The 144,179-nt window shown below is 27.6% G+C and overlaps 2 protein-coding genes across 4 annotated transcripts; one reads left to right on the top strand and one right to left on the bottom strand.

The window, feature by feature from the left end:
- The first annotated feature begins 8,860 nt into the window (after positions 1-8,860).
- LOC142325393 (uncharacterized) lies at positions 8,861-22,648 on the top strand. Of its 2 annotated transcripts, none has more exons than XM_075367115.1 (6): positions 8,861-9,131; positions 13,668-13,814; positions 16,170-16,295; positions 17,545-17,688; positions 20,579-20,713; positions 22,509-22,648. In XM_075367115.1, exons 1-6 carry the CDS (start codon positions 9,047-9,049, stop codon positions 22,577-22,579), a joined length of 708 nt encoding a protein of 235 aa, XP_075223230.1. In that variant the 5' UTR covers positions 8,861-9,046; the 3' UTR covers positions 22,580-22,648. The 2 variants fall into 2 exon arrangements, with proteins under 2 accessions (XP_075223230.1, XP_075223229.1); XM_075367114.1 differs by having other exon boundaries at positions 17,542-17,688.
- Positions 22,649-35,334: 12,686 nt separating this feature from the next.
- Positions 35,335-132,056, bottom strand: cpo (RNA-binding protein). 2 transcript variants are annotated; one of them, XR_012756315.1, is made up of 8 exons: positions 131,983-132,056; positions 110,652-110,705; positions 102,796-102,858; positions 94,513-94,654; positions 85,366-85,493; positions 76,718-76,935; positions 64,481-64,623; positions 35,335-35,666 (listed from the first exon to the last, which is right to left on the bottom strand). XR_012756315.1 is itself a non-coding variant. In XM_075365380.1 (7 exons), exons 1-7 carry the CDS (start codon positions 132,028-132,030, stop codon positions 35,585-35,587), a joined length of 735 nt encoding a protein of 244 aa, XP_075221495.1. In that variant the 5' UTR covers positions 132,031-132,056; the 3' UTR covers positions 35,335-35,584. The 2 variants fall into 2 exon arrangements, 1 of the variants encoding a protein (XP_075221495.1); XM_075365380.1 differs by lacking the exon at positions 64,481-64,623.
- Positions 132,057-144,179: the final 12,123 nt, after the last annotated feature.

Genomic DNA, 144,179 nt, shown 5'->3' with positions numbered 1-144,179 from the left:
ACTATTTTTATATCACCGGCATATATTACATTCTCAATGAATTAGAAAATGGTGTTGTAGAGGAAGAAGAGGAAGTTGAGGAGGATGAAATGGGAGAAACAACACTGAGATCTGAATTTAAGAGAGCATTAAAAGATTTAAATGGCAGAAAGGCTCCTGGAATAGACAGAATACCTATAGAATTACTGCGCAGTGCAGGTGAGGAAGCGATTGATAGATTATACAAACTGGTGTGTAATATTAATGAAAAAGGGGAAAGTCTGTCTGACTTCAAAAAGAGTAATATAGTCATGATACCAAAGAAAGCAGGAGCAGATAAATGTGAAGAATACAGTTAGGTTAACTAACCATGCATCAAACATCTTAACTAGAATTCTGTACAAAAGAAATGAGAGGAGAGTGGAATAAGGGTTAGGAGAAGACCAATTTGGTTTCAGGAAAAGTATAGGGACAAGGGAAGCAATTTTAGGCCTCAGATTAATAGTAGAAGGAAGATTAAAGAAAAAAAAACAAACATACTTGGCATTTATAGACCTAGAAAAGGCATTCGATATCGTAGACTGGAATAAAATGTTCAGCATTTTAAAAAAATTACGGTTCAAATACAGAGATAGAACAATTGATAATATTTACAGGAATCAAACAGCAACAGTAATGATTGAAGAACATAAGAAAGAAGCCGTAATAAGAAAGGGAGTCGACAAGGATGTTCCCTATCCCCGTTACTTTTTAATTTTTACATAGAACTAGCAGTTAATGATGTTAAACAACAGTTTAGATCTGGAGTAACACTGCAAGGTGAAAAGATAAAGATGCTACGATTTGCTGATGATATAGTAATTCCTGCTGAGAGTAAAAAGGATTTAGAAGAAACAATGAACGGCATGGATGAAGTCCTATGCAAGTACTACCGCATGAAAATAAACAAATACAAAACAAAAGTAATGAAATGTAGTAAAAATAATGAAGATGAATTACTGAATGCAATAATAGGAAGAGAAAATATTATGGAGGTAGAAGAATTTTGTTATTTGGGAAGTAGAATTACTAAAGATGGATGAAGCAGGAGCGATATAAAATACCGAATAGCACAGGCGAAACGAGCCTTCAGTTAGAAATATAATTTGTTTACATCAAAAATTAATTTAAATGTCAGGAAAAGATTTTTCAAAGCATATATTTGGAGTCTAGCTTTATATTGAAGTGGAACTTGGACGATTGGAGTACCTGAGAAGAAAGAAGCTTTTTAAACGTGGTGCTATAGGAGAATGTTAAAAATTCAGATGTGTGTGGATAAAGTGACAAATGAAGAGGTGTTGCGGCAAATTGATGAAGAAAGATGCATTTGGAAAAATTTAGTTATAAGAAGAGACAGATTTATAAGCCACATATCAAGACATCCTGGAATAGTCGCTTTAATCATTATTTATAGAGAATGGTATATACAGGTAATTTTATTAAGCATGGTCCATTGTTATAAGTACATAATTATAGTTAATTTACAAAAGCCAACTGCTGGTAAGCAGTCTTTTGTATATTAACTATAATTATGTACACAGGTATTTAATGACAACATAAAAATTGATAAAGTTTTGTTTTGTATAGGTACAACCTTACTGTACCACATAATGATAGCAGTCCATCCCTGAATTTGGTTTAAATTTATTTACATTAAATTAGGATTTCACACATTATTATTTTAAGGATGTGGTGGTGCAATGGATGCACACTTATTTGGTTTAATGGGTTTTATAACATTTTTATTTATTACTAACTTAGTTTTATTTTATAATAATTACTAGTTCATAACCAGTTTTAAATTATTTATAAATTCTTTGTTTGTGTTTGCATGTTTTATTAGTGCTTGTCATTTTTTACATTACAGAAAAAAAACTTTTTTAATTAAATTAAATCTCTCATATTATGTGGATATACATGTTTTAATTACATAAAACAATCAATATTGTAAATTAAAAAAAAAAAATATTTATGACATGAGAAAACAAACAAAAAGTGTCACAACATAAATACTTCTCATTATGAAAGATTAATTTGTTATCACCATATAAAAAATTACGTTTTACTGAGACTACATTTAATCAGTTTTTGCAAAGATATATTCTTTTGTAAGATAAGATTTTACATGTTGATACAACAAAAAAATAATAGATATGTGGCAAAAACAAAGTTGTTTCTTAGTTGTTTTTAGAAATAATTTATTTAGGTGATAATTATTTTTATCAATTAAGGTATTCTTTGTTTAAAAAAAAAGTTTTTTAATCTGTAGTCCAAAATATTTTCCTAGTTACTGTGCTCATCATTCCAGTTAAGCGTATTACATATTTTATATTATATATTTGGAATCGTGTATATAATATATATATATATATATATATATATACACTAGTACACAGCTAAAATATCCAATAAGAATTGAAAAGAAAGTTTTCTTGGCTAATTTTTGTTTTATAATCCAGTAACTTCATGAAGTCAATGACTGTTGACTTTGATAAAGTCATCTGCTCTAAAGGTAACTCTCCTCAGATGAGTCATGCAAGCACAAGATTTCTACTATCTATATAATTAGCTACAGTTTATTTATATAGTCAGTTATTTTAGTTAGAATTAATTTATTTGAAAAAGAAAATGGTAATGCTGACTAATTAGCTGCAGTAGAATATATAACAAAAAAAATTGTATTATTTTTCAATCAAAAACATTATTTCTTTGACTTAAAAGTCAGGAAAAGTCACTAAACTTTAATAAACCATAAAAAATACATATTTATATGAAAAATGATGACTTTATTACTACAATAATTTAAGTAAAGTTAATTTCAGAATGTGCAGACATGGAAAAGACTGAATCTAAAGTAGCAACTTTAACACACATGAGAGCAGGGCATTGTGGGATCAGTTTCTTCAAGTATCTTGCACTTACAGTACACTTTGATGGAGATCCTCACAACTCAGGAGAATTTGTGTATAATATTTACAAACAATAAATATATTTCACATGCTTGAGATCATTTTAATGAAATAATCTACAGACTGCAATCCCATGTACAAGCCTTCAGACTTTTAGAGTAGATTATCAAACAAATAGAAAATTAGAAGGCAATAGCACATTAGAATACTTGATGATTTTCCAGTAAACGTCTTTAAATGATTAATTTATATAAAAAATGTTTAATATAACATGATTAAGGTTAAAGTATATTAGGTACTGTACACATAATGGTTATAAATGTTCTGACTCAAAACAGTTACTTCCAAATGATACTGGTATTCCAAGCTATTTCAAAAAAAATGGATCATAAGCATTATTCCTATAAGGAGTAATCATACCCCCCAGACTACTGCATTGAAGGGTTACAGAATCTCTCACATCAGCTAATAAGAGAAACAGATTGGGTGTGTTCAGATATTCATACTGCACCAGCACATATATATTAAACTGCGTAAAACACTCCAAAGAATCTGAAAGTGCCTTAGTATTAGGAAACCATGATTTTAGTAAATTTTACAACCCACTAAATCAAAATAATAAAATCTTATTATTCCCTAGGAACAACTTACTAAACAATAATGTTTTCATAACTTTTTATTACATTGGTTGAATAGACAATGTAATTTTAATTTATGAGATAGATTTGTAACAGATCAAGATGTATGTTTTCTGTTGTGGTTTGTGATTTGTTTATTTGATGTAGTTACAAAGTATGATTATAAACAAACATATATATTACCAATTTTGTAACATTATAATTACCAATTTTGATAAATGAATTACCAATATGCTTTATTAAAACACATGCTGCAAAAACCTAAGTAGACAAGAAAACAAAATTAAAATGGGTGATGTGCTTTAGTGAATTTTACATTTAGTGTTTTATAGCGTATTTTGTTAGTGAAATTATAGACTGGGATATAAGAAAAGTCTTTTAAAATATAATAAAAGTAGATCCAGTTGTAAGTTGGTGAACTGATCAGCAGACGTAAATTTGTAATGTTAATGTTACCTGGTAAAGTAAATACAAAATATTATGATGCTCATAGGCTTATAAATGGTGTAGTGAATTTTATTTCTTTTTTTTTAAATATAAAGTGTGTTATGTCAACTCCACAGCTGGAAAGGCCTGTTGACCCCTCATATGTTTTTAGTTATTACTGTTCAGTTACGTAAAATTCTGTATTTCTGGATGCTTTCCCATAAAGTAAAATAATATACTTAATAACAGCAAAAAAAAAAAAATGCTTGCAAAATTGGCCTTCCAGCCGACATTTCTCTCAGCAATTTAAGATAATGAGGTGACAGGTTCAGTAACCCCTCATGATGGTTAACCTGTTAAAATGACATGGCCCATACACAACTTGTATTTTGAAAATTTAAAAAAATACTTTTATTAAATTAGATTTTAATAATAAAATTTTATAGAAAAATAAATTTTTGTGATACATATTTATTTAAATGATTGTATAAAATTAAGTTCATTCAGTATACATTTTAATACAACTATTTTGGCTTGTTTGGTAAATCAAAATCAACTGAAACGCTATGTATCAATCCGAATTTATTTTTCAGCAATCATTTGTACATCACATTTTCTGGACCTCTGTTCCACAAATCCAAACGATTTTAGATTCTTTCTTAAGTCCCAAATGTCTTGGTTTGGACCCAGTCACTATAGAGTAATAAAAAGGTCTGTTAATATATAGTAAAAAAACTACTGATCTTTAGTATCTCCACAGTATTCAATATAAATATGCTTCTAATCAGAAATGTCAGTACACCATTAAACATATTTCCTGTTTTTTGAGCTTGTTAAAAGATGGTACTAACAAAAACCATGAAGTTTTAGTAAACATAAATAACTCTGTGCAGAATTGAACTCAAGATTCATAAAACTGGATTTCACTGCTAGATATGTGTGAAATAATATAATTAATCTTCTTGCTGTTGTGTGCAGTAAACAGATAGTTGAGAGCAGCTGTACGTACATGCCTAATATTAATTTGATTTTTCTTTCAAAAATTGATCCTTACGAAGTTCTAGAGTGTAAAAGATATCCTGTAGACTTACCAACATACAATCAGGCAGCTGTCCAGTGAATGACAAAGAATACTATCCAGTTTATAACAGCCCAGAGCTGGACAGGTGGAATAGCCAAGAGCTTGGCAGTTCAAACATTCAAGTTGATGACTAGGAATACTACGCAGAGTACTGGCAACACAGGAAAGCATATAAGAGGCTGTACAACCCAGACCAGGATATTTGGGACAGCCAAGAGTATAGTAGGCCAAACCCACCAATGAATGGCCTGAAATTTATCCAGTGTTCAGCAAGCCATATACCCAAGAATACAATGGGCAGTTCTACCCAGACAGCTGAGCACACAATGAGCCAATCAAACCAGTTAGCCAAGCATACAGTAGACCATTCAACCAAATAAGCCCAATACACAGTGGGCCAATCTATCCAGATAGACAAACATGCAGTCGGTGGCCACTCAGCCGAGTTAGCACGTACAGGCAGTAATACGTTTTTCCCATATAGGCTAACAGCCAATAATTCAATGGGTCATATAAACAAAAGTACAGAAGGCCAAACAAGCTTGAGCACATCACTCACTACATACAGTCAAGTTTGCACTGGGACGTACAACCAAGACTCTTTCGGCCCTACTACCAGGCATACAACCCATTATAGAGTTCTTTATTTCTTTTTTCCTGTTTAGCCTCCGGTAACTACCGTTTAGATAATTCTTCAGAGGATGAATGAGGATGATATGTATGCGTGTAAATGAAGTGTAGTCTTGTGTTTAGTGGTTATGAGTTTTGACTACGAAAATAATTTAATGCTGCCTAAGGTAGCTGATCAAGTATCTCGCTACATGATGTAATTATACAACGCCATGGATTGTAAGGGTTCAAATGGACCATGGTAAAATAAAGAAAACAGCTTCTTTTATTTTTGGACTGAAAATGAATATTGTAAATGCTTGAATCAAATAGCCTCTGCTATCAGTGATAGATTAAATAACTTGGGTCTCAAGGAAAAAACAAAAGTAGCCCTCTACACTGATGGTTGTGGGAACATAAAAAATAAAAGTATGTTGGTTATTTTGTCCAAATGGCTTTTATCTTCTATACCACCAAACATGAAAATATCATTATAACATTTCTAGTCATGATAGGGAACATTCCTATATTCACTCTGACCAAGTTTTTGGTCGTTTGTTACTGGCAGTCTGGAAGAAAAGTAAAATAGAAAATCCTGAAACACATTTTACAATATTCAAGGATTTTGTTACACTTCAGCATTTGAAAAATATTGGCATGAGAGACTAGAAGAAATATGCTGATATTCTTTTGAAAGCAACTGTTTCCAGGTGCTTCCCATTTCAAAAAAAAAAAATAAAAACCATCACAAAAACAATAGCAGAAAAATCTGTGAAAATTCTTGGTGAACCTTTCTGTAGAAGCAGATCTAAAACACAGCAAGATACTGTACCTTTCGGCAACAAAGTGAAGCCAGCAATACTTCATGATATCAACTGCTTGCTTGTTTACAAAAGATTGTTAGATGAACAATTATTAATTGTGCCAGAGGTCATGGAGAATGAGATAAACAAGGCTGTAGATGATGAATTTGAAGTTAATTTATTGGAAGATAAGGAGTACACACATTTGGAGCCACTGATGTAAAAAGTATAATAATTCTAATTTGTTACTTTTTAATAATAAATTATAATATTTAAAGTGGTTTTTATTTTTAAATCTGTTTTTAAAATGATTTGTGGTTAAATACAATATTAATGGCCAAACCATATCGTTCATATTGCATCATGCAGGTAAATAAATTGCCTGCATGCTGAAATTTTAACTTTTTTATTTTGAGATTAAACTACTTCACAGCAGACTGAAAGATAATTAAAGTTTAACTATCAGTCTTAACCAATCTCTGGCTGATTGCTCTGAAGCCATTAATTGAACACCAATAATTAATGTACACTAATAATATCAGTAAGAAAATCCAATTAATTAGTAACAATATCATTAAATTTAGTTAGAAGTAAGGATTCTTCAGCTTCATAGAACAATTTTCATAGTAGCTTATGGTTATGATATTAACAATTTACCTTTCAAGCCATGCAATTAAATGTGTTTTAAGCCATGTAAAATGTGTTTTTGTTATGTATAATGTATTTTCATATTTAAAATAGAGAATGTCAACTTTTCCTTTTTTTTTAATTATGTAATCGAATAATTATATTTACAGGTAAGGTAAAAATAACAAAACTTTAACTGTTAACTAATTTATTGCACTTTTAAATTCTGTACAAGACATTTTTCACTAATATTTTAACTGTGATATTGGCTAGTATGACATGGATAAACGTTTAGCTCATTTAATTGGCCATAAGACCAATTAAACAAACTACCGCCATAAATAAGTGTACTATATATATATTTATATACACGAGGCGCTACCCAAAAGTTCGGGGAATTTTACCATAAATATAAAATAGCTTACCATAACTTATAATTTCCACTGTCTCCTTCAAAGTAATCCCCTTGGGCATTGATACAGTGATACCAGCATTTCTCGCATGATTCCATGCATCCCTGAAAGTCGGCAGGTGTAAGTGTTCGAAGCAAGTTCTGCGTTTCTTCCTGAATCTCCTCAATTGTGTTAAAACGACGGCCTTTCAATTGAAATTTTATTTTTGGAAAGAAAAAAAAGTCGCACGGGGCAAGGTCAGGTGAATAGATGGGTGGGGAATCACTACCGTCTTTTTGGAAGCCAAGAAATTCCGAACGGCTAGCGATGTGTGCGCGGGCGCGTTGTCATGGTGCAGAACCCAGCTGTTGTTACCGATCTGAACGTTTGCGCCTAATGCTTTCACGTAACCGCTTCAAAACTTCACAATAGAACATCCCATTGACAGTTTGACCAAGAGGAGCAAATTCCTTATGGATAATGCCTTTGATGTCAAAAAAAACAGTCATCATCTACTTCACGTTGCTGCGAACTTGGCGTGCTTATTTGGCCGCGGTGAACTTGGCGACTTTCACTGCGACGACTGCTGCTTAGTTTCAGGGTCATACCTGTATACCCATGTCTCATGACCGGTAATGATGTTGGAAATGAAGTTAGGGTCATCTCTTGTTGAATTTTTCAATTCACTACAGACAGACAGTTTTTTTTTCAAATATGTGATGCTGAAATACTAGATAACCATAAAAACATCAACTTTTAAAATTAGGACACATAATTTTAAAACATTATGTACTAAATGGCTGGTTAGTGTACTCATTTCATTATAACTGTCAAAATTACTATAATCTCAACAATACTACAATAAGCCATCAACAGATGAATGATAGAACTAATTAATTCAGATTCATTCCTGGTTTGGCTGTAGAAAGAAATACTTCAATCTCAACAGAATAAAACCAGTTGTCATAGGATGTTAGTAATATCAGAAGAATGATGTAAATTAGCTTAAGATAATTTTGGACCAAAGATTTCCACAGGCAATGAAATCACTCTCCTCAAATTACACAGCAGCACATCAGATAAGATAAAATATATTTAACATGTACAATAATAACAAAAAATTACGTAACAAAAAACAAATAATTGATAATAATTAAATAAACAAATAATTTATAATTATTAAAGTAAATAAAAACAACATAATATTAAAAATTACAACAGGTAATAAAATATTTAGTATTATAAAAAATAACATGATTTTTTTTAAGTTCACTGTGCAGTTATCTGTTATCTATTTAGTACATTAATATAAAAGCTTATGAGTTTTATCTTATCAACACAAAATATTTTACAAATATGAAAGAAGGAGTAAGGCAGGTGTTAAGTAAACAACTCTACACGTTAACTTATTTTTAATGTTTTAATGTGTTAATATTTTAATATAAAAATTGGCAAAATATTTCAGGTTAAAAGAGTTACGCAAAATATAAATAATAATATTAATGATGTGAAAAATATTTTTATTAGAATATATAACTACATCATGGAGTATAACTTGTGTTGGTTTATTTTAATCATTTTTAATTCAGTGTTTTCAACTAGTTTTGTACAAGGAAGAAATGAATTTGGTAATATAATTATATTATACTGTTAATATACTGTTAATTTGAAAAATAAATTTATTTTTTAATATATCAGTGTATGAATGGTAATAATTAAGCTAGAAATTTTATTAAGCTTATTTTTATTTTGAAATTAAAATAAATTTCACAACAGTAGCTCCACCCTCACAACAGGCTATAAGCCTAAATATATATCTGGGAAAGTGCTGTTAATCAAATTTCAAATATCAGGAATAAAATAGTTTAATAAGCAAACAGATACTTATCTTTTAATGAATTTGAAACAGTTGAACAATATTATAGCTTTAAAAATTGGTAATCAAAAACTATCTGTAACAAAGCTATTAATAATATCTTTACTGATGGCCAACAATACTAATATATTTCACCAAACAAATGATATAAAAAATATGACCATGAAAATGATTATATAATAAAAATAAAAAAACAAAACCAAAGTTTTATGTTGTTTGTGTGTATAAATAGGTTGCAGAAAGAAAAGTTATTAATTTGAAAATGGGTAGTTCATATTTTTTTATAATTTTATGAAAAATTTTATAAATATCTACATGTATATACAAATTTCAGTTGCTATCCAGGTAAGGACAATTGGTGCCAAGAATAGACCTCTATTTTATCATCTCCTAAAGGTTTAGTTTTCTAAAATAATAATTTTAAAATTATAATTTAAAAAATCCTACTGTAATTTAAGATAATATGATACTCACTGATCCATTGGAAATGTAAATTTATAAAATTGTTTACACTATAAACTTTATGATAGTCTCCACCTCCTGATAACACAGCCACTAACAAACTTCAATAATAACCCCTATAATCCTCACAGTCAGTCGCATGACTGACATATAAAAGAAGCTGTTAATAGTTTTTTATAAAAAATCTGGCTTCAAATAAGTACAATTCATATAGAACTTGATCCTACTTGCAAAACAAAGGTATTATTGCGATATATATTTTTTTCTAGAAGCAGTCCCTTTGGTGTTTCTTCTAGATTCATCTTTCTTTATTTTATCTCTCTTTCTTCTGTCTGGAAGCTTCTCTACCCGTTACACTATATACATAAATATACATTGTATTATAAATACATATATGAATAATTTAAAAAATAAATACACCACACTTAACCAAAACTAAAACACAAAATGTAGTGATAGTGAATTTAATCAGGGATTTAATGTACAAGACACAGCTGATTGAAAAATGTCATGTGGTATTTCTGCCTCGCCTAGTATTTTTCTGACCTAATATTTTTATAATAAGAAAGTGTATTATTGTTATATTAAAAAAGTGTATAAAAATGTCCCAGTAGTGTTTCACTTTAAATCTTATTATCTTACTAATTTATTTTTATTGAAAAATAAATTATTGTTATATAGGTATGTATATTTATCTAAAAGATAAATATACATACCTAAGATATCATATGACATATTAAACTATACTAAAAATCATGATATTTTAAATACCATATCTTCAAATATAGTTTTAAATTAAAAAATGGATTTGTTATCTAATACTATTTTGTTTCTTGTTAGAACCCATAATAAACTGTCTAAATTTGTAATGTTGATCCAGAGACAGATTTATTTTTTTACCTCATATTTGTTTCCGACATGATAATTTGTATTTCCACAAATAAAAAAACAACAGAAATCAAAAATCAAAAATAAAAATAACATTCAAATGATGGTCTGCCTCATTTAGTGATACATAACCTGCAATACACAACAATCACATGATGAAAATGAAAAGTTTATATCTAGGCTGAGGTATTTTAAACTTACACACCACCAATAAAATATCAATTACAAAAAAAAACTTTAATTTTCTTGTAACTGTTAAATTATTCACTTACCAGTTATCAATTCTTGAATAGAAATTTTGGTCTTTTTGATGAAGTATAATAAAATAGCTTCGTTTAGTTACTTGTCAGAAAGTACATCTATTTATTAGATTTCCTTCAGGGCAATAAGATGTCCTTTATAGGTTAGAAACCCTACTTTTACTCAATGTAACAACAGCAGTGTATTTGTTACATTGAGGTGTGCTATCAAATAGAAATTCAATTGATTAGGTGGTTGTTCATTTCTACAAGCAGTATTGAGATATTGCTGATTTCCACTCCTGGCGGATTGGTAGGGTCTCAGTCTTTCATCCAGGGGTCACAGGTTCAAATCTCAGTCAGACATGGTATTTTTCATGTGCTACAAAATTCCACTACCATATTCCCTCATAACAAGCTTCAAACTGTCTGTGGTAAATTAATGAATTAATTCATCACGCAAAAGAAAATGTATATATTTTATAGTCTGCTCCACTGCAGAGCACCATAACCAAACAGTGACATGAGTTCTGCAGTCAACCTGTTAATAGGATTTACATTTGGAAAACATTTAAAATTAAATTTTTGCACTGAGTATATAGTGTCAGTAAAGTGAGTATAGTGTCTGAGTATGTAGTATGAGTAGTTATAATGTCATTAAATTGTTGTGAGCAGTTTATCACAGATTGATCATCTCTTGCATTAAAAAAAAAGGAAAAACACTATTTTGAAGATCTGCATCAAATTTACAAAGAAATTTTCAAAAGAAAACAATTAGATATTTATTTGCTAAGAGTAAGAAAATATTAAATTTACAGCCAATCTTTAAAGACCTACAATTAATATACGTAACTTAACTACTAATAAAACACTAAAAAAGATTTTAATTGAAAAATATTTTTACTCTTCAAAGTAATTCCCCTCCCTCAATCATAAATAAATAAATTAGTTGAAGGATTAGGATTAGAAATGTTCATTTCTTAACTCACTCTATATTCACAACCGTCTAGTTTCTTTATTTGCCTGAGACATCTGACATAAAAATAATTTTCAATCTGCCTACGAAAACATGTTTGATAGCCTACACTAGTATTAATCTACTAATTTAGAATAATTAGACACAATATATAACTACGTAAGTACAATACATTAACTTGCTTATTTAACTATATCACTTCAAATTTTTCATTTGTTACACTTTTTGTGTAAATGAGAGATTTCCATACTTATACCTCATTTATATTATGTTAACCCATTCCAAAATTTGGAGTTATAAATTAAGTGTAATAAGGAAGTAATGATTTTTATCACATTTTTATTTATTAGGTAGATTTCATAAGAAAACTACCTATTTTAATGGGTACCATGATTTGACTTCTGAAAAATTTCAACATATCTTTGCATTTTACATCCCCCAGACCCCAAAACCATCATCAGCTCAAAAGTTTATACATACGTTTATATATTTATCTATATACAAATATATTTCACTTTCTTGTGGACACAATAACTGCCGTAATTTTGCGCCAATCACTTTTAAATTGTTCCCTAAAAGTAACTCAACCCAAAATCTCGGTCGAGTTCATTAACGGTCAAAATTGGACCATGTGGGTGGAAATGGGGTGGCTTTTTTAAAAAAACAAAATATCGCTATAACTTTCTTATCAAGTAAAATATTGAATTCATTTAAAGTTCCTACTATTCTTTAGATAAGGGCCTAAAACTTATCTAAGCAAAGTTTTTTGATATCACCAACCATTAGCCCAGGAGTTGGAAAAAATGGGGTTTCGAAGACAAAAAACCATACCTACCTTAATAGTCACAGTATCAAATCGGTTTAAAGTAGTCGTTAGTCCTCTAAACATTACCTAAAACTTTTTGTTTGAAACAATTTTTGATATGACCAACCCATACAGCAAGGGATGACCAAAATATTGCTGAAATTGTATGATGGGGCTTGTCATATGCTAAACATGTGAAACTTTTTTCAAATGCAACCATTGTCGTATTGAGTAAATTTGAAGTTTTTCTTAATTTTAAGGTGGAAATTTTTTTTATACCCTACTTAGCACCAGTGAAATCTACCTCCGCCTTCCGGCATGCCAAAAAGGATTTTTTTATTATTACAGCGTGGTATGATGAGAAAGGGATTGAATATTGCTAGATTCCTTTCAGGTAAAAAGCAAAAGATTTCATTCAAGTTGATTTTATTTATTTTTTTCATTTTTACAAATCAAATTCTTGTGATATATTTATAGAAATAGTGAAAAGTATTAATTGAGTAAGAGATGATTTTTCAATTTTTCATAAACTTCTTGGTATATCAAATAACAAACACTTTTCTTAGTATCTAAATTTGTAGACACATTTCTAGTTCATGAAGTGACAGATTTAATGCATCTATTACAAACTATATTTGCCCCAGTAGTATAAGTTGTTAATTTCAACATAACATCAAATAGTATCAGAAGGCAGAACTAATAAATAAACATGACTAAAATTTGTTCTGTCAATCTCTATAAGAAAAAGCGAGTATTGGACTTTTAAGTGGCAAAACAGTGATAGTCTAAAAATTAATTGTAAAATAACTTCAAGTTTTAGGTATAACTTTTAAAATGGCCAATATTAAAGCAATAGTTTATTTTTGGACTGAACGCAATGACAGAATGTTTTTTTTTAAAATGCTATTCACTTTGCAGGTTACATGGGTAGAGGTTTTGGAATAGGTTCAGCCTGTGAATATGATGATGACTGTGTACCAGCTCATTCATACTGCCACCAGCAACAGATATGTGAATGCAGGAGAGGATACATGCAATCACAGGATGGATCTGAATGTCTCACAAGTAAGTTTAAAATAAGTGAAAAAAATATTCTTGTGTTCACAAATATTGAGAGACTAACGAACTAAAAATTTCTTATAGATAAAATTTATCTTTCTAAAGACATAAAGAATAAAAATAATAATTACAATAATAATAATAAATAGTAATAATAATGATAATTCATATATATATATATAAAATGTACAAAATATATATAAACCGTAGCAGTGGTTTTGGTAAACCATTATTAAAGTTTACAATAGAACTATCCTTACAGTTATGAATGAGTAGAATACTGTCACTTTCACCACTATTTACCAGTAACTCACCAAACAACTTCCTACATTCACCCACTGTCCACACTGGAATACTCATGATGTACTTTTCACTCATTGTTATCATACGCTTACTGATATTGCTGTCACCATAACCATGTTGAACTCATGCTTGCTAAACTAGTCTGTTATCATGACTATGCCAAACACAGCCTCACAGAACTACTCACTGTCTCCGCTGGTCCCAGGCAGTATTTATATCTCCTGGTCTGCAGAACCAGTACACATACATCATCCCTTTAATTGTTGAAGTAAGATTTCATCATCTGTGCCATTACGTTTTACTATATATTCTTATTACAATCCGATAAACCCTTCTAATTGAACAACAGCTTTTGGAGAAGCCACTGACTGTATTTCAAAGAACAAATTGTTAAACAGATCTATTAATCTGAGAAAAGAATCCCTTTTAGTTCCTTCTAATTCTTATTTTCATTATCATTTTCTGTTTCTTTCTTCTTAATTGGAAGAAATCTGTTACCTTGGTCTGTCATACTGGGCCTGTTACAATATAGTCATATTTAATTAATATTTAAATTTAAAAAATTTGTTTTAAATAAATTTATTCTTTTAATAAATTTTATTTGAAATTGTTTTTACTTTTGTTTTAAATTTATTTAAAAATTCTATATTTATATTTAAAGGTAAAGGAAATACATATTAAATGAAGATAGGAAAAGCAGTTACTACATGAAAATAAATTTTTAGAACATACAAATAGATTTTTTGTGGCAAAAATTCTCAGGATATCTTTCCATTCTAAAATAACAAGCTTCCATTTTTTGTTCAAACAAAATTTACATAAAATCAGACAATAAAACTATTTTGTTGCCATTTTTAAAAAAATATTAACTTATTTAGAATTTATCCACCAATTTATTTAAAATTTAAAAGATTTTTTTACAAAATCAATATAACTACTCTATTGATGAGTTTTTAAATTCCAATTAAATAAACCTAAACTTTCTCCATCTTTAGAAGGTGTTGATTGAAATTATGCATATAAATAATATGCACTTGCATAACTTCAGTTAACACCTTCCAACATTATGAAATATACATCGTACACAAAAAAAAAACACACACAATATATTTAATGAACAGATGCAACTTTAATTCAACAACAATTTTGGATTACATTCTAAATTTATGTCTGCAATACTCAAAAAAATTATTAGTAATATTAGCTGTTGCCAGAGTGAGAACAGCAACATCAATTAAAATGGCTACAAAATCAATCTGAGATCAATAATAAAGAGGGTATTATCTTGTTCTTTGTTCTAGATTATGCTAAGCTAATTTAATTTTAAAAAAAAGATTGAATAAATAAAAATTTACTCAAATTGTAGTAATTTTTAACTATACTCCCTATATGTTACTTGCATATTAAAAACAGGATTTGTTTGTCAAAATTAAAGGCAACATACAAATTGACACATCTTAGTTACAAAACTGCACGCCTTTTTATATTTAGGTTCATCATTCTCAGAAAATTATTCTAGGAGTTTCATAAAAAATTATCTTTTTATGAAAAATTTGTTTCTAAATCAATTTTTTACAGACAAATTAGCTTTAAATGAATCTTACTGAGGTAAGTTGTCTGAATTACAGTATATTTGTAAGCTTTTTCTCAGCTATCTGTTAAAACTTTAGTAAACTTATGTATTATAGAATTATATTATATGATGACATGTCATTAAACTTCAAAAAAAAATTAAATTCAAAACTTTCCAAATTCAGAAAGTATAACGACATATTTTGCTCCTAAAACGCTGCTCTTAAAAACTCTATTTTCATTAAATTAAAAAAAATGCTTTCTTTTTCAGTTTTATTTTTATTCCAAATCCATATGAAATATCTTGCATTCCACCTGAAAATAACAGACTTAATTTGTCTGTTGCTCCCACTAGTGTTATGTTCATTACAGTTTGGGAATAACTTTAATGAACAAGTAAGACTCAATATGTTTGATACAATTTTTTAAAATAACAATAACAATAATAATTAATCTTTTACTTAATTTAATTGTTTATTTATTTAGCTGTTGGAGCTTCCTGTGACACACAATACGATTGTACTTCTTTACTACATTCTGAATGTAGAAAAGAAAGTTGTCAGTGTGAACAACGATATATACCAAATCAAGGAGGTACTGAATGCTTACCAAGTAAGTACAGTCTAAATATCTATTTCAAAAAATATATTACATAATTTGAAACTAATCAAAGAAATAGTATTAATAATAATCAAACTAATTAGCAATATGGTTAATAGTAAATTAATTAATTGCATAAATGAAGTACCATATAGACATCGGTCAACAATATTAATTCGACCAGCGTTGGTACTTTACGATCTTTTACAATTTTTCGGTGTAGTACCGATTACTGCCCACCATAAAGCACAGCATTTCATTATTTTTCCTAAAATGTCGTATTTCACAGCAGTATCAGTTTTTTCGTTGCAATTTATCACCCACCATAATTGGGTAGATTTCGTTCTTTTAGTTTTATTGCGGTGACGTCACATGACCCTGAAAAGTATTTTTATTGCAATTTACTATCCACCATAAAGCGGGTCGTTTCGTTCTTTTGCTTCAAGGTCAGTGCAACTGCCAAAACGCATTTTAGTCGGGGTCAAAGATCAAGGTTGCAGAAGAACATAGATACGCACACTACTGGTAATATTATTGAATTAGTTTTTAAATATCTAAACATGATAATATTGTAGTATATAATGTTGCACTGTACTATACCATAAACATTTATAACTTGTTCCTGTAATTATTTACTCAGGAAGAAATTAGAAAAATGTTGTAAATTATATGAGTATAGATTTGAATAAACAATCTTTATATTTATTTTAGCCAAGATGATATAATCCCATTGCACTATAAGAAAATTGTAATAAAAATATATCCCTAAGAAGATGGTAGTAGCTTTTCACTGATTTCAGCTGCCCAATATACTAAATTAAAGAAATATAAGGAATAAGTTTTTCACCAAAATTAACAACTTAATGCCATATTATCAAGTGTTAATTACATAGTGTTTTCAGAAAATACTAAAAATTCTGTTGTTTTTTTTCCCTAGGAATCATTCCTAATTGTAGGATCTCCACAGGCATTTTATCATAGAAGTATTACAACTTGTTAACAACTCCTTGATTAATTGTAATACTTTAATCAATTGTACTAATTCTTAATCATTTGTAGTTTTTCTCAAAAACTTCTGTAGTTATGTTTTTTTGTAAATACTAACAACCAATGTGTTGAAGTAACAAATTTTTAAAATTTATTAAACTTAAACTACTAGTTAATCATTTTAAATTATTTGTTTTTAATTAAGCTAGATATGATATTAATTTGTAATATTAATAAATTAAAAACTATTTATTTTCTGATGTTTTAAAAGAAGTTGCTTCATATCGTGGAGACTGCAAATTGGATTCACAATGTAAATCAATGATGGGTGATGGAAGTTATTGCAATCAAGGAAGATGTGAATGTCTTCCTAGACATCATTTCTCTAACATAGAATCACGGTGTTTCTACAGCAAACGTAATGTATAATTTAGTATTTAATTTTTATTATTAATGGTAACAGCTTTAAATTAGAATATACATTTATAAATGCATAAAATTATTTAAATACAAAGGTAAAAAATTATGATTAAAAATAAAACACATGAAACAAAGTATGTAGAAGGAAACGTTTTTTAAATAAATATTGTAGATAATTTAAAAATAATTATTATGTAGCACTTACTTTTTGATTGTTTTTTTTTTTACTTTTTGAATGTATACCGGGTGATATTTAAGAATAGAAACAGCTTTTTACTGCATATCTGAAAGGTATTTGGAGGCAGAAAAAATGGGGTTTTACATAGTTAAAAAAAATCTGCATTATGGTGGGTTTTTAATTTTTGTCCGCCATATTAAATCGCTAATTTAAAAAAAAAATGAAAGTGGATATATAACACATGATTTCAATTTAAAATTTTACAAGAAAAACAATGGTGATACCCATTTTTCTGTTAATGCCTTTGTTATTGAGTTATAAGCATTGAAAGTTGCATTGACGGAAAAGTCGTGTTAACAATAAAACTAGGAAAACGCGTTGCATGAACAATTTTATTGCATTTTACATTGAGAATGCATACAATAACGAAACAACAATCCTTTTTTCCTCCATCTGAGATTATTATTGCTCCAATATCGACAGTTTTGCTTATTCACATGGCCATCACTTCCTTACCTTGCTGAAACCATACATTATTATTTTATTCTTGTCTAACATAAATAATTATTAATAAAACATATATAATCATTAATTATTGCATGTAATTAACAAAACAACAAATTAAACGGCTATATTAACTGATATTATTTACTTTAAACATTATAATATTTATTTTCAAATTTTGATAAAATGACTAATGAAATAAATTTTTAAAGGATACCATTCTACAATAAACGTTCAAAATACTTTCCCCTCTACAGCTTGGCAGTTGCTGACCTCAAGTAATCCGTTTATAACTTGTGTCATGTCTGGTGATACACGAGCACATTCGTCAATTATTCTTTTTTTTTCAATTCGTCAATGTCTACTGGTTTTGTTTTGTAAACATTATGTTTCAGCTACCCCCAAAAAAGTAATCCAGAGGAGACTGGCCTGGGGACCTGGCAGGCTATGGCTATGGCTCTATGGCTCCTGTACGACCTATGAAGCGTTTTGTTAACTGTCCATTTAAAATTTGCTGTACCCTTAAATAATGAGGTGGTGTCCCATCTTGCAGAAACCATACGTTATTATTTAATTCTTGTCCAGCATTTTCCCGGATATTTGGTAAAATCCTATAGGCCAATCGACAGTAAGGATCTCCTGTAAGATTGTCATCTAAAATAGAAGGATTTAGAATACAATGACCAATGATTCCCGCCCAAACGTTCACTTTCTGAGGGTGCTGTTTATGGCTTCCAACATCCATCTGGGATTATTATCGCTCCAATATCGACAGTTTTGCTTATTCACATGGCCATTTAAGATAAAAGTCGCTTCATCAGTAAATATTATTGAATTAGAAAAATTTGCGTCTATGTCTAATTTTTGCATTATAACATCACAACCCTCAACTCAGAGGTCAAAATCAACTTTCGAAAGGTCTTCCATCAGGTGTAGCATATAAGGGTAAAATTTATTTGTTTTAAGAAATTTTTGAACTGAGAAATAACTGTTGTCGTGTTGATCAACAACTTTCCGAATCGATGAATGAGGGTCTTCAACAAAGTTCTGCAATATATCAGTTGTGACAGTTCTTGGTTTACCGGTGCGAGGACAATTCTCTACAGTAGCAGTTGCTTCAAACCGCTGAACTGTCTTGATCACAATTGATTTTCTTACTGAATAGATTTTTTTCTTATGATTTAATAGATATTTCTGTTTGGAAATCTGTTTTTTTAAATAAATCACATACCTCTTGTAAAAGACAAACTAACTATCTCGTCATACTTGTATATCATCAACAGAGTTGTTATTATTTCGGTTTTACTTAAAAAGGTATTGTTATTTGAAGATTTAATATTTAGTAAAACTAAATAAATGAACATGGAAACTAATAATAAAATTCACAAAAAAATTTGAACTACTAGGCCTGCAACTTAATTTTTTCTAGCATTATCAAATTTTACCATTACAAGTATGAAATGAGGAAGTAACAGAAGATAGTATATTAAATATTTTTATCTACTTTACAAATTTTTATTCTTTCATTTATTATATTAGTGAATCCAGTTGGTTAAGTTTCTCTTTATTTACATTTTGCTTTTTTTTTTAACATTTAAGCAATAACTGTTCTGTTTATTTTCTTTTTTGTGTATTCTTTTTCAGATTTTTCTGGAAATTTATATGTTTTTCATTTTTTACATGCAATACAGCACTTTGTTGCTGTTTTTCTTATAACTGATTACTTCCCCAAAACAATTAAAATCGCATTGTTTCTTAAAGAACTTTTACTCTTTCATAACTACAGTTCTATTCTGTTTTTAAAATTCTTATATAAAAAAACAAATCCATTCTTTGACTAACATTAACTAAGATAAATGATGCTACACAATTACATCAGAACCACACAAGTAGCTGAAACTACTAAGTTAGTTCCAATCTGTCATTACAAAACTTTAATATATTACCAACAAAAAAAAATTACTTTACTACAGGTAAATTGGTTGGTAAATGGTACAGGTAAATTGGCTACAGGTAATAGATATATATTTTTTTATTAATTAGATTCAACTATTGTAAACTGATCCAGAGGTAGAATTAGTAATTAAAGAAAATATCACAAACCTTCAGGCATACATCTATATGATGAAACAGTATAAATTGATAAAAATAATTTATATATATTTAGATTATATGTGTCAAAAAGTGTAATGTTTTTGTATTTTAGGGATGTTTGAAACGTGCAGAAATAGTAGCGAATGTTACGTAGGGGAAAGTTGGTCCTCAAATGTTGCATGTATAGGAGGACAATGTAATTGCCGTAGTGGTTATTATTTCACAGAAGATGGAAGGTGTGAAAGAAGTATGTATAAATTTGAAAATAAAAATCTCTTTTTTTATATTTAAATATGCGTAAATAAGTATTTTGATCTAATTACCTTTGATTCTCACCTAATTGTTAATTTTACATAGATTGATTCACCATTATCTATCTATACATAAAAACTACATATATATCTAATAACTTGAAGCTATAAGGTTGATCTGAAGCTCACTAATACTACAAGTTATATTAACAGCCCAGATTTAGCGATGTATTTGATGGCAAATTACTATGAAAATGTTCATTTCTCTTTACATAACTAGATAATGATTAATTTGTAGACTGATTTGAAGTAAATTTAAGTACAGGATTAAAAAAAGACTATGTCATAATGTTAAATCTAACACTCAGAAAAATGAGAGTTTCTAATTTGAAAAATGGTGGGTGGTTTTTTCAATACATTCTTCTTCGAGAATTATTAATCCTGTTAACTTGAAGGTCTTTGTACATATAGTATGAGGAAGTATTCAACTCCTCTTATAAATTATTGTTAGTAGAAATAAAATTGTATAAAAACTGCTTTAATATGCTGTTTTATATAGATAAGGAAATATCTAATAGTGAAAATAAAAACGTTATTTACCATACTTAGTTTTGTTTTGCAGCTAAATATATTTGTAGGAGTTTTATATAAGACACAAATAATTTTAAACAATCATTCTTCCTCAACTATTAGGCTTTATTTTAGTAGTATAATACTACTAAAATCATTTTTGTGTTGAAAAATATGTCCAGTAATTCAGTGAAAGTCTTTTTTATAATAGCCCAACAAAATATTATTTTAAATAGATTAGACTAGTTTAAGTATTATTTTTCAGATAAAAAACTGAGTAGTGCTAAAATAAAAAATAAAGAGGAGCATAAAAAATCTGTAGACGAATCAGATATGGTGCTAAAAGTAAATGGTACTGGCATCAAACCTCATAAAAATATCAAGTCAACACAAGCCTTATTTGTGCTTTGTGGAACTATGCAAGTGCAGTAGAGCAAAGATACTTTTTACTGTTCATTGCAATTAATCTTTTTAAAATCATTATTATTTTTCTGTTCAGCTAAATTATATTTCTAATAAATAAACCACTTAGTACAAAATATTGAGATAAGACATATCTTACCTAATTTTTCATTAAAATATTTTTGCGGATTCCGCATCCTCAGTCATGATTGAAATAATTTCATTACAGCATAATAAGAATTTAAAAATAAAAATAATGAGAAATACATAATTATTTAAATGAGTGCTGCTATCTGTTGCAGTTTTTATAAGACTGTCTCCTTCAAACACTGTCTGACTGTTTATCAAGCAAAATTTTATTTATATTTATATAATATGTAATAGTTTTTTAATATATTTAATTTTGTATAATTAATTTCTAATGTTAACACAAATTTATAAATATTAAAAAATAATAAAGATGACATAAAATTATTAATGAGAAAAATATTACATATAGAAATACAAACCAAATTTCAATTTGATAAATAAAAAGCAATTATAAATAAATAAGCAATTCTCTTTATTTTAGTATTTTTTTATTTTTTTCTAATTTTTATTATGCAATAATGGAATTATTTCAATCATGACTGAGGATCCCGTGAAAGTATTTCATGAAAAATTAAGGTAAGATATGTCTTATCTCAATATTCTATACTAGGTGGTTTATTTAACAGATATATATATATATATATATATATATATATATATATATGTAAACCATCTGTTGCATTCATTTTATAGACATATAATCTTGTGTTTTTAATCTTTTTCTTTCAGATTCTTCATTAGCTGTTCGACACTCATTAACAATTTTACTACTAACAGTGTTACTTAATTTCTTAAACTAACAGTGTTACTTAAAGTCTTACATATTTATGTAAGACCTTCATATTAAACCTATTTAAATTAATATTTTATTTTACAGTTTTTGTTTTCTTTTTTTAATTCTGTAAAGTGCTTCTAATAATTAAGGTTTTATAATATTAAGTAATTTTTAAAATATTAATATATATATAAATTATGTATATAATACATCTACTAGATAAGTTTTCAGTGTGAAGGCTAGTTTTGTATCTAAAAAGCCTAAGCAGTGTTGGTAATATGTTGTAACTAATTTAAGTTTTATAATATAACAAAGCATTTCTTTACTTCTCAGAAACTTAGTGTCAGATAATAATTCAACAATCAGTTAGCTGAACGGAACAAATTTCGAAAAACTTTCAGTCTATGCTAGAAAGTGTTTTTCATTTTGGGGTCTCCCATACTCAAAGGGGAAATATTTGGATAAAATTAATTTTTAAAAAATAATCCCTAAATAGTGATAATAGCTTGTTAAATTGTTGTAAGAGCATTTTAAGATACTTAAAAACTACAAAGATACAGCCTAACTCTAAATATAAAGTTGTAAATTTCTAGAAAGGAGCTGAAAATTTTTGGCTAATTTTTTTTCAAGAATTGTTAAACAGTTAAGGCTATTAAAAGATTAAAATTTGCAAGATGGATTTAAATTTAAAATAAATTTAAAAAACTGAAAAACATTTTTTGTTACTACAAACTATTGGAGAGGGCTGGGCAAACAAATTTTATAGCTGTTTGAAGGCTTATTGATTTAGAATATACACATGCAAAAATCTTCCATTAACGTCTTTTTTGAAGTAAGATATATAGCTAAAAAAAGAAAAATATATACAGTTCATTTTTTGGGGGAAGGGGTAAATATTAATACATTTTTGGTAATTTGTGATCTTGAATAAAAAATTTTAACTTTTGTAAGAAAGTTTTTTTTTTAACTGCTCCAGTAAAGATTTGAAATCTTATTTCGGCCAAAACACTATCCCTTTTTCCAATTTATCTTTAATAGATTCTTTCTCCGCTAAAGGTAGTACCTTTAAGTTGATCAAAATCGGTCAACAGGGTCCAGAATTACAAGACCAAATAAAGGCCAACACACATACATACGCATAAACAACCACCTGAAAAAATCTACTTTTTGGACTTCGAAGCAATGGAATAGAATTTTTTTTCAGGATCATTAACAATCTATTTTTTTTTTGGTCAATATTTTCATATGTCTCCTTAAGGCACAATTCTTAAAACACCACCTGAAAAAATCTACTTTTTGGACTTCGAAGCAATGGAATAGAATTTTTTTTCAGGATCATTAACAATCTATTTTTTTTTTGGTCAATATTTTCATGTCTCCTTAAGGTACAATTCTTAAAAAGACAAATTTTTTGGATTTTTTCTTTTATTGATCTATATACTTTCCCGTTATAAGTATAACTGCTATAGCAGCCAATATCAGTACAGCCAGTAAAGTAAAAAAAAGTTTTAATTTGTAAGATTAGAATAATAAAATGTAAAACAATTTAGAGAACACCTGCTTTTAAGGATGAAAACATGTTCCCCACTAATGTGATGAGGGTCCAGAAATATTTCTACCCTAATAGTTAAACTTTAAGAGAACTGAATAAACATTTGAAGTTAAAATAATTAAAGTGAGAAGGATTAAATAAAATTCAAATATTTAGGAACAGAAAAGTTTCATTGATAAATGAAAATAAAATAATTATTTTCATAGCTATGGTGACTTATTTTTATAAACTATAAAAATATGTATGATTTCATAAGTAAATGGAAAAATAAATAACCCCTTCAAGACACCTCACTCCTCTGCCAATATCATTACACCTCTTCATCTGAATTTTTTGTGAGAATGGCATACATGCTAACTATCAGAACCTTCTCATGCAAAAGGTTGATATAGTAGACTAGCTGAACAAGTTATATTTAACATTAGTGGCTTCTTAATATATTCTCCTATTATTGAGATGACAGCAATTAATAATACAATCTGCCCTAGAGATATATGTAAGCAAACAATGCATACATGTTTATGTGCGCCAAATCAAGAAAGCTATACAAGATGATATATGGAGACTTCCAAAATGGCATATGAATCAAATCAAATGAATCTGAATTTAAAAAAAAAATAAATGAAATGAATTTTCCTAATCCCACAAGTTCCCACAACAAATATCATGATTGTAGGTTAAATAATTCCTGAAAAGTAAAATAAAAATATTGATACCAACAAATAAATAAATACATTTATTATATGAAATCTAAACCACCAAAACATAGTACCTAGATAAGTTAAATTTGCCTTATTTATTAATAAAGTATTAATTAATATTAATTTAATTTAAGGTATGAATTAATAGCTTATTATAAGGTAAGTTTAACTTTAACTAATTACTGTGTTTTGGTGATTTATATTTCAAATAATATTAAATTTTATTAGAAAAGTGGTCAAAATATAGCTGAATTATATATACACAGAGTGAATCTGATCATCCTACACAGCTCAGTATGCAGGAAAACTGTTTTTTGTATAATATATAAACAAAATTATGTATTAAAAGAATTATTTATGATATAGGTTGAAGCCTAAAACATATTATTATTACTAGATAAATATTAAACCATTAGATCTATGATTAGTCTTTTAATAAGTTCTGTTAATCTATTATATGCTTTTAAGGCTTCGGGTTTTCGGCTCACACATACAATATGAAATGATAAAAATTTATATACATCCAATATTTTTCAACAAAAATATTTGTAATTTTTGTTCTGAAGAATCCTCATAACATCACGAAAAACAAAAATATGATATATATATATATGTAATTATTACATCTGTTATATATTTTTTGTTCGTAATATGCATCATGCACACACACAAACAACCAAAGCCGAGATAACACTGCCAGAACTAATTACCAGATTAACGCATAATTCTGAATTGATAAAGGCAACAATAAAATTATTACGCCTTCCTCATATACTAACAATTTAATAGCTAATAATTATCTGGGAGCATGAACTTATTCTTCTTTCACTAATTTTAGAGTGAATGAAATGTTAGGTAAAACTTAAAAAAAGAGATATTACTTTTTTAAATTGTTTATTGAAACACATGTACAAGTTAAATTTCATACAGTATGAATATTTGACTCGAGTATTGCAAGATGTTACACCATCTAATAGAGTTCATAACTGCAGATCCAGAAGGCTGTTTAATCATTATTTATGTCACTTATTTTAGAGTAGCAAAGCAAACACAATATCTGTTGAAGATGAAATAAGTTTCCTACTGCAGCAATTACAGCCATACCTTTAAAACTTATCTAGGGTCCTCAAAAAACTACTTTCTTATATATTGTTTTTATATCAAATGCTTTCTTATAGATATAATAATTATATTAATAATAATAATAATATAATAATAAAATTATTTTCATAATACAATGAATTATAATATATATTTTTTATTACATAACTTGCTAATAATTAATTATTTATTTAAGAATGTTACACTTGTTATGGGGGCACAGATCATGATATGTTTCGATAATGGTGTTTTTAATAGTCTATGACCGTCACAGTTAAAGACTTATGTAGTATAGGAAGAAGGCTAGAGTGGCTTTATGTAGTCCATTCAACATCACATATGGTACCTGCAGCTCTGACGAAGCCATAGACACCTTCCTTGGTCACCTAACAAGGAATTAAGGGCTCAAACCATATTAATATTTTATTTTAACAATAATTCATGAATTTTCAGAAAATAACTAAAAAATAATATAATAATCATTCAGTAAATTTACTGAATTATATTTTTATAATACACAGCTTATAATTATATTTTATATATATATATATATATATATCATTTTAATTGTATGTACAACATTATGATAGAATAATTATATTACAATGTACACATTTTATGTATTTTTACTTTGAAATAATAAATATATTATTTTACAAATTCTTTGTTTAATGATTATTTCTTATAATTATAATTGTTTCAGTAATATGGATTAACACTTTTAAAATACATCTTTTATTTCCATAATTGACTACCAATATACACTAATTAACTTAACTCTATATCAGTCAGAATAGCTTTATATGTTTACATAATTTTATATCTTTAATCAAATTGTAGTGAAATTAAATAAGTTATACATTTTAATTATCTTCTCACATAGTATTTATACATATTGTTTGTAATATTTTACACAATAATTCACCGAAGCAAATTTTCATTAAAAAATTTACTTTGGAAATTTGAATAACAGGCGATTAACTTTTTTACTATTAAAAATGCAAAATCACAACTACATGTTGTTAAAATCTTACTACATAAATTAAATATTTCTTTTGTAAATTTAGTTTTTCATGATATATATAATCTAGCTGGTAGAATTAAATTCCAACACATTAAATCATAATAGAGTTTAATAAAAATATATAATGTGTATTATAGTTATTTGCATTTATCAACGTTCTATTCTCATGTTTAGAATTTTGCTATTTTATAAAAACCTCAGATATTTATTAAGAAAAAAAAAGTAATAAAATGGATTTTTGAATATTACCGCAATCACTGTAGTAGTGTCTCATCATGACACTTTTTTTTACTTAATGATTCTCAATAAATAATTATATATAACAACTTATACAGGAAAAACACACTTGTTATCAATCACATATTTTTATACACTGAATTAACACTTGTAACTATAATGGCAAATCATGATATCCACGTCAGTAGTGTCTTTATGAAAATACTAATTAATTAATATAAAGTGAATTAATTTTTTTGTAACACTTTATTAAATTGAATACTTGTATATTGGACTTTTGTATTTGTTTTGGTGAAAGATTATAGGTCTGAAAATAAGGCAATCAGCAAAATAATACCAAAAATAATAATACAGTAAATACTAATAAATACTTTTAAATTTGAGGAAACTTAGTAATTATTTTTTTAAATTACTGAAAGAAATTATCAAAAATACCACAATTTTCTTGTCACAACCAACGCCTTTATCTCTTAAAATAATGTGATATTAAAAATCATATAAAATTAAACTATTTAGATAAAGATAACAGAGCAAGGTGATCTCTTACAGAAATAAAGCAATTCTTAAAAAATAAATTACAGTTGTCATCATGAAACAAACATTCAAGAAAAAAAAAATGGTTTTGCCAAACTATCTGTTAAAAGTATCTCTATTTTGTTTGTAGTTAAAAAATATTTCCAGTTTACAATGAAAAATAATCCACTATTATGAAAATGTTGAAGTTTTCTGGTTATTTAAATTCCTGTGTCTCAAATTAGAAGTAGATACATTTTTTAATTACTAAACAAAAATGGATTGAAGTACATAAAATAAAACTAAATTTCATTATAATCAATATGAATAGACTTGGAGGGCTGTCTCTTGCATTTCCAAAACACAATTAGATAAAGATTTTTTTAATATTTGGTTATTAAAGGTAGGTTAAAAAATATTAAAAACAATAATTCATTAATAAGCTAACCCCATATATTAATATGAAACCATATCTGATATCTAAAATGTAAATGTAATAATGTAATATATGAACCATGATCTTGTTCCGCTGGAATTAGTTCATTACATATTGTATGTTGTAAATGGCATATATGTAGTACCAATATAGAAACAAAAGCCATCAGAATATCACAACTATTAGGGTTCAGGTTAGCTTAGTCGTGGACTATTTTTAATACTGGGTTGCTGGTTTGAATCCAGTTTAGACTGCTTGAAACTGCTGTAATTAAGTGGATAACTCTCCTGCTGATCTATTTATAATGTTTAGCTAATTTTCATTGGTAGAGTTAAGGTAAAGGCTGTTTAATATGGTGCTAGCATAACCCTCACAACCCTTGTGTGTCGTTGGCTTTTACCAGTTTCATTCCTGCATCCTATTCTTGTCATAGTATTTTTGGTTCAGTCAAACCAGAACTACAACAATATAATTATTTTCAACAATGTAAATTACAAATCTATACATCTACTACTTATTTGTTTACTGTATATAACATGACAAAAGTAATGTGGACATTTATGAAAAATATTATAAAACAAAACAACAAACATATGAAAACAACTTACTCTTAAATTTCAATACGTGTGATTGAGATTGAAGTAAATAGAGTTAAATATCACGTATAATTATTTCTTGGATAACAGATTGTAGTAATATTATACATTTAGTCCACTGACGGACATAACAAAATGTAAAAACATTCAAATTTAAAAAAAAAATTATACACAACTTTCAAATTAATGTACATTAATCTTCCTTAGGCCGCTCAGAGCTAATTATTAATACCTTTCTGACAGTATTTCACTAAGATAGAATCTAACAATTGGCCCTGAAAAGCTTTTTAAAAAACAAGCTATTAATCTGGAAGCAAATAATTTATAATTTTCAATCATTTTAAATGATTAAATAATATTTATATTATTAAAAAAAATAATCAATTTTAAGTGATACATTATTTAAATATAGTTTTATTACAACTCTGCTTAATTATATTCTATGAATAAAGAATAATATATAATAGACATTTTAATTTTTGATTAAAACTTCAGATGTTGTATTGATCATGCTACAAATGAGATTTTATACATATTATGTATAAAATCAGAAAAAAGCAAATATATTTTTTTCTCTCTTTTCAAATACTGCAAAAAAAAAATCAAATAAAAATTTGGACAATTTTCTGAAGTAATTTTCTAATTAATTACCATCATTATTAAATCTTTCATCATTTATTTAAAAAAAAATTCCACTTATATTAAAACAATAATTTTACTAATATTTTCTTTTCTCAATTAAGTAATACAAATCACTTTATTTTTTACTCTGCATTAATATTTAATCTATTTATACACATTACTTATGAACATACTGTACTTTAAAAAATATTTTCATGTAATAAATTTTTATAAACCACAAAGATAAAATCTGAAAAGACAAGAAATTTACAGTTGAAGTTCTTTCATGAGTTCACATCTTCAGTACAAATAAATTATTAAAATAAAATACACTAAACATGTATTAACTGTATATGACAATGTCTTTTGTCTATCACGGTAAGTTAATAATTTATGTATGGTAAAAATAAATTATGTAAATAATCCGTATTAGATAGTAGTGTAGTACATTTAATATCATTTATTTTATAAAATTAACTTTATAAAAAATCAATTGGTTTGAGCCCCTCTATAACAATTATGTTTTTTTTTTACACAAATAGACACATCAACCCATAATAAAAATAATATTATTATTATATATAATTATATACGTTAGATATACAATAAAATACATAATATATATTATATAATTTTTATGAAGGCCCTCACACAATTTTAAGACCCATATATTTTTTTTACTGGGTTTTAAAGACACTGAATATTGCTACAACATTTTATCAAAATCGTAAAGATAATATAAATTTAATTGATACGAAATACTTATTACTATAATAAATAATAATATATTTAGTAGAAAAAGAGAATGTACAGTTTTGAGGTAGAATTAGAGAGACATATAGAAATTCAGAAGGATTAAATGAATATATTTTTTTTAAAATAGCAAAAATTAGACAAAGAAAATTTAAAGAAACAAAAGAACTATTAATAATTACACAGATAAAAGATATTATGTAAGGACCTTCAAACATTAACATACTACAAAAAACCCATTCCCTAAATTTTGACAACGGTAAATTAATTATACATTGATAAATTGCATATATATATTTATATATTAATAATTTATTAATTTAAAGAACATCAAATTTTCTTAATCTAAGCTGATATGTATGTTTGATGAAGTGCAACACCTCTTAAATTAAAGAGGTGGCCCCCTGTAGCTGTTTGAGCTGATTTCATAACCCTTTTAAAGTTGCATACAATTTACGAAATGTTTATCTACTTCATAATGTACTTTTCTTCTTCTTCTTCTTCTTCTTCTTCATAATGGACGGATAATTTCCACAGAGGATCTGATACTGTGTTGGTAATAATAATAATAGTTGTACACTTATTTAATAATGCACTTAGAAATTGTAAAAAAAATAATTAAAATAATCATAATACATTAAGAAAAACAAAAATAAATTAAATTTATATTTATTCAAGATTCATAAAATAAAAAAATGATTGTCTATATTAAATGCTTTTTAATAAGTTAATATTCTATTTGCATACTGTATAAATATTATTAAAAAAGCTATAATAATAATTATAATTAAGGGAACTTATCAAATAATATATATATATATATATATATAAAAGAAATACGTTACGCATAGACATTATTAATATAATGATATAAACATTAATTGTGCTTCTTTTAATTAAAAATTAATAATGTAATTGGAAAAATTTAATTTGTTAATTTTGTACATTAGTATATATCTAAATAATACATAATGTACATTAACATTTTTTTCCAGTGCAATATTTTACTAAAAATAAAATCCAATCCACAGTAATCAGATCAAAAGAACTCTGTGTACGAGATACAGGAAAGTCATTGATTTGGTGAAGTTAAAAAGAGTCATAATTTATTCCAGTAATTAAAATAATAAATTAATATTAAATAGCATCTAAATAAATAAATAAATACTTTGTATTAATTTCAATAAAAATTATTACACTATTATACACCACAAATTTAAAACTTCATTATTAAATTTACACTGTACTACAATTATTATTACATAAAAAATAAAACACAACAATATTAATAACTTCACCAGCCTTTGACGATTTCCTGATAAAACACTTATTATTTAAAATATATATTTTAAAATAAACTAATTTAATAGTTTACAACACATCAACCTGACATACACACACACACAAAGCAGTAATTTTTTTTTATTTCACTACATATTCTAAACTATTTAATAATATAATATTAATAATTATAATTATGTATAATATATATATATTTTTTGGTTAACATTATAACCTTACATTTAAATGTCACAACAACATATAACTAAGGCTTAGGAAGGTGTATTACAGATTATAGCTGGATAAATTCAACAGCAAACTATACCAGGTCTTTTATTTAAGATAATCAGAATAATAATTATTAATTAATTACATAAGAATCTTTGGTATATAATTTACGAAAAATACAAATAATGGAATGGATAAGAATGCAAAAATAATTATGATATAAAAAACAAATTTCAATAATATATTGTTTTTTAATTAAATAAGTATGCCACAATGTAATTTTAGAAATAATGAATTTGATGAGTATGAAATTTGTATAACTTCTACATAATAAAAAGCAATTAATAATCATGAGCATAAAAAATTTTACCCATAATTTTATCATAAAATAAAACCCTAAAAAAATATAACATGTTTACAGAAAGCTCTTGTTATTTAAGATGAATACAAATTTTGTTTACAATCTAAAACGCAATATAAGGATAGTGTTCTATCAGACATAATTTAAAATTAACATCTAATTTCAGGGAGCAAAATTAAATACTCCTCAAATGGCAAAGATAAAACATAACAGATATTTTAAGAAAGTATTATAATAATATGTTAAGTTCAATCAACATATATGCGTAACAATTCATTTTTAAATGAAATATAAGATATATTGACTAAAATGAATTAAAAAACCAATAATTTTTACTAAACTTTGACAACAACATTTAAGTTAAAAATTGTTCTGTTTTTCATTGATTATTCTGATCTACAGAATATTAGCAATGTTCTGTAGAACATTGCAAGAGATTAAAGGAAATCTAAAAAAAAGGTTTGTTAAGTCTATAATTAGGGGGGAAAAATAGAAATCAATAATGATTTAAAAGCAAAGAGATTATTACTGAAATAAGTTTGAGCAGGGTACACACAGGAAATTATAAGGATAATTATGATCATCCTGAAATGGTAACAAAGAGAAAAATGAGGAATTGGCTAAAATAGATATATAAATGAAATTAGAAAGATTCTATCAAATTTGACTGAAAATATGGTGAAATCATAAAAAAAAAAAAAAAAAAAAAAAAAAAACTAGAATTAATGCCTTAAAATATCTGATGTTAAGACTTGAGGCTACATCTACCTTTTTTTATATACATTGAATAAATTAACAAATTTTCATTTTTTTCAAATATTGAATTTTATATATTTTCAGCTAAAAGTTTGGAAAGGACTTGAAACATTCATCTATAACTTTCACTATATTTAAGTGTCCCTTTGACAGTAATTGATGATATATAGGTTTCTAAGGTATAGTATTTATCAAAGAAGTTAAGTTGATTTGAATTAATTTTAGAATAATGCACTATGCATGGAGAACTCATGTTCATCCATCGAAGACAAAGAGCTGTTAACGAACAAGATTTTAATCATAATATTTTATACAAAGTGGCATACATGTATGTATATATATATATATATATTCCATTAAAAAGTGATAAAAATAAAAATAAACTTTTGTTAATAAAACAATTTATACTGAAATAATAAAGCATATTTAACAACAGATACTAAATGTTAAAAGACAAGTATAGTTTATATTAATCAATTATAATAATATTAATAATGATTAAAATAATAATGGATAACGAATTCAGTTAATAATAATAATAGTAACTAGACATATATACATATTATTTTTTTAACACTAGAAAACTGTAATAATTAATAATAGAACTAACTACTTTTAAAACTTTGGTCTTAATCACGACAAGAGGCAAGGATTGTCCATTCTCACCACATAGCTAAACAATTTTCAAACCCCAAATTCCTATTGAAAACTAGTATAGAAATTAAAATTTAAAAAAGCTACAGAAAACACAAAAACTGAAAATTAACAATAGTAACAAAAATAATAATTAAGGAGGGAGAAAAAGGGAATAATGCATTTAGTACAGAAAGAACAGATCTATTTCAGTTTACATTGTCTAAATATAATATACTAAAATTACCATCCTAATATAGTTTTTCTTTTGTAAAACTACAATAGGATATTAATAACAATCATAATATAGTTGAACTCTGTTCCACTAAATAATTAAGATTAATTAATTAATTATCTAAAACCAACAAATAACAGTTATTTAAAAGCCTCCACAGATAGTAATTTGTTAAAATGAAAGAATACGTAGTAGATCTTTAATTGTTAAATCAATAACAGTTATTTTTTTTTTTTAATATTTAAGTACATAAAACACTTTTTGAGACAAACCTACTGTTTTATATACAGTTTTAAATCATTGGTTGGAAGAGAAGGTATGATTATGGAATAAATAAATAAATATATTACCATTAATATTTATTTTTAATACATAATGATATGTTTTCTTTGTGAAATAATTTGAAATCGATACACTTCTCTTCCACATGTACATAATATATTTTATATATATATATATTATTAAACACTTTATATTACCATGTAAAAGCAAGTAGTATTCTTTATATTTATTGCTATATTTATATATATATATATATATATATATATAAAATATGACAAGAAAAACTAATGTCAAATACACTCAAGGAGTTTATCTTAACATCTCTACAAATTCACAATTATTATACTAATAATTAATAAATAATAATAATATTGAAAAAAAAAAATACTTAACTATTAAAAAAAAAACAAATTAATATTAATAAATTACATTTTTCTAAGGTTAATATTATTAATTAACCTTATGTATAATAATAGATATACTTTCAGATCTAAATGTATAATTTACAAAATAATTATTCTTTTCAATTTTTTTAAATATTTTTCTTTATTTTTACAATTCTTCTATTACTTTTAAAAATTATATATATATTTCATTTTACTTTTTCTTATCGTTACAATATTATCATAAAATTAAAAATGTCTTCATCAATTTAAAACGATAAAATTTGTTTCAATGCAAAAATATATAATGCTGTAATAAGGAAAGTTAATCGTAATGAGGTTTCTATGTTTATTTTTATTTTTTAAATTACTATTAATTTGTTACATGATTAACGATTACTTATTAAAAAATAAATAACTTATCAAGCATATATTTAGAAAAAATATATATAATATAAATATCTGTAATTTTATGTATTAAATTATGTATAGTCATTATTTGATTTATTAATAAATTAAAAAATTACAGTAGTTCAATATAGCAAAAAAATGCAAGCATGATCAAAGAATAGTATCATTTTAATTACTTAAAAAAAGTTCAATCCTTAAAAAAAGTATTATTTAGTAACAGATAGATGACTTCATAAATAATATAATAATGATTAAGAATATACTAAGAATGAAATAAAAACAATAAAAAAATAATAGATTATAAAAATAAAGAAAAGAAAATTATGGTTGTCTTTCAAAATTCCATAACTACTATTTTCAAAATAATTAAAACCATTCATCCTTTTTATTTGCCAAAAGTGTGGCCTCGCCATTAAGAATTGCTTACAACACAGCCCCTAACTATCAGCTGTATTAGTTATGAAATATTATCAAATTGGACTTAATTACAATAAACTATTATAATAATATATTATATATATATATATATATATATAATTTTTTTATAATAAATTCTACTAGATTAATAATAAGATAATAATAAATGTCTTTCTTAAAAGAAAAGCCATTTTATTATATTTTATCGAAAAAAAAGTCTCATAACACAACGTTTTTATTAAACATGTGTATAGTACATAACAAAACTATAATGATATAATAATAAATAGTACAGGCCTCTGAATAGTATTAAATAAAAGTTAATAATTATAAAGTAATAATAATGATAATAATAATTTATAGCTCATGCTGTACCATATTTATAATAAAATCTATGCAGCATTAGGGCACCTTTGGTTTGTCATGCATATATCACCAGCCACCACTAAAGAAGCAGCATGGTGAATGCATCAGGCAGTTGCTATGCCTGCAACTAGGGGTGCCCAGTGTCAGGTGCTGTTTAGGGGCGCCCCAGGACCTCCTCCGTAGTTCAAATTAAGATTGTCCATTTTCTTCCCCCCTGTAGGATCCCTGTTAAAAACAAAAATGATTGATAAAAATAGTTCTTAAAAAAATATATATTATCTTACAATTAAAAAACTATTTTAGTGCAATTAAATTAACTATCAAAATCTGAAATCGATTAAAATAACTTTCTACTAATGAAAACTAGTAATTATTTTAATGATAATTGCATTTTATCAATATTTAAATTACTAGTAACAAACACTAACATTATTACTTGATAATAAGATAAGTTATCTAACAATTATTTAATCATTATTTTATGAAAAATGTTTTACCTAATCCCATAATGTATAATATAAAAATTATCTGATGTAATAACTGAAAGGAATATTATTTTATCCTTCAACCATCTTCAATCTTGATTTTTAATTATTATTATTATTAATGTATAACAATAATAATTACAAATTAAGGTATATAGATAGTCTAAAAACCAAAAATAAAATGTTTCCTTCAGTTAGCCTCAGTCAAAAACATCTACATTATATGATTCATTTATTACATGCTTTTATACAAGACCTATTCATAAAGTACGAGCCGTTGGCTTATATTAAAATATCAGCGGGTCTGGACACAATTTCAAACATGGAGGGTCATCTATCAGCTATTTACAAAGCCACTGCAATTGTTTTGATTTCGTAATCGTTTGACTGCTGGTGAATACAATTCACCATTGCAATTCATCACTGCGATTTTCGCAATGTCCACTACAATCATTTCTCCCACCAGTTGTGAAGTGCGCACTGTGATTTGATTTTGGTGTGCAAAAGGATCTTCAGCTGCTGAAATTCATCAGTAGTTGTGTCTAGTGTCTGGGGACATACAGTATTGAGTGAAAGAAAGGTTAGACAATGGTGTCGAGATTTTAAAAATGGCCACACAAATATGCATGACGAAGAGCGTAGTGGCAGGCCCAGTATTCAGATCGACGAAATCATTGAACAAATGACCAAAAACTGCAATGTGTTTGGCAATTGATTAGTGCTCTGGCTGATGAAAATTTCCACATGTTAACGCACCTCTATCTACACGATTGTCATAGAAAAGCTCGGATATCACAAATTATGTGCAAGGTGGGTACTGAAAAAACTCACCGACCAACACAAAGAGGAAAGAATGTGCAGTGGACGAGCGTTTTGGACCGCTATCGACAAGATGGAGATTATATATTTTCCCACATTGTTACTGTCAATGCAGGGTGCCATTAAAGTTCCCCAAAACGGAAAAAGTTTAAGCAATCTCCATACTCGAGTCAAAAAATGTTGGCTACCATTTTTTGAAACGAAAAGGGCGTCATTTTGGTTATTTCATAGAACATGGATCAACAATTAGAGCTGACGTGTACTGCGAAATGCTCACCAAACTGAGACGTGCGATCCAAAATTTACGATGCGGGAAATTGTCATCTGGCATAATTCTCCTTCACAACACCCGTCCTCACACCACTGCCTTAACCAAGAAGATTCAAGATTTTCGTTAGGAACTTATTGAACACCTACAACTACTACTTCCTCTTCTTGCATTTGAAAAAGTGGCTTGGTAGACAATAATTTTAAAACGACGAGGAACTCAAGACTGCCATTGTCAACTGGTTTAATTCCCAGATGGCGAACGTCTATGCAGTAGGGTTAAAGAAACTGATGCAGCGTTACGAAAAATGCTTAGAACTGAATGGCGATTATGTGGAAAAGTGAAGTAGATACGTAGTAAACTAAAACTGTTAAGTAAAATCCTTTTACCATGAGTTAATTTTTTTTAATGACCAAACGGCCCTTACTTTATGAATATGCCTTGTACACAGCCCATCTATTCAAATAGTCTGCTCTGCCATCAAGGCCTACTTCAATGACTCCTTGACTTGATTACTATTTCTTTTTTTTTTTATAAATATTACTACATACATGCAAAAGAGTTATTATTTGTCTTCTTTCACATATATATATATATATATATATATATATGTGTGTGTGTGAAAGAAGATGCATACATATATGTTGCAATGATGGATTCACAAGTAGCAAATAAAAATAATATATTTGACCAAAGTTAAGGGGTAGTTTAGATTAACTATATTCTAAATACTGTATCAATAAACCAACAGATTCACAGGAGCGTAATGTGTAGTTGTTATTTTAAACAGATAGTAGAATTTAGTAATGAAAAAAAACAAAATTTACTGAACAAGAAAAAAATTCTATTTGTTTGCAAGTAATAAGTAGGCTACATATTACAAAACGATTTGAGGAACTGAAGTTGGAGGTACTTCAAAAATGTGTTATTTCATTTTTACAAAGAAGCTGGGAATAAAGTTACTTTTGTGATAAAATTGGTATATCTTTATATAATGTATATGTATTTTTTTAACACACCTGAAGTCCCAATACAGAATGTTGGTTTCTGTAATATAGTGTACGTCATTATTTATTGTCAATAGTCAAAAAAGTAGTTGTGTTGATGTCATGAGCATGCTATGTAAACAAGCAGCAACGCTCATGAAAAATTTTAATTTTATGAAAATGTACACCTATCAAATTGATGGAGTTTATAAAAATATATATAGAGCTTTATAAAGATACACATACTGTCATAACCTTAGTAAATTTAAACTTCAAAATATAATTTTAACATTTAAAATATGAACAAATATTTATTAATAAATTTAGGTGGCAATAAAAACAATTATGATCATCAACCGAGAACTGTTACAGCATGCAATTATCTACCTAAAGGTAAAGTGTAAAGAGTGCTGCTTAAATTCAATGATATACAGGAATATGTAAAGAATGTCATCAGCAATTGAAATTTTAATTACAGTCGTTTTTTTTAGATATTTAACCTAGAACCATGTTATAGGACCATCACATTGTACATATTTCAGTTTATTCGTACCATGATCCAGGTTGTAATGGAAATTACAATTAAAATTCCTCAGAAAATACGGTACCAAAAGGTTTACAATGAACGACATGGTTTATATATGTCACATGAGCTCGACCCATGTGAAAGGTTTCTCTCAAATGGGACATAGCCCATCTATTCAAATAGTCTGCTCTGCCATCAAGCTCTACCTCAATGAGGCTTGGTTCAATGAAGTAAAGTGAAAGATAGTGAAAGGAATGTTCCTGCAACCTTAAAATGAGGGCAGTTCACAATGTATGGTGTCCTGAGCTTCTGATCATCAAGGTTAGGGTTTGTTCAATGAGTTAATAGCTCACACTGAAGCAGAGCAATTGTTATGGAATCTATAATTGAGCCTTGAAAGGACCTGGAAAATTGTTAAAGAAGCCAAGACCACCAATGGTTGTACTATAGCAGAAAAAACAATATTAACAGGAGATCAGATTAAAAACTTAAAATACAATTAACTTATCCAGTCAATTATCCTACTCTTTCTACTCTATTTACTTGGTTTTTTCATATAACTGAATACATGAATATAAAACAGTTTTATTACTGTAAATTATATTAGTTGAACAAAGTACAGAAAAGAAAAATGTTCACAATAAAGTTACATATTCAAAAAGTAGAGAATTCCCTAATTCAAACTGCAAAGACACTTTATGGACATGCAAAGAAAAAGATAATTCTTCTTTTTTCAAAATAATTAAATTATTTTGGATAACTATCATTTTAAAGTGAAAGGAAATGTTATTACAATGTATGCTATGAAGGATACAGAAGTAATAGAACAGTAAAGAAATTGTTCGCTCAGATGCTTGAATACAGAAGAGTGAAAGAATTCTGAAGAAATAGCAACAAAGGGAATATTTACTAAAGATGTATTGGAAAAAAAGAAACTGCTATTAGTGAAAAAATAGAACTAAATTATAAAAAAATTTGTATGTAGTCTAGTATAGTTTCATGAATACAAAAACATGAGGTACATGTAGAGAAAACAAAAAAAAATTGATATGGAATAACTACAGAAAATTATTTATAGTTATGTTTTATGTATAATAATTATGTAAAATTATGTTTTTTTGACTAAAGTAAGAATAAAACAGTGATGAAAAATTATTAGAAACACTCCACGATTACTAGACATAATTCAATGGAGAAAAGTAATTATACTCTCATCATTTGTTTAAAATAGATAATCTACAGAAAGTTAAATATCTACGTCTGTAATTACTGTAAATATTGCAATAATCATGTGCAAGCAACGTATGATAACCATAAAAAAAGAAGCACAGCAATGCAAAAGAAGAATTCCAACTGGAGTATACAGAGGAAAAGTGATAATTTGATACTATCTTCACTAGGTTGAATATGTATATCAACATGCCGTGACAATAAAACACAATCGGCATGTTTTGTTATAAAAAAATAACTATTTAATATATTTTTTTTAAAGAAATTAATGAACAATTAAAAAAATTCAGAAATCTTGGAAATGAATTAGCTTGAATAATCTTACGTGGCTTGTACCTTTAATTAACAAAATTTGGACAGATTGGTTGGTTGATTGTGTTTAAATACTGTACATTTATTTTTTCTTTATATATTATTATTGTTTAACTTTTTTGTTTTAAATATATTTCTGAATTGACATGTCTCTAGGTACATGATTTGTTTTTTGTATTTATAAATCAATCTACTAATGCACTATAATGAAAAGAACTTAATTTCTTGATTTTTTCATAAAGTGAAAAAATATTTGAACCCACTGCAGAGATATAAATTCATATTATATGATACCACAGATATATGGACTGATTTAGTGTTTTTAAAGAGTTTTTCAATTTCTGCTTCCAAACTGGAGAACTTTGTAAAAAATTAATTTAGCTTAAAATAACAAATAAAACATAAATTAATAACATTAAAATCATTACTTAATTAAAGCACATTGAGTGATATAATAATAATTAGAACGTTATAATACTATTAAGTGTTTGTTGCTGATGCATAGAGATGCATTTATAAGGAGTGAGACTATTCTAGTATATGTGTGATACAAGATTCTTAGCTCTAAAGTATAGATAAGCACAAGGTAAACCAAATGCGATTACATAACAGGAAATACTGCAGAATGAGTAATGGATTGATGAGATATGATCTGTACATAGAGAATTGAATGGTTGTATCCCCTTTTAATCATGTAATATTGTCTTGTATATGTCTTTGTTCATATACATTGTCTTTTGTTGATATATATATATATATATATATCCTGTACAATATAGTAAAGCAATGCAAGTCACAACACAACAATAAGATCAATGTAGAAATTTCTACATACATACTTATATTATAGATTGATTTTAATAAAAACCTTACATCCTCCATTAGTATGTTACTTTCAAAATAATTATGTAACTTTTAAACAAAATTGGAAAGCTTTATTTGAACAAAAATTAAATTATTATCTAGAATGTAGAAATATTAACCATATTAACAATTAAAATTTTTGAAAAAAGTGCCAATTTAGTACATAAGTTACAAAGATTGCAATAATAAACATAGATGAAATGATTTAGGGCTATAGATAACCAAAGTTGTTTTAACTGGTATGATTTCTTTTAACAGAGAAATCCTATTCAGATATGATGAAAAAATAAATAATTAACTTTATAGCATTTTTTGTTTTTTTTGCTAGTGATAATGTTTTTGATGTTTGGGCAGCCTTTATCAATGAATTATCAAAATTTCAGAATGTTGTAATGCACAGTTTTTGGTAATAGAATACAAATTTAAAATTTGAACTTTCTGGGTTTTTTATAATAATATTATATATTTTAATACTTCACATATCTGTAAAATAATCCTCTGTTACATATACAATAAAAAAAATTTGAAGTTAATTTTATAGCATTTTGACTAATTGATTCACATGACATTTCTGAAAACTACAGATATTTAATATTGCTTTCCTGCTTTAAATAACTGCACCCCTTTGTTAAATGAGTCCATCTGTAGCTCATTAAATTCATGAATTGTTAATTAGAACCCAATACCGCACTTTGGCTTGTAACAGTATAAAACAATCAATAGAATTAAAATACAACTGATTTGGCTTAATGTCTACCTCCTTACAGGAAAACTAATCCTAACCAAGCAGGTTGGCTGAGAGAGGACAGTCATCTGATTTTTGGCACAAAATTGACAAATTGACAAAGCTGAGTGTGCAGGCACATTGTCATGGTGAAGGAACCATGTGTTGTCTTGCCATAACTCGGTCTCTTTTTAAGGAATTTTTCATGTAACCATTGTAAAACACCTTGATAGTATGCACAGTTCACTGTTTCACCTTGGGGCAGGAATTAAAAATGCACAATTCCTGCACAATTCATCAGTCTATTGTGATGATTAAATGTTTGTTCTATGTTGTAGCTGTAAACCCAGCTTCATCTCCCATTACGATACTTTGCATGAATGTTTCTTTGCCAATGGCTTGTTTAAGAAGTTACCGACAAACATCCACCCAAAGTTCTTTTTTCTGTTCAGTAATCAAACGAGGAACAAACTTTGCTGCAATTCAAAATGCATGTTCGATTTTTCAATCAAAATGTAGTGACATTATTCAATCAAGATGCTAACCTCTTCTGCAAGTTCTCTGACAGTCAATCAGTGATTTTCACGCACCAGATCATTGATTTTCTGAACGTGGGTGTTGTCAGTTGAAGTCAAAAGCCTGGTCAAAGGTATCTTCAGTTGACTAACGACCACTTTTAAATCGTGAAAACCATTCGTAACATTGCATACAACTAAGAACATCATCTCAGTAAGCTTATTTCAAAAGTTGAAACATATCTATGAAAAGTTTTCCATAATTTCATAAAAAAAATTTTATGTTGTATCATTGTTCCTGAAAGTCGCACATACAAAAATCACTACTAACACTTTACACTCAAATAGCAATCACATGAAAACTAAACAAGATATTAATAATCCAAGAACATCTGGTTACGAGGAGGTTATGCAGAACACAATGCTGCTAAACACATGTCACTAAATATCTCTGTTGGCGTGTAATTAAAAATAATTGGTTATTTTTTAATAGACCTTGTATTTACTTCATAACGCTAAGCAAAAAATTTTCTGAAAGACTAGTTGCAACACAAAGTTCTAGTTTCATGAATAATAGCTGTCAAAAGTTTTTTCTATTGTCACACAACTAGTTTAATGAAGTTTTAAACAGTACATACATTCTAGAACTATATCAATGATATTAATATTATTACTGTTACCAATTGGTATCTTTATTAGTCATTAATATAACTTCACTATTAATGACCATAACCTTTTCTTCATTGCAAAGTCGTAAAATGTAATTTTTTTAACTTACTCTGTTCCTCACTTTCTTCCATCAAACCAACATGGTTTTTTCTTCACATAATGTAACTTAGAAACATTTGTTATATAATTAAAGGTTAGAAAATTACAATGTTTTCCATACAGAATCAATTAGTAACTGATGAAATACTGACAATCTTTACATATTAGCTTAGTAATGTGATCTACAATCTAGTAAGCCAAAAAATTACTTTTTTCAATTTAATTTTGTTTACTTTTCCTTTCTATGTATTAATATAAAGAAAAGGAAATGCATTTTATAAATTTTCTCTTTAATTGCTGGACTTACAATGATGTCTTTCTTTTTTCTGTTTCGTTTTCGGAACCACCGTAAAGTATTACTTCAGAGAATGATTGAGTACAATATGTATGAATTTAAATGAAGTATAGTCTTGTAGACTCAGGTCGACCATTCCTGAGATGTGTGGTTAATTGAAACACAATCACCATAGAACACCAGAATCCACAATCTAGTATTCAAACCTATGTAAAAGTAACTGCCATTACTACGATTTGAACATTAGAACTCTCAACTTTGAAATCAGCTGATTTGTGATGACAAGTTCATCACTAGATCAACCTGGTAGGTTGACTTACAATCTACTAACCACTGAAATTATTACCAGAATTATTTTACAGAAATTGGAGGTTAATTTGCTATTTATAAACATATAGTTCATAATTATTTAACTATGTAACTATTGTATGTGCATTTGCAACTATTGGATGCAAAACCTTTCAGTTGTTAATGGATACTTTACTTAGATTTTATTATATATATATATAATATATTTTATTTATATAATATATATATATATAATAAAATGATAACATGATAAATAATAACATGCTAATAACATATAATAAAATCTGTTTGTAATTTTATATATATAAAATAAATTCTGTTTTTAAAATAAAAATGTTTAATAAACATTGATGAATTAATTCATCAGCCAGATTTTTTATCTGATGAATTAATTCACACAGAAGCTTACAAAGAAGCTTGAACATGGTAATATGGAAATGGAAATCTGTACTGTATGAAAAAATCCATGCCTGACTGGGATTCAAATCCAGGACTTCCGGATAAAAAGCTGAATCTACCACTCTGCCACAGAGACCGCCATAATGATTTAATTTTTATATTATAATATTTATAATATAATATTACATTTTGAATATTATATTTTTATATTACAAAATATTTTACTTTATAATATATCTATATTACAAAGTAAAATAATTATTGGAAATTATTAAAATATTAACAAAATGAACGTGAAAAACTGTGTGTTTGCTGATTTATATTGTATTCTTAGCGAATCATTCCTGCAAAATGTTCTAAGACTATGTTCTAATCTTATCCATCCCACTTTGAAGGGTTAATAAATGAATAAAATATGTTTTCCCAGAATTATGCCCATTTAAAGAAAGAACAGATATACTTTAGGAACTAAACTACAATTTCAATTAATGTAATCTAACAAATTTTCTTAAACTTTTACATAAAATCATAATTATTTAAATCAATGAATTAGTAAAATACAAGGAAAATAACCTTATTTATTTATTTACTCTTTATTTTTCAATGATTACACAGTTTTAGAGGTACTTCTATCATTATCTCTTTGATAAATATCAACAAATATTTTTTTAAATTATCTAGGTGGCATAAAAAAAAAAAATAATTTTGAATATAAAACCCAATATTACCTTCCAGAATTCTTCTACGTAATTGAATCATATTATCAGTATTTGTTTTGAATAGTGTATTGAATACGATAAACTCTATTATCCCTTTTCTACTAATTTAAACAGAATATCTACTGCATAGTCTGTCTGTCTTGACTTCACTATATTTATTTTAAAAACACTTTTCCAATTATTCTCTATTGAAATTATTATTATTGTATTTACTTCCAAAATTTCTGTATTTTGTTTTATGTAGTGTTAATTTCTTAAAATGTGAATAAACTACAAGTTTTTATATATAATCGTATTTCCAAACATGCTCAGAATTAAAAAAAAAGAAGATATATTGGTTTTCCTGTATAAATATATTCACACTGGTCACATTTTATTTTATTAGTATTAATATGAAATCATTTGTATTATTTGATATGTTATGATATTCCGTAAGTATACAGGTAATGCAGCTTTCATGACTAGGACCTGTAGGAATCTACATCACTTGTTTGTGTAATGAGTATACATGTACATGTTGGATTCATAAATCACCAATCTATTACGTATTATTAAAGGCTGAATATTTTATATGGTTGTTAGGTATAAATGATATACAACGTATGTTCAAAAAGTAACGAGAATTTAAAAATTTCACAGGTTGTCAAAAAGTATCTATACATTATTAGCCATATTGTACGTTTAGACTGTTATCATCTGTCAAAAGGATAACATATGTTTTGGTACGATCAGCAATTTTTTATCTGTATAAATAATGGATCAGAGAATTTGTATTAAATTTTGCTATAAGAATGGAATAAAGTGTAGCAATGTTTTAAAAATGTTAAATATTGCTTTTGGTAAGTCTGCTATGAGAAAAGCAAGGGTTTACAAGTGGTATAAGCGTTTCCAAGAAGGTCGTGAAGACGCTGAAGATGACAAGCACCCTGGACGCCCCAACACATCAATAACCAATGAAAACATTGAAAAAGTGAAAGAAATGATTATGAATGATCGCTGAATCACAATCAGAGAAGTCGCTGATGATGTTGGGATATCAACTGGCTCATGCCATTAAATTTTTTCAGATGTTTTGGGTATGAAACACATTACAACAAAATTATTTCCAAAATTGTTAAATTTCAAACAAAAAAGTGGCAAATGGAAGTTGCTCAGGAGTCACTAAATGAAGTCTACAACGATGCAGACCTATTGAAATGAGTGATAACAGGTGATGAAACATGGGTTTACGAATATGATGTCAAAACTATGGCTCAATAGTCCCAATGGAGACATTCTTGATAAGCAAGACCGAAAAAATCTTGACAAGTACAGCCAAATGCTCATGTTTTCTTCAATTTTAACAGCATAGTGCATCATGAGTTCTTGCCACAAGGTCAAACAATCAATAAGGAGTATTACCTACAAGTTCAACACTTTTTGTGTGAAACGATTAAAAAAAACCGCCCAGATTTATGGCAAAACAATTCATGAGTTTTACACAACAATAATGTGCCTACTCACATTTCATTGCTTGTTCATCAATTTTTAGCCAAAAACAACACTGTAATAAAAACAACACCCCAGCTACCATACTCGCCAGACATGGCCCCATGTTACTTTTTTCTATTCCCAAAAGTAAAGAGAACCTTAAAGGGCCATCATTTTACAAGCATAGATGAGATTAAAAGCAAATAACTGAAAAAGCTAAACACTATTCCAAAGATCGAGTTCCAGAAGTGTTTCGGGGATTGGAAAAAGTACTGGCATAAGTGTATAAAATCTAATGGGGACTATTTTGAAGTGGATAACGTTAATGTAGATGAAATAATAAAATTCTTTCCAAAAAACAAAAATTCTCATTACTTTTTGAATACACCTTGTACTTTAAACTTCTATACTGTGTATTCTTCTTACTACATTTTGAGTTGCTCTATTAAGTATTTAAAAATACTTTTAATATTTTAAATATCTTATTTTTCCATTCACTTGCGGTGTTTACCAACTGCTTTCATTAATTTTGTTAATATATATATATATATGCATTGCATAGTGAAAAAATTCAGAGATTTCAGCATCATAAATAGAAGAAATATTGGAAATACCTTTGAACCCCCTTTAAGAACGTATTACTCATAAGCAAATAAAGAATAACTCATTAAAGTAGGTAAATATTTCTTCAACTTTACAGATTCTACAGTTTCATATGAATTATATTATTAAATTATAAACAATGGAATTTATAACAAAATGTTTAACAAAATTGTACAATAGTTATAATACCACCTTTAAAGTATTAATAATCACTGCAAATAGTACATTTCAGGAGCAATACATAAATCATAGACCAGGTTTGGTAATATATTGTTCATATAAATTGTCAATAAAAGAATGCAGTTTAAAATAAAAGATATTCTACTTTATGAGTTTGCAAATCCCCCCTCCACACATGCACACACAATTCCAATTATAAAAATATTAATTCTCTTGAACCATTTTATTTTATTAATAGTTAACATATGATTATAATAAAATATAAAAATAAATAATACTCAATTTTCTAGTTTGTTTTCATATCAATCAAATACATTTTTACATAACATATGAAAATATGTCATGAAGGATTGTCATTTATCATTTTTTTATTGGAAAATGTCATTTATCTTTTTATTTTATTTCAATCAAAACAGCACTTTATATTAAAATGTTAAAACTTATAATTTTATTTTCTAAGTTACGTAAAATGGTTCAAAGTGTATATATCAAGCTAGTGGGATCACTCAGATTTTGTAAAGTAAGATGCAAAATTAACTGTTTATTAATTAACAACACATTAAAATATTGTGCTCGTTAATTAAACACAAAATTAAAAATTTTACTCTAGATCAATTTTTAAAATAAATTCAGGGTCCTCAAAATTGGTGTCAAGTTTGAAAACTGTATTCATTTATCTAATTGCAATACAGTTATCAAAATCTGACTTATATAAAGAATCTGCCATTTTTGAACCAAAGTGAACAAGTACTTTAATTTATCATTAGCACCTAATATTTGTAATGAACAGATGAATTGCAAACATAAAATCAAAGTAATGGAACTGCTTAAGGTGGTTTTTACCTGTTTAGCTTGATTTCACGATAGTGGTATTCTTTACAGTAATTTGAGTAAGAATGTAACTTAAATTACATTCTTCAGTAACTGAAGAATGTAACTGAGATATAACTTGTACAAGAATTTGCTATTTTTTAAAGTTGTGTTAGCAGTATGTTCCAATTGTTAAAAAAAACTTTTCTTTTTTAATATTAATTTCATTTATGCTTAAAAAGCAGTAAATTTCTGATAAAGTTAGATCTTGATACTTGCATTCTAACTCATGTTTTTCAGTGCCACTATCTACTTTATGATACAGACATTAAATTTATTTAAAAAATTTATACTATAGTAAATATTTTTTACTTCATGTTTAATTAACAAATTTTCAAAGTGGTCTACCAACTTAAACTAAGCATATTTAAAAAAAAAGTTAATTAAAAACTAGTTATTCTTATTAAAGGATAGCCTTTCTAAAAGGAAAAAAATCTTCTATTTAATCCTCTAATTAAATAATATTTTCCCACTCGTGATAAAACAAATATAACAAAAAACTTATTAAAGTTGAAATCTAATATTAATAAATTAAATAAAATATAATAATTATTTTGATAATTTTAAATGAAAACTGTTCTGAAATGAAAAACTGATATATAATAATGTATATATCATAAAACAAAATATTAGTAAATTATTTACATATTTAGAATACAAAAATAAAGACAACTTATAATATAATTTTGTTAATAATATACCAATAAAGCAATAAACAGAATAGAAAGGTCCGTTAAATCTTGGGAAGAGAAATGGTTTAGAAATGAGATTATATTTTTTTTAATCTACTTACAGTGATTCATAAATAAAGTACAGAAATAAATAGTGGTTAAGTGTTAATAATAATTATCATGCATTATGTAAACACTTTTCTATATAATATTTAAATATGAAATATCAGTGCGAAAGTGCACTTGTTAACCAATACGACATGCTGTGATTTAATATAAGTGAGTGCTTGTGCTAAAGTGTAAATAACATCAAAGTATTTGATACACAATAGTTTTTATAATAAAGTTAATAATCGTTATTATTATTATTATCATCATCATTATATTCTTTTAGTTAATTCGTTAAAGGTAATGAAATTGTTAATATCAAACAAACTGAAAAAATAATGAAATTTTTACTTATTTTAAAACTTTTTTATACCACAACATAGGAAATAAAGTTCATAATTTTAATGTTCATCAATATGGCAAGAAAGGGAATACTACAGATTTAACTAATAAAATCTTTGATATTATTTTTGAGTTGCCTCTCATTATTTTATAATCAATCGACAAAATTATCAATGTAAACTGCTTTCACTGAATGAATAAATACAATTTATTGTATATTATTATTATTGTATATATTATAACTGGCCAAGTACAAATTGTACTTGGCCAGAAAAATATTTTAATTATAGATGAAAATAAATGAACATTACAATACCAATGCCAGTTAATTTTTATAAACTGATTCTTCAATAAAAGCATAATCAACTAGATTAAAGAAAATTAATCAATAATTAAAACATATGAGGTAATTAAATTTTAAAATTATATGACTTCATTTCTATCACCAAGGTAATTAACCAAGTTACTATTTCCTAAATAAATGCTCTATTTAAGCAGAATCAAAAGGAATTAAGGAATGAATGTAAACATTTATTTGGATCATATGTGCAAGCAAGACTCCTCTAGAAGAAGGTGATATCAAGGAGGATATCCAGTTTAAATTTTTGGATGGAGATTGATTATCTTATTGGTGTGATAAAAGGATGAAGAATTGAAAAAGGTAAAATGAATTCATCTCACTCCTTACTCTCCCTATTAAGCTGGTACAGGATGGCTGTTATTGAAAATAGCTATTTTCAGGAGGGACAGATATCTCAAGCCAGTTTACCTACAATCGCACAATTCTAACATACATATGCATAAGATAGTTTCAATTTCATTATAGGCTTAATGTAATGCAGCAATTCAGATTAGATGCTTTTCCTCACAATTTTTTTTACTCTCATATAAATATTTCTATTTCAACAATACTTATAATGACCACTATTGATCAGTACTTGCCTTCAAGGTAGTTTAAAACAGGTTTTTTTAAAAATTAAAACAACATTTTAGTAATTTCAGAGTAGAATATCCAAATTCAGAAATAACACATCATATTTCAGAGAATGTTAAAACATGAATAATTTGTTTTTTTAATGCAAAGAATTTTTTCAATATCATTCAGTTTCAAAACTGAATAACTTGTGAATTAATTCCTCTCAGTTATAATCCTGGAAAGTAGGAGCACAATGACGAAAACAAGAAAAAATTGATTCTGAAAAAAGTGTAATTACTGCGCTTTGATGATCCACTACTAGTAGAAAAATATGTAAGGTCATCTAAGATCAGGCTCAACAAAGGGAAAATAGGCTTGACAAAGGGGAAGTATATTGTTTTCAGTTTTTAAAAATAATATTTTGCATTTCTGGATCTGCTTTTCTGTATGTACATTTGTGTCCAATACGTTATTCATATTATTATTTGTATCCATGATTTTTCCTATCATCTGACTGAGGAAACAGAATGAATCCAAACTTTTTCTGAGAAAAAATTATATGAAATGGTCTTAAAATATCAATTAAAATGGCAAAACAAACAGCCAAGAGGTACAAATTTTGTAATATACGTAGGTTATATCATGTCAGTTTCATAAAAACTTCTATCATAAAAATTTCAAATTTCAGAATAAAGACAAAATTAAATGTTTCAGGAATTAAAATTTTAAACTGAAATAAATATTTTCTTAAAGAAAAGATACTTTTATAGATGAAGTAAGATTCTATTTCAAAGGAACTTTGAAAATGATGGAAAATTAAAATAATTAACCATACTGTTTATACTGAATTCCCTAGGAAATAGATTATCAAGTAAGTATCAGCCAATCATGTACAGCGAATCATGTCATGGTATCAGTAATCATGTCCAATAAAAAAATTAATTAAACAACTGATTTCAATAATGTTATGGTGGATGGTCTGGAGTTAATTTAATGAACTGTAATTGGTACTGTAATTGTATAATGGTTGTAAACAAGAAATATCTAAATAACTATTTTTATTTAATTAAAAGAAAGGCAACACAATAATGTATTAGTAATTTTGTTGCATCTGTTATAAATATTTAAATGAAAATTCTTCATTAACATTATTACATGGGCTCTATTTTATTAAATTATTTGAAATACAGGCTTCCTGTCATACTATTCTGGAGTATTATTAACATTTGATAAGGAAGTATTTTTAAATAAAATTCAATAAATTAAAACACTTTTTATTTAAGAAGAATTTTACTTCTATTTCAGTATTTGTCATCTTACCTTTACTTTTAATTATCAGACATCATTAGTAAATCTTCACGAATGGGAATAATAAAAAGAGAATGGGTTTATTTATTAATTAAAACGAACCTCAGACATTTTGCTTTTGGCGTACTCAATACGAATCGGTCCGCGGTCTGAGGACAGCAGAAGTGAGCCATGGAGTGCGGCCTTGGCGGCAGCTGCGTAGCGGACCTCACGGAATTCCACAAAGCTGACTGGGGAGCCACCCTTGGTGTGCATGCGAAGACGACAGAACCCAGGGAAACTGTCCACACAGAGTGCAGAGCACACAGCCAGTGCATTTTAATGCTCACCTCCAATAACCATAATATTTATTCCCTAATCCCTTAAATTTTAATCTATTTAATATAAATTTGGCATAATAACAGAGAAAGTCATAAGAATGAAAGGATTCAAGAAGACTTTTATTAGAGCATTATTTTTGATTCAAAAGAGATTTCAGTAATTTGATTTTCAAGATACTTTTTAACATAAAAACGCAATAAATCTGTGTTAAGCTGTGTTCTATTAAAAAATTTGAACTAGATAGTTAAATTGGCTTGTTAACTAAAATTAATTTAATTTGACATTATGTATATAAATCTGTCACAGGAGATAAAATGTATTTAAAAATATTTTGAATGACTATTAAATCTGGGATACCTATACAATATTATTATAGAAATAGCTATAAAAAATAAAACATAGATATAGTGAGTAAAAAGGATAGGAATTAGAAAATTGAATAAAATCAAAACTGAAAAAGACTGTCTTAAATTTTCTGTTTTTCAATAAAATTTTTGAAATGCAGACAGTAGTTTATCAGTTCTGAGGAATTCAGAATTCCTGATGAGTAGACAGAATATAACAAGATGAATTAGTTGAAGGAAAACCTACTAAATACTACAGCAGACCCCCAATTTATAACAACTCGCTATAATCTCCTAATTTACTAGAAATAAGTAAATGATGGTTGCAAAAAGAAAAGGAATATTTTTTGATGTCTAATTTCATACCTTGCAACATTAATATATATTGTTTTTATTATGTTCCTTGAACCAAAACTTGTCCCTTCCTTTTGAAGAAGACTCTCTTGCTTTCCAATGTTATTTTTACCATTTCACTCTCACTGTATTTTATAACAATACAGTATTGTGCAACATGAACATAGTTTTAGAGGGGAGTGAAGCTTTTTAAAAATTTTGTTTCTAATGTCAAGTAACCTTTTTAACATCTGTCTACTGTATTAATTATTTTCTTTACTTTATAAACTAGATAGTATAATCTTTTATCAAATAAATTACTAATATAATTAGGATAATTAATGTAACATAGGTGCATACATTTTTAATAATATTAAGAGATAAAAAAAAGAAGAAATCAACAATCCTTCAGAAAATCCAACAAAGATGATTGATAATTTTAGAGAAAAACAGAAATTTTTTAAACTAAGAATTTCAAGTATTAAACTAAATGAAGCAGCCTATACAATTGTACCTTCACCTATAGTAAAACACACAAACAAGTATCTGAAAGAAGTACTACTATAGTATCACCAACAAAAAAAATTACTCAAGTCTCTAATGTAAGTAGAAACAAATTTTAATGGAGTGGATTAACTACCAAACGCAATTGAGTTTTTATGTCTCTTAAATAGGTAATTATTTCTACAAAAACACTGTAAACACTTCAGATAACTGTGATATGGAACTGAGAAGTGTTCTGTGACAGCAAGGAATAGTTTGATAAGTTGAGAAGTCAGATTATACTATGTTAAAAATGCTACATGAAATTACACATGCAGATGCTTCAGATGTAGAAGGCTATCCAACACATTAACTAAAGTAACTGAGAAAGTTAAATGCTTGGCTCATTTTACATTCAATATTAATAAAACAGGTCTCTACTGGAAATGCTTGCCATATAACTGATACAGAAAAATACGAATATATGCCTGATTTTAAGGCTTCAATAGATGCAATACAGAATCAGACTGTTCAGTTAAAATAATTTAATTCAATTTTACCTTAAGTATACACTGAATTAAGAACTTCCTACATTTTTTACTTACAGAAACAAAGTAAGATGAAGGGAATCTAATGTACGATATTTTCATAAATAATGAAATAATATTCTGATCATGCCAAAAAAAAAATCATCACTCTTTAAGGTTAGGACTCTTTAAGGTTGGAATTGTACTGCAATTTCCAATATTTTTTTTTATTATTTTTTTTTTTTTAATTTACACTGGAATTTTAATACATAATTCAGGAGTGAATTCTATCTACAATTTAAATTATATATCCCATCAACTAAAATGTTAGAGGATTCATAATTATTTTAAAAAATAAATAATGAAAACTGAAATATCAAGAAACCTTCAAGTGATTGTACTGCAAAAAAGAATACATCAAATTTTAATATACAGGAATATACGAAAATAATTCTGAATTGAAACTAACAACCATTATTTAATCAACCATAAATCTGACAATTCCATTAATTTATGGTAAACTGTTTAAATTACAATTACTTAATGTTCAATTTTAAACTTAAATGGATAATATTAGAGTACTTTAATTTTGATTCAGTAAGATATAAAATTATACGATCATGTTATGCCAAATTTATAATAAATTAATTCCAAGCATAGTAAAATATTTAATATAAACCGATATTAAATAAACGTATATTTATATAATACAGTACTAAATTAATGTTTTAGCATTTTTTTATTTATTTAAAAAAGTGCTAAAGCTTCAAACATATAAAACTGTTTTTGGAGGTGGCTAACTAAAAAAAAAATGTTAGTAAAAAGAAGTGACTACAGGAAGGCGTGATAAGTGATATGAAAGCATTTTTGTAAAAACATGCTTGCAATAAAGTAGCTAAGGTGCCCTTTCAACAACCAAAGCAATTTCAACATTAATACATTTCAAATATCCAATAAATTATTATTAAAAATTAATTTACATTTTCAATAAATTTCAATTACTATTTTTAATCTTACTTCATTAATATTTAAAACAAAAAATATTGATAAAATAATTATTACTTATTTATAAATGTAAAGATTTTACTATTTTACTTTAATAATTTTTAACTTATGAAAATAGACATGTGTACACATTTTCACACTAATATATTCTTTAAAAATATTTTTAGATGATATTAAATATCTTACAACAAAATGTCAATTTCTTTAAAAATTAAAAAATAAATTCAAGTTAAATAAAAAAACTAAAAAATATATTAAAAAGAAAAGACAGGAAATAAATAATTCAAATTTTCAAATATTATTATTTTTAATACGAAAATGAAGAAAAATTAAAGATGGACAACTTAAGTGAAACATTTTAGCGCTGATAAGGTGGAACATTAATTAAATAACAGAATGTGTCAAAACATAAAAAGATACTTTGAAATAAATTCTTTTTTTTTAATTTTATTTTAAAAAAAGTTTAATTTTTTCAGCCACACACTTGGTAATGTAAAATTTGAAACATAATGTGCCCAAAAATTCTCATGTAAAACAGTTGATATTAACAGTTAATAGAATAATTTTTTTCCGTGGAGTATTTTTTTACACAATTTAAATTTAACAAACCTTTGTGAAATAAAAAAATAAATTTAATGCCATTGTGAATACTTGTGAATAATGTAACACCACTACAAAAACATTATCAGTTATCAACTTCTAGATATGATTATAAATAAAAATTGCACATAAATTCATAATAAATGAATTATAGGTGAATCAAAAAGTAGAGCAACAACGTATTAATATTCTGACCATGTGAATTGAAAATCAACTACAAGATATATTTATTTATAAATTACCACTGGTTATAAAGGCATTATTGTTATTATTATTTTAAGAATAAAATATGAATGCTTACAAAAGCAGCACAAGTTTCCCTTTCAGAGTTTCTCATTTTAACACAGTTTCCAGATTTAAAAAATGAGATAATTGGAAACTAGTATCATATTACTTTTAGTACTTTTGAGAAATTTAAATGTAAAATAATAATATTCCATTTTGTAAAAGGAAATTCAATAGGGGAGCATATTAATAAAAGTTGAAAAATTATAATGTTAAAATATTTTGCAGTATTATCTTTAAAAGTATGAAGAATATTCCAAAAATCATTTAATACTTAATTCAGAGTTTCTTTTTTGTTAAATAAAATAAAGAGTAGTCAGAATTGTTTTTATGATAAATTACCGCTTGAAGTTTGAAGAAAATTTTTAAGAAAATCAGTTTGTTGTACAGAATGACAAAAGTACTAATGCTTTAAAATTGAAATTTAAATTTAATTTTTAAAATTGAATGCGAATTCACATTCAAAATAACAGAAGTTTTCTTTTTTTTAAAAACTTTCGAGGGTAATTAGCAACACTTTCTTCATTGTTAACAGTACTATAATCAACATCCATTTTAAAAAGGTTAGGCATCTGCTTCAGTTCTGATTAAATAATATATTTGATCTACTGTGTTATAAATGTATTTAATAAGCTATTTTTGGCAAATTTTGTGTGTTTGAAGATTTCATACTATTCAAGTGTTTTGGGATCTTGGTTTTTTATGTGCTACAAGTAAAATTTGAATGTTGTAATCAATGTCTTCACAGAAAGTCCTATTTCTATGAGGTAATAGGCAAAATTTGATTTCTGTATATGTTTTCCTTATATGTTAATGTGTATCTTTATATAGAACAAATATTGCAACCGTATGAGTGGGGATATGAAATGAATTACAAAATAAAGTCATTAATTTTATAAACATCTCCATGTTTTGTTACTTTGATTTGGTATGTACACCACATCAAACCACAATATATATATATATATATATACACACACATTACAAAAACCTTTAATTCTTCTTATCATTAATTTTAATCAGAGACAAACAAAAACTACATCACCTTTGTTTGGAACTGACTTTAAAAGGTTGAAATTTAAAGAAAAATTGAACAAGTATTATTTTTAATTTTTATATGTTTTTTTTTATTAGCTTCATTTTTTATAAATATTTTAATTTAATTTAAAAAAATGCCTTTAAAAAATGTTGTGCACATAAAAAAGTATATAAAGAAAGAAAAGATATTGTTACTGAGCATTAACTAAGCCTCTTGAATTAAGAAATTGTTTTTTAGATATTGTTACTGAACAAAATTCGGAATTAAAATATTTTTTCATCCTAAGTTTTTCAACAAATTTTTGTAAAAAAATACTTTAAATATAAGAATGACAATAGGTTGTACCCCATTACACTATAATATTCTTATTCTAATTCTAATCAATGTAGACACAAAAAAAAATTAATTTAATTTTGTCTATTTAATTTGTCCTTTTATAATGTTTTGCCTAAGTAACTAAATAATGGGACTAATATAACTTCAACAAAATAAAAAAAAGAATCATTCAAACTGATTCAGGTTTAGGATCTGAATATAAATAATAAATAATGGTATATATATATATATATATATATATATCTATATCTATAGGCTTACCATATTTTTTGGGGTCCAACCCAGGACATATTTTTGAAATTACTTAAAAATCTTAACAGTTTACTGAAACATTAAACTTTATTTATTCAGTTGAATTTTCACTAGACATGACTTTTTTCAGAAATGGTTTGTTTGTTTTAATTACATCATAAAATTTACAACAAGAAAGTTCTGAATTAATTTTAACATTTAGCAGATGTTTAACAGTAGTCTACCCCTTACCAAATAATGTTCCCTGTCATTGAAAAAACCCTCTCAACTGGAGCAGACGTCCCAGGCAAAGACATGGCAACTCAACCATTTCATGAAATATCAGTCTTCTGAAACACCTTAAAAATTGTTTTCCACTTCTCTTCAATAATATCTGGTAATTTTTCAGAACTTGAACCACAACCTACCCTCTTTGAATTACCTGGTTCAACAATGTATGTTCATCAATTAGGTCATCAATATTTATGGAAGCTTTTATAATTTCATCAAGAACATGTGCACTCTATTCTAAATCAGACCACACAATTTCAGTTCATAAATTTATCCATTGAAACTTACTAATTTTGTCAAAACTGGTTCTTCACAATTCCAAGTATTGGATATTAGAATTATAAAAATTGTCTACACTTGAGAAGAATTTTTTTCCTGAACGTCATTATTTTCTTTTAGAGCACATAGCAATTCTTTGGCAGAAGATGGTATAAATTTGTGGGGTTTTCTTTTCTGAAGTTGACAAATTAATTCAGAATATGTCTGAAATGCTTCTGTTGCTGTGATAGAATTAGCTTCCAATTTCAGAACTACATTATTAAATAACTGTAGAGTACCATATAAAAATTTCAAAAACAGTTCACTTTCTAGATTTTCAAAAAAAAAAAAATAATAATTTTGGGCATTTGTCACAAGATAAGAATATGATTTTAGGCCATCAAAAATAGAAAGAATTCTTTCTACTGCAGGTAACAAACTAAGGAACCTTGTGCTGCTGTGAGATAATTCCTTTTTTTGTGATCTGTTTCCACAAATTCACAGAACTCTTTAAGTTTTGTTATTCTTACTGTATATATGTGAAAATATTTATAGATCTTTATAACAAAAACTTCTATGTCCAGGGGTAGAGAATCACATGCTGTTTGTACTGAATTGTGTACAATGTGGGCTGAACAACCAATTCCTAAAATAGGTCTATATCTAAATCACTTTGAACTTTTCTAAACATTTTTTTAACACCACCAAAATTACTGTTAGTGTTATCAGCAGTATAATAAACCAACTTTTCTTCAAGTTTGTGTTTTTTCACACATTGAAAAAGATACTGAGTCAAAATTTGAGCGAGCAGTTTCATCTGACACTTCACCAAAATTTAAAAGTTTATCTTGAATCCCTCCTCCAGACTGAGATATCTTACAACAATCGGAACAAGTTTTTCTTATAACTTCTGTTTAAGCTATCAATCGTTACTGTTACATAATTAATGTTTTCCAAAGAACACAACACATTATCAAATATAAATGGCAAAATAACGTTAACAATAATTGCCTCGGTTTTGGTCTAGCAGATGAAAATTTTTGGTCATATAACTTTTTAACCAGTTTAGATGTGCAATCAGATGTTTTGAAACTGAGTTCATGTCTAGCATTGTGGTATGAAAATGTAGCTTCTTTAGCAGCACACTCCAGATCACTGTTATTATTATTCCCATCTTTGGCTTTAAAAAAATCTTTGTTTGCTGAAGCAGTAGCATTAATAACAGTCCTATGTTAAGCTGTTTTCACGTGGATTTCAATATCACCCTTTCCTTTATGTTCAGAAAATTCTCCAGTACATAGTATGCAATAAACACATTCATTGTTACTATCATTACACAATTTCAAAAATTTATGTTTCTGTTGCAGGTTAACATTAAACACACATTTTCTTTTGCCCGTTGTTAAATGATGAGACAAAACACAAGAGATAAAATGATAAAAAACATATAGACGAGTTCTTCACACATGAAAACAACATAAACACATTGCCTTTATTGTGTTGCCAAATGACTAAGTAAAAAGTTGTAGCGAGACTGGTAGCCATGCCTCCGTCAAAATCGACGTCAGCGCTTGTTCCAAGGTTGGCTGTGAAATATAAGGCCATAAGAGAATGTTTAAAAATGCAATGTCAAACATATAGGTCTAAAATTAAAAAAAATCCTTGCAGTCATAAAATTATCAAACCTCAGACACTTTTGCAACTTTTTTTCATGAGCAATCCGTTTGTCAAAATTTGATGGACTGCGCTACGGTTCAAATTCAATTGTTCTGCAACATTCTGACAGTTAATCGTTGATCATACAGTATCAAGTCTCTGATCGCTCAACAGTGTGATCTGATTCCTAGCCATCTGAAAATGCTTTAAATCACCTAAAAACTCGGGTTCGTGACAGAGACATCTCCATATGCTCTTTTCAATTTTGAAAAAGTTTCAGTAGCATTCTCACCAAGTTTAACTAAAAAAACTTTATTGCACAACATTGCTCATAATTACTATCACTCATTTTTGTAGTGCACAATAAAAACTTGTTTCACAAAACGTTTGCTTACGTCTTATGTGGCAACAATAGACTAAAATTATTAATACCTAATATAAATCAGCTATCCATATAACCATATGTTTACTAATAACTTTATAGTGTTGCCAATTTGGCTGCAAAAAAAAAAAAACTAGTCTCACTTTACTTAAAGATCTCATATGTATGACAAATTGAGAACTTTCTCTTTTTTTGAAGAAAGTTAAAAATAATTTTCTGTTTACACCACTTCATATTTCTGTCCTGTTAAATAACAAAGAACTCAACTTTTCTATTGAAAATTAATGGCTCCACTTAAGTTCAGGCCCGGAAACAAATATGATTTTATATATTTTATGTTTTTACCAATTATATGAGTAATTAATAGTAATGTAATGAACTGTAAGAACGTCAAACAACTGTTTGAACAGAAAATCAATACTGGTAAATTTTACATAGCAAACCAACATACAAGAATATTTAACTTAATATATAAAGGTAATAGCTACAAACAAGTCAGTACAGTTACAAATTAGGTCAGTGTTTTCTCATTAAAATAAAAAATAAATGTTTTCTTATTAAAAGAAAAAAGGATGTTACCAATAGATCAGAATAACAATTACTACTAATAAATAAACTATTTCATTAATTAGACAAATTGTACGAGGGTTATTTTTTTTCAAGGTCCGATCAGTCACAAAATTAAAACCACAGTGAAAATAAAAAATTTTTTTATTTGTAACAAGTACTTACATAGTTACGCTATTTCTCTACATAGTCGCCACTCCGATTTAGACATTTGTCGTAGCGTGGTACCAACTTTCCAATACCCTCATCATAGAACGGAGCCGCCTGTGTTTTCAGCCATGTTTCTACAGTGGTCTGCAGCTCAATTTCTGTGCCAAAATGTTGTCCTCCTAGCCAGCGTTTCATGTGAGCATAGAGGTGAATATCGGATGGAGCCAAGTACAGGCTGTTTGGTGGGTGATCAAACACTTCTCAACGAAAACACTGCAGGAGTTTCTTTGTTACAGCTGCAGTGTGCGGCCGAGCATTGACATGGAGAAAGCAATGCCTGATGACAACATTCCTCTCCGCTTACACTGAATTGCCCTTCGTAGAGGTTGAGTCACGCAGTATGAGGCTGCAGTGATGGTCATGCCACGTTCCATGAATTCCACCAAGAGAACTCCATTCCAGTCCCAGAACACAGTAGCCATACACTTTCTGTTGGAGAAGGTTCACTTGAACTTCTTTGGTTTACTGGGAGAATGAGAATGCATCCACTGTTTGGATAGTTCTTTTGTTTCTTCAGTTTCAAAATGGACCCATGTCTCGTCCCCTGTGACAATTTTGTTCAAAAATCTTCTCCTTTGTTGTGGTAGCGCTGGAGAAACGTTAGGGAGGCGTTCATTCTCATTGTTTTGTGATGGTCTCGGACAGCATCTTGGGAACCCATCTCGCACACAGTATGCGGTACTGAAGTCTCTCACTCACAATGGTGTAGAGAGCTGACCTTGAAATTCCAGGAAACAAATCACTCAATACAGAAATTTTGAACTGACGATTTTCTCGAATTGTCTTATCCACTCGCTCAACAGATCATCGGTTGACCTTCCATCGGGCTTCCTTCCCTGACTGCCTGCATCATGAATATCTGTACGTCCTGCTTTAAAGTTCCTGCACCATTGTCGCACTTTGCTGTTGTCACTCATTGAAGTTTCACCGTACACATTACTTATTCGTCGATGAATTTCAGCTGCATTACACCCCTCAGCCTGAAGAAATAGAATTACCGCACACACTTCACACTTGGCGAGAGATGCTATTGTTGTAGACATGTTTACGTGGTAGCTGCGTGTTCAGAACTAAACGAAGTGATGCAGCGTGATTGGTGGCCATGCTAGAGACGCTACACAACACATATGAGCAAAGGTTCATCCAATTTTTGCGCGGGTTTTTATTTCGCGACCGATCAGACCTTGAAAAAAATAACCCTGGTATATTTTGCCTATAATACAAATTATTTTTTTTTCTAGAAGGAAAAAAAATCATGACGCAGTTCATAAAGTTTTTAAATAACATAAACCATTAAGTAAAAGACAATTCATTCAGGATTTAAGGTAATGTTATTCAAAACCACTGATTTCTAGAATATTACACAAATTTATTCATCGTAGAAAAAATTAAAATGTAATTTTTATTTAATAAGCTCGTAAGAGAAAAATATATTTTGATAAAGGACTTTCAAAATATGTGCCGTGGATGAGATATTCAAGTTATGGAGTTACAAGTTAAAAGGACATTAGATTTTAAAACCATGACCAGCTATAATAATAAGATTTTAGTAAAATGTGGCCACACATAATGTGTGCTATTACTCTGGTAGTGTTACTTGCTGTTCATATGCAATAATGAAATGAATTTAAGGAAACAAATATAAATTATTTAAGACTGAAAAAAATTAAATGCCATAAGCTGTAATAATAAATTAATGACAAGTTCTTATGTATTCTGATGAAGTTTACTAGACTTTTTTCTTTTTATAAAGAAGCAATTAAAATTTTCTGATAAAATAAATGAAATTTTAAATTCTCCTACTGATAATAAGTATTGTGTGCAAGTATAAGCCCATTAAGAAATCTTCTGTTAGTAAAATTTCATTATTACATTACAATTTACTACAATCAATCTTTGTAAGATTCACAGAGCTGAACTGCTATTGTACAAATTTTCATTGAAAAAATGTTTTCCAATAGATTAGAATACAACATTTCTTTTCTTTTCTTTTTTTTTTTTTAAATTACTTCTTTAGAGTTTATATAGTAAAGGTTATGACCGGATTACTTGATGCCTTTGATAGAGAGAAACATAGATAAACTTCCTACGTCTGTATTAATTCCTTTAAAGCCAAGACATAATTATAATCTGTACAAGATAGAAAAATGTTATTTTTGTATTATTCACTTAAAAAAGTGGTGGTAAGATTGGAGACAGAAATTATGAGAGTAAAAATGCAAGACAGTTATAGATGATACAGATTGGAAAGCATAAAACAATATAAAACATAAATAAGGTGGACTGCAGCCCACCTTATTTTTAGGAAGAAAATATGTTTGAAGATTGTATGTAGAACTGATGGCAAGTGGACTAAATTAGCACTTGAATGGACACAAATAGATGTTAAAATGTCCATGAAGAAGACCAAAGACTCATTTGATTTATGATATTATCAAATATATTGGACTGAATTGGCAGAAGATCGTACAAAATCATATAAGTTGGAAACATGCTTAAGAGGCCTTCATCCAGCAGTGGATCGATAATGGCTGTAATGACTGTGATGATGATGATATAGAAATAGAGATTTAGATATCAAAATAACCAATTTAAAAATAATCAATATCCTAATAAATTGTTCAAAAGACAAAAGTGTGGACAATGGAACATAAATAAATGTGCACTTCTGATGATGAGACATAAAATAAGGTTAAATATCAATTGCCTAAATCATTTTTAATGAACAATTCCACATTAGTCATTAAAGTTAAACATGAAATTGGTGATGTTAAAAAAACATTACGAAATTGATTTTTTAAGTGAAAGATCAGCAATAAAAATGTATGATACACAACAGATTAAAGAAACATTTTAAAGTAAAAAAACTAGGTGACATACTGAAGAGTAAAGGTAAAAATTATCTAATGTAAAACTTACAACTTCTACTTATTATTTAATTACAACTTATTATTAGAGAAAGGAATTCTTCAATGAAATAAAAACGTTTTTCAATTAAAAACTGCTTTACGCTTTATGCAGTAATAATTTTTCCATGAACTTTGGTCATTCATAATTGTAAATTAATGTCTAAGTTTTTTTTTTAAATCTGTATGTCTACTTCTAATTATTACTTCATAAATAATGCAGATATTTTTGTTTAAGAGATTCCCTCTAGGTTTTGTTATTTCTTTGCATGTATCTAATAATATTCTCTTGTACTAAAAATTCTTTATAAATTTTGTTTAGGTGATGATCCTATAAAAGTATTGAGTTACAAGAGAATTAATAAAACTATAATCATCACCAAACTTAGGCATTAATTTAGCTTCAAAAGTTAATATCAATCTAGCAAATGCAAAAGTTCATTCTAGTGGCATCTGAGCAATTGGTATACAGCAAGTAGCAATAATTTTCATTAACATTTTTTCCACTAGAAATGTATGCTAGTATATGTCAGGAAAAAGAGATAACACAATAGTTACAAAAGACTGTTAATTTGGTTCCATTATAAAAATAAATAGGAAGTCTGGAATGATCCTCTACAGTATTTCTCTACATTTACCCAAGAACATTAGACTGTATCTAATCAGCTGTCAGTTTTAATAAAGTTTATTGTCAGTATAAAGTTTTATTTATGTTTATTTAAAGCATACGTATAAATATATTATTTATATTTATACATTTTAATAAACATATTTATATTATCAATAAATAACATAATAAATTTGAACGGTTTTCAATTCACCAGAAAAACATTAGTATTCTTAATGTACTGTTTCTCTTAAAAACAATCGTTACTGCAGAATACCTGCACAAATAAATATATAAGATTCAATTATAAAAAATTACAAGTTTAAAAAGTTTAGCTCATTGCCAAAATATTTAAGACTGTAACACTTTTAATTTAAAATGTTTTTCCTTACGCAAAAACACAATAAAAAATATTTAAAAATCTAATTTCAAACAGATTTTTGCAGAGGGCTATTAAATATGTGTTTACTCTTTTTTACAATAATTTTGGAAAACATAATTTTATAATTAACATTAACATCCTTTAAAAACCTGTTAAAATAATAAAAATAAAAACTGTAGAATAAAGAACAAGTAATTTAAAAAAATAACACTCAAATCTTGATAATATATGGTGCTCACTTTTCTAAATTCAATGGAATAAAAATAATTTATTTAATTTAGTTAAAAAATTGCAGGGTTCCGATAATTTAAAATGTTACATCTTTGCAAATAATCTTTTTTTGTACTTATCAACCACAATTTTTACAAAGTACCACCAATTGAAAACAGTAATCTTAAGTGTTGGAAAGTCACCACTAGATATCTCCAATGATTTGATACCTCCCAGTAATCAATCTGCAAGTTAGCTACAAGCAGACAGCATACAGAATTTTGCATAATGCAGTTTTATAAGTGAGAATTTATAGTGACTGTGCATGATTTAAATTAAATAAAAAAAAAAAAATCAATTCCACTTGGAATCAACTCACAGGTACTCACAGCACCCTAGTATAAGCAGTTCAAGGAAACAGTATGTTTTTTTTTTGAAGCAAGAGGACAGGATGACTACATGAAGTACAACATATGACTGACTGGTCTTTCTTATCTGAGTATGCTGCAGAACTGGCTATTTCTGCAATTAAAAAAAGATTCCAGTTACTAGTTTTTTTGTTTTCTTTTCTTTTTTTATTAAGACAGGGTACAATCCTATTATTGAAAAGTGAATATTTACTTTTATCTTAATGAAGTAAGCAATAAAACATGCTGGAGTGAATATGCCAAGAACAGGACTATTATCTTGATGATGTTTGTATAAATGAAGAAAGCCACATGCAGCAGAGTACTTTTACATACATAAATTTTCATAATTGTTTTAATTAATATTTGATTACAAATAATTAATATTAATATTTGATTACTTCAAATATACAAGCGCTTGAAAATTCATGGATAATTTTGAATTTTATTATGTATTTTAGTACTTTTGTAATATTATAATGCTCTTGTTATGACAAATAAAACAAACATCTTTTTTTGTATTATTTTTTTAAAATAGAAATCATAAAAATTCATTATTTTCATATTTCCCAGTGCTTTTATTCACACACAAAAAAAAACATGTGCTGGTGTTACTTACAAAAACAAAATATACATCAGAAATCTGAACCAGATTGAATATATTTAACCACTGCAGTGTTATTCTCAGTACATGAACATAACCAAATGATCAAAATTGTTTTTCTTATTAGGTGTGATTTTGTGGGTAAATAAATGTAACAAAATGTAAAATGTTAAGAATTGCAGGGTGTAATGGTACCAGCATAAAAGAAATAAGGAATTAAATTCAGATAATTAAATATTTTTTTAAATAAAAATGGAATATAAAGTTTCATAAAACAAAAATCTTTGTAAATTTCTTTACTAGTGAGGTGACAAATAATAGGAACCAGAGACATCAAGAAATTACAGTAAACCCTAACTATTATTCAACCTCTGTTTATTCAGTACTACCGTATTGTATAATTTAATCAACCAATACACCAGTTACATTAATTAGGTAACATAGAATAAGACAAAGAGGTGAAACAATTTAACAACAAACCTGTACAGATATTTAGCAATCCAGTACAATAGTGTATTGAAAATTTCTTCCCAATAAAATATTAATTCTAACACGTTGTTCAACTGTTCCATTTTGTGATTATCTGTAAGCAACCAGTCTACATATAATTTCTGATTATTTCATTTTTCAGACACAGTTTGGTGTAGAAGTGAAGGTGAAATTTCTTTAAAATGCTCAGAAATAGATATGTTAGCAAGTTGTCAGTTCCCTTTAATCTGACAAGTTTATTCAAATGTGTGGAATCAACTGCACACACCAAATCATCAATATTCAAAGACTACAATTTATCATTGTGCACATTATCGCATTTCTTTATTAAATAATCACACCCATAATCATTCACTGCATTTTTTCAACAAACATAGCAAAGCTGACAGTGAATTTTAACCAGTTTGAAATTCCATTCCTTTCATCCAACAAACAGATTATAGACCAAATTTTACACACACGAGTTCTCAATCTTTTACACATTATAAATACACACCAAGAAGCACACAGACTAGACAGCTGATTAAGAATACTGCCAATCCCTTACTAACATATCAGGCGACTCATCTTGGATGTGTAGATTTGCAATTATAGTGCTGTAGAGGTAATATTTAGAAAGGAACTTACTTTCTGGATATGCTATCTATTTTCACTCAGTTTATAAGATGGAAAGGTTATTCATAACTTGATGGAGAGTTGTTTCTTGGAATTTTCAAATGGAAATAAATAGTAAAGTAATTTTAAAGAACTTTCCAAAAGAAGAAATTTCATGTGAAACTTTTTGTTTTATTTTCAGCCATATCAAAATGGCGGTCCGAAACTCAAATCTTATTGCTGTTACTTTGATATTCAGTGGAGCAAATAAAGATAGTTTTAATTTATTTACTGTAATTATAGCATTAAGTAATTTAAAAGTCATAACACTTGCTGAACAGTTCATTTCAGAAAATTCTAAAGCAAAAATTTTGGAAACATTTGCTATCAGCTCGAATTTTTGCAAGGTGAAAGGAGGTCAAGAAGTACATTAGTTTAAAGAAATCATGAAACCAAACATCTAATTTTTTGACAGAAATTTTACACCAAAACGATACAAAAATTCATTCTCTCACTGCAATTATTAATTGGCCAAAATCAATCTGTATACTGCATATCTATCATTCATGTGTTTTATCTAAGCAGTAAAAGGTTTTCCAGTAATTTCCCACTTATTAAACAACAATTTTTCTGCTTATCTTAAAATTTATTCAGACTTATTCTCTTGAAGTAACCCTTTTCACTTTGTATGGGTTGGTGCAAGCATTAGTTTCATTCTGCACAACATTTCTGGAACACTTCTTTCAGGATTCTGCAAATGAATTTTCCTTTATTTAGCCTTTTTAGTTTTATTTAAATATTCAAAATGTTTTTGGAAATTTTCAGCTTTGATAATAAAAATGGTGTGCCAGCACTAAATCCAGCAATACCTAGAGGCTGTACAATAATTTTTGTCTTGTGTTTACCTAAATCTGACAGATTAAAAATAATGTGAGATCTGAATTGAGGGATCTAAATAAGATGTAAACTGAATTCCTTACAACCTGATCATTCTGCAAAATCAGGAATGTCTTATGCAGTAGCAGCTGGGGAAATGGATGCAAAGTAAACAAAAAATGCTAATGGCTGAAGTAATATTTTATAGACTGGTTCCTGTTGTTACTGAGGGACACTGAGTACAGTTTCATTATATGCTGGTAACCTTTTGTAGAAGTTAATGGCTAATGACCATAGCAGTTAACATCACTTAATATTTCCAATAAAAAATCACTTTTTGGAATGAATTACATCACTATCAGACTTTCTCTTTAAGCAATGGGGGCAGTATTGACTTTTCTTGTACTTCTTCAATTACTTCACCAGTAACTTTAACAATTACTAGAATCGGTTATTTGATTAACTTATCAACCAATTTCATAACTTTCAGAAGATGATAGAAGTAAAGGCCATCACTGACTGAATTTTAACTTCTGAAATGCTTCCAAAACTTGTAAACTTGGGTGCACAATTTTATTTCTAATTACAATTTATAAAAAATTTAAAAAATTTTCTCAAACATTTTCATCAATTTGACATAAATTTGTTGTTTGGGAAACTATTTACTTTTAGCACAGTAAAAATCATCTGATGCATAAATAAATTGTCAATGTAATCACTACATTATAAAATGATTTAATAAAATATTGTGTTGCAGTTTTCTCAAGGCTACTTTCCAATGTAGGCAATATGTTACAGCACAATACACATCCTGTTAGAGGCACCTTTTGAAGAGTTTATTTAGCAATTTTACAATTATTCAAAATACAATTTCAATCATAACTGAAAACAATCAGTCAAATGGTTTAATAAAAAACTGTTCTTAATATTTTCTTACAAGTGAAAGGTAGACCATAGTTTAAAAAATTATTTTTGTTAACAATTCAAAATAAAGAAATTGAAGTTTTATTTCAAGACTGATATTGAACATCAGCCTAGTTTTGGTTATCATTATCAGTTTGGTTTACACTACACTGCAATAAATGGAACTTAATTGTTAATATAGTTTGAATAAATGTTGAAGTAATAAAAAAAAAAAAATGAAAGGATTGCAAATAAAATGTAAATACTATAAAAATATTAAAGGTTTTTTCTTACAGCTGATTAGTCAAAGCCTACAAATATTAATGTACCTTAATTTTGATCAGCTATTAGAAATAATGGATAAATTTGTAACACCTTTTAATAGAATTAAGAGGCTTTAAATGAATGAACACAGCAGATATTATTTCAACACACTGAAAACAATACAGTAACTATAAGAAATCATCACCAAATATCACAACATAATTTTTAGTGTTAAAACGCACACAACCTAGTGGTTTCTAAAGTGGGGAGCAAACGTGATAAAAAGTGAACATTAACTACAGTGCAATCGCGATCATCCATCACGAGTACAGTCAATTAGTGCTTCAAGTGGGTTCTACAGACACCAACAATACCTGCACTGGACTGTACTTACAAACAATAAGAGCAGAGCCCGTCAAAATGTAGGGGTGGTGCGCCGCATTGCCATACTTCTAAACATATCCCATAAATTTTTAATAATTAATCTATAAAATCTTTTATTTACTTAATTCTCAAATACTGTGCATAAAAATTAATTTTCTAAATAATAAGCAAAATTTTATAATGGGATTTGCAATTATTACATTGCTAACTTTTGTTCATTCAAGAAATAATTCTTGTACATGTACAAATTTGCAACAAAAAACTTGAGTTTAATTTACTGTGAAGTGTCCAACTGAACACTAATATGTTTTATGTAAATTTCTACTTATTTACAGTTACAAATGTGTATACTACGTACAAATATGTATACAAATTTGTTTTATTCTATTAACTGGGAAGAATGATTAAACATTTTATTAAATTTTTCTTTTTATAATTAGGCTATTATATTTCATAAAAAAAATATATATATAAATAATTAAAAATAAAGCAAAGAAATTAATATATTTAATATTTTAATTTATGAATCAATGTGTGGCCAATTTTTTTTCATAGAATAAAATTTATATTTTAAAACTGGATATTTTATCTACAATACTATAATTTTATTTAAATAACCTAAGAGTCTAATATATTTTATCATTTTATATATAATCCATTTACTAAAAACAAAAGAAAAAATTAATAGAATATTTTAAAAATGAAAATAAATTTAATACAAAAAAAAGTAAGATAATTTTGATAGCTGAAATACAATCTGAGTATCAAATATGGATTGTAATCTAATAATTAACAAAAACTGATATAGCAATGTGCAGCAGTGTTACTAACAACTACTAAAAACACATAAGAAAAATAAGTTAATAAAAAAACATGTTGTGATAAGAATGATAAATAAATAAAAAAAAACATTCATTTTGAAATTAAATAAAAAGGAATTAAAAATAAAATTTTTATAAACAATTACTGCAGAAAAACATTTAAATAAAAATAAAAAAATACTTTTTTTAAATATTTTAAACATAGTAAAGCAAAATAAAAAGTTTTAATAGAAATTGACATATACAGAATGGTAATTTAATACAATATTAAAATAGAAAAAAAAAACAGAGAATAACAGCATATAATCAATATAATAATACAAACACATTTATTTATTAAAAAGGATGAATATATAATTTTACACTATAATCAGAAATACACATCCAAAAAGATTTAAAAACATTATTTAATACCAAATATATGAATAACAATATTCACTGAAATGATTTTCAGTATTTCTCTAACTTTCAATTATATTACTTATAAAACTCTGAAAAGTTTTCTTTATCCAACAAAATATACCGATAATATTTAAAATCAACTACTTCATAATGATTATTTCAAAACAATTATCTAATTTAAAACACTTAACTGTATGGTAAAACTATTTATTATAACGCTGCCTTGCAAGATAAGATACGTAGAAAAAGGTGTCTGATAAATGCCTGTACTTACATAGAACTTCAATGTAAACAACAAATTTCAACCTTTATATGGGCAAATTGCATATTTATATTAAAAAAATTGGTTTCATCTGAAACAAATGGGTACAAAATACCTTTACTCATTCTAGAAGGATGGCTCCCTGATTTAAAATTACTGTTTCAGATGAACCATTAGTATGGAGGAGGTCATTAAGTATTCTTTGTTCTTTGGTATTAGAAATAATCTGGTTGGAATATAATGAATACTTTTTATGCAAACTTAATTTCTATATCTACAAATTAAGGTTATTTAGAACATAAAACAAAGTGAGAGGTATTCTTGAAAAATCATTCTAGCTGATGCTGTGCTGTGCTCTCTGGTGATAAAACTCATTTTCATTTGTAGAGATGTGTCAACAAGCAGAGTTTTTGGTATAGAGCCGTAGACAGTCTTCAACAACTCATTGAGCAACCTTTGCATAGTGAATGTGTTATTGTTTAGTGTAGAATGATATTTGGGCTACACTTTTTTCAATAAGGAAAGCTCACTGACAGTTACATTTCATTGTAGTGTAGAGTGATGTTACACCACTTCCTAGAACCGAGACTAAACAAACTTGCAAAAGTATGGTTCCAGTAAGATGGAGTCACAGCACATTTAGCAATGGCATCTTTGGAAGTCCTGAGAGAAACATTTTCATGATATCTCACTTACTATGTAGGGAACAATCTATGGCCGGCTCACTCACCAGATCTATCTCCTTGAGATTTCTTCCACGTGAATGAAGAAGAATTTAAATATAGGCTGCAGAAGACTGATGAACTGAAAGCTTCTAGAGTTCACAGCTCTTGAAGGCAAGCACTTTTGTAATAAGTGTTTTACAAATGAAAGATAACAGTAATAAAAGTTGAAACATGGAGAATAAATGTATTTGCTTGTGTATTCATGAATTTCAAATATAGTTTTGGAGTTTTTACTTTTTTTTTAATTTGACTAACTCTTAGGATAGCTCATAGGATGTAAGGGAGTTTTCTTCCTTACAACCAAAAGATAAATTTTTCAAATTTTTTAATCAAATGTTCTTCAAACCAATTTGATTTACTTATTTTTTTAAATAAAGTATAACACTTTGCTTTTTTTATTTTATTGGTATTTTTTATTATGATAAATCAGAACTGTATTACTTTAAAAGAATTTTCAATAACTCCATTAAAATCCATTGTAATTTTTGTACATTTTTTTCTTATCTTTTTTTTGCTTTAGCCTCAACTGACTGTTATTTCAACTAATTCACTTTTTCAGTTTCTTTCTCTTACACTTTTCCTTTATCATTTCCTGGTGTTTTTCTTTTATTTCTTCTGTCCAGGTATTTCTTCCTCCATTGTTTTTGTTTTTCCTGGAAATCTGTGATGTTTTGTAATTTCTTCCTCAATGATGAACAATCTTTGAAGTCTTCTTGTGTTATTTTAAGTTCTTTCATGTCCTTTCAGTTTCTCTGATCCAGTTGGTTTTTAGATTCCTAAAGTGTATAAATAGCCTGTTTGTCACCTGGTAGGATTCATTCTTTGTAAGTGGCCATAGAAAGAATTTCTTTTTCTGATTACATCTGATATTTTCTCTATGTTTATGTTCACTTCGAATTTCACACAATTCTTGGGTGTCAAGGAAGTTCTGCTCCACTTCCGTGTGAATTTAATGAACGGTATGATAAGCTCATGTAATTTTTGGACAGTTCTAAAAGTGGAACATTGGGTTCACGAAAACTGGTTACCTCTGAGTTGAGTGATTTTAAATCCTTTTTCGTGGCTTTAAGGGGTATGGGGCCTAACTCCAAGGCCTGCTGAAGTGAGAGAGTCATAGTAAAGGAAACAGTTCAGTCCCTGTTGTTGTGCCTTAGTGTAAGTCTTATGCTGAGGTATCACGAGAAAAGCGGGAGGCCAGTTTGAATTGAAAGCAACAGGAGGTAGTTTTTGTAAATTTAAATGAGGGGGTTTCTGGTAAATCAAGCAAGGAGTTGAAAGACGAATTTCAGGTCATCCTTGAAAGAGGTCAAGCCTGAAAATTCGAAACATTCCTGAAACTAAAAAGGGGTTAGTCATCATAACAAAATATACAGACAATAAAGTAATTTCTGACTCCTTGAAGTTGGGAAAACAGACATGAAAGTCGACCCCAAATGGAGGAAGTGCTCTAGGGTCATTGTTTATGACATAGACAGGCATTTATCTGAGGATGAATTGATGACTCTGATACATGAACAAAATACTCAGATGGCAGAAATGGACTAAGTCCAAATGTCGATTATATTTAAAAAGGGTAGGCATGATGCTGAATGCTACCACGGAGTGTTCGAGGTAAGTCCTGAACTCTGGAGACACTTTATTGCTGAAGGCAGGCTGTTTGTTGACTTCTCTTCTTGCAAAGTCAAGGACTATTTAGATGTCCAGCAATGCTTTAAGTGCTGCCAGCATGGACACAGGGCAAAGTTCCGTAAGGAAACTGGTGGCAGTTGCAGTGCGAACTGTAAGCGTGCAAATAAGAACTCTAAGCACTCTGCGAGTAGTAAGGATTGTGGTTATTATTGGAGGGCTTTCAATATGTATATGAATTCTTTACCGTTACACAGTTAAACTCAGTCAGTTAAATGAATAGGGTACTTACATTGTAACAGATAGAGTTAGGTGAGGTTGCTCTTCATAATGGTTTGGATGTTCTTCTTCAGCATCCATATCTTTGTCTGCTGATCTGCTAGGTTTTTCTCATTATTGGAAACGATTCTATTGTGGGTCTGCCAGTATGTATGCTGTTCTGTGCAGAAAGGAGATAGATTGTGTCTTCTTGCTACAGCTCTCAGATAATCATCATGTTGTTGTTCGTGTAGATGTTCAGAACTTACATCTACATGTTGCAAGTTCATATTTTCAGTACAGGAATCCTGCTGACAGTCATCTTGAGGTCTGGGATAAAATTCTCAGATTCTCTAGTCATAGTCCAATCCTTATTGGAGCGGATGTTAATGCTAAGTCACTGTTGTGGCATAGCTGATTCACTGATGAAGGCGGTGAATTGGTTGAGGGCTTTTTAGCCCAACATGATTTACAGGTATTTAATGTGTGTGGTATTTGACGTCTGATATTTAATGTGTTGTCCACCTATGCTAGTATGGTAGATGGACGTCGGTTGTTTGGTGGAATGAAAATTGATGTCACCATTGGTAGGTTTACTCCTGCCAATGTTAGTGATTGGTAAGTGGTTGATGATTGCTCAAGTGATCATTGATTGATTGTTTATTAGATTGTTGGTGGCTTGAATGATCATTACCAACATAACATTCCGGTTCAGCAGGGTTGTTTTCTGGAGACGTTAGCTTTAGAGAACCTGACAGTTAGGTTGTCAGTAGCTTTCATTGCTATTGAATATTTGATTTCCAAAGTTCAGTTGAGAGAGGATTGTCCCATGATGGAATAGAGAATTAACAGGTCTGAAACAGGCTGTCAGTTGCTTATGGAGAATGTCTCAGCATGAGGATGATCTGGAACAGCAGGCAGTACTGGTTGGGAGAGTATAGAGATCGAAGACCTCATTATTTTCATAAGGTCTGCATGGTGAAGAGGGATTCCTGGTGTTCCTTTGTTACTGAACAGGTGAACAGGAATCCCTGGGGTGCTGTATATAGAGTTTTGGGACATAAACATAGAAAGGACATTCTTCTGTTTGCTCTCTCAATTTGGCATGGCGTAATATCAGATGTATCTAAAATTTTACGCAGACTATTAAATAAGGCTATTTGTAGTTTAGGCAGGGGTAAATGAGAGAACTATCACACAGGTGTTTAATAAATTGTTGTTTGGCGGGTACTTCCCTGTACGTTGGAAGAAAGGAATTGTTAAACTGTCATTTAAAGAAGACAAGGATCCCACTGTTAGTTCATCTTACAGGCCCCTGATGCAGCTGCTGGTTATTGGTAGTCTTTGAGAACCTTCTCAAAGACTACCAATAACAGCATGGGTTATTGATGCAAAACCAGTACGGGTTTCATCTCAGACAAGATACCAAGGATGCCATACTCCATGTGATGAGTGTGGTGCCACACTCATCACTCATCATCATGAGTGTCAACGCCAGTGGCAGAATATGTTTTGGGAATTTTCCTGGACAATTCCGGTCCTTTTAATAAACTGTGGTAGCCTTCAGTTATTTACTAACTATACAATGAAGAGATTGTACTGATAATGAATTGCAGGTATTACAAAACTATTTTAGTCATCACAATTTGTTGCTCTGCAAGGGTAACCATGAAATTGGTAAGACATTGTTTAAAGGTTGTCCCCAAGGCAGTGTGTTGGGTTCGCAATTGTGGGTGCTCGAGTTTGATTCTCTTCTGCAGCTGAGATTGCTCAGTGGTATCGTGTAGTAGCTTAATGCTGACACAGACTCCTGCTGGTCAAAGGATGCTTGTGGAGGGAAGTTGAGCTCAGGACCACTCATCTGTGCAGGATATTGGAGCTGTGGGCTCATCAACACAAGATGACATTCAGCCTGGATAAGACCACTATGATGCTCCTCTAGAGCTGTTTGGCTGTGTCAGTAAGCCCACGTTTTGATGGCAGATCGTGTTAAATATGTTCAGACTCATAATTATCTTGGGTGTTTCTGGATGAGAAGTTTCAATTCAAGAAGCAGCTTCAATACGTCATGGAGAAAGCCTGCAGTGCCTTCTTCAGAATTCGACGTGTGGTCAATCCTGATTGGGGTCTTAATTTTAAGACCATGAGTATTCTGTACAAAGGCATGTGCGAGGTTATGCTGAATGCAGTTTGTTGTTTCAAAGTTACCAGAATATTTTACTGAGAGCCCAATAACTTATGTCGCTGGCGGTAGCAGGTGGTTACTGAACTATTTCACAAGAGGTGATCTTGGAGATTGCAAGAGTGAAACCAATCAATATTCTTAAGGTAGAAAGGCAGGTACTTTATGTTGCTAGGAAGTTGGGTGAGTTGACTTTCCAAAAAATCCAGGAATTGAGCAGCATGGGTATGATTTATGGCAAGCTTGATGGGATGAGACAGAAGATGGGCGGTATATGAACAATCTCTTACCAGATATTAGGTGCCCCAAACAAGTATTCCCCTAAAACAAGTATGTTTCCCCACAAGGATTTCCCCAAACAAGTATGTTACACAGTTTCTTTCGGGGCAAGCTGGCAAGATTCAGCCTGATTAATATGGGTTTATAACCACAATGCAGGTTGTTAGATGATGTTTTTCATGTACTTATGAGTGCATGAAATATGATAAGAAGTGTACAAGGTCATTTGTTGACTGGATATTCTTGTGTTAGTGCTGAATTTGCACCAGAACTGAGGTAATCAGGCTGAATGGACTATAGTTGAGGAAGTCATGGCTTATCTAGCAAAATAAAGGATAGTGGAGAGGGTTTAGCCCCCAACTGGGCTTCCTTTGTTTCCTTTGACTCTTTTGTTTTTATTGTTCGTTTCTTTGTTTTTGTTAATTCTTTATTAGTTATGTAATGGTTTATGTTTTTATTTTATGTTTTGTGTGTTTTAGTTTTAGTCAAATTGTGTGTCAGAATCACTTTTACCTCTTCAAGTAGATGTAGGTGATTTCAGTTCCTTTACTCAACGATTGCAAATTCAGTCTTCTTTAAGAATAACTGAGAAGTGTTTTATTTCATTGTGTCCACCTTTACTAGAAGTATACTGTTGGGAATGTCGTGGCATTCTAGCCAAGATGAGACTGCAATATATCTACCACAAGGTTTTGAAAGATGACCTCCGGCAAAGCCTATCAGGGCTAGGTCGTGGTGGTGGGGGGGGGGCATGGTAACCAGAAATGTCACATGGTGGGTGTCTTCTTCTTTGGGGTCAGGATGCATATATAGCTTTTTGATGAATGACTATAGCATAGTGTCTTAGTTAAGTGTTCATTGATATCAATTCCTTACTGTAGGTGTTGTTAATTAATTGAAAAGCTAATTACATTTTACTGAATCTTGACCTAATACCTTCCTTTTCAAAGATGTCTTCAATTATCTCCCCTAAGAATTTGAATTTTTTAGTTTTGTTAATTCTCCTATATCCCATTAATAGTTTTTTTAGGGGTTTTAATATCCATTATGAATTCTGTTTTCATAAGATTTCCAGAACTGTCTTTTCTGCTTTAAATCTTTATTTATAATTTTGTAATCTTCAGTCTAACTGAATAATTAATTCTTTGCACTGTATTCATAGGTTGTATAAGAATAAAAACAGAATTATAATTTTAAAAGATTAAATTTTCAACATAGGATTATTTTTATTTTATATTTTCAAAAAAAAATTGCTATTAATTATTTTTATTCATATATTAGGTATTATTTTATTCTTAACATATACTTACACAACACAAAATAATTAAATCAAAAAAGTGTCAAACACTTGGTTTTTTTTATTAGAATTAATGTTTAAAATCACCAACATATTTAATTTAATTTTCTACTAAACAACCCTACAATGATACTAAATATGTGAAAATTAAATAAAAATTTTGATTTATGTATAATTATTTTTACAGGACAGTGAAATAGTGATATAAGGTAATTTAATGATAAAATAAAAAAGTGATCTGACCTGCTGAAAATCTCTTTAAGCTCATGCTCGGAGACAAACTGTCCAAGGTTTGCAACAAATAATGTAGAGCATGGTGCTGTGCTCACCCCGATACCTGGTTGAGATGATGGGCTGGACCCAACAGGAGATGCGAGCGCAGGAGAGGGCAAAAAGTGAGGCAACGAGGCAGCGTGCATCGCTGTGAGGGCTGCAGTCGGATGGGGGATTGACAACGGTGGCTGTAGCATAAAATAAAATTATGATTAGATGAACACAGAATTAAAACTTAATTACCAAATACAATTAAACTACATAACTACACTACAATTTTATACTTAATATTCAATTAAAATCAAAGAGAACTTCTGTCTCATTTTGCATATTTCCTTTATGTCACCGAAAATCACTTGGTTACATATTTGAGAGAAAACACATAACGTGATAATAACACAATTAATTAATATAAAAATAAAAAGAAATTTAAAGTAATATCAAGGTATAAAACAGAAAAACTTTCAAAAACATGCAATTCTCTATCAACTGAATAAAAAAAAAAAATCTTTTGTAAATGAATATATATTACATGGCAGTGTAATAAACCAGTGCATGCTAACATTTAGTAACAACTTTTATGTAAAAATTAAAAAAAGATTATTTTTAGCTTTTTTTTTTGTTGAAACTCTTTTACTAGATTTAGATGTCTATCAAATTACCTTCCTGTTTAACAGAAATTGTAGCAAAATAAGTAATTCTACAAATTTCAAAATTATCATTTAACTATATGTCATGCAAAAAGGACAAATACTGTTATTTCAAAATTTTGTGTTCAGAAAAAAATATGCATATACAAGTATTTTATTTAGGGGGAAAAAATATATTTTATTTTTCTGATTAGGAGGCTGGCAACTTTATTATTTTTGCTTGGCTTCTCTGTTATTGTTCATTACTATGCGTGTTATTATTCAACTCTCCAAGCCTGACTGTACTCAAAGTCTGAATGACTGTTCAGTAGCAATCCATTATTCTGATTTAATTTAAAATATAAGTATTAATGTCAGTGTGGTAGAAAATTATTCTTAATACCATGGCACTAAAAGAAAAATTCCTTTCATTTGTTTTGATTCTCTGATACCAGATATTCAGCCAACAGGTTTGGTTTTTAAAGTAAAAGGTCCATATGAATGCTATTCATTGAAAACAGAATTCTAGCTGTTTATAAAGCAAAGCTATCTATTTCAAAAATCTGAAATTACTGCTTTATAAACACAATTAAAATCAAACTCTATTTTATTTCATGGGAATCAACAGACTTCTGATTTATGACCGAAAAAAGAATAATCAAAAATATATGAAAATCATAAAATGTTTGTTTTTTCATTATTTAATTTCTTTTTTGGCTGATCTGTGACTCCTAGCTATAAGGACAGTTATAACAATTCCCTTAATTTTCTATAAAAATAAGAGATTAATAATGGATCATACAAAGAAAAACAATATTTATAGTTGTCTGTTATAAACAACAGTAAAACAACTCAACTTTATTAACTCCCTTAACTCAAAACTCCTCTTTCCTCTGACTAAATGCTTTTATATTTCAATACTGTCTTAATCATTTCACTTTTACTGTATTTTACATCCCAGTAAAGTATTATCTAATTTGTCTAGTTTAACAGTGAACACTCAACCAATGAAAGATAAGAAAAATACCAGGTGATTTAAAAAGAACTTCACAACTTTAAAGCATACACAAGATTATTGAGATAACTTAAAATGTAATTGAGGTCTCATTTCATAGAAAAACCCATTAAATTTGTCACCCAACATTCACTTTGGTTCGATATGGCTTTCATTTGTAATGCAACATACATCCCACCTGAGTTTATTTCATTCAGACTGTAGCCAGCAAGTCAAGTTAATACTGCAGCTACCTCTGTAGCTGCAGTATTAATTCAATCCAGTCTTAGCTCAAGAAGATTAGCAGGCAGGCAAAGGCGGTAAATAAACCCAATCTTTAATGAATCCTTACAAGAAAATATCTAGCAGGGTCAAATCTGGGGAGGAGCATGGTGGCCATGGAATTGGACCTTCATGACCAATCCACCAACCTGGGCATAGAGTATCAAGAAAATCTCAGACTTCTAAGTGGTAGTGAGGTGGTGCCTCATCTAGCTGACAGTAGTGGCGTTCATCTTGGTCATCATCGTCTAACTAAGGAATTAGAAAATTTTGATGCACGTCCAGATAAATGATACCATTTATGGTTGCCTCCTGGAAGAACAGGTCACAGTCTTTGTTTCCTTAGACATAAGAAAACATTGACCTTAAGGTATCATTGTCTGCAATTCTACCCATCATTTCCAAACAAAACTGCAACTGAGCAACTTTGTTGTCATCTGTAATGTGTTGAAACACAATTATTTTGTATGGCTTCAAATGCAATCATTTACGTAATATGAGTCGTTTGTAAAATTCCAGTATCACGTGATGCATGTCAAGTTGATTTCTTCAGAATACAAAGCTTTCTTCAAGTTGTTCCACAGCAGCTTCAGGAGTGTGTGGGCATGCTGGTGATTTTGTATGTTTAACAGAATAACATGTCCCAATAAAGGTTTGGTGGCAAGAATAAATTGTATGCCTACTAGGAGAACCCCTACCATACTCTACGAAAATTATGTTGAACTGCAGTTGATGACTACAAATCGTGAAACCAAAACACACAGCGAGTTCATTCCATACCAATGAATGTATCCATTTTTAACAACACTGGTGGCCAAATTCGATTCTAATGAACTATGTTGAGACAAAAATTAATATGTTTTGATATGAAATGAGACCTCAACCAAATCAGTAAGATATCTAAATATATTTTTATACGGTTTTAAAATTCTGAAGTCCTTTTTGAATCACCCATCATTTTTTTTATTTTTCTTATTTTGCCAAAGCTGCTTGGTGAATTTTTTTTGCAATATTTATCTTATTGTTTTAGTTGAAGTTTTTCTATTAACAAGCATTAGTATGGTGTGGTGTTGTGGGACAATAATTATTTAATTTTTTTATGTTACTTTTTATCCATCAAAATTATTAATTTTTGTTTTTTTATTTATATTTATTTGTTTTTTAGTTTTACTTCCGACCTTTATGCATGCTGTCACAGCTGATAAAACAGAGAAACTCCACAGCCAAGTAGTGAATATGAAATTTAAGGGAGTAGGTAGTGATTATGTAGAATACTCATAAATTACAGTACATTACTTCTGATCATCGCTGACAACCTCAATATTTGTGTCTGCAGTTGAGCACATGACACCAGCTGCCAACTAGTACAGTAGCGAGGTCTATAAGCAGCATTTAACTTCTTATAGTGTCTTACTACATGCCTCAGTATTGCATGATCATGTGTTATGTTTAGTTGACATATTTGTTTTAACATGTCTAGTTTTCCCTAATGTGTCCAATTTTCCATATCTTAGTATCCAAACTAAGTTGTTTTTAGTTTTGAAGATGTTGAAACCACAAAAACGTAAACATATTACACTAAATTTATTTCAAAAAGCAGAAATTCTTAAGAAAATTGACAAAAGCAAAAAAAATTAGTGACGTAGCTTTACTATAAGAAATTGGATGTGCAACGATTTATCACCTGCAAAAAATCAGGTAAAAATAGAAAGGTTATAGAATGTAATGTCAATGGTAAAAGTGATTGGAAAAGATTAAAATCTGGCATGTTTCCATTAATGAAAGATGCTCATTATGTTTACCCAGGAAAGTTCCAAATTTACTACTCTTTCTGCCGAACTCATCAAAGAAAAAGCTAAGCTTTTCTATAAAGAAATGACGAAGAAAGAAGATTTTCATACAATTGACAGGTGGTTCAACAAATTGAAGAAGCACTATGGAATCTCTTTATACTAACCACCACAGGTGAGAAATGTTTTTGTGACAGCTTACTGCCATCGAGCCATGTAAAGAAAAATTTATAAAGACAGTCCAAGAGTTGGGGCTTGGTCCTGACCAGATTTATAATGTCGATGAGAGTTTGTTATTTTGGAGACTGCTACCGGAAAAAAACATTTATTCACTGTTCTGAAAAGAGCGCTCCAAATTGCAAGATATTGGAAAACAAAATTATGTTTATACTTTATTTAAATGCAAATGGTACTCATAAACTTCAATTGCTTGTTATGGGCAAGTCCAAAAATCCTAGGGCTTTTAAAATCATAAGACATCCTGTAAAATATAAAAATCAAAGCTGAGCATGGATGACAAGGGAAATATTTTTTGAATGGTTTAATGAGCAGTTCATATCAGCAGTAAAAAAATTCCTTAAACAAAGATAATTACCAAAAAAATCATTGTTAGTTTTAGACACCTGTACGGGGTACCCAGATGAGGAAAACTTAGAAAATGAAGATGGGTTTATCAGTGTCTTATTTCTTTCGCCAAATGTTATGAATATCATTCTCCAATGGATCATTTCAGAATGAAAGTTGATAAAGTAGCTGCACAGTGTCAATTATCATTTAAGTAATATTATAAAATGAGGAAGAAATTTTAGAAAAAACAAATAAATGCTACTTCAATTCAATAAAAAAAATTAGTGACAGTATCATACTGCATGCAGAAACAGATTTAAATAGAATAGATAAACTACTAGATGCAATCAGCTCATTTGTCTCTTAATCAGGCAAACATTTCAGTAAATGTACTATCAGTATTTCATATATTAAAAAAAGAGTAAGATGAAACTACAGAAGATTTCTGCATTAGCAAACAGTGGTTTGATCAATTTAGAAAAAGAATTGAAAGATTAAAAGTTAAAATATTAGTTAAATGCAAGTCTATATGCTTTAGACACTGAAGACATCTTTTAAATAAAAGATTTTTATTTAAAATTCTTTTTTAAATAAAAAAAAAGAAGATGAATACCCAACTTATTTGATTATCAGATCAATGAAACAGGTCTCTATGGAAAAAAAAAATATGTTACTCCCCACAAAAAAGTACATCCTATTTTAATACTGAAAGATGCATAATTTTGTTTTTAATCAATATATAATTTGGTTTTTCAATTAATACATTTAAAATTTAATTTCCATAAAAAAATCACTGAAAGTGGAACTTTCTGCAATTAATTCTCCAACAGTATGGTTGTGTGATACTTAGGGCTTTATTTAAATGTGCTCAATTTATTACAATTAACTAGCTCATTATGGAAAGGGCATACTGTAATATAAAACATACAGATTTACCAATGCAAACCATTACTTTATAACACAGTTTATTAAAATATGAATCAAAATCCAAAGTGTGCTAGTTTGTTTTTATTGTGAAAAATACAATACAGATTGTATTGAGAAACCTTTAACATCAACCACAGTGAATTTTCAAATTATTAAAATGTGTGATCCAAAAGTTAATGCAAGAGGGCAAATAAGTCGTTATATTCATGTTTTGCAAAATATTGTTTGTAAATAATTTATCAATTTATTTGCAATTTCTTAACCCCAAATAATAATAATAATAATCCTGTTAAATGTAAATAATCTTAATTTTGTTTCAACAAAAAAAAAAAAAAAAATACAATTAAGAAAGGATTTAGATAAAATTATTATTTTTAACATTACACAAAGTGGATTTTAATAATAAATTATATTTACTTACATCAAAATGTTTACAGCAATATGCAACTAACTCATTGACAAAAATTATTGTTGTGGTTCATTAACACTGCATTAAGTTTATGATCGTTTTTCAAATTAGGAACACATAGTGGAATACAATCAAAAAGTGCATACAAATTAAAGTGAGTTATATATATGTAACAAAACTCAGTAAAATATTTAGGTATTTCACACTACAAAAGTGTGGTTTTGTACAAGTTAAATTAGTATAATATAATAAGTTCATTAGTGAGAAATAAATCAAACAGCAATCAAGAAAACTGTTTTGTGGCATTGAAACTCTTTTTTTCTACTGATTATCTAAAATATGACTTGAGCCACAAAGTTTTTATCCTTACTTCAGACTCTTAAATTTTCAGGATGGTACTTCCTGAGATATTCCAACCCAGTGGTGGCTTGTAGCTAAAATTAGTGGGAGTGCTGCTCGAGAAAATTTTTAGCCTTTGTTTTAAAATTGTGTAAAAGGAAACAAACATATATAAAAAGAAAATTTATTCAGAAACTTGATAAAATTCTAAAAGAACAAAATCAAACATTTTTTACTTACTTTAACCTAAATTGTTACAACCATGGTTAAAGTTTTCTGTAAAATAAATGAAAAAAAAAAAAAAGAATCAAATAGTATAGCTGGAAACAGGATAATAATCTAATTCTACTCTTTATACATTCAAGAATATGGTACACAGTTTTTAAGCACAACACACACCGAGTAAAAAAAAAACTACCTTCCACTAGCATGCTAGGGTCGGCACTGTGAGAGCGACAGTGCTCTCTCTCCCTCGCATGTAGCTTCCTGTGCGCGCATGCGCACAACAGCCAAACACCATGCCGCTGGAACTATGAAGCGCACAGTTCCATACAAATATTTTTGTATCTTTTTCATGAACTGGGGGATGGCTACTGACATTAAGCTTAAGGATTATATATTGTAGAAATATAAATAAAAAAGAACTCATTATATTAAATTTTATAGATAATATTAAGTGGAAATAGGGAGTGCTGCAGTTCCACAGTGCCTAAACATGAGCCACCACTGTTCCAACCATTGAGAAACAATCAGGTTTTAAAGAAACGAATTTTACAGTCTTATCTCATAACCTTACCTATTTATATTTAATATTTATAAAACAGCTAGAAGTAGGCTACCTATAAAATATTAAAATAGTTTTATGTATCTTATAGTCCTACATAAACAGCCTAAAATCTAGGAATTTAGGTAAGGTTGGGTGTTCCAAAATATTGCAAATAAATAAAAATATCACTGCTGATTCTCTGTAAATTCAATCTAAATTTTTGTTCTCCTTTTAAGGTTTAGAAAATTCATGAATTGACTGTACTTATATTCAGTTGTAATTTTTTAATTAATATTGCATATTTTTTTATACTTGTACAAAAAAATAAAAATTGTAAATTTTTACAGTATGTTGTATACTGTAAAAATAGACAATTTAATCACATAAACAACTGTTAATGTATTTAAAATATATGAAAAAATTTCATCAAAATTATGGAGTTTCGAACAACGATATGTATATAGAAACATTTACAGAGTTCTACATAGAGCAAGACCATAAGTTAATACCCTTTTTAATTGAATTATATAATTTAAATACTTTTTTAGAATGAAATATGTATAAAATGAAAAATTGAGAGTACTAAAAGTTAAACATGAAATCAGATGCACTTTTTGACTTGATTCTGAGTATGTTTCTCCACATTGAAAAACTGGCAGCAATAAATTTAACTGGATTCACATTGCAACTGATAATTCACAGGTACTAAAGCTATCTCCCCAAATAAAGCTTTTATCAAATTTGTTTTGTTAAACATTTTCCAAGTGAATAAAAAAATTTGATATATAACTTAACAATTTGGTTTGATTCTTTTAAAAATAGTCAGCTTATGTAAGTTTTAAACTATGTTATGAACGGAAAAAAAATTAAACCCATTGGGCATTTTGTTTTATGTTAGCATTAGAACAAGTGGATAAAGTCAAGCATTAGTAAATATTAATCCAAATTTTTTTGCTGAATTTCACAAAAACTTGTTACATTGTTAGTTCAAAGTGTTTATACAGTGCACTCAGAGTATACTTTAATCTGTCAAAAAATGTGTATTTGTGAAACTGTATTTATAGTAATGAAGTATACATAGAAGGCACAGTGATTGGGTACATCAGTTCTTTACCTTCATTGTTTGTTTAAAAAGAATCTGCAATTGCATTTAAATAAAATGTCTACCTGCACAGATGCTACTTTTATAATCAGGTCTTATTGCATCTATCCATCCAAGTAAAATTACAAATATACATTATGTCTATATTTATACTTGGAATAGCAAGTGCATTCTTGCTACAGAATAAAATAATTTTTTTTTGCCAAATTAAATACATATACAATAGAAAATTCAATAAACTAAAGATTGACTGGTAACACAGAGATGAATTAAATATGAAACTTGGATAAAAGTTATTGTAATACAAAAATATTTGTTATTTAATATTTTATTTATGGCAAAAATGTAAGTTATTGATTATTTCCTGGTGACTTTATTTGTAGTCTTTCTTTTTATATAGTATTAATTGAAATTAAAGATAAATACAAAAAAAAATGCATTTTTAAAGTATTATGAGAATGATCACTTTGCCAGAAACTCAATAGTAACATTTCAGTGAGGAGTGTGCAGTTATCGACTGAAGTGCATTTGTGATCAATGAACTAAAACTACCTTAATTCTAAATAACTAAAACTAAAATTAAATTAAATTAAAAATAAAAATGATTCCACTGACAAACAGATACAGAAATTAAATAAGCAGCAAATAAAATTGCTCCAAAAATTATTAAGCAAAAAACAGGGAAAAAAATTCAGTGAGGACAATGACAAATGTGCTGTGCATAACTCATATTCTAATGTTATTAATTACATGTTGATGGTAGGATGCAGCATTGTCCTGTTTGTCAGGAGATAGTCAAAGGTAGGAACGTACGGGGACTTGGGGGTGTAGGGCCGGGTGTACGAGGGTAGCATGTTGTAAGGCCGCTCCTGGCAACTCTGCATAAGTAAGTGGGTGCGGCCACAGTTCTGGTGCTCCTGGGAAGAATGGTGTCCCAAGATCTGTAACAAAATATAAAAAATATATATCAATTTTAAAAATAATTGGAACATATATAAAACAAGATAACATTAAATTAAATTACAATATTCATTTAAGTGCTAGAAACTAATTTTTAATACTCAGACCTAAATTATACAACGTTGAAAACCAAAATTATTTTAAAAAGTAGTTTATTGCAACAATTCTTATCTGTTTGGATTCCAACTGTTTTGGATTCTTTTTTATTTATTCCTCAAGAAAGAAATTAAGTAAATTTTAAGATTAAAATTAAAGCAGATAAAATGTGAAACAATTCTTTGTAGGAGAATTTCTTTTCAGATTTTTGACTGGGTTTTCAATCTTTGAAAACTGATTAACTGGAGCAAATTTTGAATAATTCAGTTACATATGAATTTATCAATTACATATGTATTATCCAAATACATCATATGATTTTAAAAAAATGTAATTTCTAGCCATAAAAGCCCTATTAATAGTATTAATAAATAAATACTATTTTTTTAGCAATAGGTAATCAATAACTAAATTTAATCAGAAGTTACCTTTGTTGCTGAACTAATTCAAAACAAAAATTTATTGGTTTTTAAAAGATACGTTAACATTCACAATCTTTTCTTTCTTAAATAACCTAACACCCTGTTATACTAACTACTAGCACTGAATGTATAAAGAGAATACCACTTAATGAGAGCCAATATAACTGACTTCTAGCATTAAACATGATAAAAAAAAGGTAAGGGTGGTGTATGCAAATGAAATGGCAAACTGCATCTCTCATAATGATGATTGTGTAGCAAGTGGAACATCTCAGGGTGTAGCACCCTTGAAGTTGAAGAATGTGAAGCAAAATTTAAATGGCTACAACTCAAGTCTAATAAAGTGGGTCACACAGATTACAGATCGGGTTTCTATTTAACCACAGGAATTGATACCAATTGCTATGACCTCAGTAAGAAATTTTTTTCTAAGTGCAATAATTAACTTATAATAAAGTGGCTTAGAAAATGAATTTATTTCTTTGTGCAAAGTTTTTACACTTAGTTTTTTGAATTTGTGGTATTTTAATTTATATCATGTACTTTGTTATAACTTGTTAATGTTCTGAACCATTGATGCTGCGGTATTACAATTTTATTAATTTTAGCATAGCAAAAGATTTTACTTTCAAAGTCAACTTTTATAATGATTTAAAGTTCCATCACTGAGTTCCCTATAGGGTCAACAAGGGTTATGGGTTCTAATTAATATGTGCTAAAAAAAAACATAAAGTTCAAAATGCTCAGTTCTTGGAAGTCCCAATGATATTAACAGAACTTTGTCTACAGAAGTTTAGACAAAATTCAGAAGAAAGTAATTTAAACCATTTGACTATTCTAGGGAGTGAATAAAATAACTAACCAGATCTTTAGGGTCCCTTTGTCCTGTACAAGACTGCTTTGTTATAATATGCCATCATTAGGGTAAAACTAATCTTTTGATAATCTAAGACCAAATGATGAAAATATTTGAATATAGATTTTTAGGAGGAATATGGAGGCCTAGTCTTCATTTGGACCCCACATCAGCCAACAGGTTTATTGTGCATCCATTCTAGACAGCCCCACTTCATACAACAACAAGGATTCAATGGCTCTATAATCAAGGTCCCAGTAAGATATCAGGAACAAAGAATGGGCCAAGTAGTGAGAAAAAAATGATACTACTGCTCAGGGTGGACAGGAGTAGCCCCCATGATCATGCAGATGGACAGGAGTGGCCATGCACAAACATTTAAGGTACGAATTTAATATGAAACTAAGTGAAATTTTTTTGATGTGGTCAAGTCACATTAAAGTATTCTATCAAAGTAAATCTCCCCTCTGTAGGCTAATTAACCCCTTCTCTTTATTGAGAGCAGAAAAAAGTAGAGCGTTTTCTTGTGAAATGACTCTCTTCTTTAGATAGGTACTGGGAATTGTCAGCTGCGGCTCTAGCACCATTTGTGATACATCTAGAGACACCTTCTAGAAGCCAGCAGGTCATCAGCTTCTTTATTGTGACAAAGAGGCGGAAGGGGGGTAGAAACTTTGTCTGTGAATAATCAAGGAACTCTACTTATCAGCGAGTTGAACAAAAAGATAATTTAGTGGCTGAGAAGGTGGCTAAAATATGGCCTCCATCTCAAATTTCTACAAAATTGTAGAATATTTTATAATTCAACAGATTTTTTATCTAACTTTTTTTTGTTTGGCAGAAAATATAATCTTCATTTTGCTATACACAATGTGCTTCTGCACATTTTTTATTAGAGAATTTTTTTATATTTTTATTTCATTTATTTACTTGATAAATGAATTTAAAATGTTAAGTTTTATATTTTGATGTTAACATTTTATTTATAGATAGCGTGTATTTTGAAAATTCAGGAAATAAAATAAATCATGCAACAATTATTACTATATTATAAAATGTATTCAAGAAACTAATAATTCATACAGAAATAATAGTATTAAAAAATAGAAAAAACTACAATCATTGATCATGCAAAATACTTTCTTTGTATAATCATGCTTGAAATAAGGGTATAAATCAAACTGAATAACAGATAAAATAGTTGGGCAGAACAGAAAATGTATATAACCTGAAATTAGTAAGTATTAAATGAAATAAATCCAATATTGAAAGTACATCTTAATGGTAAAATGGATGTATATACAAATATAAAATTCTAGAATCAGAACTAACTCCAATCAGATTGTAAGTAAAAAAGAAAGTGGTCACACTATAAACATATGACTTACTGAGCGAGTTTTATAGAGTTTAACAAATAACACATTAGCTTTGTTTTTTTATTACGTTAAACCTTTTTATTGAGTTATAATAAAAAAAAAAAAAACATGAAGTATTAAAAAAAATAATTTTTTGTTTGTTTTTATATATAAGGCACTGATTAGGTTATCAAATGCTTAATACCAATAGTATAATACACTTGGATACCCAAACGTAAAAGTAAACTCAGTATTGTTTATCTTTGATTATAAGGTTTATTATAAGGTTTATTAAATAAAGCTTCATCCTTATTCTTAATTCATGTCTTCCATTCATTTTATAGGATGCTACATCCTGAAATATCCAAAAGCGTAATAGATTCATTAGGTAGATGCAGTTTTATGGTCTACTCCAGGACCAAGGTTTTCTTTTGGAAGAGAAATACATTCAATTAAACTAAACAGTAAATGTTAAGATATATTTGAGTATCAGCAATTGCCAGGTTTATAGCACATTAATAAAACATAAATTTTTCTGTAAAGCATGTTATACATTAAAGCACATTAAGAAAAAACAATTCTTAATTAATAATAACTCTTGCTGATCACTAACAACCGGAAGTTAGTAGATTATACTTACTTAATTGAGTAATTATGTTAACTTACAAAAATCTGTTCAGATTATGTAATTGACAATGATAAATGTCCAAAAATAATAAAATAAAGTTAACAAAAATTTGAAAGCAAAGCTATCAATATATCCTGCAAATGTATAAATTTACACTAGTAGTTAGTTACCTATATCATGTGTTAAGATCCTATTCAGTGATTTTAAAAACTTAAAATAAAACAATAATTTTAACTCAGTATAATACGTGCAATTCTTAAGTGATCTGGAAAACCATAAAACAGTTAGTAGATATGAAGCATTTAGTCATAAAAATATTTAAAATAAATTAAAATCATCAACAAAATTGTTCTTATAAAACAGTTTTCTATTAGTAAATAATTTTAATTATTGTCATTATTTTATGTATAATTTTTGAAAGAAAAAGAATAAAATGGTACGGTTACTAATTAAGTGTCTTTCCTCCCAATAGAAAAATAGTAGCAATCAATCAAATGTCATCATCCAGTAAAATCTATAAAATCTTTAACAAAAAAATACTGTAAATTAAAAAAAAAATAACATCATTATTATATCACCATTTTCCAACCATCATAGTGAAGTGGTAGAATCTTAGCCTTTGCTGGAAGATTCCAGCTTTGAATCCTGATGAGGATAGACATTTTTCATATGTTACAAAAATCCATTCTAATGTTTAAAGAAAAGTACCAATAATGTCACAGATTTAGGAAGTATAAAGAATCTTTTATTATTTTTATGGAGTATAGTACTTTATGGTTAAGAAATATACACACACAAAGAAATCCTGAGTGAAAGAATAAATCTACTGGAGATTGGTCATTGGATAACATATTAGTACATCCAAAAATAACTCAGATTTGAAGTAGAATGAAAAAAAATCATCAAATCTATAAGGGAGGACAAATATGGATATGAGTACATTAAAAAAATTACTGAAGATGTAGGATATGGGTTAGTATAATAAGACTAAAAGATTAGTACAGAGTAGTAAAAAAGAATTGATCAAAATTTAGAAATTCAATTATTTAACATTCAAATAATGTTCTACAGATTATAAATTATTTATTTATATTTTCAACATTACCAAAAGCTTGTTACCCATTATTACTATTTTTTAATGAAAATAAATAAAATAAAAATGTCATAACTTAATGGTAATTAAATCTGAAAGCTAAGTAAGTGATAAGTTAGCGTACTGACCACTAAGCCAACTGATGGTCATTATTTTAAATACCTTTATAACAGTGAGAATTTTGAATAAAATTCTATAACATTTTGTATTTCAAACTGGAAGAAAATCTGAAGTAAATTTATTTTGGTAATTAGAATTTAATTGTTGCCTTAATGAAAAAAAAAAAAAACAATGAGCATTTCAAATCTAATAACATGTAATTGAAACTTATTCAGCAAGAAATTGTCCTTAAATTAAACAATGATTTCTTAATAATTCTCTTAAAAAAATAAAGCATTTCTACTAATCTTTTATGGTCTTCATTAAGCAACAAAAAAGAATAAAAACGTTTGCTGGTGAATAAAAGAAACTAATGAGTTTTTAATGGAAAGAGGCATAATAATACTGGCATTTGGCCACTTGGATGCAGCAAAAAAGGTTTAGCTCCGAGTAAAGACTGAAAATTTTCACTGTGTATATATATATATATATATATATATATATATATATATATATATATAACTGTGTGTATGTGTGCATAATTTTTTTTCTTATAATATTCCCTTTACTACTATTTAAGATTACAATGAACAAGGATAAAATGTATTTTCAGTAATAGCACACATACAATGTTAATAACAAACTAAAAGCCACTGCAGTTATTAAAAAAGAAAAAAAATGAAAGGAGCAAAATGATTCCATTTAAATTATTCAAATTAAAAATTACAACAATTAAAAATTGTTCTTAATATCAGTAATAAAATTGATTAGATTAAATTTAATAAATATTTTTTATTGAACTTAGCAAAAAATAAATATTTGTAATACCAATTTGTTTCTCTTATGACAGAGGCTAGAAAAATATTGTAAAGTCAAAATCACTGTTTACAAATTAAATGCATAAATTTATATTTAACTGCAAGGTATAAGAATTAAAGCATTAAGTGTACACTCTATTGATACTTGACTATTTCCTGTGCAATTACAGGAGAATTTTTTAAATACACATCTAAAAATTCAAGCAGCATTACATGCTATTTTGTTTGCAAGTTGTAATTTATCAGTCAAAATAACACATGACAGTTCATGGCCTAGATTATGTTTTAACACTATTTATCCTCAACACTGTATTTTGGCATTTTTCTGTTTTAGAGTTCTAATTAACAAGATCAACCAATGTAATAAGATTCAAATATACTCACTTAAATGAACTAGTGATGAAACTGCTATAGGCCTCAATTTAACAAAGCTGCACAAGATAACCAAAGGCTTCCTTATGATATAATTCAACTAAATTATTAAAAACACTGATCAATATGAACATGCAACTTTGAATATTAAACTAGCGTATTAATATTTCACTTTAATTATTTTATTACTTAAATGTGTTTTGATAAAATCAGAATTCTTTTTTAATCAACAAACAGAGAGATTATTATTGCCCAAAAAACTCAATATATGTGAATCTGTTTTGTTATATAAATTGAAAAATTGTTTAAATTTGAAGTAAAACTAAAAACAAAATCAGTTTTGCTTTTGTTTTATGCATAGAATCGCATAAAACAAATTTTGGAAAAAAACGGCATATATAGAAATGAAAAGAACATTAAAAGGTATAAAGGAAGCTAACATACTGATGAATGAATAAAAGTCAAGATATGTTCGAAAATCCATAATTCAAAAAATAAATTCTAAAAAGAAGAGATTTTTACTAATGTAAAAAGAAAAGAACATATTTTGTAACCAAATAAGCAGTTATGTATAATATAAGAAACTGAGCAGGGAGTGCAAAGAGTCAATTAAAAATAAAAGCATCAGCAAATATATAAAATACCGACAAAATTCTAAGAGACTCCGAAACTGAAAAATTCAGTTTCTCTGAGACTGCTGCATACAACGTAAGTACATCCAACATAATCAATTTTGTTTTGTTTATTTGCTTATAGAAGACATAAAATTGCTCAATACAGTTAGCTGAAGATTACTGCATCTGCTGTGATTCATTTATAACATAAGCAATTACAGGATTTAAGAAAAAGCACATTTCTTTTATTTTTGCTTTATAGGTTTACTGTTTTTTAAGTTATTAATTTTAATGGAATTGAGCAAATTATATTACTGAAAAGAAAAAAAAAATATGTACCTAATATACCCAATGATAAGATTTTATTTGTTTTGTAATCTTAGAAAATGCAGTATAACAAATATAGCTGGAAAAATAACTATCAGATGAACAGGTAATGAAATGATACTGATAAATATGAACAATATTAGTGTGTAATCAAAAATAAAAACTAATTATGTGAACAATCTTTTTTTATAATAATAAATTCACTCTGAAATATCAATGAAAAAAAATTTATCATTATATTTACTTTATACAATACTAATATAAATACCGTCTTGTAACATTAAAACATTGTAAAATTACTTGATTTGTATATGAGTTGTGACAGAACTGAAAGAATTTTAAAGAAAAGTCAATCTTAAAGAATTAAAGTATTAAGAGTACATTCTATTGATAGTTGACTATTTCCTGTGCAATTCGTTCGTTGCACAGGAAATTAACGAATTGCACAGGATTCTGTTCGTTGTTTGAAGGCAAACAATGAACATAAAAATAATCACTAAATTTTCAAATGTATATAATGTGAAAATCTAACAATTTAATTCCAAGATATTTACCTTCAAACTCAAATGCAGACAACAACTTAAGCAGTCAGTAATAACCAAGAAACATTCTACATAAAAAAAAAATCCTTATAGGAAACGATATTAAAATATTTAATGTCCTTCCTTTTTGACTGTTTGGGGTTTAAAATCAGAAGCAGTTTTTAACAAGCAGTTCCAACAGCAAATTTTAGTTTATGGGACACATAAAACAAATATCCTACAAAACCAGACCAGTGTAAAAATATTTTTTAAGTATAAAAAAATACAGTAAAACATAAAAATTTGTTGTAATAGTAACTTGGAAAATAAGATAGATGATGATAGATGATGTACATATAAATATATACTCATATCAAATAATTTAAAATTAATTCATTACGATATTGTACATTTTTTTGCAGATACAAAAAAGATATTTCAAAATAAGGTGAAACACAAAATTGTTAATAAACAATATTTTAAATTTCAGTATTCCAGATCACTCATTATAAAAATAACACTTTAGCCATTAAAACTTACGTAAATACATTTAATGTTAAAGAGTTTTTCAGACTTGATAAATTTATGTATCCAAAAGTAGAATTGAAAACATATTGAAAATTATATTAATATTTTAATCAAAAAAATATTCATATTTCAGTGCTAATCTAGGATATAATTGACAATTAAACTCTTCGAAGAGAGAATGGTAATAATACCATCTGTCACCTGCTGAAAAGTTAAATAAGAAAGATAGCCATTATCAAGTTAATTATTAGTTAATGTCTAAACTACAAAAACTTAAAATTAGTTGTAATATGAAACTAAATATTAATAATAATAATAAAGATAAGTACAGAGTTAAGTACATCTTCATTAAAAAAAAAAAAAAAAATGAAGATAGTAAAAGGATACGCTGAGAAATAGAGGGTATAACACTCAATAAAATAATAAAAATACAAAAGTTACATGAAATTTTATATACAAATAAAGAAATATCAATAATTTAACCAATAAATATGACAGTTTTTTTAAATGTTAAAATTATAAAAAAAATTTCTATAACCACTTACATAACCAATAACAATAAACATAGCATAACATCGACCACAATTATAGTAATAAAAAATAATTAAAAATTTTTTTTAACCACCGTACCAGCAAAATAGATGTATTTACTCAAGATCTTTCGGTTTTCAAACAATCATCAGGAGATTAAAAATATTATAAATCAAAAATTAAAATAAGAATACAGATGTATGAATGTCCTGATGATGGTTTGAAAAACTAAAAGATCTTGAAAAAATACATCTATTTTGCTGGTAAAATGGTTAACAAATTTTTTTAATTATTTTTTATTATTAAAATATATCAGCAGAAACCATGTTTAAGAAATTTATTCACAATTATAGTAGTTCAATAATCTTTTGTAGTAGTTTTTTCTTATAAGTTAAATCTTATGTAGTTATAGTTATTCTGCTTTAACTGTATAAAGCTAATTACACTTTCAGAAAATACAGTTAGACAAGCACTGAATAAGTAACTTGAATTTAATATACAAACCAAATATACAAGAAACATAAATTTTGCTGGGTAATTTTAGCTTTTGTATTTCTAACAGAAATTACACTTTAATAAAATAATAACTAATGAACCATAAAACTGTGATATCAAACATGTATTTGTGTTCTAACAAATAGAAAAAAATATTATGTGATACCCTCTATGCAAGTATCTCAGAATAGCAACAAGGTGTGGGTGTTTTGGGAAGTGCAAAAGCAGCCAAGAGTGGTACTTACGTCCTGTGAGTGGGTGCATAAGAGTCGGGTGCGTGTTGGTGATGCTAGCGGCGGGCTGTTTGGGCTTGCTAACCTTGGTGTTGCTTTTCGCAAACTCCAGTCGGATCGTCTGAGGCATGTCGGGATCAAACCGCACGCCCTGCTGCAATCAAAGTATGCCCACGGAATGATAAAAGAAGCAGGGATAAAAACACGCTTTCTAATCAAAAAATATATTTTGTGCACAAAAAATAGGGCATCAAAAATATGTTAACATAAGATTTTTTAAAAAAATAATTGAAATAACAATCAGAAAAAATCTCAGTTAAAATACAATACAAAAATCAATATTAATATTTATTAAACATCACTTCAAAAAAAAAAACATACACAAATTTACCCATACTTTAAAAAATGCAATGGAAAATTATAATTTTTTCCTTTAAAAAATGTGGTACCAAGCAACAGGGAATAAATAAACAGCACACTATGAAGGCATTCTTTTTATTTTGTGAAAGAGCACAAATAAGGTAAGGTAAGGTTAGATTAGGTTAGGTTTGGAAAAGGGGTGCACATATCTAAAAAGAATGATGTAATTGTTAGTGGAATTATCATATATTTATATATGTAAATATTTTATCATATATTACTTGCAAAAGTAATAATTATAATACTTACCAACAATACTGCAGAAAAATTAAATACATTAATAGAAGAAATATAAAATAGTAATACTTTTATTATGTACTTTAGAAAATAAATACAGGGATTCAGGAATAATGGGAAATAATTGGAACTGATTCTAGAGCTTCAAAAAACGAAAAAGCTACAAACATATGTCCGAAAATGCTTTCTTATCAAGTTACAGGAAGCTACTAAAAATTGTGCCTGAATTCCAGTTCATCCCGGTAAAATGAAGTCATACTGAAATTTTTAAGGAGTTATGTAAGGGGTATACTTGATGTTTTTTATGTCTGTTTGAACAAGTACAGTGAGGTAATGCAAGCGGTAAATTTACTGGCTCTCTACATCCAATCCATTTACCAGTAAATTTTTCATCTAAGAATTGTCTTACTTCATTTGTGAAATGTGTTAGTGCTCCATCAAGTTGATAGTACATAACAATTTGTTTCAACAATGAGAAATTTTCAAGCACTATAAGAAGTTCATAATTTCTTAAAAAATACCTGATAATTTCTTCCTGTGACGTTGTTTTAGTATGAAAGGGGCTATTAATTGGTTTTCAATCACGAGACACCAAAAATTCACCAAAACTGTTGCTGGGAATTTGATCTAACTACAGCACACTGCTTAACATTTATTAATAAATACATAACCAAAATTTTACTACAACATGAGTAGTATTTCAGTTAATTTTTAAGCATTCAGTTAGTGTTGCCATATTCATTTTTGAAAGATCTAAATTGATTGAACTTAAAAACAGCTTTTTTTTGTTTTAATTTTACAAATTCATAATTTTTTTTCTATATTATTTTTTTTATTTATTTTTTCATGGATTTTATTACATCAATTTTCTCAAGATTAAATTCTCTACACGTTTTGATGATAAAATTTATGCATTTATTAGTCATGTTACAAAGTTACAATACTTCAAATCTAGGAAAACATGTTTTTGGTAATAGAATTTTTCTGTTTTACGAAGGATAACATGAAAAGTACAGGAGATACAATATTGGGACCTGTTTTATTCGATTTTTCAGGTCAAAGTCATAAGGTAACTATTAAGTTTAACCCTTACATAACACCTTAAAAATTTCAGTACTACCTCATTTCACCATGGGGGACTGAAATCCAGGCTAAAGTATGAGCTTTTTTCCTTATTTCAAGCTCTAAAATCTGTTTTCAGATTATTCCCCTTTCCTTCTGAATCACTCTATATTTTGGGAGTGAATTTATTTTTAAATTGTTTAATAGTTCTTTAAAAAATGATAAAAAACATGGTAAAAAAATTATCTTATTAGCTTAATTATTTTAAAAAGAAAAGAGTAAATTTAGATTTATTATCAATGTAATATTAAAAAGATTATGTTGTGATTCAATCATAATAAGAGAAAATAAATAACATTCCATATATAAAAATATGTTCAAGACAAATGGCATCAATAACAAAATAATACTAAAAAAAAGAAAATTTCAGAAAAAAAAATGAAATTGAGGTATACATAAAGGTACAAATTGTACTGAAGCAAAAAGATTTCAGTTTCTATTCTTTTAGAAATCTTCATTTTAATTACTTTTCTATTTAAAACAGAACACAACCTCTGAATCAGATTTATTTTAAATTGTAACGATAGAAGATATAGAAAATAACAGTTTCTTTAGTATGATACAATTTTAATCCACTAATGAATTAGTAAAATATTGATGGATAAGCAATATTCCACAAAAATTGAAAAAAAATCCGGCTGCAGTAAGTAAAACAACTGCAAATATTAGCATACTAGTTATTTGTTAAAAAAAAACAAAAGGAATTAACTGCTTACACTATCAATATTTATAAATAAAATAAAAATAAAAATTCTTTTGTAAGCATTTTATTTTAACAGCTTTAAATTATTAACTGAATAAAATTAATAATTAACACAAAAATAATAGTACAATGAAATTTTTGTGTTTATTATTAATTTGATACATGTTATTATTATTATTATTTGTTACATGTTTTTTAACTGAACAGTTTTGTAAAATATAAAAATAAAAACACTGTTGTCTATTAGAAATAAGTGTTGTTACAGTAGTGTAATTGAGTAGAATAAGAAATATTAAATACAGTTCATAGTGCAAACAGAAATATTATGCGAGTTTTGTTATGTGCATACAAAGCAGTTGGAAAAACTAAATAAAAGGGAGGAAATCTATGAAGCTGTGCTGTATGTGTGTATATTTTTTTGTGTAAACCCTTAAGCACAGTGTATTTACAAAAGAAGAATTTAACAAATAATATTTTTTATTATAAATTGCTTTGCATTTAAAAAAAAAAACGTTCAACTATTTATTTAAAATATTAAACTCTAACAAATATGAAAGTGTTACAAATTTAAATGTGATCAACAATGTTGATCACTTTATTTCACTATAAGTAACATTATTTTTGGCTTTTAAATTCAAATTTAATTTGTAAAATACATAATTACACACTGGATACCTTAATCTATGAAAATGTGAATGATCATCTTGCATAGTTTGTATTTATGCTAGTACATAATATTACCATTTTAGAAAATTATGTTTTTCTAAATCAAGTAGAAATTTTAAATATGTTTATGTAAATTAAGCAAACATGTCAGTGGAATACTAGATAAATAAGTTGTAGTTCATAAGACATTATCTGATTAATGATTAAAAACTAATTTATTTACTTTTTGGCACAGGCTTAGGTCTTTGTTCTCACTTTGTACAAGAGTGATCCAGCTGGCAACAGCAAAAAAGTTATAGATTTTTAAGTGCCATAATTCTAGCAATTTCTAATATTTAAAAAAATCTGTTTTTATAAACTGGTGGAAAATTTTTAAGGGTATAGTGATCTGCAGTTGCAGTAAATTTACACAATTTCCTTTTTTCTTATAATACAAAATTAAGACTTGAATAAGGTTACTTAAATAAAATAATCATAGAGCTCTGATTTTTTTTAGTAAAAGATATAGAATAGAATCTATTCGATAGAACAGTTTTATTAGAATTCTTGATCTCAATCAGTTTTTTAAATGTGAATTCCTGTATGGCAGTAGATAAATGTAATACTATTATAATAAAAATTTTTGCTTTAATAATTGACTACAATACTACAATTTTCACCAAATGGTAAGAGTTGTGATCAAAATTAGAACATTTTGTACCTAACTGAAGTATTCATTTAAGTTAAAGGCTCTTTGTTTCAAGCATATTTAATACAATTTATATTACCCCTAAAATAAATCAACCAATTTTCTGTAATTAATGTTAAAAAAATCTATAATATCAGATGATTATAGAACTAAAAAAAAAAAAAACTGACAAAGAGTTGAATAACTTTCCTGGCTTTATAACTACAGATTTTTATTTAAAATACACCACACAGTTTTAAGATATTAATGACTTAATATTAATATTTAGAAAACAATTGAAAAAAAAAACATCAAAATATTCAGGAAAAAAATTTTGATCTGATTTGATTTCCTTGATGATGTTTTTATCTTAAAAACTAGGCAATATAAAAGTTGAGAAAAAGAATCAAAATTCTTGGTAAAAATATTGGGTCCCAACTGACCCCTTTGACCAAATGATATATTTATCATCAAAAATATAATGTATCAGGAGTAAGTAGCTTAAAAAATTAATTAAAATATTTATTAAAAAGAATTAGGTTCCATCTGAATCCCATGCTCAATTATCTTCCTCATATGACTTCTTTAATAACAGTTACAACTTAAAAAACAAACTAAAAATATTAAAATTCTTTAGTTCGGTCCTGTGGGACCCCCTCTTTTTTCATTTACATTAGAATTAGAAAGGTGGATTCTCAACCTTGAAAAAAATATTTTAAGTATGTGTAACTTTCAGACCCCTTTTGTTTTTTAAGGCTTAATAATTTAATTATTTTCTTCAATAAATTGGCCTGATTTGGTTGTGTTATTCAAGGCTAAAAAAATTATTAATACTCAAAAAAAAAAAGGGTAAATAATGCTACATAAGATGGGATAAATCGGCCAAAGCTGGGATATATATATATATTTTTTTTATCAAATTTTTTAATTTATTTGGTCAATAATTTTTCAAGAATTGGGGCTAAAACTGTAAAGAATTAATGTCTAATACTCCTATCCCTAAATCTGAAAAACTTAAAAATTTTGAATTTTAAACAATTTAATAAGTACTTTCAGTTTACTAAAGGTTAATTTTTTATGACCATTATACAAAAAATCAATTAAAACATCTGATTTAGACAAAACATGACTTCCTTGTAAGTCTATTAAATTACATTTACACATTTTTTTAAAATGGAAAGTACATAACATTTTATTTCATTAAAAACTTAAAAAAAAAAGGAATGAAGTCCGATTCGAACCGATGTAACCTTCCCCTAAGATCCAAATATTTCATTAATTAAAATTTTATTTGGCTATAACTCTGGAACCAATGAAAATAAGAATCACTTATGATATATCGTTGAAAAGCTTCAATGAGGGCTTATTACTGCAGTTAATCCAAATGTTTTTGGATTTTGGGCTTTTTTGGGAGACTTTTGGTTCAGTTGATTACAATCAAAAGTGGAGGTGAACAACTTGATGTTTCAACAGTCCTAAATCCAAAATTTCAACATCCTATGGCTTATCGTTTTTGAGTTATGCGATATACATAAGCATGTACATATATACATACATGTGTCACACTAAAGCTAGTCAAAATGGATTCAGGGATGGTCAAAATGTATATTTCGATTGAAATCTGGAAAATGAATTTTTTCGCGATCACAATACTTCCTTTATTTCATACAAGGAAGTAAAAAGCAGAACTACCTCTCACCACTATTTAATTTTTCCAAAATGTAATACGATCAATGCCCCACAAACAGATATTTTTTGAGCCATTTTTGAAGTCATCAAAATATGTACATATATATTTCTTCCAGAAATTTCTACAATTTTTTATCAAAAAAATTAAATCTATTTGTCAATTTTTTTTATTTTTGTGAATATCCTGTAAATTGAATGTTTCTTGAGTTCTAAATCTTTTAATGCAGAAATTTGGTAGTTGATTTTAAGATATTAAAGATGGATATGTATTTTAGGAAGCATGCTAACTAATGTAAATTACAAAAATAAGAAAAATAACAAATAACAATAAAAACCATAATTTTCTGATTTGGATAAATATATATTACATTAAAAAGTAAAAGAAATGGCTTTCATCAAAATAATATCAATAATCAATCATGAAGCTTTAGATCCCTTGTGAACCACAATTATAAAAATCTATATGAAATGTAGAATTAACATTACATTTGTAAAAAAAACCACATAACTAAAGAATATTTAATTAAAAATTCACATTTTGACTTGTGAATTGTGACTTTTTTATATCAAGTTAATGAAAAAAATCATATTATCAAAAGTAAATATAATTTCTTAATAATTACATCTTACTATTTTCTCTTATTTGTATTTTTATTTTTTTTATTTTTTATACTTATTGCTGAATAAATAACTACAACTATTTTACGAGCTCTGAAAAAAGTTGATGACAACACTGTCAAGGTGACCAAAGAAATAGAATACATAAAATAAAATATTTACTTACACAGTAATTATTTTATTTATCTAATTGTATTTAAAATTATTTATTGTATTTATCATACATAAGTAATACTTGAAAAAAACCCAAATATTCATATATTCTCTATACAAACTTATAGAGACAAAACCAAGACCTGTCCATAACTATACAATGCATTATTTCAATTAGCTTACCTAGAAGAAAGTGTCCAGCCAGTAAGCAAAATGGATGGTTAATCAAAAAATAAAAAGCAAAATTTTATTTGAATCCTGAAGTTGAGGTTTCTTGAACAGTAGAAAAGGTATTCTCTGATAAGTGTATAAAACTTTAACCACATGTGTATACATTACAGACCTGTTCAGTGTAAATGCCTTCTTTATTTTTCTATAATATCTAAATGTTTCTTTGAAAATTATTTCATTGTTTGGTAACGGATCATTTTTATACAACTCCTAGGTTACTGGTTCCTGAGTTAGTTTTTTTAGTATGAAAATCATTAATCAGAAACAGAAACTTTTTCTGTTAAACATTTTGCAATGATGGGATTAATTTTTTTAATATTAGTCTGTTATTTGTAGTTCATTTCAGTGCTTCTGTGCCTGTATTTTAGGATATTCATTAATAATCTTGTTTGACTTTTTACTTGTGCACAGAGTGGAAAAGACCCAATCTGAATTCAAAATTCCTACATTGATTACGGCTTTGCTGACCATCATCTAATGTACTTTTATCAACAATTAATTGATCTTAAGTTTTAGAGATTTGCCTTTGTGCAATAAAAACTTCCTATTTCCATTCAACATTTAGGATGATACATCTACCTTTTGTACCATTAATTTTGATTAACAACTGACTTTATAACAAAAAGTAATGGCTCATAAAGGAACCAAATACATTATTAGAATAGAAATGCCACTCAACAGTTTTTTTCACATAATTGAAAAAAAAAACAAAACTGAGGAAGCCAACCAAACATAATAAGACTGCATAAAACAAGTTAATACCAAACATTATACTTGGTCAAGTTGTGTCCTTGAACAAATGTAAACAAATAAAACTTACACAATAAAATGAATCATTATGTAGTTTTTGCAACTGATTTTATCAGAGCAGATAAGTGGTCCACTGTACATATTTACAACATAATTCTCAGTCAAACCAATAATAATAGAAGTTGCTATTTTTCAACATACAGAGTATGTAAAATAAAAGCAATTGATGTGCTTATTGTGCTAAGTACATATTATCAACATGTACACACTATTAACTCTGGTTAGAGTTAATTTGTCCAAAATCCAACCATTACCCTGGCACAATAAATTTGTCTTGGAATTCATAATGATGTTAGCAATATTGTTCATTCAAATAAAAAAAAATCCATTCCAGTAAAAGAGAGAGAGAGATGCTTTACTCACATAAGAAATAAATTTAAATACCTCAGTGTATTTCAATACAAAATCCGCAATTATAAAATGCAGTATTTTTTTTCCATAAATTATCAAAAAGGAGATACTAATAAAATATTAAATTAAGAATAATTTTAATTTTTCTCCAGGATGGAGTGGTAGCATCTCAGCCTTTCATCCAGAGTTCCTAGGTTCGAATCCCAGTCAGCCATGGCAAGTTTCATACACTACAAACCATTTCCATATTCCTACCTACACGCTCAAAGATTCCATGGAAAATTATTTCATCAAGCAAAAAAAAAAAATATGGAAATAAGCAACACGTACCCAAGGCTCTGATTGCCTAGCCAAAACTGATCACAGAAGAGTCAATAATGTTAGTTAATAATGCACTTATCAGTTGAAATTGGTGTAATAAATTCCCAAGATCTAACAATCAATACATAAAAAAAAATTTTATATTTCAATTATGTTAAATTCAAACTATGTTATTATTATTAACTTATTAGGACTTCACATTTTACAGGAAATACTTAAGATTATGTTATAATTAGTAATTTTAGCTGTTATTTATGATCTTAATTATTTATTCTGAACAAAATAATTTATAAAACCTAACACCCACCTGTAAATCTTGTTTTGCAGCTTCTGCTCCTGCACGTGTATTAAATGTCACAAAACCAACTGGCTGTAAATAAATAAAAAATAACAAAAATCATTATCTATTTCTAATTTGATTAATTAATATTATTTTACTAATTCAAAAAGAATTTATGATTAGCACTTTTCAAATGCTAAAATATGAGCCATAGTTACCTAACCTGTAAAGGTTTTGAATATGTAGTGAGAAATCATAAAAAATAAAAATTATAATCCACATGTACATCTACACTGACCTACAATATCATATATACATTTATCAATCTTACCTACCTTTCATCTGCGTAAAATACCCATATATAATAGATTTAATATCATCAAATTTTGTTTATTGTAAATCCTGAGAAGTAATACAATTTGACCAACAAAAATTTATTATTTTATGAGATACTAAAGCATATGAAACCTAGATCATTACATTTTGAATAAAAATTTGTAATTTTTTAATAATGATGAAAGTAAATTATAAAAAAAAATATTGAAATATTTTTGTAGTAAGAATATTGTTAAAAAAGAAATCTTCATTTTTTTCTAGGTGTAAAAAATAAGTTAGTTACAAACACAGAAATCAGAACAAGCAGAATTATTTCCTGAGAAAAGGGCATCAATGAGTCATACTGATTAGTGTGCTTTTCTACTATTAATGCAATAAGCTAATGTTAGGCTACATCAGAGTTGATAAACCACCATATACGTTGTATACAGCATTTGTTAATATTTAACTATAATCACGGTTGTTAGCTCAAGCTAACAAGTCTTCTCCTGAGAGATTACAGTTAATTAGATCTCAGTGGCAAATTTGTATCAGATATTTAGAGCTGCCACAAAAATATTATTGTCTTATCTTACATTTGAAATGCATTATAATTATTATCTATTTTATTATTATTATTATTATTATTATTATTATTAAATTGATACAGATGTAATGGTAATGCATAAAATAATTCTGCTAAAAAAGAAAAAAAATCACGATCTTATAGTGTTGTGACTTCTGAAGTCAGAATATTATAAAAATACTGGAATAAATTTTTTCTTTGTTTTATTTATGCTCTCAACCAACAGTTTTCATAGTAAAAAATAAATAAATAGATATTAATAAAATAATAAATGGAAATAAAGAATATAATTAATTAGTTAATGCTGCATATGAGTTTTTCTTTCTGTTTCATTTCATTCAATATGTTTTAAATAAAATGAGTGTCACAACTATGCACTCAATTTATTGACTGACAATGCTACTCTCCCGCACCTAAAAAGTGTTAGTCTAGGACATCTTTATAGAGAAAATACAATATAGGACTAATATAGAAAAGAATAAAGATGGGGGAGGAAAATGTAATTGCACTCGTAGAACAGACAGAGTTTACCAAGAATCATAACTGAACAGATATTCATTTTGATGTAGTTAATATGAAGTAAATGGATTAAAGAGAAAGAAATGCCTAGAGGATACTTATTAATACAAAACCAGCTTTCAAATCTACAGAGAAATAATGTGCTAAACACAAATGGATTTAAATTAAAGAAAATGATCAGCCTAATTAAGAGATTATACATGGACACAATAACAACTGTACATAGAAGGAACATTAAAACAATCTGTTTTTGGAAGTATGCTGACTGAAGCTTTTAGAGATAATGAAGAAAGTATTTAATTAAAAGAAGAATCAGTTACTTGGCCAGCACATCCAGTTAAAGTGGTAATGTTAGCTGGTTCCAAAAGGTTTGTGCAGGAAATATCAGAAAGGATTTTCAGACTCCAAAAAATCATACAACAAAATAAATACTATCAAGACAAAAATGATAAAAGTAGATAAAAAGGTCAGAATCATGATCTCACAGATGAAAGTGTAGACAATGGATAAATTTACAAATTAGGTGTCTACATTATTTAAAACAAGAGATAAAAGACTTGGATGGATGGTCATCAATAGGTTTAAATGAATATATGGAGACAATGTTATTGATGTAGGACTGAGAAGATTGTTTCAAGCAGTACTAAAAGCAACTGTCTAATATGGGTGAAGAGGAAAAATATGAGAGTAAAAAATATGAAGATATTTTTCTTTTGAGACATCAATTGTACAATGAAAATATGAATTAAGAAGAGATTCAAAATCAGAATGTGAGAAAAGATATCACAACATAATCATGAAAGATATTCAGAATGCATAATTTGAACATGTTGAGAAATGAAACAGACTAGACTATCAGAGACAATGCTTCACAGACAGCATGATGACTTAAAGGATGGTCGAACAGCACTTAGCACTAATTGTTTAAAAATAACACAATAGTTTTTCTTGACAGAAAATACACATAATCACTACAGACCAGAATGAATAGTAGGAATGCAGAGGCTATCCAAGAAATTAAAATCAGCAATGACTATCAGAAATGACATAATCAAGCTGTATCTATTTATACAAAAGATATAGAATATATTGTTTTCTCCAACCAGTTTTCCAGCTATTGCTGGGTCTGGGTATGTGCATATAGGCAAATGCAATTACCACTACCGGCTTGCCAAGCCCAACGTAGCTGCATTATAAGTACAAATATACCAGAAAACATATAGTCTGGAACATACTCATACTAACCACTTCTGAGATGTATGATTAACTGAAATCCAATCATCGAAGAACACTGATATTTTCAGTCTAGCATTCAGATTAATATGAAAGCAACTGCCTTTACAATGACTTGAACCTTAGAACTCTCACTTCGAAAATCAGCTGATTTTACAATGACGAGTTTAACTACTAGACTAACCTGGCAGGTTGATTTATTAATTAAAATTAATTATGCTTAATTTAAGATTAATTCTTATTACAGTAAGCAGTGAAATTTGGAAGTGAAAATGAAAATAAATCGGTTCAAAGCAGAAAATAAGCAATGAACATATCGTACTGTTTTGTTGTAATTTATCTGTGACCTTTTGAAACTACAATACTGGTGTTTCTGAAACTTTAGGTGTCTAAGTAAAATAATTTGTAAAAATAAACAAAAAAATTATTGTTTACGTATAACTTAAGAACAGAGTTTTTCTATCTTTTTTAAAAATAATTTTCCAGTAGTCATATTCAGAATAGGAACCATTAAAACATAAATAATTGCTATTTCAGTTCTTACTAAAGGAAAAAAATTGTCTTCAAATTGAAGTATGTTTTAACAAAATATAATATAATATATGTTCATTTTTGTACAATTCTTAACAATCAGATTGAAAAAAATGGAACAGAAAAATTTCTATTAAATTTCTATTTCTATTATTAGTCTACAACTATTTTGCGTGGAGCCCTGTGAAACGACTGTATTTTTCACTAACAGACAGTTTCCCATCAGTTTTAATGGACGTTTTTATTTCCTTCAGAACCCTTTTTCTGCCTACAATTAATTTAAGTAGAATGAAGCTATGTTCCTACTATAATAATGTTAATAAATCAATATTTTTACAAAAAATGCCTAACTTTACCGAGATTAGAAAGCACAATAAAAACTATTGTTTTATATATATATATATATATATATACAATAATTCTGTTATTAGACTAACCCTGTGGGTTACCAAACATATAAAGTATTAGATTTTAAATGGCACTAGTAGTAGCATCTCGACCTTTCATGTGGTGGTCCTGGGTTTGAATCCCGGTAAGGTATGACATTTTTTATATGCTAAATTTCCACATACCACGCAAAAGCTTCAAGTTTATGTGGCGATATCAATCAAAAACAAAGAAAAAATTATAACAACATTGTGTAAATATTATAACTATAAGACATTATTAGTTGCCATATCATGAAACAACAAATTTACTACTATTTATTTTCAATATAATCACTAACCTGTAAACAATAAATTATTTTAAAAATAACAGTTAGAAAACGAAACACTTCTTTTCAATTTTAAAGAATTAACTAACCATAAATTAGAGCATGTTTTAAGTGCAATACCTGCTGATAATTCAAACAGTAGCATGCAGCAACTCATTAATTAAATGTTCATGAAGTGTGGCTGTAAATTAATTGCTCAGTAATTACTCTTTACACTGTAGCAGTAGGGAGTAAATAAATTTATGACATTGGAAGTACTACTTGAGGTTTGATCAATTTTGTATGGCAAACCATTATTTATTTTTTTAGTATTAAATTTTAATTACCTAGCAATTTTAGGATTAGAACTAAGTTATAAATAACTACGGTAATTATTTTATCAGATTTAAAGTTAACATAAAAATTAAGTTTGTTTTATTAAAATTTAAATAAACGTTACATTGTTACATTAATATAGGATAAGCTAAGAAATACACATTTATAACAGTTTTAAAGAAATTAAAATTATTTATAGAAAACAAGTTACAAAAACAAATAACTCCATTACGATGGTTATTACAGATTAAAAGAAACTTACAAACAAAAAACACTAGCTGTAAACAATTCATTTATGACATGAACTTATATATAAAAAGTTACATTCAACATTAATACTATAATAAAAATCATTACAAACTGAATTATCGTCTAAATATCAAAATAGTTACACTCTTCGTATATAAACTATTGTTTTGTTAATAAAAAAACTAGTTAAATATGTTAATATATGTAATTACAAATATAGTAATTATTAATATATATGAAATAAAATACTAGTAAAATTTGAATATATCTTCATTCAGTATACCACTGAATGGAAGTGTTACTGATGTAAATAAACTTTCAGCATGTGTAAATACCAACAATGAACATCTTGATTTCTTTGGCATAAGAAAATGAAAGAAAAGAAGTATACAGATGCTGTTTACTGTAATTGAAATCATCTCATTGTTACTAAAACATCTATATTTAAATGAGCAACTATATAATATAGAACTAGAAAGGCAAAAAACACTTTATGGCTTTGCCATGTTAAGCATTAAGATTCTTATACTAATTTACAAGGGGATACTTTAAAAGCTAAAGTTTTGTGGATATAAAATTAAATAATCTGTTGTATCTGACATCATGATTGTGCATGTTTCAGTACTTATAAATTTCTGTAAACATACTGTTGTCTTAGAAGTATATTTAATCACTGCTACAGATGTCATGCAATGCTATCTATTAAGCAACCCAACACTGCTAACAGTTATCATAATTCTTTATCGCTGACTATGTAACCTGTTTGTAATCATACTCTCATGTGTTTCAGAAAATTTATGACAATCTATCAACACTGCAAATTTATGACACTCTATCAACACTGCAACAATTCAACAGTAAATCAAGTGATTTATCTTTTTTCAAATGAGCAAAAGTAAATAATTTTCTCTACATCTACTTGTTCAAATAAAATTTGATGTTTTAATATAAACAAAAGTTTTACATAATAAAAGTAGGTTCAATTGATATTTAATACAGATATTTATTTAGTTTTATTTAAATTATTATTAACTTACATTTTTCTCTAACAATATTTTTATAAAAGCTATCTTCTTTCTTTTTCTGTTTAGCCTCTGGCGCCACTGTAAGGTATTACCTCAGAGGATGAATGAGGATGATATGTATAGATGTAAATGAAGTGTAGTCTTGTGTAGTCTCAGGTCAACCATTCCTGAGACGTGTAGTTAATTTAAACCCAGCTAGCAAAGAAAACCATGATCTAGCATTCAAATATATACAAGTAACTACCTTTACTAGGATTTGAACCTTAGAATTCTAGACACTGAAATCAGCTGATTTGCGATGATGAGTTCACCACTAGACCAACCCAGTGGAGTATAAAAAATTATCTGGGACTTATATCATCACAACTCAAACAAATTTACTAGTTTTTATTGAATAATCAATAGTAATGAAAATTGGACTGAATCATTCCAATGCTTAAGAATTGATGGACTAATAAAAAAATAAATTATTTGCTTAAGTATTTATTTAAAAAATGAAAATTACAGTTACACAATGTAATTCATAGGATCATGCTTTTATTAAAATCTTTTAGGAGTTAAGTGTTGGAATGTTGTGGCTTTATATAACTAACTTTTGCGATATGTTTTTGAACTGGTAGGAACTGCAGGCATCCATTTATAATATCCAAACTGAAAGGACTGTAAGAATATTAAGATCCTTAATCTTCAAAAATAAAACTAATCGGTATTTTCTCCATCATCAGCAGACACAATTTTCTACACAATGTGATATATGTCCCATATGTTCATAGATACATGTCACATTAATAAAATTAATAAAAGTAAAGAAAAAACTCTGTTGCTATAAGTGTGTCAGAGGTGCAAATTTCTGATTCTAGTTATCCTTGAGCACAGAGCCAAAACCCCAGGTTTTTACCTCTAACTCTGGTTCTTGTAAACTAGTTTGTTTGAAAATCAATAGGGATCTATTCCCAATAGGTTTACATGATCCTCACCAAGTTTCATCAAAATTGACAAATATTTATGGCCAGTAGAGTGAACAAATAAATCTTATACATGACCAAGCGATCTTTGAAAATTCACTAAAAAAGGACATTATTTTTCATATCATTCATCTAATTAACTACAAATCTGAAGATTTCATTTGATTTATTACTTTATACAACTTTATAAAATTTTATTAAAACTAGTGTAGTTATGTTATAGAACTTCAAGGGCTATACTTTATGAAAACTGATTAACATCTTATTTAAGCAAACAGCAAGCTTATAAATAGACTAAAATATCACAACCACACTAACTTAACACTTCATACAGTAACATTATGTCCCACAATATAAACCTAATTACATTAAAACTCATCTAAAATTTATATAAATCCAAAAAAATATTGTTAACATTAATTTTTCCTAAAATCAGCACAGGAATCCTTTTAAAAACAGAATCTCCAGCTAATAAGACCCTTGTTTTTCGTCTGACCTCTATGAAGCAGGTAGCTAAGGAGTTAAATGATTAATAAAGAAATAACCCAAAACTGTAAATAAACGAAAAGGTAGGTACCAAATGAACGATAATTAAAGATTTCTTTTTATTAAAAGGCAGTTTAATTGTAATGGTCTTCCCAAATCAGCTGATTTTGCAGTCGAGAGTTTCAGCGTTCAAGTCCTAGTAAAGCCAGCTATTTTTACGCGGATTTGAACGCGGATACCGGTGTTGTTTGGTGGTTGGGTTTCAATTAACCACAATCTCAGGAATGGTCGAACTGAGAATGTACAAGATTACACTTCATTTAAATTCATACATATCATCCTCATTCATCCTCTGACGTATTATCTGAACGGTAGTTACCGGAGGCTAAACAGGAAAAAAAAGAGTTTAATTATAATAAAACTATTTGCACATTTTTTTTCATAGCATTATCCAGTACATTTTATGATTCAAATGAAGTAATAAAATGAATTCTCTGTTTCCTAAATTAGTTAGACTGAAAACTTTGTAAATTGAATTTTTATCTTAAGCAAAAGTTATAATTTTTGACTCAGCCAAAATGTACTTTATCTTTGAATATTAGCCAGTGCACTTTTTGGATGTTATTGTAATTTATGTATTTGAAATAAGATCACAAAGATCTTCTGGTGCTTAAAATATTTCTGTAAAAATATTTTTTATATAATTTAATACATCATCAGTAGTCTTCACTAACAAGTGAAGATACAATTCAAAATAATATCAGCTTTTTAAAATATATAATAAAACTAAATTAAGAAAACAAAACATGCTAAAAAAAAAATCATTCCTTCTTTAAATTTTGATTTTTATAATATACTACCATTACAATGACTACACTTCCTGACTGGCTAGTTAAAAGTAAATTGTATAATATAAAATATATATATATATTTAAAATACTTACTGAAGCTGTCTTTCCATTTTTGCTAGTAACTTTCAATAATGATCCCTCATAACCCTGTAAAAAATTAAAAATAGTTAAATAAATTTAATAAAATTAATTAAACTAAAATTATATACTGTAATCATTTAAAATTTTTACAAATGTTAATAGAAATCAATAGATTATGAAGAAAAAGATTCTATTATAAAACAGACAGCAATATGTTCTTGTTTTATTCATAAATTACTTAGACTAATAACATTCAAAATTCACCTATGAATTTTATGATAATTACATAACCCATTATCTTGTCAAACAAATTTTGGAAAAAAATAAATATTACAAAAATTTTTTTAAATTTGCTTTACACTTTTTGGTGATACTTTAATTAAATTATTATCATACATTGCATGAGTTTAATTAGAAGGTTAATTTGGATTTCAAACAGTAACATTATATATTGAAATTTTTAATATATTTATAAAATATCAAACAAATTTTCAATCAAACATTTACTATATAAAATAATGAAATAGTGAAGTTTTGATTATTTAAATACAATTGTAAATTAACAAAATGTTTTTTTATTGCTATCAAGTTTGTCAATAGACAATGTCAGGAAGTATGTTAAATTATTACACCTGCACCCTTAATTTACCCCCATGCGGGAGGTTGTTTGCAAAAGTAATGGTGAAATACTGTATTGTCACCCGATCTTAGTAACTGTGCAAAATTTCATCAATAGACAATGTCAGGACGTATATTAAATTAAGAATGAAAGATTTGAGGACAAATATGAAAAAAAGAATTGAAAAACATTGCGAGTTAAAATAAAGCAAGTAATTACCTTAGCCAAAGTTTGGCCCCGTCATTTTTATAGTAATCAAGCAACTTAACACATTTATATTACTATTCAAATACTTCTTTAAAAACAATCTAATTTAAACATTTAACTGTTTAAATTAGATTGTTTGCACCAATCAAATGAAAAAAAAAACAAAACATTAAAAACATAATAAGAAAGAGTATATTTTAAAACTTTTCAATTTAAACAATTATAAAGTTTTAAAATATACAGTTTCTTATTATTGTTTTTAATGTTTCTTTTTTTCATTTGATTAAAAAAATTAACTTTGATATTGTAAGTCCTGTTTTTGTTTTTTTTGAGCTTCTTTTATACTTCCCCCATTTTTTACTTTTGGTTTTATATTATTTTTAGATTTTACAGTATTTTTAGTTAAAACAAATTTTTTACATTACATGGTGAAAGTGAATTTGTTTAATATATATATAGACATTAAATAAATAAAATGACTATTTAAAGTAATGAAAAAATTTCTTCAAATTTTTGAAAATCAGTAAAATTTCAATATAACTGATACTTTAAATTAAGTTTCAAACCACTTCCTAAACAGAAATCAATTATGGTAGCAGTGGGGTCATACTAAAAAAATATGTGTATATGACTTTTTTTTTCAAGATGTGAAGCACTTATGCCCACGCATATAAAAGAATAAATTTTAAAGATGAAGAAAGTTACTTATATAAAAAACTGCATTAATACTCTCAATTTAAATTTATTATTATTCTCAATTTCAATTTTTATTACTAAAACTTAACAATAAAATAGCTAAGAAAAGTGTTGAAGAACTCTTTATAAACAAATTTAAAAAATCTGTGAATTGCTGATTTAAGATATTGATAATCAAAATGAGCAGATTCAAAAAGAAATAATTAATTAAAAATAAATATAAATACAGAAGGAAAGAAAGTGAAAATAATAACAAGAAAATTCCATCATAAAAATAATTCTTAATTTAAAATTCAGAAAAGATAAACTTTTAATGTTTATTTAACAACATGATAAAACCTAATAATACATGAAAAATTACTGAGATTTATAAACAACTTACTTTCAATCTAAAAGAACATATTTTAAAAAGACTCTTCCAACACTAATTAATTATGTAATTTCTTTAGAGGAGTTTCCTTAAGTAATGTTCTAAATGTTACCCAACATATTAAAAAGGTTAGGTAGGATACCTCATTAAATATATAATCAAATAAAATACTTAATCTTTATATTTTTGCCCAATTAATAATTTTATTGTTTTTGGTCAAATTTAGAGTATTGGTTCATTTTCCTTACAGAACAAGAAACAAAATTATACCAGATAATATAGTAAACTAACAAAACAAACACTAACAAATACGGCCACCATGCAGCCTACAAGCAAGAATGCAGCGATTAAAATGAATACTCAACCATATCAACTAGATGCATGCATATTCTAGATTTACACATAAAATAAACATGTACAAGCAATATGCACAATAGAATCGACATTAATAAATTATACCATGTTAGTTAGAAATTTTAAATAATAAAAATTAAAGCAAATAAATCAGAAACCATTTTTGTATGAAATTATTGTACAATTTTGACTGTAGGTTTTTCTTCCAGTATAAATAAATCTGATGTAAAGAAGAAAACCTGGTAGTTAAACTTTGTATTGGAAGTGACAAAGCTTTAATAATAATAATAACTCATAAGCAGCTACCAAAGCACTGAAACTGCCCTTTAAGCTACTCTCTTCTATGTTAGATATTCATATTAAAGTAAAGAATATTTTTATTTTCAGGACAAAACAGCTGCTTTTAATTATTTTCATTTTTATCAATAGCCCTTCCCAAAAGACTTTCACCATAACTTTTAGTACAGTTAAACATTAACAAAATTTTTAGTACGGTCTTTGACTTTTAATCTAATTAGTAATCCTTGTTACTTGAATTTCTTACCAAACAAAACCTTCTCTAGCAATAAAAGTGCATATAATATTTGTAATAAAACTAGTAAACTCACAAACCAGAAAAAGAGTTTGAAATTTTGTTAATACTATATGAAGTTAGATAGTAAAAATACAGTTTGCAATAATTGAATTGTTGAACACTATTCAACCAAGCTAGAATTAAAGTGAGGTCAAGGTGGTATTAAATTGTACACTGAGCGTAACAGAGTTCATTTCAACAGCAGTAAATCTCCTGCAACTCATGAAATTGTTTTTCTACAAGAAGTCAATTACTCTTGTGGTTTTTATTCATTCATTATTTGTCTCCATTTTAATTTTTCTTTAATCAAAATGTCTTTTAATCTACCATAAAAAATGTATTATACAGAAGAATACACATCAGGATTGTAAAAAATTTGTGTACTCATTTAAAATAACAAGTTAAATAAATTCATAAATAAAATATTTTTAATAGCATAATTCAAAACAATTTCATTTTCAGTGTTGTGTGTAACAATTTTCCATGTTTGTTTTTGTTGCTCTCTTTTTAATGTCAGCTGAAGTTAATACAGCATTTTTTAAAAATTAAGATTCATGTTCAGAATGAGGTTGAACTGTGCATTGAATTTCAATTGTGTTCATTTGGTACACCATTGTTTTAGTATTTATACAATCCACAATGTTCAAGTTAAGCGGTCTATTTTTGTGTTCATGGTTAGTATCATCGTTGTTTGTTATTTATCTATCTGATGGTAGATTTATTATTTGTGTCAATTTAAGAGAATTCCTTCAATAAACTATTTTTTGTTTTTTACATCCACCTTTTTTTTTTGAGAGGGGTTTAATCTTTATGGCTGGATGCCACCACCTAATAGATAATGGAGTATGGAAATTATTATCCCTGCTCAGGATTTAAATCTGGGATCCAGATGAAAGTTTGAAATGCTATTACACCATCACAGAGTCAATTAATAAATAATTTGTAAAATTGAAATGATTCACACTAAATAACATGTTAAGTGAAAACTACAATCTCTTAGGTAAGTTTACTTTAAAAACTCAAATTTTCTTTACTAAAAATGTCTCAAATAGTATATCTTTCAATGGATTGTAGGAAATCCTGATTTCCTAAATCCTTTTTGAAACTAGCTAATGTCAACTTTGAGTTTTTTATGACGCATTTACATCTTTTAGAACTACGTTTAATTTTTTTTCTGGATGAAATCTCAAAATGAACAACAATAAAATGTAATTGCAGAACAATATTACTGAGAGCATACAAAACATAATAAAAAATAATATAATAAACATTGGTCCTCAAATCCCTTATGCCTGAATGATCTCTTGAGTTATCTGCTATTATATGGCACTGCCTTTCTTATGTATGCATGCGCATGTGTGTATACATCTGTTCAAACTGAAAGATGTTCCTATAACCTAAATTTTTTATCAATATTAATTTGTTAAGAATTTGACAATATTTTTTTAATGCTTGGGATTTTCTGTACACAAAACTTCTCTGAACTACATTTACTTTATTACAAATCAACTAGTTTTTACAATTTTTTGTCCCTTGTAAGTTTTTGATTAAGTCTGTACTGGATGTATGAATCTTTAAACATATATGTTCACCAAGAAGTTGTGTCCTAATAACAATGTGTTGAAAATGTCTTGTACAAGGGTATTTAAAATTCTCTTTTGATAATTCTCTTCCTCAAAACTTTTGTTTTGAAAGCTAGTAGGCTGAAGATCATAGAACATACATTTATCTAATTAAAAAAATATTTTTTCTGCAAAAGTTGTTAAAAATTTGTTTTAAACAAAATAAATTTTGTGTGTTTAAAATTAAAACAAAGTATTTTTTTATAAAATGCATCCTCAGTGATTAAATGTCAAAATAATGTTTATTTCAAAAGAGGTGAGACCCCTCTCCCAAAAGGATCTGTAATCCTCTCTCTTAAATATATCAATCAACTGCTCGTCTCTTGAAAAGAGCTTCTGGATCAATCCAGGGTAGGAAATTGAAAAATTATTCTTAAATTAATTTTATTATAACCTATAATAAAGCTAGGCTTCTTAATCCCTCTACAAGTAAAAGGTACTATAAACGTGTAGTAAAAAAAAATTAGGAGGAAATTTCAAACTAACTTTTGTGTCAAATAATTAAGTAAATTTCAAAAGGTTAATAAAATAATTTTGATTTTAATTAAATAAAACATTGCTGTTTATAATATATCTTCATTCTTAGTACCCCAGCAAGAATTTAATTTTGTGTTTTATAATAAAGTAAGAAATAAAAAAAAAATATTTTTCATAAATTATATTCATTGTAGCAACTCATCTTTTTATTGGTACTATGAATAAATAATCTCCCATATACCTACAGTCTATGAGATATGAGCATAAAAAAGAAAGGATACTGAGAGTTACTCATGCATAAAGCTTGGAAAACTGTCCAGACTATAATGCATGCACTGGCAATGTTACAATGCAACAAAGCATATGCTTTTGAAGTGTTTAAATTGGAATTATTTTTGTTTACTACTCTCCCCTCAATTAGTTATAATGTGCCGCAAAAGCAGTCCTTTGAATTTCCATAACTATAAATATTGTTTTATTTGAATAATTATTTTTAAATTTTTGTCGACCACATTACAATTTCCTTAGATATTATTAATATAAAAACAAGCTTCATTATAGCTACCAGTAATAAATTATATGCCACCAGTAAAAAAACAATGTTTTTAATGAATATTTATAATTTCCTTACTTCTCTTTTTGTTAATTTCTATTTGTGGTAAACATGGAAACAATTACTCTATAATTAAATAGCAAATAACACTCCTATTATTTTATCATTTTTAACCAACTTCAAAAAAGTAGGAGGTTATCAATTCAACTGTAATTTTCTTTTTTTTAATGTCTATTGTATCTCTAACATTAGTAAACTGATTTTGATTTTTTTTTTAATCAAAAGAATATACTTTCAAAATGGTCCCCATATAAATTTTAACCAAATCCAATGATAATTTTAGGACAAATAGCAAAAAACCGAAAGGCTCTACATACTTAGCCATTGACTGCTTTCACCAGTGTTGTGTTTCTCTGCTCCCTATATGAATAGGATATTAATAGTGCATCCTCCAAACACTAGGGCCCCAGAAAGGCATACTATTACTTTAATATTTTTAGTACTATTATTCGTTGAATTCGGTTTTTATTTATTTTTTTAAAATTATTTTATGTAGAGTATGGTTATGTATGACTTAAGTATTATGGGGTTTCATCAGTAATTCTAGTATTTCTACTAATTCTAAATATTTCAACTGATTTTTTCTTTTTACTTAGATTTTTCATTAATCATTTTTTTTTTTTTTAAGTGTCCATGAACTACATCAAACATTGTAAAAAACAAAAATTAAATAAAAAAGAAATACAAAAAAAGATTCTCTATACAAAACAAATCTGTATGCAGACATTTATAATCAAATTCCATTTACATATCCTGAGTAACATTAGTTACTGACTGACAAATATATTCCAAAATTTTACAGTGTAAAAAAATGATACATGAAAGAAATGTAACAAAATTTGCAACAGAAAATTTATATAAATATATCGAATATTACAAATATTATGACCAAAGGGAAATAAAATGTGATTTTTTTTTTACAATCTCTCTTCAATATTATGCTATATTATATGAATGAAATTTATAAAAATTAATCTCTACATAAAAATAAATATTGTAGTAATACTTCTTCACAAATAAAAGATAATATATTAATAAATTTCTTAACAGGAAATGATGGGATTCTAAAATTACTAGAATATCTTGAATTTTTTATAAAGAGTAATTAAAAAAAAAAGAGGATGTTGGTAGTGAAAAATATGGTGACAATCATAACTGTATTATAATGACCATGTGGTTACCAATTAATTTCATGCACCTCATGAATGATTACAATCATTATGAGTATGTGAACATACTCATAAAGAGCAATTTATAATCCACATAGTCTTTTTGTATCTTCACATCAAAATACTTTGCAATTTGTTACAGGTATAAAAAATCTAGTAGAAAGTTATGATTTAAGATAATAATTGTAATAATTAATTTTTACTCATGTGCAATTATAAGCAATGGTTCAAATCTGAATAGTGAATATTAGTTCTCCAATTTCAAAAATCTCTAATAACTTGACATCTGGTAACCATTCAATATTACAAAAAATTCCATCTGTTTAACCAGTTTTATCAATAATTTACAACACCTACAATAAAAAATTTAGAGATAATAAATTATAATAAATAAATAAGATAAATTACTTGTTCTTTAATTTGATGTCATCTTCCAAAAAAATTATATAAACATATATCCTAGGTCCTGAAATAAATGGATTACTACCCCAGTTTATCCTGATAGTTAAATGGTAAGGCTACTCCTGAAGTTCAACTTGGGTATTCTGTTTCCTGATTATTGATTCCATAATTAGCCTAAGCTTAATGACTGAAGTAACAATTTTGTAAAGCTGATCATTATAATGTTAAATATTAATCATTACTGCATAATTTTTGTACAGCTATTATGTAAAAAATTCCTACTACTTGTAAATTAGCCATCCTTAACTGTAACTCTTTTGCTAATAAACCTATCTAGAGTGCTGGCTACAAATGGTTATGTAAGTTACAGGAGATACTGGAGAGGCTAAACTAGGTGATAAGCATTATGCAATAAATTTAGTGTTTACATCCTTGTTACATAGTAGTTCCAACTTTGCATAAAATTAATATTAGTTGCTCACTCTATCCTCTAACAGTTAAAGAAGATTTCACAGTGTCAAACACGTTTACCATGTATTTAAATGAAACATTTTTTCATCATAATTTTATTTTTGGAAAATCAAATAGTGGACCATGTTTACCTTTAACTGGAAGGTTCCAAGTTCAAATTCTGTTTTTGTCTGGGATTTATTTTCATAATACAAATTTGATTTCTCATTAATGGTAATGATTATTATAACAGTAACGCTAGTTACGTCAATTAATAAAATTTAAAATAAATAAACAAAAGGCTTTGTTCCCATATTTAGGTGATCTACAACCAAAAATCATCATTATATTTATTACAGACTTTCAAAATTTCTTTAGTGATCTAGCAGATGAAGAAAGTAATCACTTTCTTTGATAATAATGATGTTCATTATTTCAGTTAGTCCCTATTGTTAAGGAATGAGGGTTAATTTGAAGGTCAAAATATCAGTTATATTTTAGCATGGTCTGTATATTTACAATACAGTCAGCATTACAAGAAAGTCAAACTAAAAAGAATTCATTTCCTGACTTTCTTAGCAAATCTAGCAAGGAATTTATTCTTGAAATCAGCTCACACCATTTTTTGAAATAATGATGATTTGTGTTAACATAATTAAAACCATTTGGTTATATGACAGAGAATCTAATATAAATGCAAGTTTTTCAAGGTAATAAAAATAATGTACCAAAGCATTATCTTTCTGCAAAACTAATTTCAACAAGTAAAATTAGTACGGAAAAGATCCTTCATGTTTATTTTAAATATTTTTAGAGTAATTATTTTAAGATAATAATTTTACTAATCTGAATCAAATTGATCAGAATTGAACAATAAAAAATATAATTACATAAAATAAGAAAATGACAACTAATTTATATGTATAAACCTTACCGATTATTACATGAATGTAATATAAAACAAACACAATTTTATATTCAGTAACATGTCATTATTTAATGTGTAAATACAAATATAAAAATGCTACCAATAAAATTAGTAATAACAAAATATATAGCATTAACTTTATGGACATTTCCCTCGAGTGTTATGGCTTGTTTAACAGCACTGAAAATTATTACAGAGGCCATTGGGAGCATAAAACATTCACAACTTCCATTTATAAAATCATGATAATAATGTTCCATTAGCTTTAAAAATAAATTTGATCAGTAAATGTTAAGTGTAAATGGCTTGAATTAATTCATTTAGCTGCAATAAATCTTAAGTTTATAAAATAAAATGTTATTGAAAATGCAAGAGTATAATTTAAATAATATATCTGTAATGAAAAAAAGTAATATAACCTTTTTTCATTTAAGCACTTTTATGATGATTTACATCTGGAAGACATTCTTCGTAGTAGGTATTAAAGATTGACAGTAGGGTAGAATGTAAACAAAATGATCTATTCTTAAAAGAATGAATAAAAAATATGTAAATAATAAATGAATGGATTTTTAAAAATATTTTTAAAAGATGCATTGAGATTAACATGAACAAGGTTGTTAATTACCTAAATTGTAATTACTGAACATTAACACATACAGGGTCATTGAAAATCTCAGCTTAATTTATTTTTTGACAGCTTAAGATCTTATGTAAATTTAAGGGAAAAAAATAGATAAAAAACTTTCTGTATTGACCTTGGAAGTGGCAGCAGTATGGTTCTATACTACTGAGGTTATTTAATTTTGCCAAAGTTAACTCACTGTCGTTATTTTGAAAATAAACAGAAAATTACACAAATAAAAGATATTACACATTATTTAGATGCCGAGTTCTTGAATAATTACTTTAAATATAGAAATATAAAATAATGAAATATAAATTTTATACAGTAAAAATTTTATGGTACTAACATTTCAAAATATTTGAAGTGTATAAAAAATAAATTAAAGTACTTAATGGAAGGGGAGATTTGCAGCGAGATGTTAAGAACAATATCTCTTGCTTTCAAATCTAAATTTATTTTATTTTCCAGTGGGATTACCTCATTTGAAGTGTAACTTTATTCAGTACTATAATAATATTACCAGCAGATAAATTTTTACTGTGTTTTGTTAAATCACATATAACAAATTATTAAATATTAAGTAATATAAAATTAGTAATAACTAAAATTTGAATTATTTTTCTCACCACAAAATCCAAATATAAATTTTACTTATTTGCTTTTAAAGATTCATTATACAATTTTACACTTAAAAAGTAAAGAAAACATAGCAAAGGTAATAAAATACAAATCACACACACACAAATGGACAATTCCATCTTTGTTTACACTTTGGGAATTACTGTTTACGCTCTCAGTGGAATTATTTAAGGTAATGTCTTAGTTTTTCATATTTCTTTAATTTTTCTTAGATCTATTATAATTGTATCTTAGGAAATGTACCAATTGGCTTAATTTTCATCCAATCGACAGGAAACACACCTTAACATGTTCAAGACAGCTAATGCTTTCAGATGATACAACAAAAGGATACACTAGTTCTACAGATGCGAGTATTCTTTTTCATGATCTATTGGGTTCTGGCCAACACCTAAAGAGCCAAAAATATGGAAAAAGGAATTAAGAATAAGAAAAATATGTGGATGGTTAATGCAGTAAACTGCAGAAAAATTTGCATTTTCTACAGTCATATTTTCTCACTGAAAAATTGACATAAAAACAACAAACAGCCTTAAAAACTGAAATTATTTATGCTAGTTCTTCTCATCAATGAAGTTCAAAAGAGAAAAATTGAAGAGTAGGTTTTCTAATAATTATAAATCAATTTTAACCGATCTTTTGAAACAGTCTGGTCTCAAAAGAACTAAAGATTTGGTTTAGTTTAAAAAATAAAAGAAAATAACAGTAATAATATTAATTTTCAGAATTTGCAAATCCACATTTTCAATTAATGTAAATTTTTTATTTTATTATACGTCAACTTATTTATCTTCAGAAGTTAAAAGTACACTATTGAGTTGAGTTAATTTAAATCTTCTAGGCTATAAGATAAGTACAATCATTAAGAATTATTAAGTACACACTTTTTGGAAAAGTCTAATTTTTTATCCCTTAATCAAAAATCTCAAAATTTTACCCTACTGATAAACCCATTTGAGTAAAATATAATATTTCGAAAAATGACATTCATAACAGCTTCCTTTTCTAGACTTATTAATGAAAGTGGGAAGTGAAGAGGATTTCTTTACTTAGTTGAATATAGGTACTGATTCAGCTGACTTTACTGATTCAGCTGATTTGACTTTCATCTTTACAAGCATATTCACCACAATTATTAACTGGTTGTATAATGAATAAGTTGTCAAATTTTAATTTTGTATTACATTACTGTTGTTTTATGGTGTAAATAGAGTACAGAGCAAACAACAGAAATACAAAGAAAGTACTAAGTACTCTGCTGAATGAGAAAACATTAAAAGAAATTCAAATCTAAAACTAAACGCCCAACTTCCATCATTAAATAATTATCAAAAGGAGATAAAGTTAGATTAGTAAAAATAAAATAAATATTAGAACAAAACAAAATATCTGATGTGAACATCACATGACTTCCTTGTACGCCTATTAAATTACATATACACATTTTTTTTCTATACTTGGTTTAAACTTATTTCATTTGAAACTGAAGTACGATCTTCCAATTCTTTAATAAACTGGATAGTTACATAATTGCTAAAATATTATTTTTATTAACAACAAATAATTATACAATTATTAATTCAACAATCTTACATGAAATATTAGGATAGAGTAAAAGTCCCTTTATTACTTGTATTACTAGATCAGTATTATTCGTATCTTCATGAGTTGCTGATGAACAAAACTTTTAGATATCTGGTGTGTCATATAAATAAAAGTTAATAATTAAACTATTCCGTCTAGTGAACTCTTGCATACTGGTTACAAATGTTAATTTCAACCTTACAATGTAAAATATTCAGTTTTTATTATTAGATTATTTGGGGAATAATCACAAATGAAAGAGAAATGATCATAAAGGAAAAATAAAGATAACATGAAGAGATATATCTAATAAACACCAACAACAAGATGAATATAAAGAGGAAGAAAATGTTAAGAACAAGAGAAGAACAAAAAAAATTAAGAGAAAATGATAAATAAAAAGGGGAAGAACATGTTAAAACATTAAGAAAAGGTGATAAATACAATAAATATAAAGAGGAAAAAATGTTAAAACCAAAGAATAAAAAAAATTAAGAGAGAATGATGAATATAAAGAGAGAGAAAATTAGAGAATGTGTACACAAATTAAAATCAGAAGAATTATATCAAACCAAAGAAAGATTAAATGATTGACAACAAAAAACAAATGAACAAAATGTTGATCAACTCCGAGTTAGGGAGAATATTGTTTGACAATATCAGAGGAGTAATGAACTAAAAAATAAGACTTTTTTTGCAATTTATTAAAGATCGGGTATGTATGCCACGTGTATATGTTGTTCTTGTGAAGATCTATTTTTCAGTCACTCTTTCATTAACTTTAATGTAGATAAAATTAAACAGAAATTCCAGAATAATTAAATAAAATTTAACAGAAATTAAAGTAGAAATCCAAAAATAATACAATTCTAAATTATAATTTTCAATTAATATTAAATAATCAGATGTTTCACCAAATCCATTACATATACACATATGTAATAATGCCTATTAAATTACATATACACTGTTTTAAAAGTACATAAAATTTTATTTCACCAACAACTTCTGATTTTTTTTTCATATTTTTTTTTTGTTATTCAGTAATTCATTATCTATTGTAGATTTTTTCACATTCACGGGTTATTTAATTAATAAATCAATATAATTAAAAATAAATTTAAAAAAAGGGAATGAAATCTGATTCGAACCCATGTGCTTTCTCTTGTAGGATCCAAATATTTCATTAATTAAAATTTAATTTGGTTATAACTATGGAACCAATGAAAATAAGTACCACTTATAATATACATTGAAAAGCTCACAAGGACTTAGTACTGCAGTTAAGGAAAGTCCAAAATCAAATTTTTTTTGTTTTTAAACTTCTTTGGACACTTTTGGTTCAGTCGATTGCAATCAAAAGCGAAGGTGCCCAAAAAGATGTTACAACAGTCCTAAATCCAAAATTTCAACCTACTACAGCCAATCGTTTCGTACACACACATACGCACATACATTGAGATACATACGTGCACACAATTTTGAGATACATATGTACATACATATATACGCACGTACGGACGTCACACTGAAACTAGTTAAAATGGATTCAGGGATGGGCAAATTGGATATTTCCATTGAAAACTGAAAACAGAAATTTTTCACGATCACAGTACTTCCTTTACTTCTTACCAGGAAGTAAAAAGAAATAAGTAAAAACAATAGTGATAAAATGAAAAAAGTATCTTTATTTCCAGTAATAAAATAAATAAAAACAACTGTCGATTAAAAAATGAAATAACTTCAGACAATGCAAGCAGATAACGAAAAGCAACACATTCTAAATCACTTTACCTCTCAAATACGAATGGACAACACATTATTACAGTATATAAGGAGTTTTAAGTCGTCAAGAAGTTTACTTATAAAACAGATTTCATTGAAAATAAACTTCGATAAATGTGAAGCTAAAAAGGGAAAACTAAAAAGAAAATTAGTACTGTACTACAGAGAAAAAATAAAAATACTATAGTGGAAGAATAATAGAAAAGAACATATAAATACATAATCAAAACTTTGCACATTGAAAAAAAAGCAATTTTTAATTCTTGAAATATTTTATATAATAAATATTATGAATAGAGTGAACAAAAACAACATACTGGTATACTGAAAATGGTATTCATTGCTAATCGAGAAAAATAATTTTACTAACTGAAATTTTACGTTATAATAATACTTTTTTGTATTATTATTATTTTTATTCTTAATTTTACTATTAACTCAATTCAACAGCAATTTAATATTAATAAATGAATAAATAAATACACCGACGTAACCAACAAAATAAAAGTAAGCATACAAAAACGATATTTGAATTTCTTGGAATACTTCCAATCAACAATAATACATGCAGTTTAACAAAAGCTATGACAGCATGAAAAGACGTCGCGACGACGCTCTGTCTGTTTGAATCGATTGGCAATAGTACTACTCGGGGCGTCGAGGTAGGAAATATACTGTAGGTAGACAGGTAGAAGAGAGGATCATGCGATGTAGGGCCCAGGGATCTACGATATAGAAGTAGTGAACGAGCGAGCGAGCCTTTTCGTACCTGGTACTACGTTCTACTGCAGCTGCATTAGTTCAGTCTGCTTTTTTTATATCTTTTTATCTAGTCTTTTAAAAACCGAATAGAAGAAGTCTTGTTTAGCACAAAACCTTTTATAATGCATCGATCGATTTGTCAACGAATGGTAACAATCAAAATGGGTACATCAAACATTTTTCTTTCTTTTTTTAAAATAAACGTATCAAGCAAATAAAATAAATTGCTCGAAATGATTCTTTCTTTACATGTAGTCTGTTATTGAATAATCGTACTTAATTTCTTTAAATAATACAATAACTTGTTAACAATATATTTTACACAATTGTTTTTTTTTGTTTTTTATTTTTTTTTAAGAAAGATAATTAAAAACTTAGAAAAATGCAGTAATAAAAATAAATTAATGGCACAGTTCGAAATAAAACAGAAGTTTTAGAATCACTGTTATCAACAATAACAATCAACAGTAAACAATTGATAATTTGTTTTAGCCGCATATACTACAATTCCATTTAAAAAAAACTTGGCTTGATTAAGTTTAAAAGACGTAGATTAGACCAATTGTTAATTTACAAACTTCAACGAACTTTCTAAGAAATAAAATTAGTAAAATAACTTCAGCATTAAAATAAAAAAAAAGTCCCTTTCGGCACGCCGGAAGGCGGAGGTAGATTTCACCGGTGCTAAAAAGAGGATAAAAAAGATTTCCACCTTAAAGTTAAGAAAAACTTTAAATTTACTCAATACGACAATGGTTGCATGAGAAAAAAGTTCACAGGTTTAGCATACGACAAGCCCACCTTCTTACAGTTACAGCAATATTTTGGTCATCCCTTGCCGTAAGGGTAGGTCATATCAAAAATTGGTTCATACATAATTTTAGGTAATGTTTAGAGGACTAACGACCACTTTAAACCGATTCGATACTGTACCTATTAAGGATGGTATGTTTTTTTTTGTCTTCGAAACCCCATTTTTTCCACTCCCTGGGCGAAAGGTTGGTGATATAGAAAAAATCATTACTTGGATAAGTTTCAGGCCTTATCCAAAGAATAGTTCTAAGTAAAATATCGAATTCGTTAATATCGTAAGTTATAGCGATATTTTGTTTTTAAAAAACCTTCACATGGTCCGATTTTGTCCATTAACGAGCTCGACCGAGATTTTGGATCGTTATATTTTATGTATCAATTTGAAAGTGATTGGCACAAAATTTCGGCAGTCATCGTGTCCACAAGAAAGTGAAATACATATATATATATATATATACATAAACGTTTGAATTGACGGTGGTTTTGGGGTCTGGGGGATGTGAGAAGCGAAGATATGTCGACATTTTCCGGATGTCGAATCATGGTACCCATTACAATAGGTAGCTTTCTTATGAAATCTACCTAAAAAATCCACGACATCTGCGCTGAATTTTGTGTACAGTGAAATTGGGTGCGTTATTAATATTATAGTAAAGTTAATAAAATTCGCTTTTAACCCACCCGGTTAGTCCAGTGGTAAAACTCCCATCGTAAATCAGATGATTCCGAAGTCGAGAGTTCTAAAGTTCAAATCCTAATAAAGGTAGTTGTTTTTATCCAGATGTAAATACTACACCGTGGATACCGGTGTTCTTTGTGGGTGGTTCGGATTAAATTAACTACGTCGCCGGAATGTAGGCCTGAGTCTGTTCAACACTACAAGTTTATCGGTACATTCACACAGATATTGATGAGTCGCTAATGACTTTTACTTGTTGATGCGACTATAAAATAAAAATATTTTCTTTTAAATCGCTTTTAAATAATACTTCATAATACAAATTTTTAAATAACACTCAAGATAAAATAACACTCAATAACTTTTTTAAATACACTCAAGTTATTTCAACTAAAAATTAAATATCTAAAATCTTAAAATTACGATATTTTGCCAATAGTTAATATGAATGATAAAATTACTGATGTTAACACTTTCTTTTGTTTATATTTACGAATTTGCTAAGCAAGTTAAAGATAAAAAATTCCAACTTGTTCCTGAAAAAAAAAAAAATTATTTACTAGATGGGCTAAAACTGTTGCCAAATAACTGAAATACACTAAAATCACGAGAAGTCACTACTCAATTTTGAACTTTAAAAGCCTAAAGATTTACAAAATAATTTATAAAGATAATGAATGACCTAACTACATAACAACAAATCTCTTTTCGTTGTCTTTGTCCAGATTGGGTGTTTTTTGAGCAATGTTTTCACAGAAACATCTAATATATGAGAAATTACCGTTATTAGTAATTTAAAAAAAAATTAAAATTAAAAAAATAGTAAACAAGGTATGTTTTCGGTAAGATGAAGAAGAAAATGTGTATTTTATACATATATACATAAAGAGATCATTATTATGACAGTGATCGAATAATAACTGAAAAAATCTTTTTAGAATAACTGCTATTTTAATTGTTTTTTGACGAAAAAACTATAAACAAATTATAAAAAAATAATTATAATTGTTTTAGTGCGTTGCGGTTAACAAAATCAGGCGCCTTGTTCCCGCTAGAATACCGTAAACCATCCGCTTTGGTGAATTAATCATATTTTTTATAAAAAAATCATGTCTAGTGTTATCTATTTTAAATTTCTATTCAGACTCTTTTTTATATAAAATACCACAATGAATACACCAATTTTTTTTAAAGTTTTGAAAATAAATATTCCCGATTTTTGTAACTATTTGTTGAAAAAAAAAGCAGATAACTAGAAAACTGTACATCCAAAATCGCCCAAATTGGACAAGAATAATGAAAAAAAAAAAAAAAATGGCAGTTAATAGGATTATATGTACAAGTATTAAGATTTTCGCATTTTTACACGACGCAAAGTTAAGTTTAGAGTTAAAAAGTAAAAACAAAAAAAAACTGAAAATTTTCTTTAATTTATTAAAGAAAAAGTTAAACAATTAAATGAATTTGCTTGAGTTAACATAATATTGATTAGGGAATAAAATAAGGCCATCCTTGATCGTTATTCGAAGTTATTACTTTTGATCGTAATTAATAAGTTTTAAACTCATCGGCAAAGATATAACTCGCCCAGGTATAAACAAAGTTAAGTCAGAGTATTTACAGGGTTACTAAACATAACACTTCGGCAAGCGAGAAAAAAGGTATTACTACTATGTTTCTATTGTTTTTAATGAATTATCTAATAATTAATAGAAGATACTCCATTTAACTATTTAAAATTAAATTAAAACAACATTAATTAATATTATATAAACTTCATTATCCATATCAAATTAAACGTGTTCACAAATGTCATCAATTAGATGCAATATTAAAATATTTCTGTATTTAAGCGTTTAAAATTAACAATTTTCATGAGTTGATCCTGTTTATTATTATTTAGCTAGTTTACTGAATAATAAATTTTTATGTTACAATATTCTATTATTGGTGGTAATTAAATTTTATATAAGTTTTAATTTAGTAGTGCAGTTTCTTCAGTAACATTAAACATTTATTTCATTATCTTAAAAAAAAAACATTGCATTACGTTTAATTTTTTTTTATAACCAAGCATTAATTTCATTATTTTTTTTATTTATGATTTTATCTTTTCAATTTATATTATTTTTATTTCATTATGCATTATGAACGTTATTATATGTTATTTAAAAGTATTATCGTTATAATTATTATAATTTTAATTATTTTCCAACTTAGGAAAATTCTATGTAGGCATTAAAAAAAGAGTTTAATGAAGGAAAACAAAATAAAAATTTAAAACGTGATTTTAAATTATATAATGTATATATAAAAATTAAAATTATATATGTAAAATTTAAAATTTTTGGTTTCACTGAATATTTTAGTTCAACGGAAAACTAAAGTTTAATGATTAAGCTTTTAAAGTAAAAAAAAATTATGAAAATAAATAATTTAAAAGTAAATTATTGTTAAAAAAAAAAATGGTTCTTCTGAAGAACACAAATACCTGGCTGGCTGGTTTTTATAAAATATCTGTAGCAGATAAAAATTAAAAACAATTTTTTTTTAAATTGTTTAAAAACGCATTTTTTTAGGATAAAAAAATAAACAAAAAAAAAAGGTTCGTGTAAACAAATTCCCAATCTCGTTTTACTTTCCCTCTTCCACCATTTTTGTTATTTTTTCAATAAAAATGTTTATCTTAAGTTAATATCATAAAATATTTTAATCAAATTTGGTCTACACATACCAAACAACATCTAAAAAAATAAATTCAGGTAAGAAATTTTTGACTTTGAAAATTCTAAAAGGGTGGTTATTTATTACTTTCCTGGCATCATAGCTCTAGGGCTATGTTGTAAGAAGGACAGTATAGTAATCAGTAAAAAATGAGATATGCATTTCTCGACATTTCATGACACAGGGACCCCAAAAAACAAAAAAAGTGGGGGGTTAATGTTCGTACGTACGTGTGTTTAGCGTGTTTGAAGCTGGATAAACCGATTTTGACACAGAGACTCGTGTATATGAAACAATTTGTTGCTAAACTTTTGGAGTCAATATCTCCACGGGGTGAGATGGATAGTTTTTTGGGGGTCGATATTTTCGAAACTCCCGCAAACTTAACCCCGCTTTATGATATGCTCAGAACATGCGTACATGCTTCTCTTATTAGTTATTGCATATTTTTTAACTGAATTCTTTTTTATCTCTCTCTAGGCATAGTAGTAGAGAAAGTGAGCCAATAAAAAAACAAAATTTCTTTAGGGGCAATATTGGAGGTGGACGAGCATATTAAAATTTAAATATATTGATTTTTGAATTTTTTTTGTTTGTTTCCATGTATCATTATTTTTCCAGTATATAATAATTAATAACCAACGCCAGGAAACAATTACAACTTAGCAATTTTTTTTTATTCACTAGTAGCTCTGTAAATGTTAATTTTATCGAATTGTGTTTTGTAAGAGGAAATGTCAAGCCTTTTATTTTGAATAAAAGGTTTGTTCAAATCCCTTGACAAACAGCTGAGGTATGCTGAAATTGTTATAGTGAATCATAAAAGTTATGTAGTTTGACAATCTTATCTTGTCTTCATTTTCTTTACCGATTGAATAAAAAAATAATACATTTTATTAAATAATAGTAGAAAAGGTACAAAATTGTCCGAAATAATTTGACTTGAACTATTCAAAATACAATAACACATTTACAATACCAATAATGTTCAAAAAATATGAGCACAACATTTAGCATTTAACGGTGCTAACGACTGAGATTACATATACATAAAACGAATATATATATATATATATATATATGTATGTATGTATGTGTGTGTGTGTGTGTGTGTGTGTGTGTGTATAATACACAATAAGTAATTCATAGTTAGGAATACTTTTAAAATGAAAAAAATTAATTCATAAAATTTAGATAAAGTTTAACAGTTATGTAAATATAAAATAATAGAACTAAAAACTAGGTGGCTTTCATTAAATTGTTCAATAGCAAATTTTTTTTTTTTTTTAGTAAAAGTGTGCCTAACTTTAAGTATAATTGACGACGCACGTATTTGAAAGTGTTTTTTTAACAAACACTTTGAGCATATTTTAATTATACAATTTTTTTTAACCAAGATTTTGCTGTATAGACGTAAAAAACACAGGCAAGTTTAAACGCATGTCCACAAACTCGCATGCTATATGTGTATGTGTGTGCGCGCTATTAACTTAAGAATAATATACCACATTTAAAGTTAAAATAAATAAAGCTACGTTAGTACTTTCAAATCAATATGATTGAGATTAATTCAGTTATAAATTTTGTGTTATACTCGTACTAACATCAAACATATTCTATATAAATGGCAATTTAATAGAGTTAGTTAAAAAATTAATTACTTCTGTAATAAGATAACAAAATTAATAATTGATGGATAACAAAAGTAAATCATTCATGAAAGCAATACAAGTGTATATTGTACAATATATAAAAAAATAATTATATGCTCCGCTTATCAACAGTTGTAATTAAATATGCACCATACAGGTATTACAGTTTGTTATTACAATTTGTTATACAGTTGTTTTTTTGGGAGGGTCTTGTTATGTCATAACAAGTCATTGTCAGGACATAATTGAGACTCTTCTACTGACAAGACGTAAAAACCTTGACTTAATTTTACTACTATGACGATCATTGTTATATTTACATAAATTTTAATTTATTTTACTATTCTGAGTTTGTAATACGTGAAATGAGTATTCATAAAATATACTCGATCCTGAAGATGGAAAATAATATTTTCGAAAGCGCTTGAAGATACTTAATTGCTCACAATTGTTGGTAAGCGGAACTTATGTTTTTATATATTATATATACCAACGGATATATATAATATATATATTAAATATCTCCATATACCAACGGATATATATAATATATATATTCTAGGCATTATTTTACAATGTCTAGAATGGAATTATTTAAATTTAATCAACTAAGTATTCTAATCTATTTTATTATTAAACATTAGCAATTTTCCAATTTAACTAATAGTCAATGTTAATATAAATATTTGATGCGATTTGTATATAAATATGATACAAAATAACTCTTGTAGTATGGTAAAGAGGCATGGAGAATACAAAACGTTTGTTATAGTTTGAGAAAAAAAAAGGTTACTACAGAAAGTAGGAAAACTGAGAATTTCGCAACCATAAACCGATTCTTAAATATCAAAAGGAAATAGTTATACCATAGCATACAATGGGAAACATACTTCTTTTTTTTGGTAAATTTTATCGTCCCTTGAACTAGAAGTACAAATTCTTTGTAATAACATTTATTTTATCCTAATTTAAATACAGGAAGTCATACAAGGGACCTTGGTAGCCAGTCCAGATGGTATTAACTATTTTATAAGGTAACCATTTGTTTTTTTAATTCGATTACACACACCCTGGTTATAATTCTTTAGTTTTTATTATATTTTATAAATTCAAGTAATTTTTTTCGCAAGTATTTTTATAATTTAACTTTTTTATACCTTCATAACTAGGCTACTAATGATTATTGTTTAACAATCGATTTTATGAAAGCAGTTGTAGATTTTTTTTATAAACTAAGTTTTCTTTTTGTTATATCTGTATTAAACTGTGTTTAAGTCGTAAACTAGACTTTAACAGTTTGTCACATATTAGAAATTTAAAACTATTATAAAAAATAATAATTAATAATAAATTTTATATAAGAAAAATAAAAGAATGATTACGATGAAATCAAACGTAAAAAGTAATATGGCAATACGAAAAAGAGAATAAATACAAAAAGGAAAAACGTAGGTGCAAACAAAAGTTGTAAAAGAGATGATAATCTGGAGAGAAGGCGAATTGGATGTGAATGGTGGGTAAAAACACCATAATATCCCCCCCCCCCTAATAATATAAAAAGTAGTCTCATGTATAAATATAAACATATGTACGTACCTCATACGCTCGGAAAAGTAAATATAGTTCTCGAGGCTTGGCATCCATTGGCAAACCACTGACAAAAAGTGTCCGCACCTGTGACAAAAGAAAAACAATTTATTAAAATGGAAAACTTCTTTACAATTCTATAAGTAAAACATTAAAATTATTTTACATTTTAATTAATTTATACAAAATTCTATACAGTAAACTTTACAATAGTAGTATGAAGACCTATCTTATAAGATACAACACTTATATATTAATAGCAGGTGTAAAACAAAAAAAAAAAATATATATATATATATTTATATTCTGTATATTCTCACGTACTTGAAAGAAAAACGCATTTTTTTGCAAACACTACGCTTACAGAAAGAAAAATACTCTTTTTTATACAATTCAAGCAATCTCACTCTACGCTTAAATAAATTTTTTTTAAATTATTACCTGATCATAAAATATTTAAGATTCAACAAAAATTAAAATTAAAAAAAAAAATTGCTTACCAAATTTCACTTCGATCAGCTATAAAATGTACCAGTTAATTTCAAAATGAACTTTAACCAAATTATATAAAAATAACAGAACAATACTATTATTATTTAAAGAAAAGTTATTAAATTTGTTCTTCAGTTTAGTCTCTAGGAAATAAAAACCAAAAGGTATAACTTTTATGGATGTCACATAAAATATCAAGATAGATATTATGGAGACAAAGTGATTCATCGAATCATATTGAATCTAATCCAAGTATATAATTTTGTCAACCAATCGAAGTATGGTTTACATACTCGTTAAGTATTTTCTCGAGGTGCCTAAGCTGGGATGTCTTTCCGACTTGTTGGAAGATTGCCTTGGTAAAACCTGGAAAGGATCCGAGTGAGGTCGGCAGTTATCGGCCCATCAGCCTCTTGCCGGTTCTCGGTTAAGTTGCTGGAAAGGTTGGTTGTAGGACGGCTCCAGGAAAGCATTGAGATGAACAAATCGAGGCTAATAGTTTGAGTTGAGTTGAGGCTGAGTTGAGTTGAGTTTTCTAAATCGAGGCTAATATGGCTTTATGAAAGGGCTTGGCACCGAGGATTTCATCTTAAATGCTCTTGCCGAGGTGGAAAGCGCCGACTGTAAGCATTTGGCTATTTTTAGGACATAGAGGCAGCATTTCCTTCCTTGTGTTGGAGTTATGTCCTCTATGAGTTGGAACGCCGCAATGTTCCCGAAGTGCTACAGGCTGTTGTGCATGACTACTTGTCTAACCGCACGGCTTTGTTTAAAGATGCGCGCCTAGTTGTGAAAAAGTCTGTGACCAGGAAAAGCTCCCAGGGTTCCTTTCTCGGTCCTCTGCTGTGGGACCTAGTCTTTGACAGATTTCTGGGATTGACATTCCCAGAAGGGGTCACGACCCAGGCTTTTGCCGATGACTGCCTCCTTTTAGTTCGTGGCAATTCACAACCGCAGCAGGCAGAAAGGGCGCAAGTCAACTGCAGAAGGTTGGATGGACAATCAAAATGTAAAGATTCCTGTGTCCAAGACGAAGTACATGCTTCTGAAGGGCGCAGACAAATTATCATACAATCGAAACCCCTATATTAAATATAAAGGCTGTGTAATCAGCCTTGTAAGAATTCATAAGTACCTAAGTGTTTTGCTTGATGTTTGATGTTTTGGTTGCTGTTTAGCAACCATGTCAAACAAATACCGGCGACGCCGTCTCAGTGATGCATAAACTGAAGAGGATTGCTCGGAAAGACTATGGGCTGTCAGGCTATCAATTGTACATGATGTACCGTGGTGTCTTCGAGAGTATGACCATTTACGCGGCGCCCGTGTGGGCACATAGGTTGGACAGAAATAGAGGGCACTTATTCTACATTTAAGGAGTGCCGAGCGCATAGCCTTAATTGTATGCACAGGTGTTTTTAAAATAACCTCCTACGAGGCTAGTACCGTATTGGGGAAGGCTCTCCCAATCGATTTAGTGGTGAAAGTTCGAGCAGTCATGTGGAGATTGCGAACAGGTCGGGAGGCTGAGGTATTTGGAATGCGGTTTCGAACCGGGCTAGTACCGGAGCGGAACGGTGATCACAATGCATCGGATCTAAATTTAGATAGTTGCCCATCTCCCGCCTGCGGAAGAGATTTCAGAGCCTCGCGATGGAAGCATGGTAGCAGGAATGGAACACCACGACTAACGGACGATCCTTGTATAAATTTATACAGGATCTGGGGAGAAAGTACGTCTCATGCTTATTTTTAAGGGCAACGTGAGCCCAGATGCTCACCAACCATGTTAATTTGAGACAATATCTGTTCAGGTTCCGCCTGAAAACTGATGGACTGTGCGTTTGCGGGGAGGTCCAGTCGAATGAACATATGATGTTCAACTGTCCCGTGCTTGGGGGAGGGGCAGAAATCGGGCTACCCTGAAACTTAAGAGGCCAAGGGGAAAATTGGCCACTGAAAAACGGCGAGTCAATGTGGCGTGAGCCGGACTGTCGGGCCGTGCGGTAGTTTCTTGATACGGTTGCGTTGTTCAACCGCCATCAGTAGCTTAAGGAAAAAGACTCCTACTGAGCTGCTATAGGAGGTTAACTTCCAGAAATGATCGGTTAACGGCCAACAGCTCCAAACGATATAAATAGTAGACTTGCTGGCATTCAGCGACCTAGGCGTGGCAGCGAATGATAATAATTAGGTTTTAAAGATATCATTTCCTTAATTCCGTTATTTCAGTCCTCATTTGTTATTTAATTTCAATTCATATGTTATATACCTCGGATTTTTTTTTACAAATTAATTTCTTATTAATTCCACCATTTTTAAACTGGATTTCAGTATCGCTCGTATGTTTAACTCCAAACAATTGGATCAAAAATGTAACGTCATATTCGTCAATAAAGATTGGCGAAAAAATAAATGGAAAATAAAAGCTAAAAAAAAAAAAAAAATATTGATAGTCGAACAACAAAATTATAGAAAATATTTCCTGTTGAAATAAACATGTATTTTCTTAAATATTATAAGAGAAAATTATGAGAATGGGAATCGGAGAGAAGGAAAATACACAGTTAAAAAATAGTTATAATTATTTACTTATATTAATATTAGAGAAAATGTTTTGAATTCACAAAAAAATACACAAAACAAATTATCTTTAATAAACTCAACTTATTTTTTTCTTTTTGAGAGTGTTATAAAATACGATGAACTTTAATTATAACTTTTCTTTTCAAATTAAAGATATCTAGAAAGTTAAAGTAAAAGGAAAGATAATAATAATAAAAATAATTTTTATAGTACTAAAAACTGAAATAAGTAATTTCTTTCAATCTAATGATCCATATAAAAATAATGTCGACTGTATAACCTACTTTCATTTTATAGCTAAAATTCAACGCGTAAAGTTTGACACTTAACTCTTAGAATTAAATAATTCTGTCTCCGTTTAATAATTTCTCTTTTATTTCTTTGTTAAAGAGATTTTGTATTTATATGAAAGTTTAAAATTTTATTTCTTTTTCGTTAAAATTTGAAACAACTTGCTGTTTTTTTTATCATTATAATTGCAGAAAGTATACCCCTTTGATAATAGTGCGGATATAACTACCAATAATGATAATAATCTTATATAACTACCGATTAATTTGTCGTATGACCGCCCCCAAAACGGGTCTTTTCTAAAAAAAATTGACGTTTTAGACCCACTGCCAATTGATGAATATAATATACAATAAAAAAAATAAATAAATCTTGAGATGTTTCATCGAGGGAGAGATAAATAAGTCACCCGTATTTCTAAATTTATTAAAATCTATCTTATCTCATGTTTAGAAGTATGAAATTCTATCAATAATTTTTTTAATGAATTATTCACCACAAAAGAAGCTTACAGAGAAGCTTGTACATGGGAATATGGAGATGGAATTTTGTAGCGTATAAAAAATGTGATGTCTGACCGGAACTCAATCTCGGGACTCTAAATAAAAAGTCGAGACGCTGCCAGTCAGCTATTCAGATCGAAAAACATTTATCTTCAAACATTAAGTACAGCTTTACCACATGTTGAAAACTGAAAAATAATTTGAAAATAAAAGAAAATTTCATGTTAAATCTAAAAAGTAAAAATTAGTACGTTATACAGATACTCTAATTCCTTAGATTATTTTCTCTTTTTATTTTATTTTTATTGGAAGGTAAGTTTATTTTTTAAAGTTATTTTACTTTTAACTAAAAAAACGTTAACTATACCGAGAAAAGCTAACGTTGTATAGAATACAGATATATAAAAATATTATTTTTTTATCTAAAGTTTTCCTACTAAATTTTTTATAATTTCGTGAAAGTTACCTGAATATAAAAAACAATTTCAAGGTACAAATGTCACAATAATCAAATATTGAGAATACTTAGTATTACTACTATGTATGGCAACTTACAAATAAATAATATTAAAACTAAACATTTAAATATTTAAATGTTTAGTTTCAAAAACTTCTAGTTTATTTAATAGAAGAAATTTACTATGAAAGTACCACAGAGAAAAAATTCTGAAAAATAATAAATATTCACTGAAATCGGAGCATTTACCGAAAAGTAAAACAAGAATATAATATTAAATGAAAAAGAGTTTTTTTAAGTATATAAAATCTATTTTGTATTTTCTTTATTTATGTCGTTAATGTATTTTTTATTCAATATTACAAAAAAAAAAAAAATGTATTTCACAATGTCAAATTCGATACAATTAATTTTTCACATTAAATAAATAAACCGAACTGCAGAATTCTAACATAGACAAAACTGACTAAAAAGTGGGTTTAAAATATTTTTAAATGTAACTAGACATAAAAATATTGGTACAAATAAAGATAAATCACTTATAAATTTTTATTCATTTCGTAGTTTATTTTTAAGTTATTAAAAAAACAAAATTATTTTCCCTGTTGGTTTTTGAAAGTAAAAAAATAGTATTTATAAATGGATAAAAACTGAGAATATTAATAAATAATAAAATAATTTTTATATAGTCACAAAAAAATTAATAAATAAAGTCAACCTTTAAGCAGTGAATTTCTTTTCATAACTGATGTTGCGGTGAATTTTGTGTTTTTTTGTACTCGCTTTTCTTTTTTATCAAGGTGGGAAGTTGCTCAGGTGACCTATGTATATAGGATGTAAGGGGAACCAAAATGTCATGTCGAGATCTCATTAGGCTAGACGCTATCAACAACGGGAATAGGAGGGGAACTGCCTTTATACTAGCGAAAGCCATTTCTCCGATAAGGTATACTCAACCTACCAGACCTCGGTAACCAACCCGCTGCCATATTCTCCCTGTTAAAAGAGAGAAAACTCTACATAGAAAAGAAAAATATAGCATAAACGATCGAAATTTCACTGAAAGCATTTAGCCTTCAGAAAAAAATCAGAATAACATAACACGATAAAATACTGAATGTAACGTAAAATCTACTTATTAATATTTAAAAATATAATATGATTAAAAGTAAAACTAATAAAAATTAAATTCGGTAGATTAAACCGTCTAAATAAATTCGTAGTAAAAAAAAACATTCCAGGTGCATTTTTGTGCAACCATCAAATTTTTCACGAATTATGTATGATAAATTAAAAATTAAAATTATTTTGATTAAAGAAAAATATTTAATCTACTGTCTTTTTAATGAGAAAATAATTTTAATTATTTTAATATATTTTCACCTATTTCCATTCGCAAGCGTTGAAATGCATTACGTGAACCCTCTTATCATTAGTACAGATTCACTTATTAAATATTCAGTTACGCAAAATATCAAAATTGCATAACCTAATTTATAATTCACATCAGTTTTAATTTTCAAACATACTTTTTTCTACAAATAAATTTATTACGAAAAAAAATACAAACATATATATATATATATATATATATACACACAGGATTCCTTCGTGGCTTCGCCGGTGCTATACGGTTACCTGCGCTTCCCATGGCGGTCAGGGGATGTTATTGGCTTGCTTCGCTTGTCCTTCTCGTCTAGCTAGGAGGCTATGTCCCCTGAACCCCCATTTGTTCATTAAACTCTTGCTTTTGAGAATAATAATAATAAATAAACATTACAGCCTCTTCAATTTATTAAAAACTATTACTGTATTGTAATTTCTTCAGAGCAACAGTTTGGTCAGTACACTAATCGATTTTTAGATTTCCTGTCGGGGATTCGCTCGCGAAATACATAATCAAAATTACATTACAATGAACATAAATTACATTACAATGTTACCGTATCTCATAAAGATCGATTCAATAGCGGTAGCATAAAACGACATAAATCGAATAAAAACAATTTGTTTTTTTAACCCTTAAAATATTAAAATTCCAAAAAAACTCGCCAACAGATTTTAGATATTTATCTGAGGTGTATTTGCAAGCCCAAATTGAATAAAAATCTCATTTAGTATAGTTGGAAATGGGGAAAATTTTCAGTCATTGTCACAAATTTAAAACTGTTTTACTCTTTTTCACCCCTTTCATTACAAAAATTCTATAAATTGGTTTTTAATAGTTATTTACATAAAGATTATACACACCAGAAATCAAGTTGATATCTTCATTTGTTACCGAAATTTGTATACGATTTTTAAATTTCTAAAATGTTATTATGGTTATCGACCGACCATCCATTATTATTCAACGCATTTTCTATACATTGCAAGTAAAAGAAGTATTGAATCATTCTAATTCCTGTTTATTACAGAGTTAGCTTTTATCAATATTGTGTGACCAGTTTCCAATTAATGCTAGGCTACGATCTACTTTCCCGATTTTGTACATATAAAGTGAGCCAAATACCGCCTAAATATAACTAAACAATTTTCTTTTTGTTTGCCTACTTATAATTGTAATTTTCTTTATGAAAATGTCTGTCTTCATGAAAATGAATGCTCATTTTCCAGCGACACTGATTTTTATTTAAGCGTTTTCAAGGACAGAGATTATTTTTCTAAACATTAGACAAAGTTAGTTTTTAATAGTTTTATTTTTATGCATATTATTCGTTTTTGTTTTCTTATTTCGTTTTACAAACATAAATTAAGTTTTTTTCTTCTAGTAATAGTTTTTGTTTGTCTCTTATGATATTTCCTTTATCTGTTTGTATATTATTACTTTTTTATTTACACCTTTTTAATTTCTTTATACATATTTAGTAGAAATGCGTAGATATATACATACATATTTTATATGAAGATTTTCGTTTTCCTAAACGGTGTTTGAGCGTTATTTTTGACCTCACATACATCTTATATACACACACACACACGCACACAAGCGCGCATATGCTCAGTAGAAAAATGAGATGAATATAATTGTTTTTAATGCTACAGTTTTTCAAAAGTATAATATTCTAATAATATTCAACATTGACAGGAAATGAACTCCTTATAAGCCGATTTAAAAATCCAGACACCACTGACCGCTACTCCAGGCAGAATTTTTTTTACACAAAACTGGACTTGCAATAGTTTAATAATTCATATCTTAAGTAAACGTGAATTTAAACTGGAAATAAAAAAATAATAATCCAACATTTTTATCAAAATAAAAGATGTTTACATAACATCTGAATATAATCCATTAAAATAGATTTCGAGTTGAAAGCAGCAGAATTGTAGTAAACACGACATAATATTGAATTACGGACTCCATGGTTGAATGACAAGAGTCTTAGGTTTTCATAAGGAAAGTCATGGGTTCGAGTCCCTGAAAGGCATATACTATTTCTTTCTGTACCTGAAAATATAGAATTTTTCCCGCCACAGTACCATGCACAAGCTGTAAGTCTATGTAATGTACAAGTATTAATCATCTAAAAATTTTTTTTCATTATACAAATATACTGTTTAAAATTTCTTCTACCTACAGCTCACGTACAATTTATATACGCGCAGTCATTCTACCTTTCTCACACCAAACATGAATATTATAAAATTTAATAGAAAAATAAACAAGAAATTTAGAATTTTTATGTGTATTTTAACAAAAAACAACTCTGTTTCATGTTTAAAACACAAAAAACAGACAACGTTGTCGAGTAATTTCCGAATGCATCTGTAGTAAATAACTACAGCAAGATTTCTTGTTTAACTTTTGGTTTTTTTTGTTTTTGTTTATATTTAAAGAAATAAAATACGGAAATATAACACAAATATAAAATACGGAAAAAACGGAAATTATAAAACAAAAGTAAATTTATTTAAACACAAAAATAAAGTTAATGAAAAAGAATAAAACAGTATTCTATTGTATTTAACAATTATATTACAGTATGTTTAAACTCTTGACATAAAGCATCTATATAACTAAATTTTATCTAAAATGACATAGAACTGACATTTAAGTAGTTATAGTCCCAAAATGTTAGGATAATTAGACAGAGGTTAAAATTTAATTAACTGAATGTGGCATTTTCTGATTAACCGTCAAAGATAGATGAAACTGATAGAATTAGGTGATCGTTATATTAAGAATGCTTAATGTGTTAATTACACGTAACATCTAATAACGGCTGTTGCGTCAAACTTCATTCATTTAATAATATATTTATGTAATACGTTTGAATTAGTATTTCAAACGAGGTAATTTTATACATTAATTTTAATTAAAAATCTGCAATTTTAAACTACTAAAGAAACAAATCCCAAATGTTATATTATTTAATTAGAATACTAAATATAAAAATAGTAGCGTCCAACTCCTTTTGGAGGGTTCTTTTTTTTATGTTTCTCTTATTTCAGTAAATTACGCTTTAATATTTGAAACATTAAACCACTATTATGGTTTGCAACCACTAAATTTACCTTACCTTACTCTCTGATTTATCTTCAACAAAACAATTCTTAATATAAATTTTCTTATCGTATTCTATATAATGTAGATTTATAAATTTTGTAATTTTTACGGCTAAAAATTTGATGTGGACACCAATGACTTCCTTGTAAGCCTAATTACACATACACATTTAAAAAAAAATGAAAAGTACGTAAAATTTTATTTCATTAATAACTTCTGATATTTTTATTTATTATTATTGAATATTATTTATCGTAAAAATTTGTTTGCAATCAGAGGTTAATAATTATTAATAAATCAATACATTTAAATTAAAAACAAAAGTTGAAAAAAAAATGAGATTGAAGTCTGATTCGAACCGATGTGCCTTCCCCTTGTAAGGTCCAAATATTTCATTAATTAATATTTTATTCGGCTATACCTCTGGAACCAATGAAAATAATTATCAGTTATGATATATTGCTGAAAAGCTCACAATGAGGGCTTATTACTGCAGTTACGAAAAAGTTCAAAATCCAAATTGTTTGGAAGTTTGGGGTTTTTTAGGCACTTTTGGTTCAGTCGATTGCAATCAAAAGGGAAGATACAATTAGATGTTAAAAAATTTTACAACCCAAAATTTCAACATCGTAAGGGCTAATTTCTGAGATGCATACGTAGGTACAGACATCACGCCGAATCTAGACAAAATTGATTCAGGGATGGTCAAAATGGATATTTTCGTTGAAATCTGAAAACCGAAATTTATCGCCATCACAGTAGTTCCTTTCCTTCGTACAAGGAAGTAAAAAGGTCTTAAAAATGCTTACTACTTTAGCATTTAGCATTTTAATGCCTTTTTTTACATGGTACGCAATTTTTTGGTGATTGATTTGCATGTTCAGAATAAAATATTCCCACGATTCATATATGCTTTCAAAGAAGTAGGTCTGAAGAAAAGACCTGTAGTCTTGATTCAATGAATCTAATCTATTATGATTACTTATTCCCTTATTTATGTAGGAATTATTCTTTATGGAGGTTCTTCTGGCGACAAAAACAGTATATATATCTCTCTCTGAGTAAATATTAAAAAAGCATATAAGCATAGAATGCAGAATTGGGACACAAATACAACGGAAATTGTACACAATAATAATAACACCAAAAAAATAGAGAATCTAACAAGCATAGTCAAAATAAAGTTACTGCCTGCTCTAACAAAACATATTAATGATGGGAAATAAAATTTTGATCCAGATAGGTCTAAGCAAAAGATATTTAATGAAGAAGGTAACAAAACAAGATTAATATAGAATATAAGAACAGGATTGTAAATCTTACATCAATAATGCATCGGATCGGTTAACTAACAGAAAATATATTGTAAGTTGAAAGTTACATTTGTGGCTTATTTTGAGAGTGCGCATTTTTTACATGGCCAATATTATTTTGACTTATTAATGTGCTGAAATATTACAATTCTTACATCGGAATGAAGTGGACTGTTCCGTATAGGAGTGAGGAGTACTCGTGGAGGGGGAGCCAATAGGATTCCTAGTTTATTACCGGTTTAGGTGTCTGCTGGAAGAAGGTGGGAGGTAAACTTGACTAAGATACTGCCATAATTTTTGGAGTGCACACCATTTCAGTTAGTTGATAGGAATTCTAGCATATTACATTTTATGTACACGTTCCATTTGATAAAACCTGGAAGTTTAGGTGAAACATAGTCCAACCTTTGTTATATCTATTATTTTTATTGAACAGCTTATTATAATTGTAACCGTAACAGCTATTATGTTTGAGCTTAAGAACGAAATGAAAATAATGTAGTTCAACATAAATATAAACCTAAATATCATTATAAAACAAATTTCGGAAGTCTTTATGATAAAACGTTTTTAGTGAAATTTTAAAGTTCTATAACATTTAAAAAAAAAATACTACCTGTGTATAATAATATTCATATTTTAGTTAAAGTTAATAAACTCCATATTCATAATGCGTAGAATGTAGGTAAATTGGAAAAGGATACATTAATTGTTTTTCAGTTAAAAAAGAGACAATGAAAAGAAGTCTGAACTACGTCACTAAAATGTATATAAATATGTACAATACGGTCTTTCATGATCAGCAATTTTAAAATAGCGTTAATACAAGAAATAGAACATTGTCAAAAGTAATCTTTTATTATTTAATAAAAGAACGATTATAAAACAAAAATGAATTTATTCCATCATACTGTACTTTCTACAAAAAAAAAAAAATAATAATAAAAGCTGAAACAAAAGAATACGGCAAAGCAAAAGCAAACGAGCTAAAAACAAAATAGTAAAGTACCGGTGAAGGGCAAGGAAAAAAGTAACATACAATAAAATGAGACTAGAAAATGGCGGCCAACCTGTCCTCTTGCATTGTTAATAATGGCTTAGAAATAGTAAAAAAAAAAAAAAAGTAAGGAGGAAGGCGGGTCGCAACTCGCAACAAAACGGCGCAGCGTCGACGGAGAAAAGAAAGAATCTGAAAACACAGTGCTTCAGTAATAATAATTAGAAGATTCAAAGGATCTCTTAGTGCAGTTTAACCAACCGGAAAATTATTAAGGAAGAACATCTAAAAAGACCTGCGTAGCGACAGCTACCAGGTTAAATTTCTTCACAATAAAATGTCGTATTTCTTTTAATAATTCTCTTTTTATTTCATTCCTTTTGGTACTTATTTTATATTTACAACAATATGGTTAAATTATATCATTTAACTTATAAATTAGTACAAAAGTAAAACGTACTTAATCGTTACCAGTATTAAAAAAATGTAAAACTATTTTAATTTTCACCAATCACAGCGACGTTTTAGTGTTGTAAGTAATATTTTGACACTATAACCATATGAGATAATCGTATTTCAACTGTTAAAATAAAATATTGTTATCTTAGAAGAATTTACGGTTGATAGATACTGAATATAGTGTTTAATATATCTTTAACAAGATTAAATAGCTTTTTTTTGTTACGTACTTAACAAAGGATTTTTTTAGAAAAATAAATTAATGAAATTTTACGGTTTGATGCACTTCTTTATATTATGAACTAAAATTTTAATAGAAACAATTTTTTTATATCTTACATTTTAAGCTATTTGACTTCAGTTATCAAAATTTATAATTTTTTATTTTATACGTATACGCTCATCATTTAAGTTTTTCAATTAAGAATTTACCATGGATTACTTTCCTTTCATTTGTTAATTATTTAAATTTTCAATACATTCTAAATAACAACAAATTTCAGAAGTCTTTATGATAAAACGTTTTTAGTGCAATTTTAAAATTCTATAATAACATTTTTTTAAATCTTTATATCTTTCTAACGTCAATGTTTCACTT

Source organism: Lycorma delicatula, chromosome 5 (assembly GCF_047948215.1).
Source record: "Lycorma delicatula isolate Av1 chromosome 5, ASM4794821v1, whole genome shotgun sequence".
Lineage (NCBI taxonomy): Eukaryota > Metazoa > Arthropoda > Insecta > Hemiptera > Fulgoridae > Lycorma > Lycorma delicatula.
This window is presented reverse-complemented; position numbering and strand designations above follow the sequence as displayed.

Coding starts and splice junctions, on each gene's coding strand:
- LOC142325393 (XM_075367114.1), top strand. CDS start 9,047: ATGGAGTATAACTTGTGTTGGTTTATTTTAATCATTTTTAATTCAGTG. Junction 16,296..17,541: donor AGGTACTGAATGCTTACCAA/GTAAGTACAGTC, acceptor ATGTTTTAAAAG/AAGTTGCTTCATATCGTGGA. Junction 20,714..22,508: donor AGATGGAAGGTGTGAAAGAA/GTATGTATAAAT, acceptor TTTTTCTTTCAG/ATTCTTCATTAGCTGTTCGA.
- cpo (XM_075365380.1), bottom strand. CDS start 132,030: ATGGATGCCAAGCCTCGAGAACTATATTTACTTTTCCGAGCGTATGAG. Junction 110,706..131,982: donor TACTTTTCCGAGCGTATGAG/GTACGTACATAT, acceptor AATTTTTTACAG/GGTTATGAGGGATCATTATT. Junction 102,859..110,651: donor AAAATGGAAAGACAGCTTCA/GTAAGTATTTTA, acceptor ATTTATTTACAG/CCAGTTGGTTTTGTGACATT.